The 144,179-nt window shown below is 45.4% G+C and overlaps 4 protein-coding genes, 1 long non-coding RNA gene and 1 pseudogene across 5 annotated transcripts; 2 read left to right on the top strand and 4 right to left on the bottom strand.

The window, feature by feature from the left end:
- Window positions 1-50,137: 50,137 nt before the first annotated feature.
- On the bottom strand, window positions 50,138-50,572 carry LOC103638654 (uncharacterized). Its single transcript, XR_558957.4, has 3 exons — window positions 50,496-50,572; window positions 50,374-50,413; window positions 50,138-50,297 (listed from the first exon to the last, which is right to left on the bottom strand). It is a non-coding gene; the product is annotated as an uncharacterized lncRNA (long non-coding RNA).
- A 320-nt stretch (window positions 50,573-50,892) lies between these two features.
- On the bottom strand, window positions 50,893-52,781 carry LOC109942358 (uncharacterized). The gene is made up of 3 exons (XM_020544294.1): window positions 52,671-52,781; window positions 51,517-51,615; window positions 50,893-51,429 (listed from the first exon to the last, which is right to left on the bottom strand). Exons 1-3 carry the CDS (start codon window positions 52,701-52,703, stop codon window positions 51,049-51,051), a joined length of 513 nt encoding a protein of 170 aa, XP_020399883.1. The 5' UTR covers window positions 52,704-52,781; the 3' UTR covers window positions 50,893-51,048.
- Window positions 52,782-86,192: 33,411 nt separating this feature from the next.
- Window positions 86,193-88,193, top strand: LOC103638651 (Putative homeodomain-like transcription factor superfamily protein). The gene is made up of 4 exons (XM_008661502.4): window positions 86,193-86,597; window positions 87,022-87,378; window positions 87,543-87,848; window positions 87,926-88,193. The coding sequence occupies exons 1-4, from the start codon at window positions 86,427-86,429 to the stop codon at window positions 88,073-88,075; spliced, it is 984 nt and encodes a 327-aa protein (XP_008659724.1). The 5' UTR covers window positions 86,193-86,426; the 3' UTR covers window positions 88,076-88,193.
- A 2,494-nt stretch (window positions 88,194-90,687) lies between these two features.
- LOC103638648 (uncharacterized) lies at window positions 90,688-92,709 on the bottom strand (annotated as a pseudogene).
- On the bottom strand, window positions 92,689-95,597 carry LOC103638649 (protein ALP1-like). The gene is made up of 2 exons (XM_008661501.4): window positions 94,177-95,597; window positions 92,689-93,885 (listed from the first exon to the last, which is right to left on the bottom strand). Exon 2 carries the CDS (start codon window positions 93,871-93,873, stop codon window positions 92,689-92,691), a length of 1,185 nt encoding a protein of 394 aa, XP_008659723.1. The 5' UTR covers window positions 93,874-93,885; window positions 94,177-95,597.
- An 11,603-nt stretch (window positions 95,598-107,200) lies between these two features.
- Window positions 107,201-108,172, top strand: LOC100276637 (uncharacterized). Its single transcript, NM_001150375.2, has one exon. It carries the CDS (start codon window positions 107,453-107,455, stop codon window positions 107,858-107,860), a length of 408 nt encoding a protein of 135 aa, NP_001143847.2. The 5' UTR covers window positions 107,201-107,452; the 3' UTR covers window positions 107,861-108,172.
- Window positions 108,173-144,179: the final 36,007 nt, after the last annotated feature.

Genomic DNA, 144,179 nt, shown 5'->3' with positions numbered 1-144,179 from the left:
GGTGCTCCGTTGGGCTAGGCGTTCATTAGCCTCGGCAAGCGCGGTCTTCTGGGACCGCAGCGAACCCTAGACGCCGCTCTCACGGCGGATGAACAGCGACTTGGCGGTGCTCATATCCGCAAGTTCCTGAGGAAGGAAAACATGATATTACGAAGAATGCCCTGGTCACGCAAGGTGTACGCCTAAATCCTTACCTGGAAAACCCTGGGAACGTCCCTGGAAAGGACCTCCATGGTCAACCGAAGCGACCTCATCACCGCCTCGGCATGCTCACGGAGCTCATTCCGAGACTGCTCCTCCCGCTCATCGTCAAGGAAAAGGAGGAGCTCCGAGGCACCGCGACTCCAGAACCGGAACGGCTGCCCGCGCCACTCATTGGGGTTGCGCTGCGCAGGGATAAGGCCGCTGCTCCCCAAGACGGGCCGCGGTTCTGCGCGCCCCTCCACTAAGGCGTCGGGTCCCCCTGCCGTCAACGCGTCAAACACCATCGACGTCGACGCACTGGGCCTCCCCTCGGCTAAGGTGGCGGGCCTCCGATCACCGACCTCGGCGACGACGGTCGCCCTCTCCTCGTGGCCAAGAACGGGGAGGTCGGGGACGACCACGAGCGGTGGCACCTCAACCGTCCCGACGTCGGAAGCGACGGGCGGCTCCACGGGCGAATCAGCGACGGACCCAGCGGGAGTCGATGCCGGCGTCGGCAACAGGTCAAGTGGGCTTGGGGCCACGGCCGCGTCAACGGTCTCCTCTGGCATGATGGCCGCGCCCGACAGAGGGGTCAGCTTGGGAAGCTTGCCCCATGGCAAGTCGCGCCACCTGGGCCCCCCGCTCGAGAGCGCCTTGTGCAGGGCCTAGCCAACTGGCATGGCGTGCCACGGTACCAGCTACAGAAGCCGGCTCCGTCTTAAGGGCCTTCCTGGGGGCCAGATCAGTCGAGCCCTGCCTCCGTTTGCTGAAACAAAGAGAGAAGACAAGATCAAGACAAACAGAGAAAAAACCAAAGTAGAGGTTTCCTCGGATACTTACCCGCTCCGGACCAGGGTCAACCGTGCCTGCGGGGAGGCCCCTCTAGCCTCGGCCCTCGCAGGCGCTGCCGACTCCGGCGCCGCCTCCACCTCGAGCGCCCGAGGCACCGAAGGGGCGGCCCGCCCAGGCGTCATCACGATGGCCGGAGGACCAACTTCCTGTGCAGCCGGCTCAGGCGCCTGCTCTTGGGGGACAGGCGGATCAGCCTGACTCCCCGGAGTCACCTCAACTACCTCGGCCAAGGGGTCAAGTACCCCCTCGGCCTGTCCCCGCTCCTCGGACCGGGACCTTGATGTCCCGGCCCCAGATACTGATGGCGCCAGCCCACTTGGAGGCTGGCTCGGCGACCCCTGGCCCAGCCTCAGATCCGGGCTGAGGCCAAGACGGGCCGCCATGTCGTCGTCCTCGTCATCATCATCGTCGTCAGGCATCTCTGGCGACGGCTCCCTTGGGAGCCCGTCCCTCTCCTGCCTCCGACGACGCCTCTCCAAGGCTTCCCGAGCCCGCATCCGCTCGCAGTCCCGGGCCTTTTCCGCGTCCTTCTTCTCCTTTTTCTTCTCCGCGGCAACCCTCCACGCGGCTCGGCCCACCGCGTCCTTCGGGACCAGTGGCAGGGAGGGCTTGTAAAACCCCAACCCCTGGAGACGAACGGAAACCCCAACGGTAAAGAATCAAAGACAACTCGGCACAAAACAGGAGAAGGAGCGGACACTCACCAGGGACACTTACCCACGCTCGGGACGCATCACGGGCTGGGTAAGGGCGCCGGCATCCAGCCTCCCTACCGTGCTCGCTACCCGCCTGTGGAGGTCATCGGCGGAGAGGGGAGCCGAGGACATCTGCGAACCCTCCAGATTAACCCCCGGCTTCATCTCCGAAAGCGGCAACCGCCGCTCCGCCAAACGAAGCACCCTCCGGTGATTGATGGCGGCAACAACCCCTGCAGCGATGAGTCCGTCATCTCTTAACTTCTGCAAGGCATCCAGAAGAGGCTGGAGCTTCTCCTGCTTCTCGCGCGTGGCCCCCCAACGCTAGTTAGTGCCGGCGGCGGTCACCACTTGTTGAGAAAACGACGGGAGCCTCCCATCGTCATTCCGGAGATAAAACCACCGGCGCTGCCACCCCTTGTTCGAAGACACAAGGGTGGCGGGGATGTACTGCTGCATGCGCCCTGGCCTCAGCTGGAGGGTGCAGCCACCGGCCCGCACCGCCATATGAACCTTCTTCGCCTCCGTCGTCAAGGCAAAGAGCTCCGCGGAGAAGAGATGGGTCCACAGATCCCAGTGAGGGTCAATCCCCAAAAAGCCCTCGCGAACCGCCGCGAAGATGGACGCTTGCGCAATGGAGTTGGGGTTGAAGTTGTGCAGCTCTACCCCGTAGTAGTGCAGGAGCGCCCGCATGAAGCGGCTCGCTGGCACTCCAAACCCCCGCTCATGGAAGGGGATAAAGCTGACCACGTACCCCGGCGGCGGAGTCGGGTCAGCCTCGCTCGGGACCATCCACTCCGGCTGTGGCCCACCGGAGAGGGAACGAAGCAAACCATCGGCAACAAGGGCCTCCAGGTCTCCCACAACGACGGTGGAGGAAGGCCACGGGTCGCGCGGCGGAACGACGGTCACCTTGTCAGCCATCACCGAACAAAGGTGGCGGAGGGATGAGGGTAAAGAACCACCAACAGCCCCTCTTCTGGGTATATAAAGGCCCGGGCGAGATCCATTCAAAACTTCGCCCGAACCCGCCGCGAAATTCAAACTCAAAGGCGAAACGCCCGTTCCTCGAACGACTCGAGCACGCGCAACGACAACCCCGAGAATCGCCCGTCCCGTCGCATTAACTCCTCGACAGGGCAAGCGACACCTTTGGCAGGCGAAGCGAGCGTCGTTTCACCTCCGCCATGATGACCGTGTCAAAAAAGGTGTGCCACACTATTTAAATTCATATCCTTTTCCTCTTCCCCTTTCTCTCTCTTGCTAAAAGGGACCGGGAAAGGGGATATTTCGAAAGAGATCCTTCTCCGCGAAGGAAGCGGGCCCCGAGCCCTCCTACTGATCAGGGGTTCGAAGGCTGGCCCCTCGGAAGGGTTCGACAGCCGCCCCAGAGCACTCGGGCTCCACGCCCACTACTGATCAGGGGTTCGAAGGCTGGCCCCTCGGAAGGGTTCGACAGCCGCCCCAGAGCACGCAGAGTGAGGGATGACTCTGGGTACGTCAGTTACATGGCCGAGGCTTGGGCTACGCTCCCGAGGTACCCTAGGACATTTCCGAGACCAGCAGGAGCGATTTTGTAACAGAATCCCACCAGAGGGAGACATCGAGCCCTTGGACCCTATCGAACGGGTCCGGGTCCGGCAAATCACCTGCATGTACTTTTGGAGCGTGCCTCTGGGCCACTAGCCGACCCTTATCGAACGGGGCACGGGCGTCCACTCGGATTACCCGTTAGCAACTCACTGGAGACACCATGTTCGGCGCCCTCCGAGGGCAACATGGCGCTTTCCCCCCTTCTTCCTTGCGGAAAGGCGACGAAGGGGCGTATAATAAAAGTCGAGACAGTCCTTGATCGTCCTCTCGCTCCGTGCAGAGGCTCGGGGGCTGCTCTCGCAACCCGGCTACGACCAAACTGTTGACAGCGTCAACAAACCAGCCTAAAAACTCGAAACCTAACCATGCACCCAGGCTACAATCAGGTCGCATGAGGGAACAACCAGGTCGGCCGAGGCATCACGAAAGGCATTAAGACCTCAGAGGAGTCAAACCACTCCTCCGAGGCCTCGGGGGCTACACCCGGTGGGTGCGCTCGCGCGCACCCACCGGTACAAAGTATAACCGAGAAAGGTCGGTCCCCTCACAAAAAAGTGCGGCAAAGCCTCCAAGCGAGTACCAATACTCCCTTCGAGGCTTGGGGGCTACTGTCGGGTACCGTAATTAGGGGTACCCCCAACACTCCTAAACACGGCTGGTAACCACCCTCAGCACAAACCGCAAAGACTGATGGGCACGGTTCAGGTCAAGGCTTCGTCTATCCAAGGGACGCGATCTCGCCTCGCCCGAGCCCAGCCTCGGGTGGGAACTGTATTCCCGGACGAAGTTACGTCTCGCCCGAGGGCCTCCTCAGGCACTGGGCGCACCCTCGGCACGCCCGAGGCCCAGCTTGGGCAGGCTTCGTCGAGAAGCAACCTTGGCCAAATCTCCTCTCCAACCGACCGTATCGCAGGCGCATTCAATGCGAGGATCGCCTGACACCTTATCCTGACACGCGCGCCTCAGTCGGCAAGGTCGAAGTGACCGCAGTCACTTCGCCCTTTCACTGACCGATCTGACAGGAAAACAACGTCGCTCACCCCGCTCCGACTGCTGTGCCAGCCACCCGGGCAAGGCTGACAACAGCAAGTTTAGCCTCGGGCGCAACAGGAAGCTCCGCCTCGCCCGACCTTAGGCCTCAGCCTTGGGAGGAGGTCTCTGCATCACCCGACCTCAAGACTCGGCCTCAGCCTCGGCCTCGGGAGGAATCGCGTCGTCGCTCGACCCCGGCCTCAGCCTCAAGGGAAGTCTCCGCCTCGCCCGACCTTGGGCTCGGACCTGCCGCGCCACAAGGGATACATCATTACCGTCCCCTAGCTAGCTCAGGCTACGAGGGAACAAGACATGCGTCCCATCTGGCTCGTCACGGTAACAGGTAATGATGGCTCCCCGCGTGCGTCCATGACGACGGTGGCTCTCAGCCCCCTACGGAAGGAAGGAGACGTCAGCAGGATCCCAGCAGCACCGACAGCTATGCTTCTACAGGGCTCAGGCACTTCTCCGACGGCCACATTATCGCCTACGCAGGGCTCAAGCACTTCTCCGACAGCCACGTTGGCATGTACACAGGGCTCAGGCACTTCCCTGCTAGACACGTTAGCGCCTAGCTACACCCCCCATTGTACATCTGGACCCTCTCCTTGCATCTATAAAAGGGAGGTCTAGGGCCTTCATGTGGGAGGGTCGCGCGGGGGAACGAGCAAACGAACAGGCTCACTCACACTCTCTCTCTCTCGCGAATGCTTGTAACCCCTACTACGAGCACACCCCCCTGGTGCGAGATAATACGAGCCGCGTTTCTCCCTTGTGTTCCATCTCGCGCCAACCCATCTGGGCAGGGGCACGCAGCGACAAATTTACTCGTCGGTCCAGGGACCCCCCGGGTCCGAAACGCCGACAATTTTTGACTTAGAGAAAATGTGGGTTACTCTATAGTGTCCTCCACTTGGGGGCTGATTTGGGGTCTTTGAGGGGTCTTTTTATAACATTTCTCTTGCTGTATTTTGTAGATATATTAATGTACTTAAACTTTGGTTAAGGGTTAAAGCCAAGAAATGGTCATTTGATTAGCTTTCCCAGAAATCCCATGCTTGGAGGTCTAAAGGCTTAAGAGGGGGTCTAGGGTTTGAGCCTCTTTTGCCCAAGGTGAGAATTGCATAAAATTCTTGGGTATTGCTTTTGTCATGAACATTCCTTAGTTAATCCATGGTTTCCAAAGTTTTGGTGCTCCTTCTCCTCCACTTAAACACATGTGATAACAGGTCATGAGTGCTTGTATTGAGCCATGGCCTTGGGTAAAATCTGGGGTGTTACAGCCCTCCCCCCTAAAGGAATCTCGCCCCGAGATTTGGTAGGGATCCTTTAGAGGGGTACCAAGAAGGTGTGTTGGTGTGTTGCAATTTCCAAGTTTCTCTATTTAACTGCTCTTCGAATGTCATTCTCTTTGCAACTTCAGAAGGAAGTCCTTTTTCAGTTATTTTCACAACTTACTTTACTCTTAACAACTAGGTTTTTCTTAGATTTAGATTCAAAGGGCAGGTGGGGGTGGTGTTTTGGGTTACGTATCGACTCCTTTAGGCAGAAAGTCGGGGAAGTGAGAATGTAGAAAATCCTCAGTCTCCCACGTAGCCTCTTCTTTTGTGTGGTTGCTCCATTGAATCTTATACATTCGAATTGACCTTGCTCGAGTTGATCTTTCCTTTTGGTCCAATACCTTGACGGGGTGCTCTTGATAAGACAAGTCTGGTTCGATCTCCAATTCTGGTTCAGGTAGCACTTCCGTGGGTAAGCGGATACACTTCCGTAGCTGAGATACGTGGAATACATCATGGATTGCTGACATATGAGGTGGCAACTTCAACTGATTTGCTATAGGTCCACAAGTCTCTTTGATCTCATAGGGCCCAATGTAGCGAGGAGCTAACTTTCCCTTGATTCCAAATCTCTGAACACCTTTGGTGGGTGACACCTTATGATAAACATGATCTCCCTCTTCAAATTGTAGAGGCTTCCTCCTCTTGTCATGATAGCTCTTTTGTCTGGCCTGAGCAGCTTCCAGGTTCTTCTTAATGACTCTAACTTTCTCCTTGGCTTCAAGTACTAGGTCAGGTCCAAATATTTCCCTTTCTCCAGTTTGTGACCAGTTTAGCGGTGTTCTACACCTTCTCCCATACAAGGCCTCGAACGGTGCCATCTTTAGGCTAGACTGGTAGCTGTTGTTATAAGAGAATTCTGCAAAGGAAAGGCATGTGTCCCAATTCTTCCCATAGTGCAGCACACATGCCCTCAACATGTCTTCCAAAATCTGATTTACCCTCTTTGTCTGACCATCTGTCTGAGGATGGTATGCTGAGCTCATTATCACCTGAGTTCCCAGTGACTCTTGCAGCTGCTCCCAGAAACGTGCTACGTATGGTGCTCCTCTGTCTGACACGATAGTCTTTGGTATTCCATGCAAACGCACTATCTGGTCAATATAGATTTCTGCATACTTTTCTGCCCTGTGGGTGGTATGTACTGGCAAGAAATGTGATGTCTTAGTTAGCCTGTCCATGATGACCCAAATAGAATCGTGGTGTCGGGACGTGTTGGGTAAACCCACAATAAAATCCATGCTGAGATCCTCCCATTTCCAAGATGGTATGGGAAGAGGCTGTAAGGTACCCGCTACCTTCAAATGACTGGCCTTGAATCTTTGGCAAGTGTCGCATTCAGATATATACTTAGCAATTTCCCTCTTCATCCTGGTCCACCAGTACAAAGATCTGAGATCATGATACATCTTGTTACTGCCGGGGTGCATGGAGAATTTGGAAAGGTGAGCTCCATCCAATATTTTCTTTTTGAGTTCAGGATTCTTAGGAACAACCAATCGGTCTTCAAACCATAAAACTCCCTTGCTGTCCTGACGAAAGCATTTGTACTTATCTACCTTCTGTTCGAGCATTTCCTTGATGACTTGAACACCCTTGTCACCAATCTAGGCCATGGTTATCTGCTCATGTAGAGTGGGCTCTACTGAAATATAACCCAAGGTACCTGAGGAAACAACTTCTAGGTTCAGCTTACACAACTCGTCACACAGAGTGGCGACCTTGGAGTCCATAGTGACACAGTTGCACTGGGCCTTTCGACTTAAGGCATCTGCCACAACATTGGCCTTGCCCGGATGGTAATGCACATCTAAATCATAGTCTTTGATCAATTCTAACAATCTTCTCTGCCTCATATTAAGATCAGCCTGAGTGAAAATATACTTGAGACTCTTGTGGTCAGTATAAATATTACAATGTGCTCCCATCAAATAATGTCTCCACATCTTCAGAGCATGAACTACTGCTGCTAACTCCAGATCATGTGTGGGGTAGTTTTGCTCATGAGGCCTGAGTGCTCGGGATGCATAGGCAATAACTCTGTTGTCTTGCATCAAGACACATCCCAATCCAGTGCCTAAAGCATCGCAATAAACCTCAAAGGGTTTTGTGTTGTCAGGTTGTGCTAGCACGGGTGCTGTCGTCAGATGCTGCCTCAATGCATGAAAGGCATCCTCACATTTCTGACTCCATTCATACTTTACCCCTTTCTTCAACAATTCAGTCATTGGCTTGGCAATCCTGGAGAAATTCGGAATGAATCACCGATAATATCCTGCTAATCCCAGAAAACTCCGAATCTGCCGTACAGTGGTAGGAGGCTTCCAATCCATCACTTCTTGCACTTTCTCAGGATCAACTGATACCCCATCCTGAGAAATGGTGTGACCCAAAAATTTTATTTCCTTCAGCCAGAAATCACATTTGGACAACTTAGCATATAAACGATGATCGAGCAGTCTCTGAAGTACTGTATGCAAGTGCTTGATATGATCGTCTTCATTCTTTGAGTATACCAAGATATTGTCAATGAAGACCACTACAAACTTATCCAGCTCTGGCATAAATACTGAGTTCATCAAATACATGAAATAAGCTGGGGCATTGGTCAGCCCGAAAGACATCACCAAGTACTCATAAAGCCCATATCTGGTAGAGAAAGTCGTCTTCGGAATATCACTGGCCCTGATTTTGATCTGATGATAGCCAGAGCGAAGGTCTATCTTGGAAAATACCTTGGCTCCCACCAACTGATCAAACAATACATCAATGCGGGGCAACGAATACTTATTTTTTATTGTCACCGCATTGAGAGGGCGGTAATCAACACACAATCTCAGACTCTCATCTTTCTTCTTCACGAACAAGGCTGGACATCCCTAGGGTGAAGTACTTGGGCGAATGAATCCCTTGTCCAACAACTCTTGTAACTGCTTTTTCAATTCTGCCAATTCTGCTGGAGGCATCCTATAGGGTCTCTTGGATATAGGTGCAGTTCCGGGTTGCAGCTCAATCGCAAACTCTATGTCTCTGTCGGGTGGCATCCCTAGCTATTCATCTGGAAAAACATCTGGGTACTCACAGACCACTGGAATCCTTTCGATGGGTGACTCTATCATGGTGAAGGCACATGAACGGTTACAACCCTGGCTAGGCAAATATAACGAAATTTCACCACAAGTAGGTGAGTGTATCTCAATGGCCCTTGCTGCGATATCAATTACTGCCTGATGCCTTGATAACCAGTCAGTTCCTAAAATGATATCCACACTATCCAATCCCAAGATAAGGAGGGTGGTTTTAATTACAAGACTACCAAATTTTATAGGCACATGCCTGTTGATTTGATAGGTGGCAACCCTGCCTCCTGGTGTTGAAATTGTAATGCCCCCATTTGTGTGATGGAAAGGTAACTGACATTTTGCACTAAATTTGGCACTGATAAAACTGTGTGATGCACCAGAATAAAAAAGAATGACTGCAGGATAATTCAAAACGGAAAAGATACCAGTCATGATGGGTGCTTCCTCTATAATGTCAGCCATAGTGGTGAAGTTCAGCCCGCCTTGCCTCACTTGCACCTTCTGCCTCTTGCCTTGGTTTTGATTGGAATTTTGCCCCTGCCTCTGCTGGTTCTTGGGGAAATTCTTAGCGTAGTGTCCAGTTATGCCACAAGTGAAACATCTGTTGTCATTGGCCTGACGATACTGCTGCTGTGGCTGGTTGTTGTTCCTCTGAACTGGGGGCTGAGAGCGGTTGGGTGTCTGCTGCTGCTGTTGTGGTCGGATCACCCACCATCCCTGCTGCTGAGGTCCCTACTCTGAGTGTCGGACACAATCCTGAAGCGCTGAGGCTGGGCTGAAGGTCCTGCCATAGGGGTCTTCCTCTTCTTTTCTGCCTGGCAGGCTGTGATGCAGTCTTCCTGAGAAATGGCCATGTTGACTAATTCATTGTAACTGTTGGCCCTGACTGTGTTGAGACGGTCGCGGAGCTTAGTACTTAGGCCCCTCCTAAACCTGTCCCTTTTCTTCTCATCTGTGTTAGCATGATAGCCTGTGTACTGACACAAGTCATTGAAGGCCTGAGTGTACTGCAACACAGTATGATTCCCCTGAGTAAGTGCTAGAAACTCATTAAGCTTGCAGTCCATGATGCCCATCGGTATGTGATGTCCTCTGAATGTTGCCTTGAATTCTCCCCATTCCACCACGTGGTCAACTGGCTGCATAGCGAGGAAGTGATCCCACCATGTCTGCGCAGGTCCGCGAAGCTGCTGGGTGGCAAAACGAACCTTGGCCACATCTGAACAAACTCCATTAAGCAGTGGGAATTTGGATTCCACCACTCTGAGCCACACATCAGCATCAAGTGGATCCTCTACCCGAGTGAACAACAGCGGCTGAGTGCTGAGGAACTCCTGATAAGTGGCCGCTGCTGGGGGACGCTGATGGCGATCACCACCACCATAGTGCTGAGGTGGTGGCTGACGCTGAGCCAACTGTCGCAGAATCTCATTCTGCTGAGACATCAGTTCTTGCATGGTAGGAGGCAGCGGTGGTGGTGGAGGAATGCGCTCATTCTGTCCATGGCGCGCTCTTCCTGCCATCTGAAAATTTAGGATGCTCTTAATATCATACTTTTGACATTAGGGTTCATACATGGTAAAAGATTTGAAAGGACAAAGTTTGCAGAATGTCAAGCATTTCCTTGCACTTTTCATAAAAGATACCACATGACATAAAACTTTCTTCATAACTTAAAGTTGACATCATCCATCATTCATAAATCCAAAAGAGTTTTCTAACGGTTACAGAAGTGCTCAAAAGACTCAACTCTTCCTAGCCTAGTACCCCAAGGTGCAAAAGCTAAGCTAGTTTTGAGGAGTTCTACTGCTGCACACTTCTATCCAATTTTCCGAAACCTAATGGGCAAATGAGGCAACACTGGACTCGGGGGAAGGTGGTCTCCCTGAGCCAGCGGTGTCCAAGTTGGATGCAGGCTCCGGCTCCTCTCCTCCCTCGATATCAACATCCTCGTCGGCCCCTTCGGCCTCCATGTCTTGGATTTCCTGATGATGCATATCTAGGTGCTGGTTGGCTTCCTCAAGTTGCTGCTGAGTGTTTAGGAGTTGATCCTCGAGAACCTCGATGGTGTTCTCCCTGGCTCCTACTTGCTCCTCAAGCTCTTGGATCTGGGTGGCCATCTGCTCCACCTAGAGGTCCTTCTCCACCAGCTCAGTGGACAGGTCTACCACAAGGTCCTCCCTGTTATCTAGGGTGATCTTGGTAGCCTCCACTAGGCCCATCAGTTGGGACATTGCCTCTCCTCGCACTGCATGTAGACGGTATAGGGCATTCATGCATCGCATCGTCAGGTGAGCAGTCTGCCCTGGGTAAAGAGCCCACACATCCTTGGCATGCTCCACTCGATCCTTCCACATTGGGTCGTCCTCCTTTTCAGCGGGGAACAAGCCAATAGGATGAGTGGACAGCTCCAAGGGCTGAAAGCCACAAAAGGTCGTCAGCCCGTGGAGAGCAATGGCCTCGATAGTGTCTTTCGCCCGGTATCCAAAAGACTCGGAGTCCAACGAATGCCAGCCTGGCTGCAAGGGATGAGGCTCCAAGGTCATCCTCACCCTACAGCGGGGTACCCAGTGCTCCTCGAACAACTGCACCGTGTACTGGGGAGGCATCGTATAACCGGCTCCCTGCAACACCTCCCACAAAATGCGGGGAAAACCCTCTCGTGCAAGTCCGTCTGTGTGGGAATGTGCGTTCCCTCCTTCCGAGGATTCGTGAGAAGTCATCTGTGTAAGGGTAAGAGTAAGCGAAAAAAGAAAAAGAATTACAAAAATAAAGGGAATCAGTGCTTGGCTTTTCTAAGGTTACGTTGAGGTCTTGGAGTATACTTAATCTTTTATTATCATGCCTCATAGCTTTTAAAGTTCTTGACCACTTACCAAGTAGTTTGAATAAAATGATGCATGCATGCTCGTCCTAAACGACCTCACATCAACCTATAGGGAATAGAGAAATCCCCATCCCTTATAGTAGCCTGTAGGGCTCACTCAAATAGCCACCTAGCTACCCCTCTAGTATCCTAAGGCTTCACGCTCTATGTCCATCCCTATCGCCTTACCGATCTATCCAACATGGGTTTCTAACAAGTTTTACTTTTTGAAAAGGTTGGTAATTACGGTTTATTGATAACTCTGTGGTGGTACAAGCTCCGATACCAGCTGTGGCGGAACCGCCTGAATTATTCCAACTTAAGTGCCTAAGTCCCACCTTAAAGGCTAGACCACACTTAAATAGGAATAAAACGTCAGTCCCTCGAATCTAGTCCGACGAGGCCACTAACAGGATCAAGTACCACGAACTCACTCGAAGGTGAGGCACAGAGCAAATACAATAAAGCATAAAACCATACATTAAGAAGTATTTAATTTATTACAACATCATCGAAGTTTATCCAAAGTAGTGATCATTGTTCGGAATGCAGCGGAATATAACTAACGATAAAATATACGGAGGGATGGGCAAGCCTGGCCCATCACTCCTCATGCTCCTCCTCTGCCGAGGTAGGGTCCCATTCGACTGTCCAACCTGGTGGCAAGATGGACGGCTAAGTCACTCCAGCAAACATGTCCTCCAGAGAACTTGTAAAAAAAATTATGACACAAGCAAGGCTAAGTATACTAATACTCAGCTAGACTTACCCGGTGTGAGGAGTCTACTCCTCTACCTCTAGACATGCAGCTGTTTGGCTGAGGGGTTTGGTTTGCCAAAAGCACTAGCTGAGTCTAAAATCAAGTTTAGCTTTTCAAGTTTTAGTGTGACTCTCTTAAGACTAAATGTGTATCTATCTAATCATACATGGTATCAAGCATTTAGCAATCAACATCTTTTGCCAATTCAACACATTTCCACTTGTTACTCAATGTAGCAGCATGGATCAAGCAGTCTCATTAGCTGCGAGAAGCAAACGATTCGAATCGAGTTTTTAAACCTTGCAAGGTAAACCTAAACACATGACATGGCGAGGCACTCCGTCCCCACACACATCAACCGTCCCCATCGATTCCCTGGCAACAGATCAGGGCTCACCGCCTTGGCGTACAATGCCTCACTGACCCCGACTGCCGTCATGCAGTGACCGCACTTGTACCCACCATAACCGGAATGGGAGACCACATCTCAGGTCGCGTGAGGGGTAAAGCCTGTGGGCAGGTTCACTCAGGTACTAGGCTTGTCGATTTATCATATTTCTCGGCATGTGTTTAGTACGTTCAAACGCTTGACACACGGTACCACACTTTAATCCTTATTCCAATTTCTCATCTCGTAGACAACACATCCCCATGGATCGTTGTCCACAGACTATCATCATTCCAATATAAAAATGGATACAACTAATTCCTGACCTCGCGTGAGTGCTAGAAAAATCACTCGACTTCTACCGAGATCCCTAATTAGTAAAGCAGCTACTCGACCTAGCATACTTTTATCCATCACAAGGGAAAACCTGAGTTCATGCAACTAAGGTTTCAGTCAACTCCTACACTTAAGTGCAGAGTACAAGCCTACAAACATTAAGTGCAGTAAAATAGCATATAGAATAGGTTATGCATAAAACCGGGGCTTACCTTCCAAAGCTGGGGCAGGCAGATCCTCGATGGCAGGCTCTGGTGCTGGCCCCTGGGCTACCTCCTGAGCAACTCCTTGCTCCGGAACGAGGATGTATTCCCCGTCAGCTAGATTACAGTCTATCGAATGCAATGAACAAGATATATGCATATTAATGATATGGCATTTTGTAAAGGCTATGCATAGTAAAACAGTACTAAATTTAGGGGTACTCTAGGGTTTCCTTTGGTTATCCTCAAGGGTTTTATACCTTCATTCTTGGGGTTTTGAATGAACTTACAATATTTAATTACATATTTAGGTTTCATGAGATTCTTAGAAGGTTTTAGTTGTACATTATCTAGTTCTCCCAAATTTCCCCTTTTTCTTCCTATTGTGCTTCTTATTAAGTATTTTTGAACTATCATGGCAAGTTAACATTTTCCAAAAATGTTATAAAAATTACAGTAGGTAAACATTGACCTTTGTGGGTTATCCTAAAAATTTGAGGTTGAAATTAATTTAGATACTCTTTGTGCAAAATTAACAAAAGTAAGGGTAAAAGGGCACTTTTACACTATAGCTCTAATTTAGATAAGGTTTCTGGGGTCAACATTTATTTTTACCAAGATTCCTAGGGGATAATAGGTCTTTGTGTTAAAAATCACAGGAAAAGACCTACTAGATATTTAGTTGTGATTTTCTAAAGTTTCATGCCAAAAAGGTACCTATAACTAACTTGTTATTTGAAAACTATCAAACAACAAAACTTACATTTTTCCTAGATTTATAATAACATATTATTATTTATCCCAAGGTTTGGTGTGGTTTCTCCTCAGGATTATTTTTCTAAGGTTTTTTCTAAGTTTTCATTGTTTTCATGAAATAAAAGGTAGTGCATTTCTTTTGTACTAACAGAGGGTCTAACAAAATTTTCTAGTGAACTATGTGAAATAAGTGAGCTAGCAAAAATGTGGTTGCCCCCTGGTTTTTATTTTAAACTCCCTTTTCTATTTTTCTTTAAATTTGAGTCAAAATGAGTTTAAATGGTAAACCCTTCCTTAATTTGGTGTACTGAGGGCTGTATTATTTTTAAACGGGCTAGGCAGTGGTTAAGTACCTCTTTAATTTTTCTTAACCCCAGTCTAAAAGTGTAGCTATTTTTCCCTTCTTTATTTATCCTTTGGTCAGTTTACTATTTAAATCAAAACTTTAAATTTTTTTGCAATACTTAGAGTGTTTTGTATTTTTCCTAAGTAGTTCATATTCTTTAAAACCTAGCAAAATTGGTTTGACCAAATTTGGTTGAACAAAACTGAAGTTATGAATTTTACAAGCTCTGATTATATTTAAATGAATAATGTTTAAAAGGTTTTATGAAAAACCAGTTTACACCGAGACCCCTGGGCTTTTCCTAAACCAATTCTTTAACTTATGCCCCTGCGGAACTATTCACCTGAGTCTCTGACTATTCAACCCCCCCCCCCCCCCGGCTTCTTCTTTCTCCCCGAGATCCCTCCCCCTTTGAAACAGTAACCGCGGAAGTAAACAGGGCGGCGCGGCTTACCGGCGGCGAGTGAGGTCCGGCGAAGGGTGGAGTTAGCTTCAGGGAGTCCTTGCGGTCACGTCGAGGTACGGCTCGCCGACAGTGATGGCCGGAATCGATCGGGCCACGTGCGCAGGCGTGCGGGCTCGTCGGCGGCGTGTGCTCCGGCCTGCTCACGGCGGTAGAGTTCAATCCAAGGGCATAGGGAGCTTCACGGGGTGCTAAGGAAACTACCCGTGGAAGGAATCGAAGGAAGACTCGCTGTGGAGCTCGGTCTACATATGCCGGCGGTCGGGTGAAATCTGGCGACGTCGATCCGGTGTTTCCGGTGAGGTAGAGCTCGATTCCTGGCTCTAGAAGCTTCACCGAGGCATGCAGAGGCTATCTCGAGGGTCAGACGGGGCGGGGAATGGCTAGGGTGGCCGGTCTACGGTGGTCGGGTCTCGGGCGGCCGCTGGCACGCCGTGCGCAGAGCGATCGCCGGTGAACTTGCGCTCCGGCGAGGTTGAGAGTGAGCGGGGGTGTACGGTCGAGGCCTCGGTCGGCTTTATAGGCGCGGGCGCGGGCGTGGGCACGAGTTTGGCTTGGCGCGGCGTGGTGCGCGCGGGGCCGAGCGCCGGGGCATGCTCTGGCGCGCCAGAACGCGTCGAACACGTGGGTGTTTGTTTCTGCCTCTGTTCAAACGCTTGCAGGGATCACAAACGTGCGAATCTCGCCAAGGGTCATGTGCAAATCTCTTCCTGGCACCTAGGGCTAGCTATTATGTGTGAGTTCCGATGGGAGATATGCCCTAAGTCACAAGATATGGGGGCGCCAAGTCAGCACTGTCGGCACTGTTCAACCCGAGACAAAACTCGTGTCAAACCATGTCAAAAGGTCTTGGCTTCGGTTCAAACTTTTCCAGTGTGTGCCTTAGGTAATTTGGCTCCTTTTTGTTGTTTAGACCATGTGGTTTTGGCGCCATCAAATAGGTGAACACTTCTGATCTCTAGATTAGGGTTGATTTTTGACTTAGAGAAAATGTGGGTTACTCTATAGTGTCCTCCACTTGGGGGCTGATTTGGGGTCTTTGAGGGGTCTTTTTGTAACATTTCTCTTGCTGTATTTTGTAGATATATTAATGTACTTAAACTTTGGTTAAGGGTTAAAGCCAAGAAATGGTCATTTGATTAGCTTTCCCACAAATCCCATGCTTGGAGGTCTAAAGGCTCAAGAGGGGGTCTAGGATTTGAGCCTCTTTTGCTCAAGGTGAGAATTGCATAAAATTCTTGGGTATTGCTTTTGTCATGAACATTCCTTAGTTAATCCATGGTTTCCAAAGTTTTGGTGCTCCTTCTCCTCCACTTAAACACATGTGATAACAGGTCATGAGTGCTTGTATTGAGCCATGGCCTTGGGTAACACCTGGGGTGTTACAATGCTTATGGTGCATGTGGCGGAACTGCCCGAATTATTCCAACTTAAGTGCCTAAGTCCCGCCTTAGAGGCTAGACCACACTTAAATGGGAATAACTCGTCAATCCCTCGGATCTAGTCCGACGAGGCCACTGACAAGATCAAGTACCACGATCTCACTCGATGGTGAGTCACAGAGCAAATACAATAAAGCATAAAACCATACTTTAAGGATTATTAAATTTATTACATCATCATCGGAGTTTTTGCAAAAGTAGTCATCATTGTTCGAAGTGCAGCGGAATAAAACTAACGGTAAATAAACAGAGAGATGGGGAAGCCTGTCCCATCACTCCTCAGCCTCCTCCTCAGCCGAGGTAGGGTCCCACTCGACTGTCCAACCCGGTGGCAAGATGGACGGCCAAGTCACTCCAGCAACCATGTCCTCCAGAGAACCTGTAAAAATGATGCCACAAGCAAGGCTGAGTATAATAATACTCAGCTAGACTTACCCGGTGTGAGGAGTCTACTCCTCTACCTCTAGACATGCAGCTGTTTGGCTATGGGGTTTGGTTGCCAAAAGCACTAGCTGAGTTTATAAATCAAGTTTTAGCTTTGTCAAGTTTTAGTGTGACTCTCTTAAGACTAGATGTGTACTATCTACTCATTCATGGTATCAAGCAAATTTAGCAATCAACATCTTTTGCCATATCATCACATTTCCACTTGTTACTCAATGCAGTACAATGGATCAAGCAGTCTCATTAGCTACGAGAAGCAGACGATTCGAATCGAGTTTTTATCCTTGCAAGGTAAACCTAAACACACGACGTGGCGAGGCACTCCGTCCCCACACACATCAACCGTCCCCATCGATCCCCTGGCAACAGATCAGGGCTCACCGCCTTGGCGTACAATGCCTCACTGACCCCGACTGCCGTCGTGCAGTGACCGCACTTGTACCCACCATAACCGGAATGGGAGACCACGTCTCAGGTCGCGTGAGGGGTAAAGTCTGCGGGCAGGTTCACTCAGGTACTAGGCTTACCGATTTACCATATTTCTCGGCATGTGCTTAGTACATTCAAACGCTTGACACAGGTATCCACACGTTAATCCTTATTTCATTTTCATCTCGTAGACCACGCATCGCCATGGATCTGTGTCCACAAACCATCATCATTCTGATATAAAAAAGGATACATTCAATTCTTGACCTCGCGCGAGTGCTGGAAAGATCACTCGACTTCTACCGAGATCCCTAATTAGCAAGGCAACTACTCGACCTAGCATACTAGTATCCATCTCAACAAGGATTCCTGAGTTCATGCAACTAGGGTTTCAATCAACTCCTACACTCAAGTGCACAATACAAGCCTACAAACATTAAGTGCAGTAAAATAGCATAATATAATTGGTTATGCATAAAACCGGGGCTTGCCTTCCAAAGCTGGGGCAGGTAGATCCTCTGGGGCAGGCTCTGGTGCTGGATCAGGGGCTACCTCCTGAGCAGCTCCTTGCTCCGGCACGAGGACGTACTCTCCGTCAGCGAGGTTGCAATCTATCGAATGCAATGAGTAAGAATATGTATGCCATGATTATGAAGGATTTAGTAAACATTATGCTAAGCGAAAGAAAACTAAGTTAGTTAGTAACTTAGGGTTTCCTGGTTATACGTGGCTCTTTAGTGGTTTATGCTTATCTATTGTAGGTTTGGGTTTTGCCCAGGGATACGCATAGTGAATTGAACTTGGATTTCCCTTAGATGTTTTAGTAGACAAATGAGGGATTTTGCTGGTTGGGTTAAAATGACATTGCTCTCCATTATTAATTTCCCTTTTCTTTTTCTATATATAAATTCTAGTGTGGGTTTGAACTACAACAGTGATTCAACTTTTTCCAAAAATTCTGTAAAAATTACAGTGGGTTACTAGTTGTCACTCTAATCTGTCCTACAAATTTGAGGTGGATACTGATTCAAATACTACTTGTGCAAAATTAACAAGGATAAGTTTTAAAAGGGCACTCTACACTATAGCTGTGATTTACTTGAGGTTTCTGTACCAAATTGTATTTTTGTCCAATTACCTAGGTGATATTAGGCCTCTGTGTTAAAAATCACAGAAAAAGGCCTACTGGATATTTAGTTGTGGATTTCTAAAGTTTTATGTCAAAAAGTCACTTACTACTATCTTGTTATTTGAAAAATGTCAAACAACAGATTTCATATTTTTCCTATGTTCTGAATAACAAAACATTAGTTATCCCAAGGTTTGGGGTGTTTTCTCCTTGGGGTTATTTTCCTAGGGTTTTTCTAAGTTTTCCTTGTTTTCCTAAAATAAAAGGTATCTCCTTTATTCTATACTAAACATGGGTATAATAAATTTTTTCTAGTGAACTATACTGAATAAGTAAACTAACAAAAATGTGGGTGCTCCCTGGTTCTATATTTAAACCTCCATTAATATTTTCTCTAACTTTGGGCTAAAAAGGATTTAAATGGTAAACTCTATCTTAACTAGGTGTACAGAGGGGTCTATCTTAACTGGGTGTACTTCTCCAAATTTTCTTAACCTCAGTCTAACAGTGCAACTATTTTTCCTTCTATTATTTAGCTTTTGGCCAAATTAATATTTAAATCCAAACCTTAAATTCCTTTGCAATACTAAAGAGGTTTTGTATTTTTCCTAAGTAGTTCACATTATTTAGAATCAGGCAAAATTTGTTTGACCAAATTTGGTTGAATAAAACTGAAGTTATGAATTTTACAAGCTCTGTTTGCATTTAAATTAGAAATATTAAAAAGGTTTCCTGGAAAACCAGTTTACACCGAGGACCCTGGGTTCATTCCAAATCAACCCACTCATTTCTACCCCTGCGCCACTATTCCCCTGAGTCACTGACAGTTCAAAACCCCCCGACCTTTCCTTCTTCTTCCCCGAGGTCCTTCCCCTAATACAAACAGTACCAGCGAGAAAGAAAAGGGCGGCGCGGCTTACCGGCGGTGAGAGAGGGCTAGCGAGGGGCGGGGTTGGCTTCTGGAGGTCCTGGCGGTCACAGCGGTGTACGGCTCGACGGCGGTGGTGGCCGGAATCGGCCGGTCCACGTGCGCAGGCGGGTGATCTCGTCGGCGGCGGGTGTTCCAGCTGAACCACGGCGATCTAGTTCAATCAAATGGCACGATGAGCTCCACGGGGTGACGTAGAGGCGATATGCACAAGGAATCGAAGAATGGGGCAGAGATTTACCCAGTCTATGTTCACCGGCGATCGGGTGAAGTCCGGCGACCGTGGACTGGCTTCTCCGGCGAAGCAAAGTCCGATTCCTTGCTCGGGGAGCTTCACCGAGGCATGCACGGTCTCTTCCAAGGGTCGGGCGTGGCTGGGAAAGGCTCTGTTGGCCGGTCTATGGTGGCAGGGGCTCGGGTGGCCGTGGGCACGCCGTGCGCGGGGCAAACACCGGTGGTTTCGGGCTCCGGTGAGGTCGAGCGTGCGTGGGGGAGTACGGTCGATGCCTGAGGGGGCTTTATAGGCGCGGGCGCGAGCAGGGGACACGGGCGCGGCTCAGCGCGGCGCGGGGCGCGCGGGGTTGGGCGCGGGCGTGCTCTGGCGTGCTCAGAGTGCGTCGAACACGTGGAAGTGTTCTTCTGCCCGTGTTCAACAGCTCGCCGAGATTGCTAGCGTGCGAATCTTGGCAAAAATCCGGCGCAGGCCTCTTCCTGGAACCTAGGGCTATCTCTTATGTGTGAGTCCCCATGGCAGATATGCCCTAGGTAGGGAGATATGCGGACGCCAAATCTGGCTTGTCCCTCTGCCCACCTCGCGACAAAAGCCATGCCAAATCATGTCAAATATCTAGGGCTCGGTCTCAACTTTTTCCAGTGGGTGCCTTAGGTGGTATGCCACATTTTTGGTATACAGCTTCGGTGGTTTTGGTGCCATCTACTAAGTGAACACGGTGGATCTTTAGATTAGGTGTAGAATTTGACTTAGAGAGAATTAGAGAGCTCTAGCTCTCTCTCCACTTATGGAATGGATTTGGGGTTCTCTAAGGGATCTTTTTGCAATGTTTCCTCTCTGAATTTTGTAGATTAATATGTTGCTTAAACTTTGGCCAAAGGTTAAATCATGACTTGCACATTTGCTTAACCTTCCCCCCCTTTCAATCCAAGGTTTTAGGAGTTAAGGGCTCAAGAGGGGTCTAGGGTTTAATCCTCTTTTGCCCAAGGTGATAATTGTACAAAGGCTTGGGTAATGCTTTTGGTCATTCACATTCTTGGTGAATACATGGTCTCCAAGGTTTTTATGCTCTTCTTCTCAAGTTTCTTCAACATGTGATCACAGTCATTAGTGCATAGATGTGCCATGGCCATAGTAACGCCTAGGGTGTTACAGTGCATTGCTTAATATTATGCATAATCATTTAGTTGAATAGAAAATTTTTCTATTACTTCTTTTCTAAGGTATTTCTTGGTTTTTAGAATTCAGTTCTCAATTTTCAACACTCAAGTATAATTTGAGACATCTGAATTTGCTATTTTATTTCTTCATATATTTATTTTATTATTTTTTTTCTTATACAAATTTTGGGCCTTACATATGGATGGTATTTTGTGATGGCTCATGGGGCTTCTTTGAAGTAGGGACTGTGGCTATCATTGTATCACCTTTGAAGCTAACTACTTTGTCTGCAGCCAAGCTCGAGTTTCAATGTGCCATCAATATTGCAAAGTATTAAGCTATCCTTCTAGGACTTAGGTTGATGAAAGTCATTGATGTTAAGTAGTCAACTCTCAAATATGACTCGCAGGTGATCGCCGATCATGTTGATAAAAGTAATAGGGCCAAGAAGCTAGCATTAGATAAATATCTTGATACTGTTCGAAGAATGGAGGATTCCTTTGAAGGGTTTTTCATAAAGAATATACCAAAGTCAGACAATGAACATGCTGATATGCTTGCCAAGTTCGTTGCCCAGGGGATGCCCTTGCCACCCGATGTCTTCTTCGAAGTATTGAAGGCACCTTCGGTGGACCTTCTAGAATGTGTTGTTTTGATAGTCTCCACAACACAAAGTGAGGATTGGAGGACAGTGATTATATCATTTTTAAGGGTAATTATACAATTGATAATGAAGATTGGGTAAAAAGAATGGAAGGCAGAACAAAACCTTATAGGATCATAGAAGGGGAATTGTACAAGGAAGGTGTTTGCTCGCTATTACTCAAATGATTATCCAAGTCTGAAGGTCAAGAGATGATGAGAGATAGCTCACATTGGCCCCTAAGAATTGCTAGGCAACGTGTTTTGTCAAGGTTTCTATTGGCCAAAGGTGACTACAGTTTCAACAAATTTGGTAAGAACATGTGATAAGTGTCAAAGATGTGCGAAGGATAATAAGTGTTGGGGACTTGTTCTCAAATGCTATGAATTAAGAACAAGGCAACACAAAATGTTAAAGGTTAAGGCCCTTCGTCCTTCAAAGCATTATTTCCCTTAGGATATAATGATCTTCAGACGAAGGTCATGAAGGACATACCTTCATCATCGCAGTATACATTAATGAAAGAAGAAGCATGTGAAACATAAAAAACAACATGAACGATTATGTAACATTATTAACTCATCTTCTGTTATATTATCATGAATAAACAGAAATAATGCAGAATTACATTTGTACCTTCGACTTGACAGAAGGAGATAGTACAAGCGTGATGCACGAGCGAGTACAAATCAACGTGAACAGTACGGGGGTACTGTTCATCTATTTATAGGCACAAGGCATAGCCTGTGTGAAATTACATTTATACCCTTTACAATTGATTACATTCATGACACAAACTATCATGGGTCAATCTGTCTTTTCATCTTTAAGTCGGTGCAACCCTTCGTCTTAGGCATGACGTTATGCCGAAGTTCCCTGTAAGGTAGCTTCGGCGTTATTTCCGTGCTGATCTTCCGAAGGTGTTTCTTCTTATAGGACCTTCGACTATGAAGCAGACCCCCAACAGTAGCCCCTTCGCGGTGCTAGATCATCTTTCGTAACGAGCTTGATCCGTGAAAAATTGTCCTAGGCTTCGGAATGCCGAAGGTCCGAAAAACACCTCCCCTGAGCTCGTTGTCGAGAAACTATTAAAATAATCTGAGCACGGGGTGGTCCCACCATGCAACGGGTATGCACGATCTACCGATTCATCTTGCACTCACGGTGGTCCACCGTTCAGTGAGTGCGGGTGACTGTTGAGCGGGTATGGGCGACTTGACGGTTCACCTTCACACCTGCAGCACTATATAAACAGACGAGTAGGTGTGAAGTTACCACAGCATTCATTACCATTGCACTGTTGTGCTGCTGAAAAATTTAACCATAGCCGAAGCTTTCCCATCGCATTCTCAAGCAAAGCATCGTTTTGAACTAGCTTCGTCATAAGAGAGAGCTTCGTCACGACCATAAAAATCATCAACATTCGTAAGAACTGCAAGGAATTCAACACCTGATGGCTAGAGTACGTTCAACCGCTAGGGTGACCCGCGACGGAGAAGAGGCCGAAACTATAGAGACTGCTCCGATCTTTGAAGTGATGAAACAATCGGGAATGGTTGTGACAGAGTTAGCTGCTGAGGAAGGTGCACCTTCTGCCGAAGTTGAATATGCTGACATTGAAGAAGATGTTGTTGATGAAGAAGAGGAAGATTATAATACTCTCATGCCAGCCAAACACAGTCACTTATACTTCGGAGAACCTGAGAAGAAGCTGATTCGTTTTGGCGGAGAAGAAACCACTCCGACACCGGAAAAAGATGAGGTGGTAGTTTTCAAGAGCTTCTTCAGAGCGGGATTGAGGTTTCCTTTGAACAAAATGATTGGAGAAGTTTTACAAAACTACGAGATCTATCTTCATCAGCTGACTCCTAACGCTATCGTTAGGCTCAGTGTCTTCATCTGGGCTCTCCGAAGCCAAGGAACAGACCCGAATGCCGAAGCCTTCTACCGAGTGCATGAGCTTCATTATCAGACGAAGGCTAGAGAAGATGGTCTTCATGAGAACTTTGGTTGTTACAATTTCGTCTACCGCAAAGATATGAAGACTCCGGTGGTTAGCTATCATACTAAGTGGCCAACTGGTTGGAAAAATGAGTGGTTTTATGTGAAGGCTGATAAGAAGAAGAGGGAGAAGCTCAATACGCTAGTACTGAGCCCTCTAAGCTTAAGCTTCGGGCTAACTAGGCCGCTATGATGTATGGAGCCGGGGTCACCATGCCAACAAGCTGTGGTAGAATTCCAGGTGGTAGCCGAGCAGATCAGCACAAGAGATCTAGTCCAAGAATATCTGTCCTATAGGGTGTTCCCGATGTTGAGTAAATGGAACATGCCAAAGCTTAAGGGGACAAAGGAGAAGAAAGAACTTGTGCAACTACCTTATAAATTCAAATTTGAGAAACATTTCAAAAGGCCATGTCAAGAATGGTTAGAAATGATAGAAACCATGTGCAACGAAATTTTGGGAAATTACACTAAAAAAGAAGATCAGTTGATGACTGCAGCCTTCGGCACCCGACCAAAGCGAAGGTTGAATCGGACGATGGATGCCCTGAACTTCGAATATCCTGATTATGAGCGATTGAACAAGGGTGCTGAAGGGCAAAAAAGAAAAAGGATTGTTAGTGTTCTGAGCAGACAAGCTACCAGAATGGTAAAAGAAGATGAAGAAATTCTGAAGAGGAAAAAATCGAGCCTTGAGCCGAAGGTAGCTGCTCCGAAGAAGAGGAAAGCTGCGGCTCCGAAGCCAAAAACAACTGAAATAGAAGAAGAGACTCCTTCAACACCTCCAGCTGCCGACGTGGAAGAAATTTTAAAGGTAATGACTGAATCCTTGCCTATCAAGCAAATTCCACTGGGGCCACATCTGACGATGCTTTTACAGAAGAAGAGGGAGCTCTCGGCAGCGAAGAAGTCTGCTGGGCCAAAAAGGCGGAGGATTATTACTATGATTGAAGCCATTGAAGAAACACCACCAGTCCACCACCGGCCTTGGCGTCAAAAACACCAGCTGCCCAAGACGCTATAGCTACCGAAGCTGCCCCCACCGAAGCTGCAACTGCCGAAGCCGAAACGGCCAAAGATACAAATCTCGAGAGCACATTTTTTATTTTGATAAAATGCTTTTGAATATGGCCACGGAAGAAGCTGCTACAGCTGCCGAAGAGACCCTGGCCACAGTGCCTGGGAAAAGGAGATCGCCGAAGATACTTCGAAGGAAAAGGATTTCAATTTTCAAAACATAATTGGTCAAAAGTTGTCTAAGGCTGAGAAAGAAGAGCTGAGAGATTATGCAATATCATGCGGCTATCAACCAGGAGCATTGCTCTTCGGCGGTATTGACGACGAAAGCTTAGGATGCCTCTGAGACCGAACTGGAGCGAAGGTTATCAGTACTCTGTCGAAGAGTATTGGTTTCCCGAAGCTTGAGGCCGACATCAGCCGCTACCGACGACAGCATATCATCGGTAGTTTATTCTATTCTAATTTCAAGGTAAAAACTTTACTTTGGCTTTTCATTGTTTTAACGACGAAGGTGTTTTCTGACGAAGGTTGTTTTTGCGCAGAGCATGCTATTAATTAAAGCCTTGAGAATGCAACAGGACCTTGAAGATAAAAAACATGAAGTTATAATTGAAGGCTTAGAGAGCAAAATAAAAGATCACGAAGCTGCTCTTGAGAAGAAGGATTTTGAACTTCAATCAATGGAAGGCTTACTGGCGGAAGCCCAAGCTAAAATTGCCAGATTGAATAGTGAACTCCTCGCAAAGACAGAAAGCTTCGAACAAGAAAAACAAAAATTCGATGCGAAGTTTGAGGCTGAAGTTGAGAAGTTCAAATTTACAGAAATCATTGAAAGAGCTTCAAGATAAATGTCTAGGCTTCGGCAACCAATGCGTGCAGCGGCTGAAGCATGTCTTCAACTCAGTTGGGGCTAGTTCTGAGAAGTTTGAACCTTCAGTTGAAGACCTGCCATGGACCTTCGAACACATTGAGGGCGAAGTTGATGCTCTTGTCGAAGTAATAGCTGGGCACAACGATTTCTGTGCCCTGCTAGCTTCTCGGGGCACAGCTGTTGCCTTCATGAAAACTGGTTGCACGCATGGGAAAATCGTCAATAGACCTAACTTCAGCTTATCACCAGCAGACTTAACTGATATCCCTAGCCTGGCTCGAAGCATAGGAAATAGATTTATAACACAAATCTGGATGAAGGGTGGGTGAAGCTTAGCTGGTGATGAAGCTCGAAGTCACCTCAAGCCGATAATAAACTCATACCTGGTGTTTACCTTTTCCTTGAAACTCGAGTTTACCTTATAACGCTTTGTTATGTACAGGACGACGAAGCCGAAGAGCAATGATCCGAAGCTTTTGGCAGATGGTGATGAAGTGACGAGGCTAAAGACACTACTATGAAAAAACTTTTTAGAGAAATTCTTGAATTATCCTTGTAAAAATATTGTAATTTAGGAACCAGACACTACTCTGTAAATTTGTCCATACCTTGTAATATATTTTTACCTTTCTGTCCATGTATGAACTGCTTTGATGTGGACGAAACTTGTATTTTTTGAGCCGAAGGCGAAAACACCTTCCCTTCTTTTCGTACACAACGAAGCATAAATCTGCTTCTTTTTTCTCTTGCTGAAGCCTTGTCATTACAGCCGAAGCAGTTGTCTGTACTTCTATGATATGATGATGATGATCCTACGAATGTCTAAATGAGTGTGTATGAATGCAATGAATGATGTAATGTATTGTGCAAATGAATGTCCAAACGCACGCTTACGAAGCCACATCCAAACTCTGCATTCCCTTAGGAATGACTGAAATCTCTTTGTCGTTTATTTTTCGGCTGCATCGTTTATTTTTCGATGTAAGTTCTGCATCCCCTTAGGAACGTCTTTTGAACTTCTTTGCCTTCTATTTTGGCGGTATAAGTTCTGCATCCCCTTAGGAACGTCTTTTGAACTTCTTCGCCTTATATTTTGGTGGTATTTGGCTCTGTATTCCCTTAGGAACGACTTTTGAGCAGAAAACTTACGCTGCGCTCCCTTAGGAACGACTTTTTGTAGCTTCGTCGTGCTCTGCATCCCCTTAGGGATGACTTTTGAGCTTCTCCCTGTTTTTTTTCTCTCTGCACTCGATGGTGCCCGCTCAGATGTTACATTTTACATTCTTTTTGGGGATTTTGCTCTCATGGAGTTGAATAAGAAAAGAAAAATTACAAACTATGGCCCCATTAAAAACCTTTCTCCCCCTTTGGAAAGGAAAAGGGTGCCATAGGAAAAAATGAAAAAAAGATTACATCAAATTACACATAATATCGTCGAAGCTCATCCGCATTCCAAGATCTAGGAATGTCGTTGCCGTCCATATCCTTCAACCTGTAAGAACCGGGCTTGACGAAGATACCACCAGAAAAGGTCCTTCCCACTTCAGTTGTAGTTTGCCTACTGTGTCCGGATTTTTGCCACTCTCCGAAGCACCAAATGCCCTGGCTTGATATTTTTCAGCCGGACTTTTTTGTCGCGCCATTTTATTGTTTCGGCTTGATATTTATTGATATTTTCCACAGCCTAAAGTCTGGTCCCTTCTATAGTGTCTTTTGCCACGTGATAATCAGCTTCGTCTTCTGCCGAAGCTGTTGTTCTTATTGACCCCGCTTTAGCTTCTTCTGGGGTTATAGCTTCGTCACCAAATAATAACTTGAATGGAGTAAAACCTGTTGATCTCGATACGGTCGTATTGTGGCTCCAAACCACTTTAATCAACTCATCTGGCCACTTTCCTCTGGGCTGATTAAAGATTAGCTTCATTATTCCTGCCATTATAATACCATTTGCTCTTTCGACAAGTCCATTTGACTCTGGATGTATGACTGACGCAAAAGGAATCTTCATGCCAATTTGATCACAGAATTCCTTGAAAGCTTCGGCATCAAACTGTGTTTCGTTGTCCACAGTTATAGCCTTCAGCACGCCGAAGCGACAAACAATGTTTTGCCAGAAGAATTTCTAGACTGTGACCGAAGTTATTGTGGCCAAAGGCTTCGCTTCAATCCACTTGGAAAAATATTCTACAGCCACCACAACATATCTTAAATTGCCTTGTGCTGGTGGAAGTGGACCTAACAAATCCAGGCCCCATCTTTGCAATGGCCAGGTTGGTTGTATTAACTGGGTTAGCGACGAAGGTTGTTTCTGGTCTCTTGCACATTTTTGACAATTTTCACACTTTTGAACCAGATCTGTTGCATCCGAAGCTGCCTTCGGCCAATAAAATCCTTGTCTGAAGACCTTCCCCAGCAAAGGCCTAGACCCAATGTGAGATCCACACAAACCTGCATGTATTTCCTTCATCAGCTCAATACCTTCGGTTCTGGATAAACACTTGAGAAGTGGAGAGCAGACTCCTTGTTTGTATAACTCCCCTTATATTATCACATATGGTCTTGTTCTTGCCTCCATTCTCTTATTATAAGCTTCGTCATCTGAAAGACAATTACCTTGGAGGAAAGATATAATTTCAGTCCTCCAATATTCACTATGTACCGGAGAGATAGTAAGCACTGCTCTCTCCATGAGTTCAACCGAAGGTGCCTTTATTGTTTCAAAAAATACTTCCGGAGGTAGAGAGAGCCCCTGGGCCGCCGATTTGGCTAGTAAATCTGCGTGCTCATTTTCACCTCTTGGGATATTCTTAACAGAAAAACCTTCGAAAGAAGCCTCCAACCTTCGAACTGTATCCAGATATCTTTCAAGCTTCAGATCTCTTGCCTTGCTACTTTTGTCCACATGGCCAGAAATAACTTGAGAATCAGTTTTTAGAATGGCCCTTCTTATTCCCACCGCCCTTAACTTCTGAAGCCCCAACAGAAGTGCTTCGTACTCAGCAATATTATTTGTGCAACTGACATCAAGCTTGGCTGCATAACATGTTTTGACTTTTGAAGGTGCCACTAGGACCGCAGCCGCTCATGCACCGAAGGTTCCCCAAGAACCATCGCAGAACACTGTCCAAGCTTCGGCATCTTTGTTTACTTCTTCTTCGTGAGCCCCTAGCGTCCAAACGGCGATGAAGTCTGCTAATGCTTGGGACTGGATTGAGGATCTATGCACATAATCAATGGTGAATTCATTAAGTTTTGCAGCCCATTTCCCAATCCTTCCAGTAGCTTCTCTGTTCCTCATAATATCCTTCAGAGGTTGTGACGAAGGAACAATTATGTGATATGCTTGAAAATAATGCCGAAGCTTTCTGGGGGCCATTAACACAGCATATAGCACCTTTTCCAATTCTGTGTAATTTTTCTTTGACGGACTCAAAACTTCGGAGACGAAGTACACTGGAGCTTGCTTTTTGACTTGGCCATCTAGCTTCACCTGTACAAGTGCCGCACTTACTGCAGAATGTGAAGCTGCGACATATAAGAGCAATGGAGCCCCTGACGAAGGTGGAGTTAACGTTGTTAAATCAATCAAATATTGTTTCAACTCTTCAAAGGCCTTTTGCTGAGCCGGACCCCATTGGAAGACTTCGGCTGACTTTAGTATTTCAAAGAAAGGCAGATTTCTTTCTGCTGGTCTGGATATAAATCTGTTCAATGATGCTAATCTACCTGCCAGCCGTTGAGCTCCTTTCTTTATGCTTGGCGGTTCCATACGAAGGATAGCTTCAATCTTGCTTGGGTTAGCTTCAATTCCCTTTGTTGATACTAGACAGCCAAGGAACTTGCCCTTCTTTACCCCAAAAACACATTTTTCTGGATTCAACTTCAAACTAGCTTGCCTGAAGTTGGCAAATGTCTCTTGCAAATCAGCAATGTGAATTTCTTGCTTCGTGCTTTTAACTATGATATCATCAACATAAGTCAACACATTCCTGCCTATTTGAGAATGAAGGACTCTGGCTGTCATTCTGCTGAAGCTTCCTCCAGCATTTTTGAGCCCCTCAGGCATCCGAAGATAGCAATATGTGCCACTGGGGGTTATGAAGCTAGTTTTTGGCTCATCTTCCTTCTTCATCTAGATTTGGCGGTAGCCTGAGTAACAATCTAGTAGACTCATGAGCTCTGACGAAGCTGCTGCATCTACTAGAGAATCTATCCTTGGCAATGGGAACTCATCTTTTGGACAAGCTTTGTTAAGATCTGTAAAATCAATGCACATTCTCCATTTACCATTGGCCTTCTTCACCATGACAATATTAGCTAGCCACTCTGGGTATTTGACTTCTCTGATAACTCCAGCGCTAAGAAACCTCTTTACTTCGTTCCGAGCACCTTCAGCTTTGTCATTAGACATTTTCCGAAGCCTTTGTTTTCTTGTCCTAAAAGATGGATCCACATTGAGTGAATGCTCAATGACATCTCTGTTGACACTGCAAAGATCATTGGCTGACCAAGCAAAGACATCTTTGTTGTTGAATAGAAATCTTAGCAAATTCTTTTCCTGCTCTTCAGATAACTGAGACCCCAGCAGTACCTTTTGTTCTGCTATATCTTCACATAGAAGCATAGGCTTCGGCTGATCCGCCGAAGCAGCCTTCTCTCTTTTGTATCGATACTGCTCACAGGCTTCGGCTTCATCTATGTTATGGATTGCCTTTGAATCTGTCCAGTTTTCTTCGGCCTTCCTGGCAGCTTCTTGACTGCCATGAACAGCAATGGGCCCTTGTTCCGAAGGTATCTTCATGCATAGATATGCTGGATGAAGTATTGCTTCGAAAGCATTAAGTGTCCCACGACCAATGATTGCATTGTAGGGGTACTCCATGTCAACAATGTCAAACACAACATGTTCAGTCCTTGTATTGTGAACAAAGCCGAAGTTTACTGGCATTGTGATTTTGCCAAGTGCTACAATTTGCCTTCCTCCGAAGCCACATAAAGGATGTGTGGCATCATGAATCTTATCTTCTAGCTCTTGCATCTGTCTGAAGGCCTTAGCAAATATGATATCCGTTGCACTGCCTGTATCAACCAGAACATTGTGGACCAGAAATCCCTTAATGGCACAAGATATGACCATAGCATCATTATGAGGGTAATCTTTGAGCTAAAGGTCCTCCTGGGAGAAGGTGAATGGGATGTGGGACCATTTTGACTTGATGAAGGGTCCCTGCACCCCAACATGCTGCACCCTTCTGTGTGCTTCCTTCTTCTGCTTCTTGTTAGCCTGCTCTGAACCTGAGCCGCCTGTTATCGGAAGCACCAGCTTCATAGTCGAAGATGCTTCGGCTTGGTTGCTGAAAGAAGCCATCAGCTCAAGAGTGGAAGTGAGTTCACCGGAGGTGGGCGCCAATATTGGGGACTTGTTCTCAAATGCTACGAATTAAGAACAAGGCAACACAAAATGTTAAAGGTTAAGGCCCTTCGTCCTTCGAAGCATTATTTCTCTTAGGATATAATGATCTTCAGACGAAGGTCTTGAAGGACATACCTTCATCATCGCAATATACATTAATGAAAGAAAAAGCATGTGAAACATAAAAAACAACATGAATGATTATGTAACATTATTAACTCATCTTCTATTATATTATCATGAATAAACAGAAATAATGCAGAATTACATTTGTACCTTCAACTTGACAGAAGGAGATAGTACAAGCGTGATGCACGAGCAAGTACAAATCAGTGTGAACAGTACGGGGGTACTGTTCATCTATTTATAGGCATAGGGCACAGCCTGTGTGTGATTCATTTATACCCTTTACAATTGATTACATTCATGACACACACTATCATGGGTCAATCTATCTTTTCATCTTTAAGTCGGTGCAACCCTTCATCTTAGGCATGACATTATGCCGAAGTTCCCTGTAAGGTAGCTTCGGCGTTATTTCCGTGCAGATCTTCCGAAGGTGTTTCTTCTTATAGGACCTTCGACTACAAAGCAGACCCCCAATAATAAGAAACCTTCATCTTTCACCTAGTTGATCCAACCAACCTCGACCTTACAAAGATAGGGCATCGATATCATCGACCCAATGCCCCCAACTCAAGGAAATAGAAAATACATCGTAGTTGGTGTGGAATACATTTCCAAGTGGATCGAAGCAAAAGCACTAGCAACCATAACTTCAGCTACAATTCAAAAGTTTTATTAGCAAAACATTATATGCCACTTCGTTGTGCCGAAATCGTTGATTGTGGAAGCATTCAGATCCTTCTGTGATCAGATATACGCACCTATACATTTTGCATCGGTAAGGCACCAAGAATCCAATGGGTTGGTGGAAAGAGCAAATTGTACCATTTTATTGGGGATTTTGAAGTCTTTTATTGGATTTCAAAAGGAAAATGGCCTAATGAGTTAATAAAGGTAGTATGGAATCATAACACTTCAATGTTCTGATCCACCGGCTTCACCCCATTTAAGATTCTCTTTAGAGACAGAGGGGTTTCCCAGAAGAACTAAAGAAGAAATCAGTAAGGGTCATCTAGAAACTAAAGATACAAATCAACAACAAATCTCAAAGGACATCATAGAAGAAATGAGGCTCGAAGCGATCGAACAGATTAGCAAATATCAAAGTGAAATAAGGAAATGGAGAAATGGGAAAGTGGAATTGAATAATATAATACTGAGACATCTTGCGCTTCGAAGGGTGGCTAACCTAGATACTATAGGCAAAATTCTAGGCGAAGTGGGATGGTCATTTCTTGGTCATGGCTTCAAATCAACCAGGCTCAAATAGATTGAAAAATATGGAGGGAAATAAAATACTGAGATCATGGAATGCTAATGAGCTTCATAGATGTAATTTTTCATTTATCTGTTTTAAGTCAGCATCATTTTTTCTTATAGGGGGACCTTCGTCTAGACATGTTAAGTGTAAGGTTTTTTAATGGGACTGCCTTTGTTAATGATGTAATCTTGCCTGTCAAGTATAAGGGCATCCACCCCACAAATAAGTTTAATTGCATAATTCTAGGGTCGTATCTTTTAGTACAACAATGTCATAAAGACTCTGAAGTCCTTTAAATAGAAGGCAGAGTCAGAAAGAAAAGATCTTAAAGTCCTTCATATGGAGGCAGGATCAATAACCTAGTAATAGTGATAAAGACTCCAAAGTCATTCAAGTGTAAGGCAGAGTAAGAAATAAAATATCTTGAAGTTCTTCGTATAGAGGCAGGATTGATCACCTAGTAATGGTGATAAAGACTCCAAAGTCCTTCAACTGGGAGGCAGAGTCAGAAAGAAAAGATCATGAAGTTCTTCGTATGGAGGAAGGATCGATCACCTAGTAATGGTGGTAAAGACTTTGAAGTCCGTCAAGTGGAAGGAAGAATCCAAAAGAAAGAATCCCAAAGCCCTTCGTTCGAGGGCATGATCAGTCATTTGGTGATATATTTACAGAAGCATAATCGTTTTAAAGAATCTACAATTTCCATTAAACACATGATACATTCAGAATCTTGTACATTGGAACGTTCCTGTTAACAAATTATTATATCTTCATCTTAATAACACTTGCTTTGTTATGTGTGAAAAGAAGAGAAGGTGTCTTTCACCTTCGACTCAAAAAGATTGTTTTTGTGTTTCACACATTACAAACCAAGACACAAAAGATTCTTTATTTGTGACTTTGTCAAACACATCATTACAAATTTGTAGCACGATTTCATCTAGAGTTTTGTTTACACTTATAAAAGTAAAAATGCCCTCTCTTCTGTTTTGTCCTCAGCATTAGCATAATCATCTTGATCCCCCTACAACAGCAGGGATCACCTTCAGCCTCAGCCTCATAGTCTGCAATAACTTTTTGAAGGACCCACCTTGTCTCCCGAAGTGCCATTTCGAGGCTCTAAAGGTGTATCATCTTCCTTTGTTTTTAGGACTCTTTAACAACTTCGAATACGAGGGACTTCGTCTAAACAAATAAAGTGTAAGGTTTTTTAACAAGGTTGCCTTTGTAATTGATGTAACTCTACACAACAACTATAAGGGCATCTATACCCTAAAAATTAGTATATTTCTTTTCTGAGATTGCACCTTCGAGTGCAAATAAAGACTCTAAAGTCCTTTAGATGGAAGGGAGAGTCAAAAGGAAAAAGAGATCCTAAAGTCCTTTGGATGAAGGCAGGATCAATCACCTAGTAATAGTGATAAAGACTCTGAAGTCCTTCAGATGAAGGCAGAATCAAAACTGAAAATAGAGATATCGAAGTCCTTCGAATTAAGTTAGGATCAATCACACAATAATGGTTATAAAGACTTCGAAGTCCTTTAGATGGAAGGTAGAGTCAAAAAGAAAAAATGGAGATCCCTTAGTACTTCAGATTAATGAAGGATCAATCACCTAGAAATGGTGATAAAGATTCTGAAGTACTTTAGATGGAAGGCATAGTAAAAAATAAAGAAAAATCTCATAGTCCTTCAGATGGAAGGCAAAACAAAACATCATCACAATAGTCCATCAGAAGGAAGGCTAGATCCTGAAGGTTTTCAAGCTTCAGTATCACATTTAACATGATTAAATTCTACTCTTCAGTGATTTGTTAATGAAAGAAACATGTGACGCCTAAGAGGGGGGTGAACTAGGACTTCTAAAACTTTCTCTAGACTAGGCCACAAATAAAACCCTAGAGCAAAACCTATGAAATTAAGCAAACTAGAATGTGCAAACTATGTTTTGTCTAAGTGTTTGCTATCTCTACCTCAATGGCTAAGTTTCAATCTACAACAAAATAAGTATAAAGACAAGATTGAAACTTAAATGCTTAATATAAATGCTGAAGCTAAAGAGCGAGGTAGAGATGCAAACTCTCGTGGATGACGCCGGTATCTTTTACCGAGGTATCTGGAACCACGCAAGGTCTCGACTAATCCTTGTTGGTGCCCCTACGCAAAGGGAAGCCCACGCGAGGGCCAAGCACCTTGGTCGAGTAACTCCGTAGAGAGCCACGGCCCTTCTCCACGCGCAAGTGGTGCTCCGCTTCCGGCTCCTCTCGAACGCTCCCCGCCATTTCCACTATCGAGCTTTCGGCCAAAATGTCGTGGGCCTAGTTCCCTCCGATACACGGTGTTGGTCGTGACACAAACGCGGTTGTCATGGTCTCGCAAGACTCTTGCCCCACTCGATACAATTACAATGGCTCGCTAAGAGCCGAGGGTTGAGTGGTTTTACAAAACTCACTCAACTAACTAGGGTTCTCCTAAAGCAAGCGCTAAAACGGTCTAACTAACCTAAGCACTTCACAAAGCACCTACGCTAATCACCGAGTGATTCTATTAAGCACTTGGGTGTATGAGCACTTGGGAATGTCTACTATATGCCTTGGTATGTTGCTTGGGCTCCCACACCTTGGAATGGCCGGTTGGGGTGTATTTATAGCCCCCAACACAAATCTAGCCGTTGGAGAAAAGTTGTGCTCTCTGCGGCACACCGGATAATCCGGTGGTGCACCAGACAGTGCACTGTTCACTGTCCCGTGCGCCTAGCCATTAGTCTGACACTGCAGTCGGTCGTTGGCGTGTAGGCTTTTTACAGCGGACACTCCGGATGTCACACCGGATAGTCCGGTGGTCTTCTCTCCACAGTGCCACCTAGAACTAGCCATTAGGGCTATTGTTCCTGGTGCACTAGACAGTCCAGCGTGTGGCACCGGACAGTCCACAGGCAACACTTCCTTTGTTTCTTGGACTTCACTTGCCCTTCATAATGTCTTCTTTTGAGGTGTTGCTTTCCTCAATGTCTTGGTCCAAGTAACTTTAGAATCTTGTGAACTACAAACACAAACACTAGCAAACACATTAATCCACAGGTTATGTTGATCATCAAACACCAAAACTTATTTAGCCAAATGGCCCGGGGTCCATTTTCCTTACAATCTCCCCCTTTTTGGTGATTTATGACAACACAACCAAAGCAAGCAAATATAACAAACATTTGTATGAAAATATGCAATCTACTTGCTAGGATGCATGATTGTCCCCACAATGTGATATTATGGACTTAAGTCTCCCCCTAACTCCATAATTCACTTACTTCCTATTTTAGACCAAAGAGCCAAAACCATTTGAAGGATAAATTTTTTTAATTTGGTGGTGTTTGGTGTTTGGTGTTTGATACAATTTTCATTGCTTTGGTCCCTAAACTTCTCCCCCTTTGGCATCAACCACCGAAAAGGAAGACATTAAAGGAATGTAGAAAGCAAATAAGGACTTGCCCTCATAAAAGATTAAAACCAATTGAAGAACTTGAATGAGTGTTCTCCTTTAGAAAGAATTTTCTCCCCCATTAGAGACGAAGAAATACTCCGCCTGACAGAGATCTTCTACCTAGGAAAAAGCATGTGAAAATAGAGGTGCAAGACATGATTTGATTAGACTAACTTCCCTTATGCATAGGTAACGGAATATGATTTAACCATTTGTGCATGTAGCAATATGGGAAGTATAAGATATGAAATATAGTCTAACCAAATATTGGAGAAGACATGTAAATGATGCTAAATGTAGTCTCAGAGTTACCAATTGAAAATCAATGGCGAACCATTTGAAGACAAATGGTAGGCTTGTGAGACATAAGAATTCTTGTAGATTTGCAGTGGAAGCTTGTTGTCTTTCTCCGGGACTTCATTTTCCTTACAATGAGACTACTACATGAAATAGACTCAAAAAAGGTATTAGTCTCAAAATCTTAGATTATAGAGTAACCTCCCCCTGAAAGTGTGCATAGAAGTTTTGAATACTTGTAGAAGACATGCACTTGGATTTGATATCAAGAGAGGCAAATCATCTATAATCCAAGCTTTGGCACATATAAGTTAAATGATACCAATTGTAGGATATAAGTCTTTGAAGCAATAATGTCATTTACTTAGGGATGTTAAATAACCTATGTGTCGTGCTTAATTAAACATTTTAAACCATGTAGGTTTGCTTAATATTATGAATTGAAAACATGCAATCCTACCATGTGATTTACCTACTATGCATGCATTGTTAATCTAAAATAAGTACCAAATGAAATACTAGGTATGAAAGGTAAAACTAGATAAAAGAAAATAGATACGCATATCTAAAAACAAGAAATACAATAAATCTAGTTACCTTAGTCATGGGTGGGGAAATTTGAGTCCAAAATATTCTCTAACCCACTTGACTATAAACTTGATCCAATATGATGTATCCCATGATATACATCCCAACTTTGCCAAGTCTCCAAATTCCCCGAAGTCCTTCGGACTCCTCACTTCCCTTTCGGATTCCAAACCTTCTTGGTGATTTTCATGGTTGAAATTATTTCCTTTGGCACCCAGATGCGTTTGGTCCCTTTCCCTTTGTTGGCTTGCTTGTTGGCCTTGATTGCTATCACCTTTGCATTCTTTTTCTTCTTGATCAAATATGGTATAGCAGGCTTTTTGTCCACCTTTTTTATGTAGGTGTTGGAGATATTGCTTGTTGGATTTTACTTGAGCTTTTGCTTTTGCTTATCCCCAGTCATCACCATGCATTGGAAAGACTCGTGGCCTTCTTTGTGACATAGCCTACAAATCACAGTTTCACCCTCCATAGGCTTGTTCACTCCTGCAGTGGTGTTATCCTGTGGAGGTTGGATTTATTTGGCTTTGCCTTTCTTGTCGTACAAGCCTTCCCAAGGCGAGCCACTTCTTGCCTTACTTGCTCATTTTCCTTTGCAACCTCATCCGAACATGTTTCTTCAACAATATTCTCAACAAGAACTTGGTTGCAGGTGTTAGAATCATCAATTAAATCAAGGCAGTAAGTAAAAGCATCTTTCTTAATAATTTTAGGAATTTTAACTAAAGATGCCCCTGGGGTCCTACCAATGATTTCTAGCTTAGTAGTTAGCTTATTATTGTGTATGCTAAGAATTTCCATTTTCCCTAGAAAGTTTTCAATAGCTTCTTGGGAGCTAGCTAACTTAGCCTTAAGTTTTTCATTCTTTTTAATAAGGCCATCATTGGTAGCAGTGGATGTAGCACTAGACTCTAATAGCTCAATTTTAGTTGATAGCTCACCATTTAAGTTTGCAAATGTTTCAAATTTTTCTAGCAAACCTTTATAATCATTTTGAGAGCTAATCAACTTATTTTTCAAAGTTTTAAGTTGAGCTTTTTTTAGTGTATACATCTTGAAAAATTTTAACGGCTTCCGCAAGCTCATCTACGAAGGGCTTTCCCTCACCTTCATCATCACTACTATTTTCATCACTAGAGGATGGAATACTCATTTTACCTCTTGCCATAAGGCACTTGCGTGATGACCGTGATGAGCGTGATGAGGATCGGTGGTTGCGCGTCCTTAGATGTTCATCATCACTTGAAGAATTGTCCCAAGTTTTGACACTTGTTAGCGTCTTGCCTTTGCTCCTCTCCTTTTTGGGTTCGGTCATAGTTGGACAACTGTCCCTAAAGTGGCCCTTCTCCCCGCATGTGAAGCATCCTCTCTTTCTTTGATTTTTCCTGTCAATGTTAAAGAGAAGATCCTCTACCTGCAGGGGCATACCTATTGGGGGACTTCTCCTTCCGAAGGTCCTCAAAACTAATTAACCATTTGTTTTCAGCATAAGCCATTACAGGAAACTTCGTCTCCAAGATACAAGCTTCTCCCTTATGATGAAGGCACACAAGATGAAGTCAGATCCAAAGAGGATAAGAGTAAATGTCGAAGCTATCACTATATGGACAACTTCGGCTAGCAATGAAGATGATGGACAATGATGACGACCGAAGGAGGAAAAGACTACTTAGTCCTTAATAACTTGTATTACGATCATGTATAACTGTTGAGGACATAAATGTACTTTTGCTTGGGCTGTGTCCCGTGCCTATAAATAGATGAACAGTAACACCGTACTATTCACGCTGGATTGTATTCACTTTCTCGCATCTGCACCTTCGAGCAAGCCGAAGGTATCAATGTAATATTAACATTGTTGACATTCATTTACGTTTTATGGAATGCAAGGATAAATGAGTTAATGAGTTGCAGTTATCATGTTTATTCTTTCGCATTCCTATTCACATACTAAATGATGAAGGTATGTCCTTCTTGACCTTCATCTAATGAAGCATTATCCTCGTAAGGAGATAATCCTTTGGAAGACGAAGGTCTGTAATGATTGACAATTGTGTTGCCTTGTTCTTGATATACAACATTTGAGAACAAGTGACCAACAATACCCATTAGATTAATCTTGTGGATCATCCCCATTATCTTTCTGACGCATCGGATTGTCTCTTTGTCCTCGGAGGATGATGTTGATGGTTGATTATCTTCTTCATCATCACTTTCTTCTTCATCATCTTCTTCACTTGAGGAACTTGGAGTGGGGCCTTCTTTTTAACCTTCCTTTCATCACATGCAAAAGCATATGGCCTTGAGGAAGTTGGCTCCTCTCCCAGACACATTTTTCACAACATTTTAAAGGCCGCGATTTTCCCAATCACGATGGTCGGGGTCATTGTACTCAAGTCCTCCATATTGTGAAGAATGGTGATGATGCTCCCATATCTTTGTTGTGGTAGCAGGGAGATAATCTTCCTTACAATGTTCGCATCACCTAGCTTATTAATGCCAATAGAATTGAGACCATTGATGATTAGATTCAAACGTGAATACATATCTCTAACAAGCTCATTATCTTTCAAAGCAAAAGAATTATACTCATTTAAGACTAGGCAATGTTTTTGCTCAAGGACATTGGATGTGACGTCATGGATCTCATGCAATTTTAGCCAAATCTCATTAGCAGTTTTCAATGTAAAAACTTGATTAAAAATATCCATGCTAAGAGATTCATACAAGCAATTTTTGGCTCTAGCATTTAAATGAATTTCTTTTTCCTCACTCGTGGTGAGTTTCTCGGGATTTTTGGGTAGTTTCATCCCGTCACAAGTGACTCTCCAAACACCTAGATTAACAGCCTCTAGGTAACAAGCCATTCTAGCATTATAATATGGGAAGCTAGTGTCATCGAAGTGTGGTGTCCTATGGGCATCCATCTCTTCCTCTAAAAAGCGTCGGCTCTTTTAGCGGTGAAGCTAAAGTGTTTCAAATGAGCCAAACCAGGCTCTGATACCAATTGAAAGAAACAGATGACGCCTAAGAGGGGGTGAATTAGGACTTCTAAAACTTTCTCTAGACTAGGCCACAAATAAAACCCTAGAGCAAAACCTATGCAATTAATCAAACTACAATGTGCAAACTAGGTTTTGTCTAAGTGTTTGCTATCTCTACCGCAATGGCTAAGTTTCAATCTACAACAATATAAGTATAAATACAAGGTTGAAACTTAAACTCTTAATATAAATGCGGAAGCTAAAGAGCGAGGTAGAGATGCAAGGTCCCAACTAATCCTCGTTGGTTCCCTTACGGAAAAGGAAGCCCACGCGAGGGCCAAGCACCTTGGTCGAGTAACTCCGTAGAGAGCCGCAGGCCTTCTGCATGTGTAAGTGGTGCTCTGCTTCCGGATCCTCTCGAACACTCCTCGTCGTCTCCACTATCGAGCTTCCGACCGAAACATCGTGGGCCTCATTCCCTCCGATACACGGTGGCGGCCGTGACACAAACGTGGTTGTCACAGTCTCATAAGACTCTCGCCCCACTCGGTATAATTACAACGGCTCGCGGAAGAGCCGAGGGGTTGTGTGGGTTTTACAAAACTCACTCAACTAACTAGGGTTCTCCTAAAGCAAGCGCTAAAGCGGTCTAACTAACCTAAGCACTTCGCAAAGCACCTACGCTAATCATCGAGTGATTTTATTAAGCACTTGGGTGTATGAGCACTTGGGAATATCTACTATATGCCTTGGTATGTTGCTTGGGCTCCCACACCTTGGAATGACTGATTGGAGGTGTATTTATAGCCCCCAACACAAATCTAGCCATTGGAGAAAAGTTGTGCTCTCTGCGGCACACCAGACAGTCCGGTGGTGCACCGGACAGTGCACTGTTCACCGTCCGGTGCGCCTAGCCGTTGGTCTGACACTGCAGCCGACCATTGGCGCGTAGGCTTTTTACACAGGACACTCTGGATGTCACATCGCAGTCCGGTGGTCTTCTCTCCATAGTGTCACCTGAAACTAGCCATTAGGGCTACTGTTCCTGGTGCACCGGACAGTCCAGAGTGTGGCACTGGACAGTCCGGTGTTCACTTGACCATCATAATGTCTTCTTTTGAGGTGTTGCTTTCCTCAATGCCTTGGTCCAAGTAACTTTAGCATCCCGTGAACTACAAACACAAACACTAGCAAACACATTACTCCACAGGTTATGTTGATCACCAAAACTTATGTAGCCAAATGGCCCGGGGTCCATTTTCCTTACAGTTAACTGTAAATTACTAGGCAATTTTTTAGCGCACACGAAGGTGGCTACTCTACCTTCATATGTCTATCGCTTTGTCATGTATGAAAAGAAGGTAGAGTTTTTTGCCTTCAGCTAAAAATACATGTTCTTGCGATTCCACACATCACAAATTAAGGATAGCAATGGATCAAATGAAAACCATAACTTAGACAAGCATACACGTGTTTAAAAAGTTACATCACATCACATCAGATATCAAAGTGGACATCGAGGACTTTTGTCCATAAAGTCATCAAAACATCATTACAAATCTTTAGAACAACCTTGTCTAGTGACATATTTACAGTCTCCTGAAGCAATTTTTCGAAGTCCTCCATCATAGTGTTGGAGGGATCAGGGTTATCCTTTTCCCTGCAAGGGTGGGCTACCCTCAACATCGGCATCAAACTTTTTACAAGATTTTTGATGCACCCACCTTCTGGTCTAAGGTAATATCCATAGTAGTGTCCCCATCCTTGGCCTTCTTTCGTGGCTCCTTCGACATTTCATCCTTTCCCCTCTTCCTGTATTCTTTAATAGCTTCAGCTTTTTAGCAACTTCTTTAACCTATAAAAAATAGATCTTTAGCAAAAGCTAAAACACATCACAACCACAAAAATTATAACTCACCAGCAAACCTTCTTCTTGTTGGCTTTGACCTCTACCTTCGCCGACTCCCATCCTCCTTTGTTCCAAATAAGAGTGTAAAACCGTTTAGCAAGACTGGAAGATTCCATTTATGGTTTCCCAATATTGTCCAGTATAATGTTTAAGTTTGGTCTAGCGACAAATTTAACATTTGAGCATTTGGCCTACTCAAGAACCAAAGTCATGTTGTGCGCCCCAATCAATGCACAATAGTCTCCCTGCATTTTCAATACCTCATTGAAGGCATCAATCTCCTCATTACCACATTCCACTGCTCTAACAACATCTCCATGTCTAAAGTTAACTTTAGTTGTGTGGGCTCCAATAGATGTGAAAATGTCCTTAACCGTCTCGAGCACTAAGAAGCAACCCTGAAGCATTCCTCAAGTGTAGCTCATAAATTTTCCATAGTTTTTTTTGCATATTTTCTTGTTAAAAAGTATTTCTTTTTTGGCTTTCTCTACTCTGATGTCTTCCCGAAGCCATTCAATTTCCCTCTGAAATTGTGTGGCCTTAGCTTCATATTTCTCAGCAGCCTTTGTTGCTCCATTTTGAGCTCTACAATTTAGGCTTAATGTTTGTTCGGCTTTGGCTTCAAGTTCCAAAATCTGTTCGAATTTCAACTTAGTGTCATGAAGTGCTTTGTCCTTCTCTTCGGCAAGGCCACAATGTTTGCTCCGGCTTTGTATTAGATCTTCTACCAAAGTATTCAACATACCCTCTTTTTCTTGGCTACCTTTTTGAAGCTCAATAATCTCTTATCATAGATTGGACATGGCCATTTCTATGCTCTGTTGTTCTAGTTCCCTCTAAGCCTTTAGCACCTTGCTAAGAAAAAGACCTTATAACAAATAAAGAAAAGCTAATTCAGTCCAGCTTTGGAATAGGGCACGATAAACAAAGCTAACTAAACACAAACCTTGATGCTCGGTTATGCAAGCCACAAGGCGATATTTTATTAGCTTAGGGTACTAAGCCCCTGTTCTAGCTTCGAAAACTCGTCATCTTCCATTATAGTTCTCACTGCCTTAATTTCGTTAGTGTCAGGGATGCATCCTAAAATGTATCTTTTACTACCACCAAATACGGTAGCCCCTGCTTGGTATCCCATACCTTTGGCATATTTTTGTAGCTCATTATATTCTTCTTCAGTTAGTTCTTAGCAAGATGCATGATGAAGGTTGAAAATTATCTTCTCTATTTCATGCTCGCCTTCGAGCATGGGCACCTTCTCATGACTCAACTCTTCCCTTTTCTTTTCCTCCTTTGTCTCCTCTTCTCTGTCATCACTTTCCTTTTCCTTTGTTCTTTTCTCCTTTTCAAAGATGGTACCTTCATCTACAGTTACCTTTGTCAATTCGACTGTAGTTCCAACAATCTAACCTCACCTTAGTTGTCACTCCTTGGTGTAGTTGGTGCGCTTTCTCTCACCTTGTCGGTCGAGAATTCTTTGAGGATGACAGCTGTAAGGGATGCCATGTGGCTAGCCTTTCAGGGGCCTGCACAACCACAACTTTGGAGTGTCCCATATTCAAATCCTTTAGATCATATCCAGTCTCAGTAAGCGGGAATTCTTCAACAATATCCTTCTCTTGGATTAGTGCCCCTTCGATCACAGCAACTTCAGCTTCCTTTTCCTTATCGTGGATGCAAGATTGATTATATCTTGCCCCAATAGACTTAGTTTCATAATAGATACTGGCTTGGTTATTACCTCCATTTTCTGTGTCACGCCTAACGACCAAGTTGAAGTGCTCCCTTCGTTCTTTTTTTCTCGAAAGCGCAAGAGAACTGTGCGAAAATATATTAAGAAGGAGAAAAAGGTCCAATAGGACCCCAAGATACAGATAAGGCCTCCCTACGGTGGCCAATAACAAGCATAAATGAACCCATCCATGACAAAAATACTGGTACAAAAACAGCACTATAGCTATCTAGCTAACATGGAGACCTGGGATGGGGGCAGTAAGCAAGGACAGCTTCTTTGCACCAGCCAAAACCCAAAGATCAATCTCCAAACCAACACTTCTAATAGTAGCAGCAACACTAGGACTCTTTTTGTCAAAAACGCGGCCATTGCGATGTTTCCATAGGGTCCAAACACCAAGAATGACAAGAGAGTTAAGACCATTTCTTGCAATCCCAGGAATCTTGGTGCTCAAGTCTTGCCACCAATCCATAAAAACCCCTTCACAGGACTGATGGGCCAAGTGCTGTAGATTTACAAGAAGAAGCAGCTTGAACCAAAATTCTCTAGCAAAAACGCAGCCCAGCAACATATGGTTTAAGGTTTCCTGATCCTGATCACATAGTGGGCACCTCTCCGGATGATCCATACCTCTTCTTTGCAACCTATCAGCTGTCCACACCTTCTTGTGAGCAACCAACCACATGAAAAACTTAGATTTCGGAGGAGCCCAAGTCTTCCATATTATATGAAAAGGCTCAAACTCAATTGACCCAATAAAGAAACCCCTATAAGCTTTCTTTGAATAATATTTTCCATTGGCAACAAGGCGAAAGAAATGCTTGTCTTCAACATGAGGTCTTAGCTGAACCAAATCTATTAAATCCCACAGGAGGAGATACTCATTGATAACACCCACTGAAAGCCCCCCCTGAATATTCGAAATCTAGCTGTGAATGGAAAGAGCATCCAATACTGTTCTCCGATTAGCCATTTGCTTAGGAATAGTTCTAAATAACCATGGAGTCAAATCTGCAATTCTATGTCCCGACAGCCACCTATCTATCCAAAAAACGTAGTAGCACCATTACCAAGATCAGTTTGCATAGCCATTGAGAAGAAATCTTTTACTTTCTTAGGAACTTGGATAGAAATAGAAGTCCAAGGGCGAGTTGGATCAGTTTTTGCCAACCATAACCAACGCATTCTAAGTGACCAAGCAAGCTCTTTTAAGCTCGAAATACCAAGACCACCCAGCTCAATAGGCCTGCAAACATGAAGCACAGCAAGAAAGATCCACATCTTGAATCTTTCCGCCCTCTCCATAAAAACCCACGACGAATCTTGTCAATAGCTTTGAGCGCCCAAGCTGGAAGATCCACAGCCATAGCAAGATAAATGACCATCCCTGTGAGAACATACTGGACGTGAATTTTACGACCAGATTTAGTCAATAAATCAGCCTTCCAACCAGCAAGTTTATTTGCAATCTTGTCAATGATGGGATGAATCTAATCTCTAGTGACCTTTTTAATAGCTAGCGGTAGACCCAGGTACCGGCAAGGAAAAGTAGCCACCTCGCAAGGCAGCAAGTCATGAAGCACAGCAAGGTCTTGGTCATCACATCTAATGGGATATACGCTGCTCTTCTGGACATTAGTACATAAACCGGAAGCCTCTCCAAAGAGGTGAAGAATATCCAAAGTAATATTGATATCCAAAGCAGTCGGACGAAGAAATATCACCACATCATCAGCGTATAAACCATATATTGAGGTAGTAATTTAGGCTGTTTATTTATGATTTACCTGAATCTCAGTCGAAAGTTTACTTGGAGCGGTAATATTGACCTCTGATATTACTGTCGCTCTCTTTGAGCCATATTTCCCTATTTTTTAACTGATTTGTTTCTTGGTTGTAGAAAATAAAGAAGGCGCCCAAGGTGGAGCTCAGAACTGGAACAACTGTTTGGAACGCGTTTCAATAACTGTCCCATTTAAACAAAGTTACCTATGTAGTTCATTTCATTGTACCAGTATCAGTTTGGGCATTGTGATTAATAGTTTTTACTTTCTTGTTAGATGGATCCAATGTACCTTCCCTAAATGTATACATAAGGTCCCAAAGTATTCTTGCATGTGATAAGAGATCTAACTAGAAAGTACCTGTTGGTTGATTTTATCATGATACGAGAATCACAAACACATTGTTGATTTTTCAGGATTTTTTTCACTTTATATCATGTTTATAGAAAAGTCCAAAACAACACAATACACTTGCAAAAGTTGCGAGTGTTCCTGCTTGAGCTATATTTTTTGAACTATGTAGTATCTTTGTGTTCATGTAAATAAGGCATGGTAATCACAAACACATGATTGATTTAGTCATGCCTATGATATTGCTGATTCATTTCATTTATGGAGGATTGTGAAGTTGTGTAGCTCTTCTTTTGTGTTCAAGATGAAGTTCATGAAGCTTGGATAAAATATGAACACCTTTCAGGATGATGGAAATGAAGTCAGGCGACCGATCCCTTCTTTTAATTTGCTTTCTTTTACCTTGTTTCTTTAATGCTGACTTTGAATCCTCATGTTGTTCTTAGAATATAATTGTTTTTTATTTATTTCAATTATAAATGATATGATCTGAGTCATTGTGTTTTATGTAGTTGGCATCGTAGGTTTATGCTTCAGTTTATTCTTTGGAGGTATTAAGTACTATTCATCAAGAAATCCAATAGTTATGATATTTTTGTCAAGCGTTCACCTATAAAATACTATATTATCAATGTTCTTGTTGAATCCATCCAGATATTATAATCCATACTTGCATGTATTGTCCAATATGGTTTACTTCAGCCTTGGTTAGAGAAGGTACTTTATGAATTTTTCTAGGTTCATATTAAGATACAACTACATCATACCAAATAGAACCATACTTTCTCAGGAAAACTAACCATAACTGTAGAGAGGAACAAATAGAAGAGGAGATCGAAGTGTGGAACTAATTTAGGATGCTTCATCTATGAGTTTTATAAAAAAAGAATTCAGTGATATTTGAACAGTGTAGTCAAACCTTGCCATTTATTAGTTAGTTAATAATAAATCGTCTTGTTGGTCTCAAGGCATTGTGTCTGGTATTGCTATGAAATATTTCTGCAACCAATCCACCCAATGCCGAGGAAGCCATTAGATGCTTTTATCCGTCAACATCTGCAAGCAATGCTTGTGCTCAATGTTAGAGTGGACGCACTAACTAGTTCAACCTAAAAGCTTAAACTGATGGGAGAAGGTAGTTTATCCACTTATACACTTGAACACCCCCACTCACGTGCAATCAGAGAGAAAAGCGTAAACATGAAAATAAATGGGTGGAGCATAAATAAAACATCTACTAGGATTCAAACTCAAGACATCTGACTCTGATAACATGTTAGAGTGGACGCACTAATCAGTTCAACCCAAAAGTTTAAGTTAACGAGAGAAGATAGTTTATCCACTTATACACTTTACCACTCAATACAAACTAGTCTTTGCTTGCAGAATGGTAAATGTTGGGGGCATTCGTCTTCCGAAGGTCCTCAAAATCATGGTTAACAATGTTTCCCAAGTATAATATATGTGCAGGAACCTTCGGAAATGGGTATGAAGTTGTTCACAATATGAAAAGCATGGTCGGGACGAAGGTCGAACCAGCTCCGAAGCTACACGCAAGGAAGCTTCGGCTTAGTAGCAGAAAAGGAACCGACTTAAAGAGGAAAATGCTATCTAGTCCTCGATAGATTGTCCTAATGTCAATAGTAAACATGAATGGCATGAATGTAATTTTACACAGGCTGCGCCCTGTGCCTATAAATAGATGAACAGTACCCCCGTACTATTCACGCTGACTTGTACTCGCTCGTGCGTCACGCTTGTACCTTTTCCTTCTATCAAGCCAAAGGTACAAATGTAATTTTGTATTTTTCTGTTTATCCATGATAATATAATAAAGTTGAATAATGTTATATGATCATTCATGTTGTTTCTTATATTTCACATGCTTCTTCTTTCATTAACGTATACTGCGATGATGAAGGTTCGTCCTTCATGACCTTCGTCTGAAGATCATTATATCCTAAGGGAAATAATGCTTCGAAGGACGAAGGGCATTAACCTTTAACATTTTGTGTTGCCTTTTTCTTAATTCATAGCATTTGAGAACAAGTCCCCAACATTGGCGTCCACCTCCGGTGAACTCATTCGACCACCTTCCGCAAGCCCTGACCTTCGTCATGCCGCCGAAGAAAGCTTCAGCGCCAGGGGCTGCTGCACTGCAGCCACTGGACACAAACCAGGAAACTCTCTCTCTCTCTCTCCGAGAGGCTCAAAGCCAGAAGAGAAGGGCCACCAGTCCAACACTCTAGGAGGAGGAGTTGTACCAAGAGATCAGGGACATGGAGATCATCCATCAACAAGTGCAAAGGAAGAAGGAGAAGATGGCTCGGCTGGCCGATCTTCAAAGGAAGATCGACGAAGCTACTGAAGAAGTGTGTCATCTTGCTCAAAATGAACAAGACCGAAGGCCCCAACACAGGGAGCTTCATCAGGAAGGCTTATTCAACGAAGATGGATGGTATAATGATTTTAATCATGATACCTTTACTTTTGATGATGCTTCTCCCTTGGCAGCAGAACTGCAGGCTATCCCATGGCCACAATCCTACAAGCCACCTCAACTACCCATGTACGATGGGCACTCAGACCCAAAATAATTTTTGATGAGCTATGAGGCAACAATATCCTCATACGGAGACAATACAGCTGTCATGGCTAAGTCCTTCGTCATGGCAGTCCAGAATGTGGCCCAGACATGGTATTCTTCCCTTCGACCAGGGACAATTACGTCGTGGCAAAAGCTCAAGGACATGCTGGTGACCAGTTTCCAAGTCTTTCAGACGAAGCCAGTCACAGCTCAGGCCTTGTTCCAGTGCACGCAAGACCATGAGGAATACCTCTAGGCGTATGTCCGAAGTTTCTTGCGACTGAGGGCACAAGCGCCCACAGTGCCCAATGAAATTGTCATTGAGACCATGATTAAGGGTCTTCGACCAGGACCCACGGCTCAGTACTTCTCTAGGAAGCCCCCACAAACTCTGGAGAAGCTGCTTCAGAAGATGGATGAATACATTCGGGCTGACAATGACTTCCGCCAAAGAAGGGAGGAAGCTTACAGATTCTCGGAGATGACCAGGGGCTTCGGAGGAAGAATCCACCCGAGGCATGTCAGGTCAATCCACAATTCCAGCCAGAATGATGACAAAGGAAGCCAGCATCAAAGGCCGCAGTACACCTCACAATCTTTGGGGCAATAACAAAGCTCTTTCAGGCCGCCAGCTCCAAGGGGCAGAGGCGCCAGGGGCTTCGGAGGAAGATATGGGGATCAGCCCAAGAAGATTTATTGCTTATTCTATGGTGAGGACAAGGGCCATACTACAAGAATGTGCCAAATCACCATTCAAAAGCAGAAGGAGATCGCGGAAGCCGAAGCTCGGCAAAATCAGCCGAAGCAGGTCTTGCACACTGCTTCGTGCCACTCTCCCTACATACCAGAATATGTGGGCAATCATCCTGCAGCTTCTGTTGCTTCAGCTAGTCATTCACAGGCTTTCTGGCCACAGCTCCCACCCCCACCACCACTGCAACAGACCTATTCCCGAAGCCAGCAGCCAGAAGGGCGCCAGCACAACCAACAGCAACGGGAGTTTAGGGAGGAATCTGAAGCTCGCACAGTCAACAGTACTGTGCCAGAACCAAAGCACATTTATTGAGTGATATCCTACCCCTGAAATACTTTTATGTTCTATGTCATTTTGTTTTTCAATAAGGAACAGGCAATGCAAATCTAATTTTAATTCCTTGTAATAGTTTCACTTTTATCAGAATGAAATATATCTTCTTCACAGGCTTATGAAGCTCAAAAGTCGTTCCTAAGAGAATGCAGAGCTAAAAATTGTCGAAGCTACAAAAAGTCGTTCCTAAGGGAGCATAGCGTAAGTTCTGCCGAAGCTACAAAAAGTCGTTTCTAAGGGAGCGCGGTGTAAGTTTTCTGCTCAAAAGTCGTTCCAAAAGGAATGCAGAGCCAAATACCGCCGAAATATAAGGCGAAGAAGTTCAAAAGACGTTCCTAAGGGGATGCAGAACTTATACCGCTGAAATAGAAGGCGAAGAAGTTCAAAATACGCTCCTAAGGGGATGCAGAACTTACACCGAAAAATAAGCGGTGAAGCCGAAAAATAAACGGCAAAGAGATTCCAATCGTTCCTAAGGGGATGCAGAGATTGTGTGTTTCAGTGTGGGCGTGTGGGTGTGTGTCTTCGGCATTAGCATCATTTTTCGTATCATATCATCACATCATCCCGCATGGCATCACATCATACATCATATCGCACCAATGACACGAATTGAATACCAAGTCGATTTTCGGAGAATGCTTTGCAAAAAATGAAAATGTGCTAAGGCACAAAGTAAGCTAAGAAATACAGTTTCATCAGCTCTGTTGCAAAAGAAGGGATCCTTTCACTACACGACGGTTCACTTACAGCGACCTACGGTTGGTTGCTAAAGCGGCTTTTAGCGACCTACGGTTGGTCGCTAAAAACTTTTAGCGACCCATAAGGATGGTCGTTGTAGGTGCCGTCGCTAAAGGCTTTAGCGACCGACATATTTTTAGCGACCGATCGTCCGTTGCTAATATTGTATATTTAGCGACTAACCGTGGGTTGCGGTACTACAGATTTAGCAACCAATCGTAAGTCGTCATACTATATATTTAGCAACCAACAGAAAGTTGCCCTTGTTACAGTTGTTATTAATAATAATATACATTTAATTAAGCACCATAAATCATAGATTTTTATACACAAATCATAAAGACATACACAGTTAATCAGTATATCACAGTCATAAATCCATCACATAAACACAAAAGCACCATAATTATATGTTCACAAAAGCATCACAATTATAATATCATTCACAATTAGATCATTTACAGATAGCTAGATCATTCACAAAAGCTCCAGAGATGATCAGTCATAAAAGCACCACAGCGACATCACTCCAGCTTGAAGCAGTTCAAAAGCCCACAACTACATCACTAATGTTTCATATCACTCTAGCTATTGTTCAAAAGCCCACAACTACATCACTCTAGCTGCTCCAGAGCTGATCAGTCACAAAAGCACCAAAGCTACACTAATGCTTCAAGCAGTTCAAAAGCCTTCAGACAACCACTCCAGCTTCTTGTATCCTCCTGTTTTAAGGTACAAGCTTTCTTTGTCCAGAACACCCTAGAAAAAAGTACATCAAATTAGTATATTGTTGCTACATTTGCAAATAAAAATACAGTTTTGATGCCTTATCTACCTCCACTAGACGGTGTTGCAGCCTTATGCACCAACTTCAGCTGGTGCAATCAAGGTTAATCATCATTAAGTTGATGGCTCATATAAATCTAAATATAAACAAGATAAGATATAGAATATTACTTTCTTGTACGGCCATGCAACTGACATCATGTAAGCATCAGCCATAGTTTCCACATTGGCACAAGGGCGAGGCAAAACTGTATCTCGTTTTAGCACACAAGTTACAATAACTTCACAATATTGCCTTCCAAGGATCTGGCCTCCAACTGTGGTGCTTGGTTTAGTTAAAACAATTGTCCCTTTAGCCACAGGCAAATCAGATCTCAACATAGCATACAATATGACATCTTTTCCAACCTGGTGCAAATGATTAAGAATAATTTACTTCAATGTTTTTGAGGGTTTATGAAAACAAAGGTTAGAAAATGTATGAAATGAGTGAGAGCATTACAAGATCATCATGTTTAGAGTGTGAAGCTTCAGCAAAGTGCCTTGTAGATCTTGGTGAGTGTGCACCTTGCATCTGATGAAATATTTGATCATCCTCATCATCTAATTCCTCATCTTCAGAAGCACAATATTCTTCATTGTCTTCCTCATCCTCAGCAGCAAACTTGTTCCTCAGCACCTTAAGAAACACAATTTCATAGCATAGTACAAGGAATCTAGAAAATTAGGATAAAGCAGCATGAATGAAAATATTGAATACCTTATGTTCAAATGAAGTAGAGCCGCGATGTGACATGGGCTCTTCACTTGCCCGGTCTGGTTGAGCCCTTTGCTCAATTTGAGTCTGTAGCTCAAGTACACGCTCTTCTAAAGCAGCCTTCTCACTTTGAACCTTTGTACGAGCAAGAATCTCTATTTGTAGTCTTGTTGCAGTATAAGACTTCAACTCTGGAGTGCCAATATCTTGAGGAGTAGGGCCTAAACCCAAAACACGAACATATCCTTTTGGCTCTTTCGCTCCACAAACAACAGAGAATGCATCACCCTCTTGAATTGACCGGTCCTTTAACTCTGGATATACTCCAAGAACATCATTAAGTTGGTCCTATAGAGAATTAAAGATGATTCACATCATAAAAGGTAATTCAGATAGAAATGTATATTGTACTAAAAATTAACAACAAAGCCTTACAATTATTGGTTTTGCATGTTCTGTAGGAACACCATTTTTTCTTGTATGGGTTTGGATAAAGTTTTCATCTCTTCGTGGAGGACGTCCTAGTTTCACAGCCTGCAAACATACTTTTCTGTCAGTTTCACAAAGGGAAAAAATGTAACATGTAAGTTCATTGAAAACCAGGGTTATACAGGTAAGGCAAAAATGGTTATACAGGTAAGGCAAAAATGGTTTCTGTCAGTTCCCATTATGTAGATCAGGTACATAACCTCCAAACACCATTTGATTTAGGCTTTACGGGAGGAACTTGCTACCGCAGAGCGTAGGGCTGAAGAAGAGCGCATTTCTCATAACGCCACAAAGATGGTAATTTGTCAAAGTTTAGTCTCTTAGGCACTTTATATTCTCCGTAGTTTTTTCTTCTATTATTTTCTAGTCACTTGCTGTTGCAATACAGGCAGCTGTTGAGAGAGAAGTAGAACTAGAACATCGAGCTGTTGAGGCATCAAATGCTCTAGCTAGAATCCAGGTAATTTTGCAAGGTATAACTATCATCATGATCTATATTGCAAGGATGTTAAAGTCATGCAGATAAATTTTTGGATGCAAATCAGAAACTAGCACATTGATGCTAAGCAATGCTTATTTCCTATTAAGCTCCCATGTAATATTTGCGACAATGAAATAATGAAAGCTCATCCATTAGTCTGGTTCTTTTAGTCTTCAAGAACCATTACAGTTAAAATTTTAAAAGGCTGGATGTATAATAACTTACATGCCTTATTATGGTTATTATTCAAATATAAAAGTATCAATCTATTTTGTGTCTAAAATGTAGCACAGCAGCACAGCAGCACAAGCAGCACATGTAGCAATCTATTTTGTGTCTAAAATGTATCACTGTTGCCCATGCTTTCAGACTAGACAATAGAGCTTATATCGAATGTGGAGCAGCAGGATGTAATCATGAATAGATATAGTAAAATACAAAGAACATTACCAAATCATATTATGAACATGCATAGCTCACACTGTCGGCTGTATGGTGCATCTTTAGCTTTTGTCGATTTATTTTAGCTTTTTCTGAGCGATCCTAAAAACAGAATAAAAAATATGTGTTACAGGATTGAAGTATGGTTGCTTTATTAGAACTAAAGTGTAGAGCTTACCTGAAATTCAGAAGACATCCAATAGTTGTACATAGAGTGCCAATCATCATCATTAACCCTCTTATCAAGACATTCTGGAATTTCTTTTATAGACAATTCAGGATTGAAGTATCATTGCTTTATGGATGCTTTAAATTGCTTTCACTTCTTTCCAGCTGTGCGCATCACCCAGTTTAAGGCAGCAGCATCTACATCATAATATGTCTTTATATCCTCCCACAACTCATACTTCTTGTTTATATCAACAAGCCTCCAGTCCGTGGTAGCAATAGACAATTTCTTTCTAACTTGACACCCAATAGCACTTGAAAGTTGTCTAGCACTTTTACCAATAGGCTGACCTCGATCGTTGAGTAAAATTTTGATTTTGGCATTTCAGGTGACCTTGAGAATATTCCCTCCATCTTAGTTATGCCCCTTGCAGGCCTCTTTTTGTAGCATTGATTGGATCATCCTCGGAAACTTCAACTTAAGCAAATGAAAAGCACACATTGGTAACTGTTAAAAGAAGTTGCATGTACTAAATGATATACATGATATATAAATATGAGGATTATGAGTCATCACCATTGTCAGTGAGAAAATCTCCCACCGTCTGCAAATCAGCAATCGCTTGTTCGTCTTGAGGTTGAGCATTTTGTCTTTTTGGCCTTGGTCGCAAGTTTGGAGGTTTAGTTGTTGGAACACTTTGTCTTTGTGGCCTTGGTCGCAAGTTTGGAGGTTTAGTTGTTGGAACACTTGTCTTCTGTTTTTTCTACATGCAAATGGCATGAATGTTATGCAGTTAACTGCTATGAAACTGACATGAAATATATATATACATTTGCTAAAAGTGCTAGAACTAAAACTGAAACTGCTATAAAACCGGGCGCAGACCGCTTCCTATTTGTTCGTGGGGCTGTAACTGTAAGCCTTGTGACCCCTAAGCAGTCTGCGCTGTGACACCCCTGGTGTCAATTTCATGTTATGTCGGGAGATTTATCCTAATCTCGAATGCTCAGTGAAAATTTCTATTTCTCTATCACATCTATCTTCATTCATCAAGTTACTCATGAATGTTTCACCAAGTTTGGAATTATTCAATCTCAAGAACAGCCAAATTTGGAGCATGTTAAAACTTTTATTTCTCGAAGCAAATGCAAATTCGAAAGTCAATATCGTCTCGTAACTCCTGTCCAGACTCATTTATTCGGACTCTTGACAGTTGTGATATTATCCAATCTATGTCCGAATCCACTGTCTCGATAGTCGGTCTACGTCCAAATACTTAATCCGAATTCACATTCTCCCGCAGGATCTCTATGTGTGAACCTCTAATTAATTCTTATGCAAATCGATTTGTTTTCTCTATATCATCATTCATCTCTATCCATCAAGTGTATCTAAAGATTTCTAGAAGTTCGAACCAAATACACACATGAAAAGATAAATCCTATACATGCTTGAAACTGCTCGTCCGAACAAATGCGAATTTTGAAATTCAACAAAACCTTGTCATATTGCTAAAACAACTCTATATCAACTCTACAACAGAAGTTATTAAGGGTTTATGTAGAGAAAATGCCAAGAAAATGTCGAGAAAATACTTCGATCGCTTTAAATATATAAATTGAAGCTTTATAACTATACTACCTTGACCAAAGTGAAACTTTTATTTATATTCAAGATATGAGGTTTGACCTTTAATAAAAGTTGTAGAACCTATGTTATACAACAAACTTTATATTTAAACCAAGCCTTGATTCAATCTCTAAGTATCCCAAACAGTGCCATCAAGACAGAATAAAAATCTGATTTCAGAATTCGAATTCTTCTAAGTCTGGAATCAGTGTCGTTCGTGTTGACGTCTCGCGTTCCCAAATTTTTGTTCAACAACTCAAGTTTTCCCAAATATAAAAGTTGTTAATAACTAAAAGGGGCACGACATATTAAAAGATGGCATTCATCCGATTCCGTTTGACATGCTTTGACATTCAGTTTTCACATGTTTCCACTGATTTCTAACCCACTGACAAACCAGTTTTCGTGGGTCCATAACTCTCTAACCAATGCCCGAATCACCTCAAGTCCTGTACAACAATTGTAGAGTATAGATCAAGGAAGATATTTTGTGCAGCAACCAAGATCCGATTCCAAACAGAAACTGCCAAAACACGTCGCCCAAAGATGTCACTGTAGCACCTGCCACCTGCTGCAGCTAGCTGACATGTCCAGAGCTTGGCTCTATAAATGGCAGCCCTTGCCCTCTCCCTTCTCTTCCCCCACGCCATCTCTCCCCCTCTGCTCGGGCTCTCCTTGGTGCGCTGCTGTGGAGCCATCCCTCTCTTCTTCTCTCCCCTGGCAGCAGCGAGGATCCCTTCCTATGGCCATGGAGCCCTCAAACCTACAGCAAACACACCTCACGTTCAGGAAGTCCAAGGTAGAAGAAGACCCCTGAGTCTATGACAAGTGGGCCCGAGTGGAGATGTGAGTGCACAAAGTTGCAGATTTTTGTGTTGTGTTCAAAAATTCATATCTCGAGTTTTAGAGCTGCTAAAATCGTGAAATTTGTTTTGTTGGCTTCCTTATGAAATGCTCTAACTAGTGGATCTATATGTTGGTATGTTTTAATGGAAAAGTTTTTCTGTAGAAATTCGTATTTAAAAACTGGTTTAGAAAGTAAATGAACTTGCATCTCTCCATAATTTTAATTATAAAAATCCAAAAATGATGAAACTTGTTTTGTTAGTTAGATGTTGTCATACTCCATCTAAGAAAAAAAATTATAGGTTGTTCACTGTTTTCTTGGTGTGTTAATTAAAACAAGTTAAATAGAGAAAAGAAGATTGATTTGCTTGTTATTTTTGGATCTGTAGCTCTAGTGCTCCAAATGAATTGAAATTTTTACAGTAGACCCTCTGTGTGATGCTTGGTGACTGGTAAAACTTTCATGAATAATGGTGCATGTGTAGCTGAGTTAGGGATTTAACTTGTTTGAGACATATTAAGTAGTTTTAAATGGTTTATAAATAAGATATAGATGTAAAAATGGAAAATGGTCTTCCACTGTCCTTTCATGATATTATAGTAGCCTAAGAAAACTTAATATGGTCATGCATTCACAGAAAATAATTAGTTTTAGATTTCACTTGCTCTCACATGCTTTATTGCATTAGTAATTTGTTATTTTTGTAGTAAATACAATATAAAACCTGAGAATGTGAAATTTATACATTAGTCATAATTTGTTATTACCTATGCCTCATAAAAATTTCAGCTCCAAATTAGATAATTTCATATGGTGCTAAAATGATACATATTTTATAATTATAAGAACAATTAGTGAAAAATTAGAAGTAAACAAAAGCGTGCATGTTTTCTTTGAAAATGCTTAAGTATCTCAATATAAATTGAAACTTGATAACTAAGTCATAATGATTTAAACTTGAGAAATTGGTGGTAGTGTCTCTCCATGATTTTAATTGATGATTGAGTTGAGTGCTATTGTGCTAGCAAACTGAAATTCCTACACGTATAGTTTTTGTTGTGCGGTTAATCTAGTAAAGTAAAGTGTGTTTTATGTACATATGTTCTATATAAAAGTTGTAATTAACTTGTATATCTAGCTCTTCCAAAAATTTAATGAGCTAAGGATTAATGGTTTAGAAGTTATACTTTTCACAAATTCAGTACCTGAATCTGTCCAATTTCTGAATAGATTTTAGAGATTGCAATGGTTGGTTAAGTTAATATTGCAATAAGTTATTTGTGGTCACAAGAAAGTTGTAGATAACTTTATTAACTTGCTTGTGTTAAAATTTGACAGTCATAAGTCTGATCGTTTAGAAGTTATGCTTTTCACAAGTTTAGTAACTGAATTTGTCTAATTCCTGTACAGATTTCAGAGATCGCATTGTTTGCTTAAGTTCAATTTAGAATCAGTCCTTGTCAATTATAAGAAAGTTGTAGATAATTTTATTATCTTACTTGTGTTAAATTTTCATGACAAAAAACCTGATAGTTTGAGAGTTATAAATTTTATAAGAGGATTGTTGTATTCTGTCCACTGTCAAAACAGATTTCAAAAACTGAATTGTTTGATTCAGTTCAGCATAGAATCAATTCTTGGTGATTATAAAAGTATGTAGTGATTTTTCCAAGCTTTCCAAAAAGTCTTGGATCACTCTTTTGGTGGTCTGAAGATTAAGTTATGGATATTTAAAGTGTGAAAACTGAATCTGTCCAAAATCTAGCAGCAAAGCCTTCTAGTGTCTTTTACTCTTGATACACTTTAAATCAATCTGAGATGTTTATAAATAATTTGTAGAACATTTAATTAGCTTTCCATAAAGTCTAAGATCACTTTGTTTGGATGCCTGAGTCTCTAGTTATGAATTTTTGAAGTCGCAAGTCTGAATCTGTCCAAATCTGAATAAAATTGTCATTTATCACTATTTAACCTTGTTAAGTGTCTAATCACCTTGAGATGACCATACCAAAGTTGTAGAGTGTTTCTTATGCTTTCCAAAAAGTATTTGATCACTATTTTTGGATAAATATCTTTTGAGTTATGACTGAAACAAGTAACTGTTGTGCTGCTCTCTTAATCATGTTGATTGTGATTGATTACTCTACTCTGTTGTGTTTGTCTTGAGTGACTGCTTGCTTGTTTTGGTGTTAAGTGCATATGAGTAACAATGATAGTAACTAATATAATTAGGTTATATGTAAGTAACTAGTGCACGTTCCTAAGTAGTAAATTAAATTGTTGAAGTCTAGTAAGTAATCAGCTTCAATCAACATCAATTTAGCAAGTGTCACTATATGGACGAAAAACAAAATTAATGAGATGTTATTATTTCTAATAATTGTGCTGCTAATCTGAGTATTAAAAAATACCAACCTCAATAGATTAGTATAATAAGCAGTATGATTAGGCTATCACTTTCTTGTGTGCCCTTGGATGTATGCTTGCATTAGAGTATTGCGAACAATTGTAAAACCCGATTAAGTAACTATTCCTTTTTAACTAAGTCAGTCTATGTGTAAGTCATCGTAAATTATATGTACTTAACTAGTTTAATCATAAGTAGCCAATGAACGATTAAAGTGAACAAGGTAAATGCTTGTACTCGTGATGTCGTGTTTGTGTGGGTCAAATATAGGAAATGTTCGTCGTCTTTCCAGTAATGTTGACTTGTTGTACCCAATGACGTATAGATAGCTAGCGTTAACGTATGGATGTTTATGTGTCTTACTAGTTAATGTTAGTTCTCTATCATGTACTTAAAGTATCTTGTGCTATTTTATGATATTCATACATATGCATCATGCATCTCATTTAGGACCGAGAGATGATGATCGTGCAAGTGATGTGGTGCCAACCACAAGATGCAGTTGGTGGACGACCTGAAGAATGATGGACTTATCCAGTGGATGCTCGCCAAGCGAGTACCCCCGACAAACACTATCTAAGTGTCAAATTAAAGGCAAGCCCCGGTTTTATGCATAACCCATTATATATATGCTATTTTACTACACTTAATGTTTGTAGGCTTGTACCGTGCACTTAAGTGTAGGAGTTGCCTGAAACCCTAGTTGCATGAACTCAGGATTCCTTTTGAGATGGATACTAATATGCTAGGTCGAGTAGCTGCTTTACTAATTAGGGATCTCGGTAGAAGTCGAGTGATTTTTCCAGCACTCGTGCGAGGTCAGGAATTGGTTGTATCCATTTTTATATCAGAATGATGATGGTCTGTGGACAACGGTCCATGGGGATGCGTTGTCTACGAGACGGAAATTGGAATAAGGATTAAGGTGTGGTACCGTGTGTCAAGCGTTTGAACGTACTAAACACATGCCGAGAAATATGGTAAATCGGCAAGCCTAGTACCTGATTGAACCTGGCAGTAGACTTTGCCCCTCACGCGACCTGAGACGTGGTCTCCCATTCCGGTTATGGTGGGTACAAGTGCGGTCACTGCACGACGGCAGTCGGGGTCAGTGAGACATTGTACGCCAAGGCAATGAGCCCTGATCTGCTGACGGGGAATCGATGGGGACGGTTGATGTGTGTGGGGACGGAGTGCCCCTACATGTCGTGTGTTTAGGTTTACCTTGCAAGGTTTAAAAACTTGATTCGAATCGTCTGCTTCTCACAGCTAATGAGACTGCTTGATCCATGCTGCTACATTGAGTAATAAGTGGAAATGAGTTGACCGGCAAAAAAAAGGTTGATTGCTTAAAAATGTTTGATATCATGTATGAGTAGCTAGGTACTCATCTAGTTTAAAAGGATCATACTAAAACTTGAAAAGCTAAAACTTGATTTTAGACTCAGCTAGTGCTTTTGGCAAACCAAACCCCTCAGCCAAACAGTTGCATGTCTAGAGGTAGAGGAGTAGACTCCTCACACCGGGTAAGTCTAGCTGAGTATTAGTATACTCAGCCTTGCTTGTGGCACAATTTTTGCAGGTACTCTTGGATTTGGTTGATGGTGTGACTTGGCCTCCATCCCTGCCACCGGGATAGACGGTCAAGTGGGTTATTGCTTTCGCAGGAGAGGACCAGGAGGAGTAGCGTGGCCAGGCTTCGCCATGTTACTCGGGTTTTCTCCGTTAGTTATTTCCGCTGCATTAAAATTTATGGTTATTATTTCTGAAACTCCGATAATGTAATCACTAATGGTACTCCTTAAAATTTGTGGTATTATACTTTATTGTATTTCTCTGTGCCTCACCTTCGAGTGAGCTAGTGGTATTCGGTCCTGGTAAGTGGCTTTATCGGACTAGATCCGAGAGACTGACGGGTTATTCCGGTTTAAGTGTGTTGCTGCTCTTGCAGGTGTGACTTGGGCACTTATACTGGAATAATTCGGGCGGTTCCGCCACATGCGCCTTGTGCCTGCTGCTGTAGCGGTAGAGTAGAGAGAGATCAAATGTAAATTACATTTTTAGCTCAAATTCACGACAATTGGTTGTCCTATCTGCGTATGAACGCTTGGATTTCGTGGAACAGCCTAGGACATCTCTCTTCTTCAGGCAGCAGTTTTTTTTAATTTTATTTTACAGAGGCGATCGTGTTCAACAGAAACTGATGAGGCATTTTAGAGAGTTCAATCGTGGAAATACAGACTCTGGTGGCTTCCAATTTCCCTATACGGATCTAAAGACCATTATGACACAAGATATAGAAAGGAATACACCAATACCAAGGAGAGCCCAATGAAACAGAAGACTTCACAACTTGATTCATGCTGACCGTCTACAGAAACTGCTATAAAACTGAAACTGAAACTGCTATAAAACTGAAACTAAAACTGTGCTAAAACTGAAAATTGATAAGCCATCTACAGAAAATGTGCTAAGCCATCTACAGAAAATGTGCTAAGCCATCTACAGAAAATTGATAAGTCGTCTACAGAAACTAAAACTAAAAATTGATAAGCCATCTACAGAAAATGTGCTAAGCCATCTGCAGAAAATTGATAAGCCGTCTATAGAAACTGAAACTGAAAATGGCAGTTCTATTTCCTTCAAAGAAATGGCAGTTTTCCTTCAAAGAAATGATGCTGGCATACACATGTAATTGACACTAGTTATTATCATTTCAAACACAAACAAGCACACCTCATACAGACTAGATGTTGATTAGCTAGTACCTACTTTGGTTGGTCGTGTATATATATGCAGCGCAGCAGTAGTGGCTTCTACTGGACACCTCTGACTTTTTCCCCCAAGGTAGAAGAGTATGCAAATAGTAGCCAGGTGAGCCCCCCCCCCCCCCCCCCCCCCCCCCCCCCCCTCCGTAGCTCATTCAATTCATGGCGGCGTCCCGCCAATCATTCGCTCGAACAGTGACTGACAATGGCAACTGAGCCCAGTATCCAAGCCAGAAATTTTAGGAAAGAAAACATTCTTGTAGATGAGTCAAAGCAGATCGTCCCAAGTAGTAGTCGAAAGAGATTCACGGCTGGTGGAATGGAAGGCAAGGCACCTTTATTATTATTGTCTTTCAAATAATTAGCCGCCAGACCAGACTAGGAAATGCAGCATACCCACTAAGCTCTTGTGAAGTTGTGATCAACCGCCTACTACATTTCCCTATCCAAGGTCTAACGCTAAGTAAACCATCCACCATGCATTTCAATATGTCCCAACCTAGTGAACATTCCTTAATGATGACATTTGCTGTGAGACATGATTACAGCAAGAATTTGATAGGTAACATGATTACAGTAGTCTGGGGCGGCTTTGCTATATTAGTCTTTAGAATGTTTCAGAATTAGAGGTGTTAAAATTATAGCGTGGCTAATTCAAATAGCAGTGTTTATTGAAGATAAATATCGTTAGTGTTCATGTCAGATTGAGGCTCATTCTGAGCGCGCGTCGAACTCAACTACAACCTCCTAACGCACTAAAAAATCTGAGCTTATTCAGTTTCCATACTCTGAAACGCGACAACACTAACTGAGCGTATTCAGACTTCGGAATTTATTTGCAATAGCAACAATCAGCTGTCGGTGAGAACAAAACTGTATAAACTGAAATTCAGTTAAGAGATGCCAACCTTTGAAATTTTTTTGGATGGACCTTGGTGCTCCATACTCTTGACGATTTCAGGGATGTTAAGAGATGTCAACCTCCTTTTATTTCTTTCAATATTTTCTTGCTTCAGCTGCTCGTATTCACTACATGATCCATCTTTATTGCTTTCTCTTGCGCTTGCCATTTTTTTCCTGAAATATCAACAAACATGGAATCATCAAACTTACTCAAACAATGAGATTAGCTATTTATACTCAAACGATGAGATTAGCTATTTATACTCAAACAACAAGTGCATGCATATATTAAAAATATCATCAAACATGGAATCATCAAACTTACTTTCTAGATTTTTTTTCCTTGTTTTACTCCACTAACAATGACACCATCTATATCTGTTCTAGCACATGGGACACATCCAACAATAAGACTTTCAAATACATTAGATTGCAGATCAAGGATTGGCAGAACTACATCATTTTCATCATCAATGATACCATAATCAACATCACTTCCATACAAATCTCGCGGTTTTGGCTGAACAACAGCAACCCATTCAGTATCAATTGAATCAACAACATAGTAAACTTGCGTTGCCTGTGATGCTAATATGAAAGGTTCATCCGAGATCTTTTCACCAGTATTGAATAAATGTTTGAAATTCACTGTGGTGATTCCAAATTGATCCGTTCGAACCCATTTGTTGTTTACACGGTTATCAACCCAATCACACTTGAAAAGCACAATATTTCCTTTATGGTGGTAGTTGAGTTCAAGAATTTCTTTTATGATACCAGAAAAGATGTTTTTCCCTATAGTATGGTTGTCATCATTTCCTCTTTCGAAATGAGTTGTCTCAGCAGCTAACGCTACCCCACTACTTTGGACAGACCTATTCTCATCATATGACTGTGTACGAAAGTTGAATCCATTTATTGAGTAGCTGTTATACTTATGTGCAATCATCATTGGTCCCTTAGCTAAAATTTTGATCTCTTCTGAGGCCTCCTCACATGTTTCCTCAACCTGTGGTACCAATACTATTGTTAAAGTGAAAGACTTTATGAGATTGTAAATTCACTTCTCCTTTTATACTTACATGTAACCTGAACCACTCATGGAAGGTTTTATGTTGCATGTGGTTGATCTCACGCTGATTTCGAACACCAATTGAGGAGAGGTATTGAGCATGTTTGCTGAAATGGCCAACATGAATTTTCTTTGAAGTATGGTATTGAGCAAAACGAAGAGTAAATAATCACACGATACTCGCTGAGTTAGATAGCTTACTTTAAATATGTTTCTATGTTGGAATAGTTGAAAAGGACATATCTATGTGCTTGAAGCCATGTCTTGTGATCTAAATTGACAACACACTTTCCAGCCAATGCTCGACCAATTCTGTGAAAGAATGGAGTTGTAACACAAATTTGTGTTGGTAAGCGATTTCTAACTCTATGGTTGAAGTGGGTCTCATCTTGTAAATACCGAGAACAAAACGTGAGAGCCTCATCAAACAAAGAACCCTCCATAATTGATCCTTCCGGGTGACTTTTTGTACGCACATAGCCCTTGCATTTTTTAGAAACCTATACATGTAAACAACAACACTCCTCATGTTATTGAAAAATTATATCGTTATTTGTTTGCTTTGTAATATACCAAAGAAAATTACCTCTCCACCGGCCACATGCTTCGAAAATGGATTGGGCCTGCCACTCTTGCTTGGGTAGGAAGATGTACCATCAAATGTACATTAATGGTAAAAAATGATGGAGGGAAAATAATCTCTAAAAGGCTCAAGATTTCAGCTATCTCAGATTCTAACCTTTGCATGTCACTTATTCGAATAACAGGAGAGTACAATTTTCTAAAGAACGTGCTTAAACGAATCAGCACAGCACTAACTTCTTGAGGGAGAACTCTCCGGACAGCAAGTGGCAGTAAATCTTGTAGAAGAATGTGGTCGCCATGAGTATTAAGATTAACTATCTTTTTTTCATTGACAAGAACATTATGTCGTATATCAGCGGCATATCCATCAGGAAACTTGACCCCTTTTAATACTTGACAAAACAATTTCTTCTCAACAGAGCTCATTGAGTAGGGTGCAGGAGGCAAATAAAATTGATTAGCTTCTAGTTCAATAGGATGAAGGTCGCTTCTAATACCTAAAGCTTGAAGATCCAAGCGAGCATTCAAATTATCCTTAGATTTTCCATCAATGTCCAACAAAGTATTAATTATATTTTCACACACATTCTTCTCTATGTGCATGACATCAAAATTATATCGAATTTTCAAGTCCTTCCAATATGGAAGAGTGAACCAAATAGGTCTCCTTTTCAAAAAGACTAATGGTTTCCCATCCTTGCGTTTCTGATTCCTTATTGGCTTACCTGATGGCTTCTTGCCATAAATTGTTTTCAAATTTTTTGTACAATCCAAAATTTCCTCTCCTGAAAGAGGAGTAGGTGCTGGCCTCAACTCACTTTCACCAAATGAATCAACATCAGACCTAAATGGGTGGTTTGGATGTAAGAACCTACGATGTCCCATGTAGCAAGACTTGCTACCATTTCCAAGTCTGAGAGAACAAATCAATGAGTGGCAATCAGGACACGCTGCTTGACCAGAGGTGACAAATCCGGATACACTGCCTAGACCAGGGAAATCAGTGATGGTCCAAATTATTGCAGCACGCAACTGAAAGTATTCACCCTTTGAGGCATCATAGGTCTTCACACCATTAACAAACATATCAAGCAGATCATAGACAAGGGGCTGAAAATAAACGTCCATATCACTACCCGCAGAAGATCGACCAGGAATTAAGATAGACAAGATAAAATTTGAATCCTTCATGCACATCGATGGTGGAAAGTTGAGTGGAATCAATATGCCAGGCCAAATACTTGTAACTAACATTCATTGTCCTATATGGATTGAAACCATCTGTAGCAAATGCTAGGCGGATATTACGACTATCCATAGCAAATTCTGGATACTTTTGATCAATATCTTTCCACAAGGGTGAATCGGCAGGATGCCTAAGCAAACCATCTTTTACTCTGTGTTCATCATGCCACCTTGTGAGACTTGCAAATTTAGAAGAAACAAACAATCTTTGGAGTCTTTTTTAATAGGGAAATAACGAAGCACCTTCCTAGGAACTTTGTACTCACGTTTCCCATCTAGACTCTTCTTTTCTGATTTCCAACGTGAGACACTACATACCGAGCATGAATCAAGTTTTTTATGCTCCTTCCAAAATAGAATGCAATCATTTTCACATGCATGAATTGTAGTGTACCCGACTCCTATAGATTTGACCACGTTCTTTGCTTCATGAAAGTTTCTAGGAAGTGCATCAACAAGTAAATCTACCAACAAATCAAAACTTCTATCTGTCCATCCTCCAAGAAGTTTGATGTGAAGCAAACGAACTAGGAAACATAGCTTTGAGTAGTTTTGACAACCCGGATATAATTCTTGACTATTGTCTTCTGCTAGCTTACGAATGGCTATTGTGTCTTCATTAGGTTCCTCAAAAGACCCATCATCCTCCATATCCCCTCCATCATCTAAACCACAAGCCTATCCTTTAACAACTCAGATATTGCATCATCTTCTGTAGGATGCTCGCTAAACTCATCATCATTGTTACCATGATTCACAAAAGAGGACGAAGCTTCTCCATGTAAGGTCCATGTTGTGTACCCTTTTAGAAAACCATCACATATCAAGTGTTCTCGCACTTCACCGGCCTCTCTCCAAAACAAGTTAACACACTTCTTGCAAGGGCATAGTATCTTGTTTCCTATTGCTGAATGTCTAAATGCAAAAGCTAGAAAACCATTCACCCCTTGTTTATAAACCTTTGTCTCCCTACATACAGTTCCTATGTTACATATCAATATAACTATAGAAAAACATAAGAGTTGCTATGAAAAGTTGCTTTGTACCTACCCTCACTTGTGATCCATGATTTATCCATACTCTTTATGTAGGATTTATTCATACCTAGGTGTGCCTACACAACTTTCACTAACTCAGGCTAACACGACCGTAGTATATGATGCGTTCTGCAAGAGCTAGCAAAGCAATGAGGGCAGCACTTATGTACCATTAACCTGCCCTTCTACTAGCTGATCGATCGACCCTCTCACACAATCCAATAGTAATAGAATTTTATAATAATTTAACATTCCAACAACCTCAAATAATAATTTTAGCACCAAACAATAATGTGCCTAGTGTGGGCAGCAAACAAAAAAAAGCAACGTGTCTAGTGTGGGCAGCAAACAAAAAAAGGTCTCCACTCTCCATGAGATTAAGACCAAATGATGGCAAAAGCACTAACCTGGACTGGACCGCTAGGCGCTGGCCGTAGAACTGTAGAAGTAGTGTGCTGTGTGGCTAGGCGGCCTGGTGGACGGCAGCAAGCCAGCAGGCAGCAACTGCCTGGGCCCTGTGCGGACGGCCAGACGCGGACTGTGGAGGCACGGAGGCGCGGACAATGCCCGAGGGAGAAGCGGGGCGGCGCGGGGCGGCGCACTCAGGTCGGAGATGAGGGGCGGAGTGGCGGACCGGCGGATCCAGAGTCCAGACACTGGCCTCGGTCGCCCCGTGTTTCCTCGCTGCTTTCGGGATCTGCTGGAGCAGTGGAGCACTGGAGCCTGGCGGCTAGGGTTAGGAGGTGTCGAGGTCTCTGGATTTGCTGCTCCCTGGATGCCGGATAGAAGAGGTTGGGACTGGGAGCCTGGGTCCTGGGACGCTGGGTCACGGACTCTAGTCCCCGACGACATCTATAGTGACCAACCATAAGTTGTTAAAGTTCTAGACTTTTAGCGACCAACCGACCGTTGCTACAAAAGGATTTAGCGACTGACCGTCGGTCCCTAACCTTTAGCAACCAACAATTGGTACCTAATAAGGGTCGCTAAAGATCAACTGTCGTGTAGTGTTTGTTTACGAAGCATGAATGTTTTTACGAAGTATGAATATTTTTACGAAGCATGGATGTTTTTATGAAGTATGGGTATTTTCACGAAGCACAGATCTTTTTCTTTATGAAGCATGAAAAGAAGGGAAAGTGTTTTTTTGCCGAAGGCTCAAAAACGGTATGTATATAAAGTTTCATGCATCGCAAAGAAGTGAATTACAAAATAATTTACATATTAGATTCAAAGATATGTACATCGAATATTACAGTCTTGTTACAACAAAGCTATATTGACCATTTAAAAATGTTTATACAAAAAGTGCTAGTCTTCTTTTAGGATCTTCTCCGCAACTTCATTCAACAATTTATTGACGACTTCGTCAACAATAGATTCAGCCATATTAATGATCTCCAGTGCTTCCTTCGTTTCTGGATCGGCCAGGGGATCGAACAGTTCCGGTGGCGGAGATAATTCAGCTACAATGGAAAAAATTAATCAGTCTGAAGCCACAAAAACAAATGCCGAAGCTAAAAGCCGCGAAACAATACCAATGCGTTTCTCGTGCTCTGCAGCTTCTTTAGCTTGTTTTGCTTGTACTCGGGCGTCATGGATGTCTTTCTCACTTTTCTTCATAATTTCATGAGCCATCTCTCGGCCACCATTCACCCAGATGTCATTATAAAATTTCCCGCCCATTAAACTTGCTTCAGTTGAGGGGTCCTTTGTATCATCCACAGAGAAGGTAGCTTCGCCCTGGGCCATAGTCTTGACATGGTCGCTGTCGATGTTTTGGGTCCGACCGCACACCCGGGGTTGCCCCTCAAGGTGTTTTTAGGAGTAGGACGGTGTCAACAACTATAGCAAAATGGTTCGTGCCGATTGCACGAGGGACAGTGGACAAGGTTTACAGGTTCGGGCCGCTTAGAGATGTGTAACACCCTACGTCCTGGTGAGTATGCTTGGTGAATGTGGTTACAAGAGAGCTCTCCGGATTGAGAATACAGAGAGTTGGTGTGGATGGCTACGTTATAGGGTCGATCGTTCTGAAGGGGTGCCCCCTAGGCCTTATATACTCGACCGTGGGGCAATACATGTGGATATGATAACAACGTGTAGCTAAAAGATAGTGAACTGTTTGAGTTTATCTCCCTGTAGTTCTGCCGACTTATCCTCGCATGGCTCCGTTGCATGGGGGCTCCAGCGCGGGAAAGTCGGATCTCTGTTGTGGTCGCTCGCTCGACGTTGTGGGTCGTCCGGGTTTGCACTAATCCGGTCTCATGTCGATCTGCTTTGCTGGTTGTCACTCCTCAGGCCCACGAAAGAATGACCTTACGATTTATTGGGCCCTTGGGCCTTTTGTGAGGTCTTTTACTCTTTTAGTGGACCCGGGGGATATCTATCCCCCACAAGCCCCCGATCTTTGGGTTAATTTAGAGGTAATCAGCCCAAAGATCCCAGGTCCAGCTTGCAGGTTATTTGAAGAAAATGACTTCTTATTGTCTCCTCCTGCTTTGATCACTCGTAGACCGAAGCTTTGTTTCGTGCTTGTGCCTTAGAGGTCGGCATTTCAATCTGTAGGATTCTGAACTTCATTGGGTGCACCGGAGGTGCACCCAATGGGTGTAGCCCCCGAGCTTCGAGTAGATTTTAGAAAATAATCTACTCGAAGGTCTTCCCCAGAAATTATTTCCATTTGTGCTCCTGCGTTTTGGTTGAGGGCCGGCCTTTTAATCTTATCCCACGCCTTAGAAGTCGGCACTATCTTGGCTTGGAATGATAATCCATGGGGTGCACCGAAGGTGCACCCAATGGGTGTAGCCCCCGACCTTCAAATGGATTTTTGAGGATAATCCATTCGAAGGTCTTCCTTTTGTGTCTCTTTGCTGAAAATTATCCTTTCTGTTTGTAGAAATTGGCATGAAGCTATCCGTATTATGCTTTGGAGGTCAGCGTTATGTCATCAATATTATGCTTCAGAGGTCAGCATATATTTTGTCTTTAGCAGCCGAGTTCGCAATCCATCCATATCTTGCTAGGTAGCGCAATTTATTTGCTCTGCGACTGATTGGACGTTTGATGGATGTTCTCTGTCTAGTCTTCACGTCGCTTCTGTCGGCCATATTTTGTACTTCACTGGCTATATTTGGCTTTCCTCTGATCCTTACTGATATCTCATTTTTGTCTTGAGGTATTCACTGCTTGCCCTGCACAGATGTGACCGTTTTGAAAAATATACTGATAATTCCTGGGCGTCCCCCCCAATGGGTGTGGGCAAGGGACGGCTTGGTACGCTGAGTGTTTTAGCCGGCTGCTTCTGAGTAGTAATGTGATGTGACGGCGGGTGTAATCATATCCTCCGCGCTGTTGACTGGAGTCCCAATGGGTGTTGTGTTGTGTGAAACGGCGTCAGCCGCCTGACGTGTCTTCAGACAGATTGAAGTGCTTATTGAATGCTTTACGACTGTTCAGTGACCGCGGTTGGAGGTGAGCGGTTGCCTTCTCCTTCTATAAATAGCGCCGTTGTCTCTCTGGCTTTTTCACATCTCTCGCTGTTCTCTGTTGCTTCCCTTTCTTCTCTCCCTTTTGCTTCCACCATGGGCAAGAACAACAAGCGCAAGCGTGAGCCAACTCCTCCATCGGAGGAGTTTGGTGACTCGGAGTACTCAGAGGAGGAGTTCTCATCTGAGTCTGAGGGGTCTCCGGCTCCCATCCCCCTGCGTGAGTCGTCTGACGACTCAGACGACTCCCAGGGGCTCGCGGGAGGTCTGGACGTACATCCGGGCCGTCGAGCGCTCCGGGCTCGAGGGCTCGGATGAGTCGGAGTACTCCTCGGATGAGGAGGACTCGGACTGCGGCGGCGAGGACGAGGAAGACGACGACGACGACGATGGTGGCGACGGTGACGGTGACGGCGGCGGCAGCAGGGGCAGCAACAGGGGCGGCAGCGGCGGCGGCAGCAACAGGGCCAGTGGCTAGATGCCACTGGTCTTTTAGATATTAATATAGTATAGTTAGAATAATGTAGTAGTAGTGTAGAGTAGTATAGCGTAGTGTAGTAGTAGTAGTAGTAATGTAATGTAGTAGTAGTAGGGAAGTATCAACTCGTAAAGAGTTGATTTGTAAGTATGTTATCTTCCTTCTAATGAAAGAATGACGTTGGCTTCTCCTTGATGATTGTCCTGCTCATTTGTGAAGCTGATTCCTTTGAGACAGTAAGTGAATAACTCGGGCATCAAACTGATGCTTTCAGAAATAGCTGCCGAGTAACTTGTAGATGGTGTCGGCGCTTTAGAGGTAACTGCCGAGTGACTGAACACGATGTCGGAGTTTTAGAGATAACTGTCGAGCGACTTGAGACGATGTCAGAGGGCGACGTTAGCGTTTTAGAGGTAACACCGAGCGACTGAATACGATATCAGCGTTTTAGAGGTAACGCCGAGCGACTGGAGGGCGACGTCAGCGTTTTATAGGCAACGCCGAGCGACTGAACACTATATCAGCGTTTTAGAGGCAACGCCGAGTGATTGGAAGGCGACGTCAGCATTTTAGAGGTAATGCCGAGCGACTGAACACTATACCAGCATTTTAGAGGCAACGCCGAGTGATGGGAAGGCGACGTCAGCATTTTAGAGGTAATGCCGAGCGACTGAACGCGATATCAGCGTTTTGGAGGCAACGCCGAGTGATGGGAAGGCGACGTCAGCATTTTAGAGGTAATGCCGAGCGACTGAACACGATATCAGCGTTTTGGAGGCAACGCCGAGTGATTGGAAAGCGACGTCAGCATTTTAGAAGTAATGCCGAGCGACTGAACACGATATCAGCGTTTTGGAGGCAACGCCGAGTGATAGCAGGCCGCACGGGCCACTTTGAGGATGATAGCCGAGTGATGAGGTGGCGCACCAGTGTTCTAGAAATAACTGTCGGGTGCTGACTGGGCACTTTTTGAAACGGTATCTAGCTCGAGAATATCCCATAAGTGTTGCGCTTTTAGCCGCCTTTGCTTTCCGTGCCCTAGTTCTTGCTTTCTCGCTTCCGAATCCTCTTTGCCATTCGCCTCCCACTCTGCTCGCTGGTAGAATCGAGATGGCGCCCAAGAGGAAGACCTCGAGTTCGTCTGCTGTGGTGATTCCTCCAATCGACCCCAACAGCCAGTTGCCTTTCGCAGGTAACCACATGTCCGTCATTTCTGAGCCTGAACTTCTCCACCTCGTATCCATCGGGGTTCTTCCTCCGCGGGAACTCTGTTCTTGGCGGATTTACCATGGGTTTACTGTTCCGACTGAGGATACCCATGAGTCCGTTGTTTACGCCCCTTTCCTTCTCCGCGGCCTTGGCCTTCCCATTTCTCCCTTTTTCCGCGGCCTCCTTGATTTCTACCATCTTAACTTGACCCATTTGAACCCCAATTCAATCCTGCAAATCTCCATTTTCGTTCATTTATGCGAGGCCTTTCTTGGCGTGCTGCCGCATTTCGGTCTGTGGAAATACTTGTATCATTGTCGCCCTGGGATGGCCGGAGGACAACATCAGTTGGTTGGGGGTGCCAGCTTGGAGATGCGCCGCGGGAGGAAGACAGAATATCTTGAGATCCCTCTCAAGGACAGCATCAAGGGATGGCGCTTGGAGTGGTTCATAGTTGAGAATTATGGGAATTCTCTCCCCTCCTAGTCGGGAAGACAGCCGGACGTTCGCACCCCAAGCTGGACCGAGTCTCCCACAGATCAGGAGGTAGCTGAGGCAGGTGTGTTGCTAGCTGAAGTTGGACTGCTAAAAGAGAGGGGTCTGACTGCTGAAGCCGTGGTTACTGATTTTGTTTTCAAGAATATTTAGCCATTGAAAGACAGGGCATATCCAGCTTATCTGTATCGAGGGCTAGCCGACTCAACTCGGGTTACCAACAGAAGAATTCCCTCTACAGACTTGGTGAGCCGACTTGAGATGATCCTTAGGGGCAAAGTGTCAAATGTTGGTGCTCCAGTGGCATACTCGACCTGGAACCTGCCTCCTCCCAAAGCCTTCACCCTTTTTGTGTCGAATCCGCCTGTCACTGATGGCAGTTTGGGCCTTAGAGTGCGACCCTCTGCTGATGAAGTTAGTACCTTGGTTGCTTCGCTTGGGGAGATTCCTGATGATGAACGGCAGGTCCATTTTGAGGTGCCCTTGAACCCTAGTGATGCAGAGATAAGTGCTATGCTTGATTTGCTGGCTGAGGATTCTTCCGACGCTGCTCCTGCTGAGGCGTTGGTAGTGGCGCCCCTCCCAGAGGCTGATACAACTTTGGATACTCAGAAGCCTGTCAGTACTCGCCCGAGGCGCCCTTGCCGAGCCAATCAGCCTGATCCTTCTGCTGATGAGCAGAAGAAGAAAAGAAGATGCCTCCGGCGAGTATCCAGTTTGGATCGGGACGCTGGTACCTCGGTTCCTGCTACTGAAGAAGTGCCTGCGACTGGATTTACTGATGCTGACCCCAATGGGTGTACCCAATCCGCTGCTGATCCCAATGTGGGTGCTCCATCTGTTGCTGATCCCAATGGGGGTGCTGCTTGTGTTGCCAATGTGGATGACGAGGAGGAAGAAAATGAAATTCCTTTGACTCGGAAGAACAGTCGGCAGTTCATCGCCAGCGGTGAAAGTAGAGGAGTTCCCTCTCCTGCTTTGTCTGCCATCATTGGTCTGCAAGAACTGTCCTTGGCCCACTTTGATCAGACTCTTGAGGATATGGTCCCAGAGGACTTGTTATCGGAGCCAGTGGATGATGGTGCAATGGAGGTTTGCGCTGACGTGCCTGATGCTAGGTTGAGGTCATCCCGTGCCTCGTCGACCTTAGAGCGCGATCTCGAGGGTCGGGAGACTGACTTGGATCGTCCTGGTCCTATGGAAGTAGCTGAGGGCCCGTCGACTTTAGAGGTGGCTACTGCAGAGAACTTGGACCCCAAGGATGGTGCTGACACATGCCCAGCCCCCGAGGATGTCGCCGGGGATGACTTGGCTCGGGTGGGGAGTGTAAGCCACTGCCCAGCCCCCGAGGGTGCTGCCGGGGATGATCCGGCTCAAGTGGCAGTGCAAACTATGACCCAGCCCCCAAGGGTGTCCGAGCGGGATCTCCCTCCTGTACTTCCATGGACGTTCATGCGGGATCTCCTCCACACTCTGGCTGTATGGTGGTAGCCCAAGCCTTGGACCAGGAAGTCGCTTTAGAGGGCAGCGTCCCCGCTGATCGAGTGTTGAGCTCTGTTGATGGTATCGAGCTGGTTCCTGCTGGTTTGTTGCAAGCTGCTTCGGGCGGTGGCCTTATACCTGGTTATCAATTGATCTCTCCTGATTTGGGGATCCCTTCGTTCTTTTCCAACCTCCAGGTACTGTGATGTATTTTAGCTTGATTTTCACATTGCATGAACTGTTGTCATTACACTCATCTGTTCTCCTCATCAGGCTTTGGTGGATGGGATGGCTAGCCAGCTGAGGCTACAGGGTGCTTCTGTCCCATAAGTAGCTTCGTCTCTTGCATGTTGGAATCCAGTGTCACTTCAACATCGCGTCTCTGAATTGGAGGCAACCAACGCTGGTTAGTGCTTTTTTGCTTCTCTTTGCCTTCACTGTGGACTGCTTTACATTCTGACCCCCTTTTGTTTGATTATCTCCTGTTAGGAATGACTCGGTAGATCTCAACTCTTGAGGAAAAACATTCCCGAGATCAGGCTGAATTGGTCCAGCGGTGTACCAATTTTGAGGAAAAGTACTCTCAGAGCCAAACTGAACTGGGTCAGGTCTCCGCTGCCTTGGATGACGCCAATGCACTGAGTTCTTCTCTTCATGCTCAGCTCAATTCTGAGAAGGTGATTTACAAAACTGTACCTTGCCTTGTTGTGTTCCCATTACTTGCTTGGTTTTTGAGGGGGTTGCCTTTTGCTTGCAGGAAGAAAAACGTATCCTTGCTGCTTCTCGTGACAGTCTTGACAGATTGTATCGTGATTCTAGCAACTCGCTGACCATCTTGGAGAGGAGTCACCGCTTTACTATGGAAGAATTGGACAATCAACGCTGTAAGTTGCAGGAATCCGCGGATGAAGTGACCCGTCTCAAACAGCTGATATCAGCGAAGGACGCTACCATCAAAGAACTCCGAGCTTCCAAGAAATCCATTGTCCAGGAGTTAGAAACTGCTCGACTGGCTGCCAAGGTTGCCGAAGAAACTTCTGTTACTCTCAGAGCCCAGCGCGACAGAGCCATGGACAAGGCTATTCGGGCGGGGCGAATCTTGATGAGGAGACCCGGTGTGGTTGTTCCTGAAGATATAAGGGCTGATGTGAATGCTGCTCCTGATTCCTCGAGTCGTCCTTCCTCGTCGATCGCTCCTGAGAAAAATATCACCAAGTAGAGAAACGTTTTGCGTGCTCTGAGCGCGCGGTTAGCATGGTCAGACATTTAGAGGACGTCATTTCAGTACTTAAACGACATTGTTATTCCCGTATTGTTTCAGAATTCATCAGTCTGTTAATTTGCAGTAGTAAAACAAAGCGCGATGGTTATGAAATTCGTTTGCGGGATATAGAAGTCATCCTTATTTGAGTAATTGTAATCTCGTCGGATCGCCTTAAGTCGCTGTTGACTTAAGTCGCTTGCTTTTGTTAACAGGGCGTAGTGGTCACCCTGAATTGTGTAGTCGTGAGCATGTTGCACCAGCTTAAGTCGCCACTGACTTTAGCCGATTGCTCCGTTAGTAGGGCATAGTGGTCACCCCGAGTTAAGTAAGCGTGAGCATGTCGCACCGCCTTAAGTCGTTGCCGACTTAAGCCGATTGCTCCGTTTGTAGGGCATAGAGGTCACCCTGAGTTAAGTAAACATGAGCATGTCGCACCGCCTTAAGTCGTTGCCGACTTAAGCCGATTGCTCCGTTAGCAGGGCATAGTGGTCACCCCGGGTTAAGTAAGCGTGAGCATGTCGCACCGCCTTAAGTCGTTGCCGACTTAAGCCGATTGCTCTGTTAGTAGGGCATAGTGGTCACCCCGAGTTAAGTAAGCGTGAGCATGTCGCACCGCCTTAAGTCATTGCCGACTTAAGCCGATTGCTCCGTTAGTAGGGCATAGTGGTCACCCCGAGTTAAGTAAGCGTGAGCATGTCGCACCGCCTTAAGTCGTTGTCGACTTAAGCCGATTGCTCCGTTAGTAGGGCATAGTGGTCACCCCGAGTTAAGTAAGAAAGCAAGTCAATCGTGAACAAACTGAGTATCTTTGAAACCCCTTTTATATTGATGGCATATTTCCACTTTACAGAGTACATCGTCGTCCCGATAGCTTCTGAAATACAGCTAGGGATAAAACTTCCTGAGGTGTTCTATGTTCTAGGAGTTCCCGACTTCTGTGCCATCCATCTGAGTGAGACGATATGATCCTAGCCGAGTGACTTCTTCTACTATGAAGGGTCCTTCCCATAAGGGCGATAGCTTGTGCCGTCCCTCCCCCGTTAGAATTCGGCGGAGGACGAGATCTCCTATTGAGAAGGATCGCTGTCGCACAGCCTTGTCGTGATAGCGTCTTAGAGTCTGCTGGTACCGTGCTGATTGGATTACCGCATTCAGCCGTTCTTCCTCAAGTGTATCAATGTCCTCCAGCCTGGTGGCCTCGACTTCTGCTATGTTTTCGAAGATCAACCTTGGCGCCCCAAACTTGAGATCAGCGGGTAGCACTGCCTCCGACCCATAGACCATGAAGAAAGGAGTGTTTCCATGCAGAGCTCGGCTAGGTTGGGTTCTTAGGCTCCAAACGACATAGGGCAACTCCCTTATCCACTTTCCTGCGAATTTTTCATTCTTATCGAAGACCTTTTTCCTGAGTGCCTCTAGTATCATCCCGTTAGCTCGCTCAACCTGCCCGTTGGCTCTTGGGTGTGCTACAGATGCATACTTGATCTGAATGCTCTTTTGCTCGTAGAAGTCGAAGAACTCTGAACTTGTGAAGTTGGATCCTAAGTCAGTTATGATGTTGTTTGGTATCCCGAATCTGAATATTATGTCTTGTATGAATTCCACGGCCTTAGCAGAGGTTAGAGAAGCAATGGGCTTGAACTCTATCCATTTAGTGAATTTGTCGATCGCTACCAATACATGAGTGTATCCCCCTTAAGCTTTCTTGAAAGGTCCAATCATATCCAGTCCCCAGCATGCGAAAGGCCAAGTTACTGGTATGGTCTGCAGTTGCTGTGCTGGCAGATGTTGTTGCTTTGACAAGTATTGGCAAGCTTCGCACCTCTGAACTAACTCGGCTGCATCATTCTTTGTTGTTGGCCAATAGAATCCTGACATGAAGACCTTCCCGACTAGTGTTCTGGAGGCTGCATGTATTCCACATTGCCCAGCATGGACCTCCTCCAGAAGTTGCTTCCCAGTGGACGGGAGAATGCACTTCATGAGGACGCCTGATGCACCCCTTCTGTACAATGTCTCCTCAATGAGTGTATAGTGAGCCGACTGTCTGGCAATGCGCTCTGCCGAGTTCTTGTCGTCTGGTTCTTCTTCATTCTTTATATACTTGATGATTGGCCTTCTCCAGTCATCAGAGTCTGACTCAGGTTGATCTATAATGTTGCACTCTTCTGTTTGATCCATTGAGATACTCGGTTGTAGTATTTCTTGCACAAAGACTCTGGGTGGGACCTGAGTTCGACTGGATCCTAGCTTGGATAGTACATCGGCTGCTGTGTTCCGATCTCTTTCTACATGATGAAATTCCAGACCCTCAAATTTGTCTTCCAACTTTCGGACGGCAGTGCAGTATTTTCCCATTGAATCGCTTGAAAAATCCCACTCTTTGTTTATCTGGCTAATGACTACCAGAGAGTCTCCGTATACCATCAATCTCTTGATGCCCAATGATATGGCGATGTTCAATCCATGGATCAGAGCTTCATACTCGGCTGCATTGTTGGAGGCCGGAAATAGCAACTGGAGGGCGTATTTGAGGTGCTCGCCTCCAGGTGCGGTGAAGAGAATCCCTGCTCCTGCTCCCTGCAGCTTCAGCGAGCCGTCAAAATACATTCGCCATACTTCTGCAGTCTCTGGGTTATCTGGTACTTGTTGTTCAGTCCACTCTGATACGAAATCAACCAGTGCTTGAGTTTTGATGGCAGTGCGAGGTCGGAACTCGATGTCATGAGATCCCAGCTCGCAAGCCCACTTGGCTATTCGGCCAATGGCCTCCTTGTTATGAAGAATATCCCCTATTGGAAAACCAGTGACTACTATGACTTTGTGGTCATCAAAGTAGTGACGTAGCTTGCGGACAGTTAGAAGTACTACGTATAATAGCTTCTGAACTTGAGGATACTTTTTCTTTGAGGGGCCTAGAACTTCACTGATGAAGTAAACAGGATGTTGCACTGGATAGGCATGTCCTTCTTCTACTCGCTCGACTACCAACGCGTTGCTTACCACGTGAGTCGTGCAAGAGATATACAGTAGCAGATCTTCAGCTGGTTGAGTTGACGTAGCTCGTCGGGGTGGCTTCAGTACTGGTGGTGTTGTCAAGAATTTCTTCAGTGCATCTAGAGCTTCCTGTGCTTCTAAAGTCCACTGAAACTTATCCACCTTCTTGAGTAGCTTGTAAAATGGCAAATCTTTTTCCCCCAGCCTGGATATAAATCTGCTCAGAGCTGCCATACATCCAGTAAGTCGCTGAACCTTCTTTTGTGATCGAGGTGCTTCCATCTTCATGATAGCTTCAATCTTATCCGGATTAGCCTCAATTCCCCGGTGGCTGACAATAAACCCGAGTAACTTTCCGCTGGTACCCCGAAAACACATTTTTCGGGATTAAGCTTCCATCTATATCGTCTCAGACTATTGAAAACCAGTTGTAAGTCTTCGATGAAGTTTTCCGAATTCTCTATTTTGATTACCACATCATCTACGTAGGCCTCCACACGCTTGCCCCAGTGATCGACTAAGCACGTTTGGATGGCTCTCTGATAAGTCGCTCCAGCGTTTTTGAGGCCGAATGGCATGGAGGTATAACAGAAAGCACCAAACGGAGTGATGAACGCCGCTTTTTCCTTGTCTTCCTTCGCCAAACTAATCTGGTGGTATCTAGAATAGCAATCCAAGAAAGACAGCACAGAACATCCAGCGGTGGAGTCCACCACCTGATCTATCCTTGGGAGCCCGAAGGGATCCTTCGGACAGTGTTTGTTGAGATCAGTATAGTCGACGCACATGCGCCAATCTACTTTATTCTTTTTGAGTACGAGAACAGGGTTGGCTAACCACTCGGGGTGTAACACCTCTCTAATAAATCCAGCTGCGACCAAGCGAGCTAACTCGGCGCGAATGGCCTCTCTCTTGTCGGGCGTGAAACGACGTAGCTTTTGTCGAATCGGCCTTGCCTGGGGATAGACCTTCAGTTTGTGCTCGGCCAGTTCTCTTGGGACTCCCGGCATATCCGTAAGTTGCCATGCGAATACATCTCGGTTATCTTGCAGAAACTGGACGAGCGCGCTTTCCTATTTGTCGTCCAAGCTGGAGCTGATGACGGCAGTCTTGCGTTCATCAGCGAACCCCAGGTTGATCCTCTTGGTTTCTTCAGTTGGCCGCATAGAGGTCGCGGCCTGAGCTTCGTTTGCCGGTACCGCGAGGTCCTCCTCAGGCTTAGAGTTCGCCTGTGCTGAAGAGACCGTCGACGGCTTGGTGGTGAGGGCCGCTTGAATGGCCACTCGGAAACACTCTACGGCGCCCTGGAAGTCGGCGCGCACAGTTATGATTCCTTGCGGTCCTGGCATCTTCAGTATCATGTATGTGTAATGTGGAATGGCCATGAATTTGGCCAATCCCGGCCTCCCGATGATGGCGTTGTACCCGCAGTCGAAGTTCGCCACTTCGAACCTCAGGAACTCGGTTCTGTAGTTCTTCGGAGTTCCAAAGGTGACCAGCATGTAGATGTGGCCTAGCGGGTATTCCCCTTTCGTTGGCACGATGCCGAAGAAAGGAGTGTCCGACTCGTGGAGCTCTTTGAGGTGAACTCCCAAGCCTTGGAGTGTCCGGGGGAAGGTGACGTTGATGCTGCTCCCCCCGTCCACTAGCACCTTCTTCACCCGGCTCTCTCGGATCACCGGATCGACGAGGAGCGGGTATTTGCCTGGATGGTCGAAGTTGAGCCATTGATCTTCCCGAGTGAAGGTGATCGGGTGCTCCGACCACCGGTATGGGGCGGGAGGACCGGTGGTCGCCACCAGTATCTGGCGGTCGTTGAGCTTTTGTTGCCTTTTGTTCTCCTGCGACCCGTGTCCACCGAAAATGACGTTGACCTCCCTGTCAACGCGCGGGAAAGCTCCTCCTCCTCCCTCCTCCTGCTGATGGGGTTGTCGTGGTTCATCTGGTCCTCCCCTCGGCGGAGGAGGAGGTAGAGGTTGGAAGGGTCGGCCGTGCCCGACGGAGTGCTTGAAGTCCCGGCAGTTACGAAGAGTGTGGCGCATGTCTTTGTGGTACGGGCACTGGGCGTCGAGGATGTCGTCTAGCGTGCGCTCGCCTCCACGAGGTCCTCCTCGGGCGCGAGAGGCAGGTGGTCCGGCGGCGTGCACTTCTTCGCGAGGCCTCTTCTCCCAGCGTTTGTCGGGTTGCTGGTTCATGTCGCGTCGTGGTGCTGCTGGTGCGGGCTTTGCTCCTCCGATGAGGTCCTGGGCCCGCTCGTCGGCGGTGATGTAGAGGTCGGCTTCCCGGAACAGCTCCTCGGAAGTAGTCGGCGCCTTCTGTAGTATGGCTCGGACGAAAGCCGAGTCATTGGATCCTCTGTAGAAGTCCTCGATCATGGCCGCCTTCGTGACCTCGGGGATACGATTTCTCATGGTCTGGAACCTTTTGAGGTACGACCGGAGAGTCTCGTCCCCCCGTCGCTTGATGGATTTGAGGTCCCACGGTTGCACTGGTTTGTCGGAGAGGGACTGGAAGTTGGCGGTGAAGCGTCGACTGAAGTCGCCCCAGTCGTCGATGCAGTGTCGGGGTAGATGTCGCAGCCATTGCAGCGCGTCTTGCCCAAGGACAATGGGTAAATACGCGGTCATCACGTCTTCGGATGCCCCGGCAGCTCGAGCAGCGGTGGTGTAGACGGCTAGCCAACCCCCTGGATCCTGCTTAGGTTCATATTTGTCGACATTGGATACCTTGAAGTTGGGAGGCCATTGGATGTCCCTAAGGCGCGGAGTAAGAGCAGACACTCCGCATGTGTCCTCCTGTCGTCGGGGATGATGTCTGTCCTGGGGAGGGGAGTAATTGTTGTGGTTCCTCGACCGTCCCCGGGTGGTACCGCCAGTTGAGGCTGTTGCCGACTCAGTTCTGGTGGCCTGGCTCCGAGCTGGGATGCCATGATCCCTGTCATACTCCTCCTGGCGGCGGATCTCGTTCTCATGCCGCCGTTCACGCGAAGCATTGATGGAGCTTCGCGCGTCTCGACGACTGTTGATGGCGTGTCGTAGATCGTTCGGCGGGTGAGCGAGCGGTAAAAGATGGTTGGCTGCCTGGGTGAACAGTCGTCGGTAGCCCTCGACGTCGGGAGTCCGAGGGAGTCCATCAGCTATCCGAGCTAATACTCCTCCGACTTCGCTCGGCGTGTTCATGGCTCGGGCAAAGTCGGGGTTCAGGTTGCGCCCGAAGAATGGATTCTCCCGGCGTTGCCTTGCATCTTGCTCGGCTTGTTCCTGAGCCCGGCGGCGATCACGTCGTCGGGAGTTCCTTCGTTCTCTGAAGACGCGTTCTTCCGAAGTTTCTCCTATCTCCGAGACCTCGTCTCGCGAGACAGGTTGCTCCGGATCCCGTTCTCCGGCCGCGTGATGTCGTCGAACGTTCCTGCGCCGGTTTCTCCGTCGGCGGGATTCTCATTGAGGCGGTTCTTCTCCGGGTGCGGTCGGCTCGTCGTCGGAGACGGTAGGCGACTCCACTCTCCCGATGAAGAGGACGTCGGGGTAGAATGGTGCTGCTGTCGTGGCGACCTTCTTTCCGTTCTCCTTTGAGGGCGGAGGAACGGAAAGAACAACTTGCTTCCCCTTGGTCTCCTTCTTCCTCGCGATCTGTGTCCATTCTTTTGTCGGGGAAGTAGACAGTGGAGTTCTCCGGGTCAGTGGGCCCTCGGCCCCCGACTTTCCGGAGACGATCTTTTTCCGGAGAGCTGGAGGCTGCGCTTCTCCGGCATTTTCGGAGTTTGTTGGAGGAGACTTCTTTTCCGGCGGATCCGCAATGCGGTGTAGAGTTCCCTCTTCATCCGCTACGGATGAGATTGTTCCGAAGCAGAATATGGATCCGGGACGCAGGGTGATCTTGCTGTAGAAGATGACGGCCATTGAGCTAGCTTGGATCGTCGACACACCCCCTACCTGGCGCGCCAGCTGTCGGTGTTTTGGGTCCGACCGCACACCTGGGGTTGCCCCTCAAGGTGTTTTTAGGAGTAGGACGGTGTCGACAACTGTAGCAAAATGGTTCATGCCGATTGCACGAGGGACAGTGGACAAGGTTTACAGGTTCGGGCCGCTTAGAGATGTGTAACACCCTACGTCCTGGTGAGTATGCTTGGTGAATGTGGTTACAAGAGAGCTCTCCGGATTGAGAATACAGAGAGTTGGTGTGGATGGCTACGTTATAGGGTCGATCGTTCTGAAGGGGTGCCCCCTAGGCCTTATATACTCGACCGTGGGGCAATACATGTGGATATGATAACAACGTGTAGCTAAAAGATAGTGAACTGTTTGAGTTTATCTCCCTGTAGTTCTGCCGACTTATCCTCGCATGGCTCCGTTGCATGGGGGCTCCAGCGCGGGAAAGTCGGATCTCTGTTGTGGTCGCTCGCTCGACGTTGTGGGTCGTCCGGGTTTGCACTAATCCGGCCTCATGTCGATCTGCTTTGCTGGTTGTCACTCCCCAGGCCCACGAAAGAATGACCTTACGATTTATTGGGCCCTTGGGCCTTTCATGAGGTCTTTTACTCTTTTAGTGGACCCGGGGGATATCTATCCCCCACAGTCGCATCCCGCCTTCTCCAGGATGGCTGAAATTTCCCTTGCACCGGAGAACGCGCAGACATCCTCGCGATCACTTAAAATTTCTTCGAAAGCTTCGGCCTCTCTACTTATCCATTCGATAACACCTTTTGGTCGCCTCGTATGAAGTTATCTTCGTTAGAATAGCACCCACGTTGGCGAAGCTAGCCTTTATTTTCTCCACGCAGCCCAAGGATTTTTCAAAGCATTTTTCAAAGTTGTTGTGGTACTGTTCTTTACCCATGGCCTTCGTCTCATATAGAAGTTCGTGCATACTGCAGAAGCACTTGGCGCTTAGCTCTAGCCCTTGACTTTTCACTGCCCAGACAAAAATCCCCATCCTTATTATGGCTTCAGGGGTGATCTGATGAAGGAAGATTTGGTAGGTCTTCAGCACTTCAACTACAAACTTACTCAAAGGGAACCGAAGCCTAGCCTTGAAGAAGCTTCGGAAAATCACAACTTCGTTCTCCTCAGGGGCAGGGACGTTCTTGTCTCCGCTAGCTCTCATGATAGATATATCCCGAAAGTACCTTCCTCTCATGTTTTCAAGATGACTCTGTTTGATGGTCGATTTTCCGAAGATTGAATGACTTGGCCTTCAGGGCCGATCCTCAGAATCTTCGTCCCCACTTAATACATCATAGCTATCGCTGTCACCAGTATCTTCAGATAAGCCTTCCAGTATCTATTTAGTAATCTTCTCTGTATTTGTTTTTGCCATCGACTCGACAAATCCAGCAATATAAGGATCCACAGTCTTCTCCTCAAACAACTTCTCCTCTTCAGTCAGCTTCGTCTCAGCAGCAACCTTCTTGTCTTGAGACATTTTTTCTTCAGAAATGGTGAAAACATGTCTTTTAAACCGAAGCTCAGAGAGCTTCTAAAACTAGCAAGCGCTAGTGAACAAGAGTTGTAAAATTGAGAAAATAATGCAAATGGCACAAACAACGTATCAAATGCAGCTGGTGTGAGTTCTTATTTATACGCCCAGCGCGCTGCAAGTGGAGGGCCCCATCTGTCATTGTTTATTGCTATTCTAGCAAAGAAAATGTGTTTTTTCGGACCTTCAGCTTAAGGTCTTCGTCCATGTCGCAGTCTGAATTCGTCATCTTAACAAATTAATACTGCGAGGGGCTACTGTTGGGAGCCTTCGTCTTCCGAAGGTCCTAAAAAACATGGTTAACAATGTTTTCCAAGTATAATATATGTGCAGGAACCTTCAGAAACGGGATGAAGCTGTTCACAATATGAAAAGCATGGTCGGGCGAAGGCCGAACCAGCTCTGAAGCTACGCGCAAGTAAGCTTCGGCTCAGTAGCAGAAAAGGAACCGACTTAAAGAGGAAAAGACTATCTAGTCCTTGATAGATTGTCCTAATGTCAATAGTAAACATGAAGGACATGAATGTAATTTTACATAGGCTACACCATGTGCCTATAAATAGATGAACAATATCCCCGTACTGTTCACGCTGACTTGTACTCGCTCGTGCGTCACGCTTGTTTTTTTCCTTCTATCAAGCCGAAGGTACAAATGTAATTCTATATTATTTCTGTTTATCCATGATAATATAATAAAGTTGAATTAATAATGTTATATGATCATTCATGTTGTTTATTATATTTCACATGCTTCTTCTTTCATTAACGTATGTTGCGATGATGAAAGTTTGTCCTTCATGACCTTCGTCTGAAGATCAATATATTATAAGGGAAATAATGCTTCGAAGGACGAAGAGCATTAACCTTTAACATTTTGTGTTGTCTTTTTTCTTAATTCATAGCATTTGAGAACAAGTCCCCAACAGTAAAGGTATCAAGTGAAATCGAAAGGAAACCGTAAGATGTGATACCCTGCTATGTTGGTGTGGCACACCGCTTAAAATTTTCATCGTAGTAGTACTCTTGCTTTCTAGCTGCATTAAGTTGCTGGGGAAAATTGATACACTATCTTATTTATACAATCTATGCATTTATCGCACCTCTTACTATAAAGATTAGGAATAGACAATTGATGTTCAGTTGTTGAACTACTTGTTACCAAACTCTATTTAAGTTCTTTAACTCAGCTAAGAAAAATTAGCTTTTATTTGAAAAAAAGTAATATTGGTTGGCTTCAACTAATTGTGGTCACAAGAAAGCTCTTTATGTGTGTGATATTAAGTTTGTGCGGTATGTTCATGTACTTTACTAGAAGCACATCCTTTGATTTCTTATCTTCTGCTATCACCTTCCATCTATCGAGGATACTGACCGTTGCATGCTCTATTGCATGTATAATTATGCAAAGACCACCTTACTTCGCAATAGCACCTAGGCCACTTAGGGGGTGTTTGGTTGCCCCTGCTAAAGTTTAGCCCGGGTCACATCAAGCGTTTGACTTTCAAATAAGAGTATGAAATATAGACCCAACTAACTGGACTAGATTCGTCTCGTCTTTTAATCTTCGGCTGACAAATTAGTTTTATAATCCGACTACATTTAATACCCGGAACGGAGGTTCAAACATTCGATGTGATAGGGGCTAAAGTTTAGTTTGGGGTAACCAAACACCCCCTTAATCATGATAGGTAACCTGAGCCTTTTTGGTTTTATGAATCAGGAGCAGTGCATTAGTCTATCTCTTTTTTCTCTTTTATTCAATCTCTGCCATGCGGTATGACAATTTCTATTTTCAATTGAAAACTTAGTGTGGGCAACAAATGCCATTAGTTGTTCAGCGTGGACTCTTGTATACATAATACTACAATTTTGGTATATTTGTAAGGGAGTGCATTTTGCTTTTGCCTCCTATTCAAGATGGTTGTATCCATAACATGATAGCTTTCAGCATTCTATCATAAATTTGTTCACAGATTCCCGCAGTGATATTGATTGCTTGCATTTCTACTAGATAGAAATAAATCATGGTATCTTGCGATTTATCTGACTATATGTTGATGGAGCTATATGGATGTTTTCTTTTCAAGGTCAACGGGTGGAAATAATATTGATCTTGGTTCTTTTTGTTGCTTATGATTCATGGTACTTGAGAACTGCTCATGTGAGATACCAATGTTTTCAATTTTGATACAGTGAAAGTACCATAGTGCACACTGCACCTCATTGGATCTTTCTCATTTGTGCAGGTGCAGTCCTTGTTTTGCAGGATCGCCATGGCCCTTTAGGGAATGGAGACGCTCTCGACGAAGTAGGAGGACATGGTGGACGTGAACCTGAAGTCGACTTTCAGCCAATCCAACTCGCAGAAGTAGGCGGGGGAGCGGATGCGCCTACTAGAAGAGTGCTAGCTCTACGTATACGCTCGCTTGACAAATGTGTTGTTAACTGTTGTATATAGTGTTACTAATTATTGTTCTTTAGTCTGTCCCTGATGCTTCTTATGTAGTTGAGACTTACATTATTTTCTCATTTCCAACTCGATTTTAAATGTTACGGTAAAAACTAGATATTTTCTTGTAGTTTCTAAAAAATAATCTAGCCTTTTATTTTCGTGATTATGTATGGTCGTAACACATCAACATTATATTATACTTTTTTTTATAAAATAGATGTCGGAGACGCTCTTAGAATTTATTTGGATACTCTAATATTATTTTATCTATATGTATTAAGGTGAATTAAAATAATTTATATCTTAATTCAACTAAATATATATAAATCTATACTATACTTAAAGCACCAGTTTCAACGGTCGTCATGCATCATTTTTTTACAAATAATCCCTCACAACTATTTCAAATTAATCCGCTGCACGTCTATAGATGCCAAACGACGCCCGACACGGGCTAGATGCACGTGGGCCACAACTATGACACAGACACGTCATGTCGGCCTGCTAACTCTGTCGGGCCAGCCCGTTAGCCCGTCGATCCATTTAATTAAATCAGCGTAACGACGCCCGACACGGGCTAGATGGTGTCGGGCCAGCCCGTTAGCCCGTCGATCCATTTAATTAAACCAGCGTAAAATGTTAAAAAATAGTGCAAAAGGTGGGGTTCGAACACATGCCCTGATGGAATAAGGGTGTGAGACACTGGGTGAAACTGTCTAACCAGTAGAACATCACGCTAAGATGTTTTTAATATTGAATATAAATTGTATATATGTATATACGTTTTTTTGTAAAATAAAAAATAATCGTGTCGGGTCGGGCCAGTACTACGGGTCGAGGCTACAGCCCAAGCACGACACGTCGTTCTTTGCTCTTGCAAGCATTAGGTTGTTTCTGAGACCACATTGGCGCAATGGACTACATGGTTTTTGAGGTTGCTGAATTGGATGGAGCAACAATGATTTGTCACACTAACAACAAAATGAAAGGTTATTTGTTGGTTTTAAACGTTAGTAATTACTACAAAGTAGCGTAATTTATATAGAGCGCATCCCGTTTTTATTGATGTCTGACTTTAACAATCACTCCATATTTTGATCTATCTTTTTTATAAGTTTGACTTCATGGGACTTATTTTATAAACTTGATCTCACAAACTCTCTTATTTGGTCTCTGTATGATGGAATTATGTCATTTTATAATCTCTATTCATTCAGTCAATCGTTGTGAACTCTCTTCTAATCGATAAATTCATTGGTCGTGTTGTACCAAGACATATTTGCATGGAGTAAACAATAATATCAGTTAGCCAAATCAAAAAATATATTATACAGAGAGCGGAGACAATCAATAAAAAATCTTGAATTTTTTTTGATGGATAGTTTACGTGGGTATTGTTGTAAGCCGTCGCAACGTACGGGCAACCGACTAGTTGACATAAATATTAGAGTATCCCATCATGGTTTGGATGAAAATTGCGTCCCTCGGGTAAGGCTATCCACACTCATACTACTCTAAATTTCTACTCTAAAAGGAATATTCTATCTTCGTCAGCAAAATTCTTTACCCTATACCACAACCATCTGCAGTCATATTTACTCTATATCTCAACCTTATATCAACAACCATATATTTTATCATTTTTTCACAGTATATTCTTCATTGTCGTAGATATTTAGTGCCCAAACAGTGCATAGCGCTTCAGCTGTATAAACAGTATTTCTAGCGTTCCCAAGGGTGCACGGCAAAGTAGCGTCGGACATCCAGTAGCCCGCTGCAGCACATTCTATCATCGAGTAAACTCTACGTCGAGTAAACGCAACAACGCGCACTCGCGCAGAGACACTGCCCATCAGGATTTCGCAAAAGCAACAAAACCCACTCGACGTCGAGGGTAGAAGAGGCCTGCAAATTTCCGAAGAGCTCGCGGAAATGGCGACGGTGCTGCCGCTTGCCGCCGCCTCGGCCTCGGCCACGCCGAGGACTTGCATCTCCGGCGGCCCAGTTCCCGCGCGATTCCTCGGGACTTGCATGCGTCTCCGCATCCACATCCCACCGCGGGGCGTTGCCTGCGCCCTCAGAAGGAGACCCACCAAGTACAAGGTAACGAGCCTCGCGTCGCGGACTCGCGGTGCTGCTTAATTACCTCGTCTGAGGTCCCCGCGGTCCCTATTAGTGCGTCTCGGTTTAGTTGTTGCTCGGATGAACCATGAAATGTCCTGCTAAGATTGGGGGAAGTAGTAGGTTGGGGTAGCGGGTATAAGATGTAACGATGCAGTTGGCCCTTGACCGTACACTTGTTTGAGAGATTGTTTGTGTAAAACCTAGAGCTTTGCAAAATTGCCTTGATTTAGCGAAGTGCTTTTACCCAGTTCCAACCTTATCTTCTACCTTTTTTTGACCGGGATCCTTATCTTCTACCTTAACATACATCTACAGCTAGGTTGGATTTTTTTTGTTTCTTCATGTTTCTTTATGTATCACCGTAAATTGTAACTGGAAGGCTTGTTGAAAATTCTCCTTACAGACTAAAATCCAGAGTGAGGAGGATGTGGTGGCTGCAGAAGATGTCATGGATGATGATGACGACGAGGATGGTGCACTGGAAGCACTTTTCAAGCAGCTGGAAGAAGATCTTGACAATGATGATTTATCTGTCGATGATAATGATATATCAGAAGAAGATATGGCAAGGTTTGAAAAGGAGTTGGCAGAAGCAATTGAAGATGTCAGTGGTGTTGATGACTCAGCGGGGGATTCGTTGCTGAGCTCTGGCGACTATGGTATTGATGAGCAACTAGATGGAAGCGAACGGGCAGAGCTGAAAACCTGGCAACTCCGGAGATTGGCTCGTGCACTGAAAATAGGCCGGCGTAAAACTAGTGTAAGCAGCTATATGCTTGAGTTTTCTGTTCTTATTTTTTACTTTTCCTGTTTGAAATCAGTATGATACATTATGCTTGAGCACTGTTTTGGAATAGGCAAAGCTCTAAAATAAAGTGTTGAAGGCTGTGCATTTTTTGATCAATGTGCTCTTTTATATTGTAGATTAAGAATCTTGCAGGGGAGCTAGGCCTAGATAGGGGTTTGGTTATTGAAATGCTCCGCAATCCACCACCGAAGCTTCTACTCATGTCTGATTCTTTGCCTGATGAAGTCCCTTCTAAATCTGAAGTGAAGGAAATAGAAACCCCTAGTACGACCACTGTTGACGAGGTTGATACCAGTGAAATCAAACCACAGTTGGAGCTTCCAGTGCACGTCATGAGTGCAGAATGGTCTGCAAGAAAAAGACTGAAAAAGGTGCAACTTGAGACCTTAGAAAGAGTCTACCTGCGAAGCAAACGGCCCACGGTAACTCACATTTCCATCAAGATCGTCCAGACTACCCAATAGCTTATCATTCACTTACTTTATTGCATTTCATGCAGAATACAATGGTCAGCAGCATAGTTCAAGTGACAAACCTTCCGCGAAAGACCATTGTTAAGTGGTTTGAGGATAGAAGGGAGCAAGATGGAGTCCCTGACCATCGTGCTGCATTCAAGAGATCCCTATCTGAGATTGGTGCTAGTTCATAACTTCTTCAGATAAGCCTTTGTTACGGTGTTTACTTGGAACCATTACAAACATGTAAATTTGAGCTTTGAAATTATGACAAGTTTTGCAAGCTCAACATGCAGTATCTTTTAGATTGTAGTCTCAGCCTATCATGCTTATCAAAGCGGTAAAGCGAGGAGTGGCAACTAACTACCGCCTTACGCATGAGCGAGTAAGGCATAAGATGAGGTGGCACCTTGTGGCCATGCTACAGTAGTATAGGAGCATGTCATACCTTGATGTTGTCTTCTGTGCAGCCCGCAGTCCCCAGTGTGCATCCAACAACACACTGCTTCCCCAAAGATAAACTGGAGTGCTCAGTGAGCACAGTCCACAATAGTACAATACTAATGCATAATTAGTTAGGTACAAATACTCTCACAACTCTCAAGCATCATTAAGTCAATAGAAGTCATCCTCTGTCAAAAAAGGATCTGAATTGCCACCGCCAGCAGCAGCTTGATCATCACTTTCATGAGCAACAATAGGTGCAATTTCACCATAGTCAGCAACTTCCATATCATCAACCAAATATTCTTCACCACTTTCATGTGCAGCTTGATCGTCCATGTCTTCAGCCTCCTGCAGTTCATCTTCATCAGTCATCCTAATTGAAGCACTAGCAGCTGCCAACCACCTCTGAGTACAGGTTCTATCAATATTAGTCGTATCATCGTGGGCTGCCCTAGTGAAACTGCGGCCGTGAAGCATTTCGGATGCACCAACAGACACATCAACCCATTCAGGGCTTGTTCGGTTATTTTCAATCCATATGGATTGGAGGGGATTGATACGGATTGGGAGGGATTTTGACTTACTAGGGATTAAAACCCCCTCAATCCCCCTCAATCTATATAGATTGGGGTAGAACCGAACAAGCCCTCATTGTTCTAATCAAAGTCTTCCAAACACAAAGAATCAAAGCTGTCTGCTCCTTTCTCATGTCGCTGTTAGAACCTCACTGCCATCCTTCGGATATACTGAAAGTCATTCAGCCTCTTATGCTCTAAATTGTTTCTTTTCTTAGTATAAATCTGCAATGGTAAAAATGCAAAGAAAAGAAATTTTCAGCAAACACAAGTAGATTGACAAATTACTTGCGGACTCAAATGTGCTCTAACAGCGCTCACAGCTGAAGATGAAGCACAAAGCCCAATGACATGTTTTGCAAATCTTTGGAGCTCTACGACTCTGCCACCATATGAACGCCACCATTCAACTAGATCAAGTGACCAAAAAAAAATTCTTGTTAGAAATTTGGAAAGACTAAAAAATTCAGATTGTATGATCTGTGAAGAACTTACTAAAAGTCTTGGTTTTGAATTTTGATGATGTTGATTGCAATTTTGTTACTGAAGCTAGCCCTTAGGTCCTCATATTCCAAAGCTTGGTCATCAATTTTGTCTAAATGCAGACCTTAGCTTACCAGCATGAACATCATCTGTTTTCAGCTCAAAATACTTGTTTGCGTTCAAATATAGCGCTGCCCATATAGTTGTTGGTCCATTTGATCTTCCCAATACCGGTCAATAATTTCCAAGATAGGCTTAAGCATGTTTGCCTTTGCCATAGTAGGGAAATTTTCTTAATCTTTTTCTGTGCATGTTCCAATGTTCCATACAAAATGAAACCTCTGGCATTGCTGGCCTCTTATCCCCATCAACTATCCTCAACAAAACAATAAGGGGTTGTGAAACTCTCAAGCAATCCTCAATTGAGCTCCAAAATCCGGTTAAAAGGATGGTATCATGCACTTTCTTTCCTGCTTCTATAGTTGCAAATCTGGACATAGTCCTCTCCTCTTGTGTGCTGCCCAGAGAAGTGTGGGAGTGATTTTAAGGAAACTTAATTTTGACATGGTTCCACACCCCAATTATTTGAGTCGGTTTTGGTCCTGGTGGTGTATGGCCACCGCTGCTATTCCCAAAGATTTTTAAAAAAGGTTCAATTCCTTAGTCATCTTGGTCACTTGGGAGCTTTGGAAGCACAGAAATGCCTGCGTGTTCGATGGAGCTCAACCCAAGCTGCAGGCAGTTATTGCTCAGTGGCTACTGAATTCCAGATGTGGTGTTTAGCTGGGGCTTCTAACCTTATGAAGCTCCTCCTAAGGGAGGCTCCTAGCCCTTAGGCCTCCTTTGGCAGCTGGGGGAAGGGAGCCCAGGGGAGTCAGCACCCAGGGAGTGTAATCCCTGCTACCCAGAATCCCTGGGTGAGAACCCCCTGAGGGCTTGTTCGGTTAGCTCTCGATCCATGTGGATTGAGTGGGATTGGATGGGTTTGAATCCCAAACAAGTCAAACTTCTTAAGAATTTTTTCCAATCCCATCCAATCCATGTGTATTGGGAATAACCGAACAAGGCCTGATGGGGCTAGCCTCCCCTGTTGCTCTTTGGCAGCCGGCAGCCGGCAGCCAAGGATACCCTCCCTTGCTACAAGAAGCCAGCAGCCAAGGAGTAGCCAACAGCCAGCATGATCATCTCCTGAATATTTACCCACCATGCATCACTAGCAAATTGAATAGAATTTTGCAAATTGGCAGCAGCGTATTATAATTCTGAATATGTCAGCCGGATCAAACAGAGTTGAACGTTTCAGTGCATAGATTGCATAGCATAACAATAATACAAACATAGTCTCAGTGCATAGAAAAATCAGATTGATGTGCTTATTCAGTTTAGCATCATCTTCTGAATGCATAGCATAATACATGACCTCAGTTTAGCATCATATCCTCAATGGCAAAACCTAGAAGCAAACACCATCTTGATGTTTCAGTTCTTCTTTTGGTGACCACTTGTTGATGAAAAACCCTTGTGTACCACCTGTTGATGAGAAAAAAAAACTCAGACAAATGTCTATATATTCAATTCCTCATCTTCTAAGAACTTAATGCTAAGAAACAAGAGCATCAAAACTGTTTCAGGACATGAAAGAATTGGACATGTAAATACTAAATAGTGACTAAAATACAGGAATTAGGCATGAAAGAATAATAAATAATCCTATTCGAAGTTCTGAGCATGCTTGTATATAACACCAGAGGTAACTAAATAGCAGATTTTACTAAAGAGTTCAAACAAAACTAAAGAGTTACACAACCTAAAGAGTTCAAACAAAAACTGGAAATAGCAACTCGCTGAATAATGAAAAGACCCACAAGCAGACCAACACAGAGAACTATTGGTTGTGCACCATAACGAAACTGAAGTATGACAGAATAAAAAGTTGTAGTCCTAACTAAAGACTGGAGCATACCTAAACTACACTGATGCAAATCAATATCAACAGAAGGATACATTTTTAACATCAAAGAAACATGCTGTTTTGACCAGCCGAGTCTACTAAGAACTTGTTGATGAAAATCCCTTGTGTATCGCCTGTTGATGAGAAAACTTAGACAAATGTATATATATTCAATTCCTCATCTACTAAGAACTTAATGATAAGAAACAAGAGCAGCAAAACTGTTTCAAAATGTTGTAGAAATTGAGTGCTTTATATAACTAACTGCTTGTCGATCTTGTTCCTAAGCCACAACAATCGGACACGTGGCCTCTGGCTGTTCATAAATATTTCTCTGTTCTCCTCGCACTTAAACACGCCCATTGCCGCTGCCATCTCCTCTTCAGTTAACTCTTCCATCGACTCTAACACACGAACACACTTCCAATACAATATTCTTCCTTCTTGTTACATCCCTCAGCTTGTTGATCAATCTGATTTACCACATCAAGCAACTTATCATTATGTTGCCTTTTGTAATCCAAATATTCCTCAAGAACCCCAGCAATCTGACTTTGCTTACGCTTCCTTCCATGACTCTCCGCTCGTTGTTCTGAAGATGCCGGGGTGCGTTCATGTCCACCAAGCTCAACACGGGTACTCGAAGCTTCCAACCCATGCAAATTTGAAGAGAATGGGTTCAAATCAGGGTTAACCCCAAGGTCGTCATCAATCCTGAAAGAGCTCATAGCTTCAGCTTCATCTTGAATATGTAATTGTTGTCGGGATGATGTATGTTGTTGAGTTGATGTAAAATTGAGATCACCGGTGGCACAACTTCCATCATAGAGTGCTGACAACTGATTATACAAAGGGAATGGCCTTGATTGAAACTTCTTGACCTTTGGATTACTCTATTCATTATAGAAAAAAGTAGATTATAATTAGATTGTAACCAAAATCAAAAGTAAATAAGAATGATTAGTCAAATGAAATAAGAATGGTTAGTAAAAAACTTACGACAATTATATTTGCCCATATTTGTGGTTCCGCAATGATCATACCCATGGCCTCATTCCATCCAACACCACTTTGCTTGTGGGCTTCCTTCAGCACCTTATAGTTTGCCTTAAGTTCCTTTTCTTTTTCCTGGATCTGTGCCTTTGTAAACTTAGCCAACGGGCACTTCTCATTGAACATTTGCGTCATAGAACGCCAACCTTCTGGTGCCCAACCATTCTGGCCCCGGTACTTCACATGATTGTGCTCGTGCAAGATGTCAACAAGAATCTTCTCATAGTTCATATTCCACGAAGCTCTAGCCATGACTACATAGTATACAATAGCCAATGACTATTACATCAAAATAATACTAATGATTATTATAATCATTCCACATCTGCATAGCAATTTGATCTCTAAGAACATTTCCAGCATTGGACTGACTACTATACTGATAATTGCTATCTCCCTCTGGTAATTCAACAAATTGACTAGAATTGATGTTAGTTGGGTGTTGATCCAACCATCCATCTTCACCATTTAAACCTCTAATCATGTTATGAAATGAAACTGCTGCTGATGGAATCAAAACCTGAGTCTCTACGGGATAAAAGGTGCCCACTTTGAGGATGGGAAATCGCTTCTTCAAGACACCGATGGACCTTTCTATGTGGTTGCGAAGGAGGGCATGAGAATGATTAAATAACTCCTTATAATCAGCATATACAGTACTCGACCCTCGCCTCCGATATTCACTGAGATGGTAAGAAACTCCTCGATATGGGGCAATAAAAGGAGTGTTTGCATATCCCCCATCTACAAGATAGTATTTACCATCTGGCACTCTGAAACCCTTTCTTAAAGCCGATTGAAGAACCCCCGCATCAGATGCGGACCATTCCCACCCACATGAGATGAATGTGAAATTCAAATCGAAGTTGCACGCCAACATCACGTTTTGAGAAAGGGTTCCTTTTCGATTTCTAAATGGAGGGGCTCTCTCTTCACTAATAGTTATGGGGACGTGTGTCCCATCAATTGCACCAATGCAATTTTGAAAGTAAGGCCAAAACCGAGGATTGGATGTAATCTTCACATGTGGGTGGTTTACACTTGGGAGCTTCACAAATCTTTGAGTTAGAGCAGGGATTATACCAAAGAACTCGCTTATCTTTCTATGTATGGTTTCCCCGCTATGCTGAAATTCTTTTTGTAAGATCGCATTGCTAGCATTTTGAGATATCATGTACATGAATATCCCAAGATGCTCCTCAATGCTCATATTTGAAGTGTCTTGCAACAATCCTTCCCTTATAAGATAGCTTGCTACAGCTCTAAAGATCTCCGGCTCCATTCGAAACTCAGATTTGCACCAGCTCTCATGACCATCGAGCATTTCTCTAATTTTTTGTGCACCACTATGACAAGAAGTGTGTACTGGCCTCTTTTCAGAATAAAGGGAAGCATATATAGCTGGAACTAACACAAAAAATAACTCATCATCCTCCTCCTCCTGTTTCAAATGTTTCCTTATCAACTCAATTCTAGAACCCATTTGTTAGTATCCCTAAAACAAGAGAACAAGTTTGAGAAATATGACAAGAAGTGTGTACATGGTTGAGTATGTAGGATCAGATAAATACGTACTAGTTCAGATAAATACTTTGTGAGAGAAATACTCTATGCTAACCATTATAAAATGGTTGCACCAAATTATTCTTATTGATTTAGTAGTTGAGAAAACAATCAGGAAGAAATATGTAGCGTTGATACTGAAGTGAATTCTTGTATCTAAGAAATTTGGAATCAATTTGCTCTAAACATCTGAAAACTGAGAAACAAATAGGCCAAGGTGTACCTGTGCACTAAGGAAGTGAAGGGCAGCAATCTCAGCATCAATAGCAAGGCAACCTGTCACCTGTCAGCATCAACCTTGTTCGCCGATGCAAGCTAGATATGAAATCATACAGACCTGTACATGCGTATTAAATAACAAGAAATGCAGTAGAGGTTCAAAGATTGTTATTTTCCCTATTAAATTAAATAACAAGAAATGAAATTTAAGCACATAAGAAAGCATTACTAATCCATACAGTATATTATAATATGCTCCTAGTATTAAAACAGAAGCTTTGCTGATCTGAGTTTGAAGAGGACAAACAGAAGGGGGCAACATTCAATAGGAAGAATAGAAGGGGAGCAGAACTAGTAAATGCATTGTGCTGTTAGTATTTCAAACAACAAGCATATATGTGACATATCTCACAGGTTTCTATCGTATATGACATAATTACTGGAATCCACAAGCAAGTGCTTACATAATTGCTAATGATTCTTTGTTTATTTTATAGACCGATCAAAACAAATAATTAAGGTACATGAGGTGCGCGCGTGTGACACTGTCCATCGACAAAGCTAGCTGGACAATTAAGTGCGTGCTTTTCATGGACAAGTGCTTACATAATTACTGCAATCAACAAGCGTCACACGCTAGAGACGCACGCGATATGGACGGATGGATCATGGATATGGGGGCGCTCCCAATATTTTTCTTTCTTATGCAGCTAGCTAAGGTCCGGGTCTGTCAAAGCTAGCGCACCTGTCACCGGCCGGTCAGCGGCGCAGGGGTCTGCTGACGGCGCGCGAGGGGGAGGGGCCGGTCAGCGGTGCAGGGGTCTGCTGACTGTTGACTGCGCGAGGGAGAGGAGGCGACGACGGGTGCGCGAGAGAGAGGAAGCGGCGGCGGGTGCGCGAGAGTGGAGAGGGTGAGTTTGGGGAAACCCTTCCCGACCTTGTGAGGCCGGGGGCGAAAGCCCTGTTCTCTCCCGCGGATTGGGCCGAGGAGTTGGGTCACCAAACATATTTTTTCTCGCTCTGGGATAATTTAGCGCGTGGGTTTGGAGGCCAGGGAATGAGCCAGGATTCTCCTGGGATCCCGGGCTACCAAAGGTGCCCTTAGGCTCGTTGTGGTCTCGGGTTGGCGTGTTCAGTGTTATGTACCAGGAAATGAAGAATGGATGGATGTTTCCCCTGATGAATCTTTCATATATATATAGATAGTGTCGGTGTTTTGGAAACCGGGGGTCCTAACCGACCAGTAAATTTGTGCTGCGTGTCCCTGTCCGGATCGGTGATGCAAGAAGTCAAGATTTTTATCGGTTCGGGCAAGAGAAGGCCCTATTTCCAGCGGGGGAGGGAGGCTTGTATTATCTCGCACCTAAGTGCTCATAGTATGGGTTACAAGCAATCGAGAGGGTGTGTGTCCCAAGTCTCTGAATATGATTGAGGCAGAGTGCCAATATCGGGGGTGAGAGTTGCGTGCAGCGAAGTGTGTTGTCGTGAAGTCCCTCGTAGAAGGCCCCGGGCTCCTCTTTTTATAGTCACAATGAGGAGGCCCAAGAGTACAAGGATTGGTGCGCGGTTGTTGTGGTCGGAGACGCGTCTGAGCCCTGTAGCAACGTGACTGGCGGGATGGCCCTTGTCCTCGTGTCCGAGTCTTGTAGCATGTTCTTCTGACAGAGTAGAGAGCCGAGGCCGGGCTTGGGAGCATGGGCATGTGCCCGAGCCCAACCTGTACATGGGCACGAATGTCGAGTTGGAGTAGTTGTCACAGTGCTTGGCATGGTCCTCTGCGAGATTCGCGGAAGAGTAGGTGGCATTTAATGCGCGCTGCTGGGGTAGATTGCCGAGGCCGAGCTCGTGTGAGGCGGAGATTTCTCCCGAGCTCGAGGCCTTGACCAGACGTTACATGTAGTCACGTTCGGAGTGGTTCAAACAGTGGCCGGAGTGGGGGAACAGTGCCCCGTATTCGTGCCCTATGCATCGTCGTGGGTGGTAAAGGTAGATTAGACCGTGCTCGTGTCGTCCTTTGTTGACTTTGGCACCCTCACCGGGGCAGGTGAATGTACAGACGCACATTCTGGAATTGAAGTGGTTGGCCGTGGCGGGTAGCTCTCGGAACGTCGCTTGAGTCGCCCTCAGGTGAATCGGAAATGTGCATCTCGCCCGAGGTTAGCCTCGGGCGAGCCGTGACTGTGTCTCCCGCCCGAGGGTGGCCTCGGGCGAGTCATGACTTGGATCCCTTGTGCCTTGGTAAGGTCGGGAGCATGTTTTGCTCATGATCCCTTTTTTACTTAGGCGTCTAGGGACTTTAGGATTATGATCTGGGTACCCCTAATTACGGTACCCGATAGATAGGTATATGGGCCAATATGGGCCTTAACACCCCCTCAAACTCAAGGTGGATCAGAGACATTGAGTTTGAGTAAATGTAGTCGATAATGCTCCCGAGTTTGAGCTTAGTGAAGAAATCTGCCAGTTGCAAAGCTGGAGGTACATATTGTAGAGTAATTGTCTTATGACGACAATGTGATCAAGTAAAGAAGGCATCTACACCAATGTGCTTTTGAAGATCATGCTTCACGGGATCATTAGCAATCTGTATAGCACCAGTATTATCACACAAAAGAGGTGTGGAAGCATCACACACAATGCCAAAATTAGCCAGTAACCAACGAAGCCAAACAATTTCTGCAGTAGTGGTGGCAAGTGCACGAAGTTATGTTTCAGTACTGGTGCGAGAAAGAGCAACTTGTTTCTTAGATTTCTATGCAATAGAAGAGGAGCCAAGAAAAATGCAATAGCCCGTGACAGAGCAGCGATCATTCACATCACTTGCCCATGTTGCATCAGAATAAGCATAAAGCTGAAGCGGACTGTTTTGAGCATAAAAAATACACCTAGTGGATGTTCCTCGTAAGTACCGAGAAGGATCCGCAACAGGTGTTCCATTAGATGGACAGAGCTGTAAGTGAAGATCCATAGGGTGGTAGTTGTCCAAGTATCAGTAATACCAGACCGTGCAAGAAGATCTTGAATATATTTGTGTTGTGAGAGGTAGTAACCTTTGGTGGAGTGCACTACTTCAATGCCAAGAAAATAGCTTAGGCCTTAGAGAGCCCAAACCAGTCATCATGAACAATTTTCCAAGTTGCTTCTTGACATCCATATAAGGCACGCCGAAGGCGACAAACATAACCAGAGGGAACCTCAACACTGGGAGGTGGCTTTGTATAAACTTCTTCATTTAAATCAGCATGGAGAAAGGCATTCTTGACATCCATCTGGTGAATTTTCCAATAACATGTAGGCTGTAGCGGCTACGACAATCATAGTACGACCTGTAGTCATGTGAGCAACTGGAGCAAAAGTCTCATCATAATCTTGACCCTGACTTTGCTGAAAACCTCTAGCAACAAGACGAGCCTTGTATCGCTCAACATAACCATCTGATTTGGTATTTACTTTTGTTGGAAGTGAAGTGTTCAATTGTGATCTGGGCCGCGCCAGATGGGGGCGCAGGGGAGGCGGCGACTGGGAGAAGGAGGCCGCCGGCTGGGAAGTCCGCGCCCGCGCCCTGGGCGAAGCCGGGGAAGGGGGACCTGGCCGCGCCGCCGTGCGCTGGCGAGGAGGGGCGGTGAGCAGAGGAGGGTGCTCGAACAGGGGTGGCCCTCAGCAAGGCGGCGGAGCTCCATGGGGACATCAGCAGGGGTGCTCGGCTGGGGGAGCTCCGGCGCTGGACGGGGAAGAGAGGTGGGGCTGGCGGCTGCTGGGTGGAAGAGCCGCCCCGGGAGGGATGGATGAGCCTCCCGGGGCGGCGGCGCGGAAGCAGGTGGTTGTGGGGTTTTGGGGCAGCCGGCGGCTGCTAGAAACCCTAACCCTAACCTAGTCCTCTGATACCATGTTGGAAGTGAAGTGTTCAATTGTATTGCATAGAGGAGGACTACAATATATAGACACAGGAAACCCTAACCCTAATGGGCCGGCAGCCCAACAGTGGTGCCGGCCCACACACACTCACACACACATAGTCTAACAACTTTGAACACCCATTTGCATGTTATAGGTACAACATGGGACGGTAAAGGAACAATATTTCAAGTACCGGTGCGGTCAAGTGCAGCAAGCTCCTCAATCATAGCAAGTTGCCACTCATGAATACCAACAGCTTCCTGATAAGTGGTTGGTTCAACAATTACTGCATCAGCACGTGGATAATCATAATGATCTGGAGGTGCTATGGTAGTGCAATCACGTAAATTATATCCCTGAGCAACCTGCAGCTCATCAGAATTGTTAGTATCATCAAAAACAGGAGTACCAGGATTGGTTAGAGGTAGGGATGGCAACGGGGAATTCCCCGTCGGGTTTTAGCTCCCCATTTTCGTCCTCGCGGTGAAAATTTTTCCCCGCGGGGATCCCCACGAACACTTGAGGGGATAAAACAGTGTCATTACTAGAAGGAAAAGACAAAAAAGATGTGGTCTCTCATGGAGAATACGAAGAGGAAGTAGAGGGATTATAAAAGAAAGGACGGTTTTCAACAAATGCCACATCACGTTACGCATGCTGCGAGCTGAAGAACCATAGCAGCGATAGCCCTTATGCTCAGAACTATATCCTAAAAAGACACTCGACAGATTGAGCAGTTAATTTGGTGCGCTCGGGATGCTAGCAGAACATAACAGGTGCAACCAAAAACTCGAAGATGATCATAGCTAGGAGTACCAAAGAGTACCTCACCCGGACATTTGGTGGCTAATTTAGTTGATGGTTGTCTATTGATTAGATAAACAACAGTAGAGACAGCTTCACCCTAGAATTGAGATGGAACAAAAAAAGCAATAAGAAGGGTGCAGGTTGTTTCTATAATATGGTGATGCTTCCGTCCAACCACACCATTCTGAGCATGAGCTCCAGGACTTGAGAGTTGGGCAAGAGTACCCTCGGATGTTAAGAACTGGCGAAACCTACCAGACAAGTATTCACCACCAGAGTTAGAGCGAAAAAATTTAATTGGGCTAGAGAACTGAGTATGTATCATCTGTGTGAAAGATTGATAAATAGAATATAGCTCAGAACGATGTTTCATGAAAAAGACCCAAGTATATCTAGAATGATCATCTATAAAAATGACATAGTATTTATGACCTCCTTTTGTGGAAAAGGAGCAGGACCCCATACATCAGAATGAATAAGATCAAAAGGGCGAGCTGAGTAAGAAGCACTAGATAAATATGGAAGTTGTATTTGTTTACCAAGCTTACAACCCTTACAATGAAAATTTGACTCAATGTTGGTATGACCTAAACATCCTTTATAAACTAGAGTAGATAACCTAGACCCACATAAGTGACCAAGACGTGATGCCATTGTGCAAAAGATGAAGTGGACGCAGCGGATGAAACACTAGCAGTGTAGACAATATGTAGACGCAAAAAGTCCAGAGTATAGAGTCTGGAAGAGTCTCTACGGCGATGGCCAGTCCCAATCACAGGCTCGCTTCGACGATCCTGAGCAAAACAAGATGAGCTGTCAAAACCAACAAAATAGTTGTGGTCTATAATCTGACCAATGAAAAGTAAATTCATGGAGAGCTCAGGTACAAAAGAAATATTAGATATGGAAAATTGGGAGCTACAGAGGGAGCCCTTATGAGTTACAGAGCAGGAAGTACCATCAGGCGTTTGAACAGAAGACCCATTAGTGACTGGTGCACATGTATCCAACTGAGACTGATATGAAGTTACATGAAATGAGGCACCAAAATCAAGAACCCATGTGGACTGAGAAGCACTACTACAGGCAGCAACAACTGACACTGAACCCTTGGATGGCCCACACCCTTGAGCAGTACGACGAGAGCGAAACTCAGCTAACTTCTCTGGATACTTAAGAAAACATTGATCAGATTGATGTTTAGTCTTGTTGCAATGTTTGCAAGGCTCAAAGTAACCACCTCTTCCACCAGACTTGTGAGAAGTTGCCAACACATTATGGGACACAGGAGTATGAGAGACAGACATAGATGAGAGGCAAGTCTCCTCAGCAAGCAAATCAGATAAAGCCTCTGTCATAATCAGACTTGTAGACCCATGAAGCAATCTGGTACGAATATCCTCAAAATCTGTCCTGAGACCCATAACAAATCTGTATGTGAAGAATTTTTCAATGAACTTATGTGCAGTACACTCATCAGCAGTGCATGAAGGAACCATAGACATCAAAGGACCAATAAATCGATCAAAACCTGAATAATACTCATCAATGTACATGTCATGTTGCTCTATTAAATGTATTTTCCGCATAAGAGTATGAAGAAGGGCACCACTATCTTAAACATACCGCTTCTATAAATAAGACCACATAGCTTTTGCAGTCTTGAATGAAGGAAGGCCCATAATCATGGATGGCTTGACACAGTTAACAATAGCAACCATCACTTTTCCATCAAGAGGAAACATCACAACACATTCTGGTGGCTTGCGTTTTTGCTAGAGACATTTGGGCCCAGATTTTGAACAAGGTGGGATTGCTGCCTTTGGCTCCAGAAATAACAGATGTGGTTTTCCAAGATTGGAGGAAGGCTGAGCAGAAAGTGCCAAATAGTAAGAGAAAGGGGTTTAATTCCCTAGTTATCTTGGTGTCTTGGCGGTTGTGGAAACAAAGGAATGCTTGCGTGTTTGATGGGGTACCCCCGAGTATCCGCAACATTTTGCAAGAGATTCACGAGGATGTTAAGCTTTGGGGAATGACAGGAGCAAAAGATATTAGACAGTTGTGGCCTTAATTTAGATGGGGTGGTGGGGGTTGTCCCCCCCTTTTCCCCTCTTGTTTCTAGTTTCTTTTATTTTTGTTCTTCTCTTTTTTCTTTTTGTCCCCCTCTTTTCGTTTGCTGCCTTCTCGGACACTTTGTTTTTCTTGGTCCACTTGGGACCTTTTTTCCTCTTAATATAATGACACGCAGTTCTCCTGCGTGTTCGAGAAAACCTTTTCATCATTAATTGTCCAAGTCCTGATTTCAGAAGCATTACTGTTATTTGCAGTGGGCTCAGGTGGACCATCTATCAAATGAAAGGTAAAACCATGACCTCGCAAGTAGTTTCTACACAGAAGGACCATTCACGGTAATTTTGACCATCCAAAGTGATGTTTATAGGAATTGCAGTAGGTTGCGACATGGTATACTAGCACTGAAGGTTATTCCAATCAAGGCTGTAAAGAAGAAATCCTAGCATTATCCAAACCAAGCAGTGGAACTGGTCTCGACTGGACGGAGACCCAGGCGAAGCAGAGCATGCGGGCCTAGGTGGCACAGAGAAGACAACTGGCGGGACAGAGCAGAGGGCCTGGGCGGCTCGGCGGGCAGAGCAGAGGGCCTGGGCTCGGAGAAGACCGATGGGGCGGACGAGACTGACGCCGAGAAGATCCGGCTGTCGGTGGGAGGAGAAGGTTCGGCTGCCGGTGGGAGGAGACGGGCGGGGCGGACAGTCCGGTGTAGACGCGCGCCACCGGAAAAGATCCGCCCAGGCCCGCAGGAGGGGGCGGTGCAACTGCACCTGCAGGAGATCCGCGACGGTGCGACGACGGCCAAGTGAAGAGGCGAGGAGCCTCAACGGCGACCCAACAACACCCGACGAGGAGATTGAACCGTGCGGCCAAAAATGGAGGGCACTAAAAAAGGATCTGATTGGCACTTTGATACCATGTTACGTACCAGGAAATGAAGAATGGATGCATGTTTCCCCTGATGACTCTCATATATATAGTTAGGTATATGGGCCAATATGGGCCTTAACATTCAACAACTGTGTAGTGTGTTTTAGTGCACCTGGGGTGGGGATGATTCACCCCCTTATTTGTATATGTTGTTTTCTTCCTTAATGAAATGACATGCAGTTCTCTTGTGTAGTTCAAAAAAGAGTTATTAGTTACAAATAGGAATTTCAGAGCATCCCTATAAAAACTTGGCCGGGGAGGGAAAGACCGGCCTCCTGGTATAATGCCTGGGGCCGGCATTCAAGGCGCACACAACCCACTGATGGCTAAGAAGAGACCGAAACATGGTCCCGACTCCCGACCGAGAAAATCCCTGAACCCTGGCCCCCATCACTAGGGGCCGTTACCGTCCACTCTGCAACGACCTAGCCAGAGGGTGGCGCGCAGGACGTAACCCGAGAGTGGGCGGGGCACAACGAGGGGATTTTTTTAACCAAGCTAGAAATTCACCCTCGTGGGGGATCGAACCCAGGACCTGGAGGCTACTCGGAAACTTTAACCACTAGGCTAGAGGCCTTTTCGCTCAGAGCATCCCTATGAGTGCAGGTTACACAAAGTGAGGAAATCAGTAGCAAAACGAGTTACTCCTGGTCTAACAAATTCTCTACCTTTTGTCTCCTCCCTCATTGCATCAAGAAGCCTCCCTGTCTATATATAAAGATAGTGACTTGTCTGGCATGTGTAATAGGCTTGCTAAACTGCTTTAATTTGCCAATGTCTTCTAGCTAAGGTCCAAGGAATGTGCAACACACGGGATCCAAAACAACGTTATAATTCTTTCCATAATAAGCTTATCAGCTGCCTTATAGTTCACACCATTGCCAGTGACTACTTAAACATCTTCCAATTAGATCAATTTTCTGCCCTAGTAAATCTGCCAACATTGGTGCATCATGTACTTGATGCTTCAATAGACTCCAAGTAGAAAGTCCCCTTTAAAAAACTCAACCTACAAGGGGTGAGACGAGAACGACCGTGACTGGTATGGAGTCTTAGACCCGTGCTTTGGCGTGGGGCAGACGAGGTTGTTGGAGGGTGTGCCTCTGCCGAAGGTCCTCAATCTGATGAATTCTAGACCTTCATTAAGTCTATGATGAAGGTATAACGAATAGACCTTCATCAAGTCTATGATGAAGGTTTAACGAATTGACCTTTGTCTAGAAGATCTCCATAAACCAAGGCAAGAAGCAATAGCTTCGTCATTGTCTAAAATGAAGTATCGAAGGGTGTTCGCGATGATATGGAGATGAAGGTGATAGAGTTGGTGTGTATGACATGTCTCTTATGAGAGTGCCCTTGCTCGTTTCTGTAGATCATGTGTATACGAACTGAGGGTAATGATGTAATTTTATACGAAGGTATGCGTCGTCACGCCCCTATAAATAAGTCCACAATGTCCATGTACAGAGGGACCCAGACGCTCGGAGACCCACATGTTTCTCGCCTTCAGTATGACCTTCGTACACATGGCAGTTGACATGAAGGTATGACCTTCGTGTGCATAGAAGTTGACCTGAAGGTATACATTGTAAGAGACAATTTGCTATGATGGAAGAAGTTAACATACATCATGCTTCCTCTTGTTTATCCTTTTTGTCACCCTTGTGTTCTTCCCCACATTCATTCCACAAGGGAGAGAGAAGGTAAATGATTTAACTATGTTGTCCTGTCATGAATCCTTGTAGGAATCTAGATAGGTGTTATGACCGGCAGCCTAGCAGTCCTAATAAAATCAGTTTGTTTAGATGGATAAGTATCAGTTAGTTTGTTTAGATGGATAAGGATAAGCAGAGTTTGTTTAGATAGATACCGATTTGGTTTGTTAATATATTAGATAAGGTCGGCTGCTATCTCAGCTCTATAAATGTACCCCTCCAATCAATGAAAGTATCTTGTCTGTGCTTGCCCCAAACCATCTACTATTCGATCGTGGCTACTGTTCACTGTGGTACTATTCATCACGTGAACAGTACCTCGCATCTTCCAGCCAGCAACCCTAACCCTAGGACGATGGCGCCCAAGCGCCGGCGTCCTGGTCCTAGACCTCAAACCTACCACTCTATCTCGGTAACCTAATCCCAACAACAGGTGACCAGCAGAGGTGATTTTTTAACTCCATCCTGAAATTCCTTTTGAGGAGTTCTACTCAGACCACCTAACAAACTCAGCTAGAGGTCCATTCATAGAAAGTCCTCTTTAGACTATTGACTAGGAAATTAATGAGGTGATGTCCCTGCCTATATGTCCACTCATCTAACATGAGTGTACAGCCAATTGCTTCCGAACAGCTTCATGCTTCTTTAGTTTGTTGGTCCGTTCCACAGCCTTTCCAAGCAATGGCACCCTGACCTCACAGAAGCTAGGAGGTTTATATCCAGGTTCATACTGTCCAATGGCCTCACACATAATCTCAAAGCTCCTTGAGTTGATAGCATTGGATGGTATTCCACACTCATAGAAGAAACGGGCCACATGCATATTGACTTCCATCTCTTCCTTGGTCCTGATCCTTCCCTTTCTTAGAAATACCTTTCCTCAACCACTTCTTCAGGTTTTCCCAAAGGGCTAGTTTGGAAACATAAATCCCCACCGGGATTCCCGGGGCTAATTTCCCACTCGATCCCCGGGAATCCCGGAGGGACTTTTGAATCTGGTTCTCACTTGGTACCACTTCCACCACTTGAACACCATCACCATCATTATCTAGGTTTAGCGCTCACTTTCTTCTTCCCTTAACTAGTGCTGTCTCCACTCTATTAGCAATTTGTGTTGCTGTAAATTTACATTTGACAGCATCTTCATATCCACCTACGATATATCCTTCACAAAGGCTACACTCAACCAAATATTTGTTCCCAATTTTTGGCTAGAAGCCATACTTCCACCAAGGATCACGAGATTTAGGCTTCCTTTTTGGATATGTCCTTGTATCATATTCAGTCATGTCGAGCCTACACTCTGTGGCCTTGTGTTGCCATTTAGATGGACTCCTGTGAAACTGGACAAGCAAGGTAATTATTAATTAACACTGAGCACTAATGGACAAGTGGACAGTGGAGACAAATAGTTAAATAGGGCTCAGGTTGGTATATAAAAAGTAAATTGTGATCCAGATTCCAGACATAAAATAGAAGTGAGCACTGAGCCTGTCCTAGCAAGTAGAAGAGCAGGTAATCAATCAGGTACCTAGTTCAAGGGATGCTGTCCTGCTCGAGTGAAGGTTGACAGTTCGGGCTCTCTTGTCCTTCGATGGAGGACGACCAGAGTAGGTGGCAGGGAAAGATAACCGCGGCCTGTGGGCGGCTGCTGCTCACGCAACTCGAGGCAGAGGCTCTTCTTGACGGGCAAGAGGGGAGGCGGCGGCAACTTTTCCTGGTGGCGCGGGAGAACGCATTCGCGCGGGCAAGCTGGTATTCTCCCACACGCTCCTCTCTCCGCGCGCTAGCTCTCTATCTCTTCCCCCTATGGCGCCTGCCTTTACACGATTTGGCGCGAATCAGACTCCAAAGTGTCGTTTTCCGGACGCCGTAAGGTGGACGCCATGCGAATTAAGGCGTGGCGTCTGCTGTGGCGTCTTGGCGCAGAGCGCTTTGGCGCTTAAGCTACGCTTTGTTGATGTAATACTGTCAGATCAACCAATGTGACAGGTACAACTCCTAACTGTCACTTGCATTTCAGTTGGCTTCACTCAGGACCACTATTCTGACTATTGGCTCCAGTAAAGGTTACTTTGAGGTCTTTCGACCAAATCTTGATTTGTTGAATGATAAATGCTCATTGATTCTTGCACACTCTTGGCTTGGATCAACTCTCTGCTTGGGAGCTAGGCATTCCAGATGATCTTTGTTGTAGCCTGGTTTCTGCAGGACATGTGCCTGGTATTTTTGTTTATTATTTTTATGCAAGGGATGCAAGATATCCCAAGTAATATTTTCTGTAGGACTTGTGTCTTTAGGTGAACCAAAAGTGAAGCTGTGTGACAATCAATATCAGCTGTTACGAAGAGACAGTGACAGCGTAACTGATACCATGCATAAGAAGCACGAAGTAGTTTTGTGGCCTAACAAACCAATTATGTGGTCCAATCCAAGAGCCTAATTATGTGGGGACCGTGCTGGCAGTTCGGCAACTTTTGTTTGTATATGGCCAACTAAACCTATTTCACATATGTGATTCGATGTTTATGTAGTTGCTTGGATCTTGGGGTTTTGGGAGTCTGTACTCCTGCCTCCGCTACCTCAAATCCATGCCGCGCTGCACCTACTCTGTTTCCAATGAAAGAGTTTTCTGTTGCGTCTGCACTGAGGACTGGTCATGGCATTAACAGGGTCAGATGGTAGGCGATAATTTCCATTGGTCAGGCGGTAGTTGCGTCCAGAGAGATCTCTTGACACTTATTTAGGACCAATCCCTGTTCCATCTCTAGTGTGTCTTTTGTTATTTGTTGTGAAGTCTTCACTATTTAGCAGTATGCATGTTGTCAAGGTGTTGGCAGCATATGGGAATATGGACAGCTTTGTAGCAGCGGGGGTATGAAGCAACAGAAATGCTTGTGGAGTACCAGAAGTGAGATTAGCAGAGACGTAAGAGGATGGGAGATGCAAGAAAAGAACAAGACAATGATAAATGGTACTTTATATGTCAGATCTTTTTGTACTATGGTGGTCTTTGTTTTCCTCTCACCTCTATAAAGTTGTTTGGCTGTCAACTGATAGTCTGGTACCAAGAGCTGTGCACAATTTCCGTTTGCCTTCGTCTCTCTCTCTCTCCCCCTGAGCCCCCTCTCGAGCCTGGACTTTTTCTTCACCTGTACTGGTCCATCATTAGCCAAATCTGGGTAGAGAGATGATCAGCACCAGAGGTTTGTAATCAATCTCTGTTGGATAGATACGTTTAACGTTCTCAAGCCGACACATATCATACACCTTAGATCTTAACGAGGCTCATGTTCTATCAATTATATCATCACGTCATTGTCAAACTTTACGGTGGAATGTAAAACTGTTGAAGAATGCATGCATGCTTTCTGGGCAATCGTTTGCCACCTGTAGTGCGTTTGGTGGTGCGCATCTATCTGCTTCCGTGCACTTGTCTTCTCTTCCTCCACATGCTCACGGCGTGAAGTAGTAAAACCTGTAGCATGTGCTGCGAAAATAGAAAAAAGCATGTGCAAGTGTAATATTTTATTCTGATGAGTTCTTGTATATGCTGTCTACACGCAGGTTAAATATTAATAACCCCTGCAGAACCCAGTTGCTTACTGGAAAACAGGCCCAGCCACCACCTTTCCATGGCACTGGCACCGGTTGTTGACTGCTCTGCTGCCTGCACACTAATGGCGGTCTCTGTCCGTCTACATATATAACACAGAGGGGGCCGCTGCAGGAGCGGGCGCGGAGCAACACCGTCCAGTCCATCACTGCCCTTTGTTCTCCTCCACAGTCGCAGACAAAGCTGGTTCGTCTCGCGGAGAGGGGAAGCCGGGAAGGTGGATAGGCGGCACCCACCCATCACCCATGGCTGGGTTGCAAAGATCGGCGACCACGTTCAGACGGTCCGGCTCGTCGGGCCTGGTCTGGGACGAGCGTTTCCTGACCGAGGCCGACGCCGAGGCGAAGGCCGGCGCCGCGGAGGATGCCGAGCAGCCGGAGCTCCGGCACTCGAGGAGCGTCGGCATGCTGCGCCGTGCGGGCGGCGGTGGAGACAGCCGCAGCAAGAAGGGCAAGGAGAGTAGGCAGAAGCAGGCGGAGTCGGCGCGGCGCAGCAACCAGCAGGTGTTCCGGACCAAGGACGTGGCCCCGGACATGGATCCCCCCTCGCCGAGGGTGTCCGGCTGCGCCTTCTGCGCCGTCTTCCGCGGGGGCTCTGGCGGTACTGGCCGCAGGGCACAGGCACGCCGCCGGTCCAAGCCCAGGAAGAAGTGACGGCGTAGCAACACGTACGTACGTGCGGTACGTTGTTGTTTGTGCCATCTGTAAAGTCCGGGCCATGGTTGTTCGTGCGTGTACATGTTTACTATACTAAATACTAGGGTCATATATAGATGAGCTTGCTACTCGGTAATCGGTATACGTACGCCATTATTTAGTTCAGGATAGTTCCTCCTTTTTTGGGTCGGTCGGTTGGTTTCTTGATCCAGATCCATGCTTTTGAGGTTTGGGCGACGGTTAGATGTTACTTGTCTACTATATATGCAGCAGCTATTTATGAGATCTGGGGCTGTTGTTCTTGTTCTTACTAGCTTGGTGCAACTTTTTCGCTTGGGTTCTGCCGCTGGTCCTTCGGGAAGCGCATGTGGTTTTGGTTTTGAAACTGGGAGGGAAGCAGGGTGGAGCGACGATGAATTGGTCCGTGATGCGGCTGAACTGGGAGGGCAGACAGGCAGGCTGGTGGTGGCAGATGGGATGAGCGGCGATAATTCAGAGTGCTAATTACTAGCAAGTTGGTGAGCGACATGATTGCGCTGTGGAGGTGGATGGACATAGTGACGGCCATCCACGCCGACGTCGACGTGGGATGTGAATGTATATCCCGATTCAGTCCTGCTTTCACACGGCCGGGGACGACGCCCGTCTCGTGCCGTCGACCTGTCGACGACGACGACGATACGGTCAGCGGCAGCGTCACGCCTCTGCCTCTGCGTGCGTATAATAATGGAGGACTGGTGGCCGTCTCTTTCTCCGGCACCTTCACCTTATTACTACGTCTCTGTTGGGACCGCTGCACAGACGAGACGACTCGTCAATTGATGATTGGTAACGTGTCTTATGCAGAAACAAAAAAAAAATGTTGGAGGCTATACCCTCCTCTCCTATAGCGAATGATCTTTGTCCCACAGTGATTCCTAGCGTACACATGACATGAGTCGACTACGTGCATTATGGTGATACGGAGACTTGCGATCCGGACTGTTCACCTAATTTGGTCCCGCTAGGCACCAGCCTGACGCTGTTCCCTGCGTCTGATGCTTTTGAGCTGTCATCTCATCGGAGTACTCGCAGGAGGGGAGACCTTAACTACGGTGGGTGGGTGCACGTCTGAGTCTCTAAATCACGCAGGTATGAAGCTGTCAAGAGAGAGGATGTTGTGCGTTAATTGTGTGATGGCGAATTGAGGCGTAGCTGCTTGTCAGTCATAGCCCATGGGCCTCGATCTGCTGGTTTGTGCACACTAGGCGGCGTTGCGTCTCGCGTACATGTACATGGGGCCTCGGCCTGCATGTAGCCAAAACGAGCGTTGCCATCTTGACAGCTTCATACCTTACTAGGTGGGTGACCATGCGTTACAACGAAAACATATCGTCAGTATAGTGAACACAGCTCCTACCAATCTGGTATCAAAGGTCTCGACAATCATGAGCTCTGCCGCTGCACCTAGACAGCAGCCGCCGCCAGCATCAGGCGGCCCCCAACAACGTCCAGCGCGCTGGTCATAGTCCCTGCTTCGTCGGGAGCCATGATGCTTCGCCGATAATCCCCCAAATACCCAGCCTCCTTGCCGGGTAGCGCCACTGGGGGCATGGCGGCCCCGTAGCCAATGGAACGCTGTACGACGTGGCAGACGAGCTGCTCTCCCAAGAGCGCAGCAGCCTGCTGCCCCACGTAAATGGACAAACAAAAAAGTTATTGCTACAAACTTATGATCAGATATACAATAAAAAACAATGTAAATGATATATAAAGTTGTTATTATGAGTAAGTTAGAAAGCGCTACAACAATACGACAACCCCATGAGGCCATGATGCACAATAACAGAGATCCACTATGCATAAAACTCCCAAGTGAACAACACCTGTGATGAATCTGCTACTGACGCTAGAGCTGTCAATGCTCCCCCGTGCACCATTTGCTTGCCATTCTAGAATATGAACATGAGCAGCTAGCATTGTTTACTAACCATGATAACAAATATATTTGAAGCAACCTGAAACCTAATTCAATACAAGTAATTGCGTACATGAATAAGAACAAGTAATTTATTCACGATTCCATCCAGGTAAGGCGTCAAAAATTCTGGTGTACAATTCTCACTAAAATTCAAAATCGCTGAAACATCATGTGCCTATAAACAAGAAGAGCAATACATGTCAAAATAGATTGCCAGGTCCTAAGATGTATGACATGAACATGTAATTAGGTATAGTAGAATATAGGCATACAAATTGTATAAACTTAATATCTCAATGCACACAAAAGACTTAAACAACATTCAGTTCAGAGGTCTGGCATACATAAAGTTAGTAGTTGCTTGGTAATCAAATTACTTTTTTATCCAAGAAACTTGTAAGCTCAAAGATCAAAAGGGATTTGTTTGACATTTAGATGTGCTAGCTGCCCACATATATTTATATTTAAAACATGTAAACCACACACAAACCATATTGGTCTACATCAACCTGTTTATTGATGCAACCTCAATTAAAATTGTGATGTCTTATAATTTTTAATAATAGGCAAATATGTCAACAACCATACATTAATCTAATCCTTTTTAGCGATATTGATAAGTCGTTGTTGTATGTTTGCAGGGATGACATAGCGGCATGAATTGTCCTCGTAACTTAACAGATCAATTACAAAGTTCCTTCGAAGAATCTTTGCATCCTACACACAAAGACATAAGAGAACAAAACGTCAAATTTATATTATGTAACTGAAATGTATGTTTGAACATGAAACAAACGTACTCCACTCACCCTATCAAAATCCATTCGTCTAGCACTCCCCCACATGACCATAGCTTGTAGAACAAAGTAGCTGGTATTAACCCTTTAGAATAATGTTTGGCAAACTATATTATATACAATGGTTATCATAGAAAAAATTTAAACTGTTGAGAACATGGTATTGAGAAAATACCCTTTTAAGTCAATTGGAACACCAGACCGAATTATATGTTCCCACTTAAAAATATTCTTTGCCCATCCAGAACGTTTCTTGTTGTAGGCAATCTTATATTTCTTTGAGGCCATGATAATTGCTTCCGCAAACCTCTTGTATGGAATGTGTTTACACCAACCTTGAGTGGGTGTAAAGTCTATAAAAGTTACGTGCTTTTTACCATGATCGATTACGAAAAGTGCGTAGCATCCGTTGAATTTCCATGGCATAAGAACCTACAAAATATCAGTCATTAGGATTGCAACGAAGTGCCTTTTATAAATACATTCGAAATGAACACATACTTACATATTTACAACCAGTGATATAATAGTTCAATGAAGGCCAACAGTCGAGTGTTTTGGCTAACTCTTCTGCTGTAGGATCCTGATGGTACTTTGGAAGTTTACCAAAACCAACCATTCTCTGGATAAATATATATACATGTCCACATGAGGATTATATGTATAGATACAATATATTACTACATTATTGATTGGAAACAAACTTACCCAGAAGCGCATGTCCATATAATATTTTTATCCTTTATCATTTCATCTTTCGACATATGTGACTCTTTAATGGCCAACAATCGAACAGCCATGTCAAAACATTTTAGAGTCATATCTAGATTTACCCTTAATACGTTTTGCAGGTCTTTGACAGATATTTCTATCTTAAAAGGGTTGAAACTTCGCACCCATGTCATCCTATAATGCAGCATGACAAAAGTCTATATCAAAACTCTACGTAGTTGGTACCTATAAAATAGATAAAACAATGAGCACATACTCTAATGTCGTATCATCTTGGATTGTCATGATGTAATCACATAGAACATCTATTAAATCGGCTTTGGTCACTGGCATGTCATTTGTGGAAAGGCCACACAGTAAAAATTCATTAGTGCACTCATCGGTCGAGATTTTTATAGGAGTTCTTTTATCCCAATCATGAACAAACCACCTTTCTAAGTCTGCTTGAGTGATGGGGCCATCATCATCTTCCATCAATACTTCGCTATCTTCAAATACACAAAGTAGTTTCCTCTTCTTAGGATTTGTGGGACTATTTAATATCTGAACATCAGAGGAGTTTCCAGCATCGACTTCTTTGTCATACTTGTATAACGGACACCCCTTTCTCTTGTTTATATCTGAAGATAGTAATATAGCAGCCAATTTTTCCCTAAAGTGTGACATGTCATCCTGCAAATAAGAAACAATTTATTTAGCAATTATATGTATCATTAACTGTAGATGTGCATACTATTTCATAGTAGCAATAATATACCTGGGTAAAAATATCAGATAATTCATCCCCTGTCCAGTATTCGATATAGTTTAGTAGAAAGAGGCCACACGAGGAGCTACATCAACCAGATGATAAAAAGTTCAAGATTAACAGCAATGAATATTAATAGCAACTAAGAAGAATGTATGGTGTACCTATCTGTTTGCTTTGCATATTCCATTTCTATTTCTCTAAGTGGCCAAGAAGCAACTCGGAGGTCTAGCCACCTGTGATCTTTTAACTCCTTACGCTGAGATACCATATCAATTTGTCTTTGGAGTCCTTTTATCTTGATATTATTATAAAAACATAGAATTAGACGTTGAGATTTTTTTAAGTTAATAAGGGGTTAGTAATTGTTGAGTTTGTGTAAACTCACATTGTCAATGAGGTCATTGCGACCGGATGATGTACCAAGTGAGTCGAGCACTTGTATCTCCATATTTCTTGCATTGATCACAGCAAGATACCAGTGCATTTCTCGGATATTTATTGGAATGAACACCTACATCTCAATTATAAATATTGCAAAAAAATACATGTAAACACTAACAGTGTAGATTGCAAACTCGTATTTACCATGTCATGGTCTAGATAAAGTAAAACCCTTCTTTCAGCGCTAGATATTTGTGCCATGTATTTAATTGGATGTAACTCATCTGTTTTTGTTTCAACATCACCGTCTCGCTTTAGAAAGTTGAACTGAAAAGCATTTTCTATGTGTACACGACCTCCAGATCGGCATTTTAGATGCTCTTGAGCTTTTATTAAATTTATGTAACAGTCTATCACCTTCAAGTGTGTAAGTTATGGTTAAAAACAAGGTTTTATTAAGGCTTGTAGCTCATGAGTCTGCAGCTCATGCAGAGGTGGATGGCATGCATGATTGCGTCTAACGGAGCTGTATTGCCCAGTTGGTGCTCAAGTACGGCGTCTGCAGCTCATACTAAATACCTTTGATGACACAATGCCTAAAACATCACTGGCAGTTGAAAAGAACAGACCTAATATAGTTGTGAGTTTTCAGCCATTCCAAATAAACCAAACAAGGTAGGTTGGCAATTTTCTAACTTCATGATTGTAGAAGTGAACTGCTTGATGTATTGCATAGAGGAGGACTACAATATATAGAGACACAGGAAACCCTAACCCTAATGGGTCGGCAACCCAACAGTGGTGCCAGCCCATACACACTCACACACACATAGTCTAACACCCCCCCGCAGTCGCAACGGGGGCACCACACACGATGAGACTGGAGTAGAGGCCGAAGGTAGGAGCCGACGGGTTGAAATCCCCCCACAGTCGTAGCGTCGTGATGGTGCGAATGTTGCGGCTGGAGTAGAGACCGGTGTGTGCTCCAAGAAGATGATAGCCCCTAGACGCCGAGGTAGCCGAAGTCGAGGTGGTCGCGGTCGGGAGACACGCAGCAGAAGCCTGATCTCCGGGAGGGGTCAACGTTCGAGCGTCAACGATCGGCAAGGTGACACAACAAAAGGGCACCGACAGGCCGACCTTCGTGCTTCTTCGATCATCCGGGCGTCAACGAGCCTCGCCAGGGAGGCCGACAGCAGCGCACGCGCCTGCGCCAGTCATGGTGTCCGTGCCCACGGCAGAATAGAAGGGGGAAACGGCAGATCCGGCTGAGAAGGCCACGACAGCGACGAATCCAGTCGGGAAGACGCGATCCAGCCAAAGGGACGACGGATCGAGCCGGGAAGGTCGCAGCAATGGGGATCCGACCGGGAAGGCCGCGGCAGCGATGGATCCAACGAAGGCGATGAAGGGGGTGAGCGGCGGGGTGGGTCCAGCCGGGCAGGGGCCTCCGCCAGACCTGGCAAGGGGTGTTGATGACACCGGTGACGGGAGAAGCTCGAAGTGGGAGGTGCTGCTGGGGCGTCAGCGCGAGCAATTAGGAGGTGGCTAGCGTGATGATAAGGGGTTGCATGGGCGGAGATGCCGACACAGGGGAGAGGCGCGCAGGGTATCCATGCCGGGGAAGAGGTGGCCGGCGCGCAGGGGTGAGAGCGGCCGAGGGGAAACGAGGGAGGGAGGCACGCGGCAGGGGAGAAGGACCACCCGAGAGGGTTGGATGAGCCTCCTAGGGCGGCGGCGCGGAAGCCGGCGGTGGCTGGGAGGGAAAACTCGGCTCACTGCCCTGGAACCCAGGAGCAGCAACGTGGAGGTCTGGCCATGACTGTGCACTAAGCAGAGAAGGGGCTGGAGATCCAGCGCCATGGACGAAGGAAGGGGGGTTTGGACCCTGCTGTTGGCAGAGGTGGAGGGGAGATGTGGGGAGGTGCTCACGGTGGGACCCTGTCGGCTAGGGGACGGGGTCCATGGCATGGCTGAGAGCCGGCGCCGGCGAGGTCGAGCGGCTCGGCACGAGCTCGGCCAAGAAGACCAGGAGGCGGTGGCTGCTGGGGAGCGACAGGCCGTCATGGCCATGGGAGCGCTTAGATCTGGGCGGCGGGTGGGAGGTCACGCCCGACAGGCGTGCACCCAGCCCGCGCGTCCGCCCTCCGAAATCCGGCCCTCCGCCGAGCCGCCGACGCCGCTGCGCTCAGCCGCCGCGTCTCCAAGCGGGCTCGGGCTCGGGCTCGGGCGCAACCATGGCGCAGGCTCGCGGCTCCTCCGACTGGGGGCGGCCCTGGCACAGGCCCGTGGCCTCCGGCCAGGCGCGGCCCAGCGCGAGCGCGACCTGGGGAAGGGGATCCGCCGGCGGGAGGGGAGAGGCGGGCGCTGCGCGTAGGGGCGGCGACGCGCGGGAAGGCCGCGGACGCCGAGCGCGAACGGCTGCCGTCAGGGGAGGCAGCGGGCGCGGGTGGGCAGGTGCCGCCCCGGGAGGGAGGAGCCTCCCGGGGGCGGTGACGGCTCAGGTGGTGGCGGCTGTTGCTGTGGGGTGGCTGGGGGAGGTGGGAAAAGAGAAACCCTAATCTAATACCATGTAGAAGTGAACTGCTTGATGTATTTCATAGAGGAGGACTACAATATATAGAGACACAGGAAACCCTAACCCTAATGGGTCGGCAGCCCAACAGTGGTGCCAGCCCATACACACACACACATAGTCTAACAATGATGACTTCTGGATCATCAGTCCAGTGAACACATATACGTTGTAGGTGAATTTTATTGATGCAGAAATTTGGTAGTTAGATGGTGTTTTCTATTTGAGCAGTAAATGGTGTTTGTTCTTGTACTTAATGGCAGATCCAAAATAAAAGGAAGAGAAGCATGTGAGAAAGAGAATTGTGAACAGATGCAACTCACCATACACAAATCATACTATTAGCTAATCCTTCCCACTATCATTAGATAAATAACATCAACCTCGATATACAGGAAGTATGCATATAAACTTTACACTACCCCAATAAATACCCGAAATACACACAAGTTTGGAATATTATACTAATTACTAATTAGTGTGTCAATTATAGATCAGATAAGGAGAAAACTTTTGTAATATGCACGCTAACATTAGAATACCTATAAGTAACTGAACAATAGAACTAAATAATGGCAGCTATGTTTATATCTCCATACGAGTTGGAAGCTCAGGTAAGCTAGGGAATTTTTCGAAGAAGCAAACATCGAATAAATAGCACAATGTGATGAGGCACCTACAGCTAGCGTGGAAATGAACTAATAAAAAGATAAATAACAAATAACAATGAACTCATACAACCAATAGGGTAAAAGAAAGGAAAGTACCTGCCAGTCGAGGAATCTGCAGCCGTAAAAGTCACACCTGTCAGCCATCACACGAACTGTAGTTGCTTGTCCAGACACCTATATAACACAGCACACCAGCATCACTGACTAACCATATCCTCCACCATAGGTACCACATAAAAACAAGTAGTCTCTTAAACAGGTATCATGTATTTAATATGCACACTGACAGCAATGATTGATCAGATAAGGAGAAAATTACAGAAATTACAAGTGGAATCAAGAATGCACAAATATATTACACGTATGTCTATGCCAATATAAATAATAGAATAGGGTTGCTAGTAGCACAAGCGCCAATCCTGGTAATTTCACAACACATATACGTTGTAGGTGAATTTTATTTTGCATATTCGTTGTGTCTAAAGCTGCCATAAAATTCAAGGTGGAACTGCAGTTGGAACTGGCTTGAACACCAAGAAAGGGTAAATTGTCAATTAATGTTTGAGATAATTTGTTTACATTGATATGTTTGACCGGTGCCACTCAAATTTGGGTTTTGTTTCTAAATTTTATTGAGTTACCTAGTAGTCAATATATATATTTTATGTAACACCCTAGGTGTTACCAAGACCATGGTTACATTTATGCACTAATGACTGTGATCACATGTGGAAGAAAAGAAGAACATAAAACCTTGGAAGCATGGGTTAGCTAAGAGAAGTTAATGGCAAGGGTTTCAACCACACAATTGGAACAATGATCATGAGGACCCAAGGTGATTAAACCCTAAGGACACCTAAGAGCACTAGACTTCCAAGCCAGGGATCAGTGGATAAGTTAACCAAATTGCCAAACATGATCTTAGTCCCTAAACAAGTTTTAGTAACCTTGTAACCTAGCAAATGCAGGGAGGGAACATTGCAAAAAGACCCCTTGAAAACCCCAATTTCCCCCCTTAAGGAGAGAGCACACTAGAGCTCTCTAATTCTTTCTAAGTTAAATTTTGAACCTAATCTAAAGATCCACCGTGTTCACTTAGTAAATGGCACCAAAACCACTTGGGTTGTATACCAAAAAGGTGTCATACCACCTAAGACACCCACTGGAAAAGTTTGAAACCGAGCCCAAGACGTTTGACAAGATTTGGCATGGTTTTTGTCGCGAGGTGGACAGAGGGACAAGCCAGATTTGGGCATATCTGCCATGGGAACTCACATACAAGAGACAGCCCTAGGTGCAAGGAGGAGGCCTACGTTGGATTTTTGCCAAGATTCGCAAGCTTGCGATCTCGGCGAGCTGTTGAACAAGGGCAGAAGAACACTTCCACGTGTTCGACGCGCTCTGAACACGCCAGAGCATGCCCAGTGCTCGACCCCGCGCGCCCCGCGCCGCGCCAAGTCGTGCCCGTGTCTCCTGCTCGCGCCCGCGCCTATAAAGCCCACCGAAGCTTCAACCGTACTCCCCCGCGTGCTCTCGACCTCACCGGAGCCAGAGATCACCGGCGTTTGCCCTGCAAACGGTGTGCCCGCGGCCACCCGAACACCCGCCACCGTAGATCGGCCAGCAGAGCCTTTCTCAGCCGCGTTCGACCCTCGGAGTAGATCGTGCATGCCTCGGTGAAGCTCCCCGAGCAAGGAATCGGACTTTGCCTCGCCGGAGAAGCCAGTCCACGGTTGCCGGACTTCACCCGATCGCCGATGAACGTAGACCGAGCTCCACGGTGAGTTGTTCTTCAATTCCTTGCACGTGTCGACTCATCAACACCCCGTGAAGCTTCCCGTGCCCTTGGATTGACCTATGTCGCCATGGTTAGGCCGGAGCACTCGCCGCCGACGAGTTCACCCGCCTGCGCACATGGACCTGCCGATTCCGGCCACCACCGCCATCGAGCCATACCTCGCTGTGACCGCCAGGACCTCCCGAAGCCAACCCCGGCCCTCGCTGGACCTCTCTCGCCGCCAGTAAGCCGCGCCGCCCTTTTCCTTTCCACGATTACTGTTTACATAAGGGGAGAGACCTCGGGGAAGAAGAAGAAAAGGTCAGGGGGTTTTGTGCGCTGTCAGTGACTCAGGGGAATAGTGGCGCAGGGGTATAACTGAAGGAATTAGTTTAGAAAGAACCCAGGGTCTTCGATGCAAAGTGGATTTCCAGGAAACCTTTTTAAATATTCTGATTAAATTCAAACAGAACTTGAAAAATTCATAACTTCAGTTTAGTTTACCCAAATCGAGTCAAACCAATTTTACCAGATCCTAAATAATGTAAACTACTTAGGAAAAATATAAAACCCCTAAGTGTTATAAAAAACTTTAAAGTTTTGATTTAAATGATTAACTGGTCAAAAGCTAAAAGAAATAAGGAAAAAATAGCTACACTATTAGACTGGGGTTAAGAAAATTTAAAGAAGTACTTAATAACTTCCTAACCTGTTTAAAAATAATAAACCCCTCTGCACACTAAGTTAAGGTAGAGTTTACCATTTAAATCATTTTTAGCCTAAAGTTAGAGAAAATATTAAAGGTAGTTTAAAATAAAAACCAGGGAGCACCCACATATTTGTTCGCTTCCTTATTCAGTGTAGTTCACTAGAAAAATTTATTATACCCTTGTTTAAGTGCAAAAGAAAGGAGATACCTTTTAATTTAGAAAAACAAGGAAACCTTAGAAAAACCCTAGAAAAATAACCCTGAGGAGAAAACACCCCAAACCTTGGGATAACTAATTTTTTGTTATTATAAACATAGAAAAAATATAAAATCTGTTGTTTGATATTTTTCAAATAACAAGTTTGTTATAAGCACCTTTTTGGCATAAAACTTTAGCAATTCACAACTAAATATCCAGTAGGCCTTTTTCTGTGATTTTTAGCACAGAGGCCTAATATCATCTATTTATCTGGACAAAAATAAAATTTGGTACAGAAACCTCACTTAAATCACAGCTATAGTGTAAAATGTCCTTTTAAAACTTGTTTTTGTTAATTTTGCACAAGTAATATCTTAATCAGTATCCACCTCAAATTTACAGGACAGACTGCAGTGACAAATAGAAACCCACTGTAATTTTTATGGAATTTTTGGAAAAAGTTAAATCATTGTTATAGTTCAAACCCACCCCAAAAGCATAAATAGAAAAAGAAAAAGGAAATTAATATTGGAGACTAATGTTACCCTAACCAAACTAGCAAAACCCCTTTGAGTGCCTACTAAAGCATTTAAGGGGCATTCCAAGTCTCAATCCATTATGCTTAGGCAAGAAACTCAAACCTAAATTGATAAACCTAAAACCCTAAGAGCCTCTTATAACAAGAAAACCCTAAATGATTAACTAACTTAGTTTTTCTGCACTAAGGCATAATTGCTATTAAATTCTACATATCATAGCATGCATATATCTTATTCATTGCATTCGATAGATTGCAACCTCGCGGACGGAGAGTACATCCTCGTGCCAGAGCAAGGAGTTGCTGAGGAGGTAGCCCCGGATCCAGCACCAGAGCCTGCCCCAGAGGATCTGCCTGCCCCAGCTTTGGAAGGCAAGCCCCGGTTTTATGCATAGCCGTTTATATATGCTATTTTACTACACTTAATGTTTGTAGGTTTGTACTGTGCACTTAAGGGTAGGAGTTGACTGAAACCCTAGTTGCATGAACTCAGGATTCCTTTGAGATGGATACTAGTATGCTAGGTCGAGTAGCTGCTTTACTAATTAGGGATCTCGGTAGAAGTCGAGTGATTTTTCTAGCACTCGCGCGAGGTCTGGAATTGGTTGTACCCACTTTCATAGTATAATGATGTTGGTCTATGGACAACAATCCATGGGGATTAGTTGTCTACGAGGTGGAAATTGGACTAAGGATTATGGTGTGGTACCGTGTGTCAAGCGTTTGAACGTACTAAACATATGCCGAGAAATATGGTAAATCGGTAAGCCTAGTACCTGATTGAACCTGGCAGCAGATTGCCCTCCTCACGCGACCTGAGACGTGGTCTCCCATTCCAGTTATGGTGGGTACAAGTGTGGTCACTGCACGACGGCAGTCGGGGTCAGTGAGGCATTGTACGCCAAGGCGGTGAGCCCCTCTCTGCTGACGGGGAATTGATGGGGACGGTTGATGTGTGTGGGGACGGAGTGCCTCACCACGTCGTGTATTTAGGTTTACCTTGCAAGGTTTAAAAACTCAATTCGAATCGTCTTCTTCTCGCAGCTAATGAGACTGCTTGATCCATGCTGCTACATTGAGTAACAAGTGGAAATGTGATGACTTAGCAAAAGTTATTGATTGCTAAAGGTTTGATACCATGTATGATTAGATAGGTATACATTCAGTCTTAAGAGAGTCACACTAAAACTTGGTAAAACTAAAACTTGATTTATAGACTCAGCTAGTGCTTTTGGCAACCAAACCCCTCAGCCAAACAGCTACATGTCTAGAGGTAGAGGAGTAGACTCCTCACACCGTGTAAGTCTAGCTGAGTATTAGTATACTCAGCCTTGCTTGTGGCATAATTTTACAGGTTCTCTGGAGGACATGGTTGCTGGAGTGACTTGGTGAAAGGGAATTAGGCTTACACCTAGTTCCTAAACAATTTTGGTGGTTGAATTGACCAACACAAATAATTGGACTAACTAGTTTGCCCAAGTGTATAGATTATACAGGTGTAAAAGGTTCACACTCAGCCAACAAAAAGACCAAGTTTTGGATTCAACAAAGGAGCAAAGGGGCAACCGAAGGCACCCCTGGTCTGGCGCACCGGACTGTCCGGTGGGCCACCGGACATGTCCGGTGCACCAGGGGGACTCAGTCTCAAACTCGCCACCTTTGGGAATGTCCAGAGGCGACTCGGCTATAATTCACCGGACTGTCCGGTGTACACCGGACAGTGTCCGGTGCGCCAAGGGAGGTCGGCCTCAGGAACTCGCCAGCTTCGGGAAACTCCAACGGCTCGTCCGCTAAAATTCACCGGACTGTCCGGTGTGCACCGGACTGTCCGGTGCGACTCCGGAGCAACGGCTACCTCCGCGCCAACGGCTCTCTGCCGTGCAATAAATGCGCGCGCAGATGGCAGGCGTGCCCATACTGGCACACCGGACAGCAAACAGTACCTGTCCGGTGTGCACCGGACACCCAGGCGGGCCCACAAGTCAGAAGCTCCAACGGTCAGAATCCAACGGCAGTGATGACGTGGCAGGGGGCACCGGACTGTCCGGTGTGCACCGGACTGTCCGGTGCGCCATCGAACAGACAGCCTCCCAACGGCCACATTTGGTGGTTGGGGCTATAAATACCCCAACCACCCCACCATTCATTGCATCCAAGTTTTCACCTTCCAACCACCTTACAAGAGCAAGCTTTCATTGCAAGGCACACCAAAAGAGATCAAATCCTCTCCTAACTTCATTCAAAGCCCTAGTGACTAGAGAGAGTGATTTGTAGTGTTCATTTGAGCTCTTGCGCTTGGATCGCTTCTTTTCTTTCGCATTCTTTCTTGTGATCAAACACTCACTTGTAATTGAGGCAAGAGACACCAATTGTGTGGTGGTCCTTGCGGGAAGTTTGATTCCCAAGTGATTTGAGAAGAGAAGCTCACTCGGTCCGAGGGACCGTTTGAGAGAGGGAAGGGTTGAAAGAGACCCGGCCTTTGTGGCCTCCTCAACGGGGAGTAGGTTTGAGAAAACCGAACCTCGGTAAAACAAATCCGCGTGTCTCACCTCTTTATTCGCTTGTGATTTGTTTTGCGCCCTCTCTCGCGGACTCGTTTATATTTCTAACGCTAACCCGGCTTGTAGTTGTGTTTATATTTGTAAATTTCAGTTTCGCCCTATTCACCCCCCCTCTAGGCGACTATCAATTGGTATCGGAGCTCGGTTGCTTCATTAGAGCCTAACCGCTCGAAGTGATGTCGGGAGATCACGCCAAGAAGGAGATGGAGACCGGCGAAAAGCCCACTACAAGCCACAGGAGCACTTCATCGGAAGAGTCCCGCACCAAGAGGAAGGAGAAGAAGAAGGACTCCTCCAAACGGAAGGAGAAAAAGTCTTCCTCTTCTCACCACAAAGAGAAGAAGGAAAAATCTTCTTCTCACAAGCCGCATCGGAGAGGAGACAAGCACAAAAGGATGAGAATGGTGGTCTACTACGAGACCGACACCTCATCAACATCGACCTCCGACTCCGATGCGCCCTCCGTCACTTCTAAGCGCCAAGAGCGCAAGAAGTATAGTAAGATCCCCCTACGCTACCCTCGCATTTCCAAACATACACCTTTACTTTCCGTCCCATTAGGCAAACCACCAACTTTTGATGGTGAAGATTACGCTAGGTGGAGCGATTTAATGCGATTTCATCTAACCTCGCTCTACAAAAGCATATGGGATGTTGTTGAGTTTGGTGCGCAGGTACCGTCCATAGGGGATGAGAACTATGATGAGGATGAGGTGTCCCAAATCGAGCATTTCAACTCTCAAGCTACAACCATTCTCCTCGCCTCTCTAAGCAAGGAGGAATACAACAAAGTGCAAGGGTTGAAAAATGCGAAGGAGATTTGGGACCTACTCAAGACGGCGCACGAGGGTGATGAACTCACCAAGATCACCAAACGGGAAACGATCGAGGGGGAGCTCGGTCGTTTTCGTCTTCGCCAAGGGGAAGAGCCACAAGACATGTACAACCGGCTCAAAACTTTGGTAAACCAAGTGCGCAACCTCGGGAGCGTAAAGTGGGACGACCACGAGGTGGTTAAGGTTATTCTAAGATCTCTCATTTTCCTTAACCCCACTCAAGTTCAATTAATTCGTGATAATCCTAGATATACTAAAATGACCCCCGAGGAAGTAATCGGGAATTTTGTGAGCTTTGAATGCATGATTAAAGGTTCAAAGAAAATCAACGAGCTTGACGAGCCATCCACATCCGAGGCGCAACCGGTAGCCTTCAAGGCAACGGAGGACAAGAAGGAAGAGTCTACACCAAGTAGACAACCAATTGACGCCTCCAAGCTCGACAATGAGGAGATGGCTTTAATCATCAAAAGCTTTCGCCAAATCCTCAAGCAACGGAAGGGGAAGGATTACAAACCCCGTTCCAAGAAGGTTTGCTACAAGTGTGGTAAGCCCGGTCACTTTATCGCTAAATGTCCATTATCAAGTGATAGTGACAGGGATAACGACAAGAAGGGCAAGAGGAGGGAAAAGAAAAGGTACTACAAGAAGAAGGGCGGTGATGCCCATGTCTGTCGCGAGTGGGACTCCGACGAGAGCTCAAGCGACTCCTCCGACGACGAGGACGCCGCCAACATCGCCGTCACCAAGGGACTCCTCTTCCCCAACGTCGGCCACAAGTGCCTCATGGCAAAGGACGGCAAAAAGAAGGTTAAATCTAAATCCTCCACTAAATATGAATCCTCTAGTGATGACAATGCTAGTGATGAGGAAGATAATTTGCGTTCCCTTTTTGCCAACCTTAACATAGCTCAAAAGGAAAAATTGAATGAATTGGTTAGTGCTATTCATGAAAAGGATGACCTTTTGGATTCACAAGAGGACCTCCTTATTAAGGAAAACAAGAAACATGTTAAGGTTAAAAATGCTTACGCTTTACAAATTGAAAAATGTGAAAAATTATCTAGTGAGCTAAGCACTTGCCGTGAGATAATTGACAACCTTAGAAATGAAAATGCTAGTTTAAATGCTAAGGTTGATTCTCATGTTTGTAATGTTTCAATTCCCGATCCTAGAGATAATAATAATTTGCTTGCTAGGATTGAAGAATTAAACATTTCTCTTGCTAGCCTTAGATTAGAGAATGAAAATTTGATTGCTAAGGCTAAAGATTTTGATGTTTGCAATGCTACCATTTCCGACCTTAGAACTAAGAATGAAATGTTGCATGCTAAGGTTGTAGAACTTAAATCTTGCAAACCCTCTGCATCTAATGTTGAGCATGTTTCTATTTGCACTAGATGTAGAGATATTGATGTTAATGCTATTCATGATCACATGTCATTAATTAAACACCAAAATGATCACATAGCAAAACTAGATGCTAAAATTGCCGAGCATAACTTAGAAAATGAAAAATTTAAATTTGCTAGAAGTATGGTCTATAATGGGAGACGCCCTGGCATCAAGGATGGCATTGGCTTTCAAAGGGGAGACAATGTCAAACTTAATGCCCCTCCTAAGAACTTGTCTAACTTTGTTAAGGGCAAGGCTCCCATGCCTCAGGATAACGAGGGCTACATTTTGTACCCTGCCGGTTATCCCGAGAGCAAAATTAGGAAAATTCATTCTAGGAAGTCTCACTCTGGCCCTAATCATGCTTTTATGTATAAGGGTGAGACATCTAGCTCTAGGCAACCAACCCGTGCCAAGTTGCCTAGAAAGAAAACTCCTATTGCATCAAATGATCATGCTATTTCATTTAAAACTTTTGATGCTTCTTATGTGCTTACAAGCAAATCCGGCAAGGTAGTTGCCAAATTTGTTGGGGGCAAACACAAGGGATCAAAGACTTGTGTTTGGGTACCCAAAGTTCTTGTTTCTAATGCCAAAGGACCCAAAACAGTTTGGGTACCTAAAGTCAAGAACTAAATTTGTTTTGTAGGTTTATGCATCCGGGGGCTCAAGTTGGATACTCGACAGCGGGTGCACAAACCACATGACCGGGGAGAAAAGGATGTTCTCCTCATATGAGAAAAACCAAGATCCCCAACGAGCTATCACATTCGGGGATGGAAATCAAGGTTTGGTCAAAGGATTGGGTAAAATTGCTATATCTCCTGACCATTCTATTTCCAATGTTTTTCTTGTAGATTCTTTAGATTACAACTTGCTTTCTGTTTCACAATTATGTCAAATAGGCTACAACTGTCTTTTTACTGATGTAGGTGTCACTGTCTTTAGAAGAAGTGATGATTCAATAGCATTTAAGGGTGTGTTAGAGGGTCAGCTATACTTAGTAGATTTTGATAGAGCTGAGCTCGACACATGCTTAATTGCTAAGACTAACATGGGTTGGCTCTGGCACCGCCGACTAGCCCATGTTGGGATGAAGAATCTTCATAAGCTTCTAAAGGGAGAGCACATTTTAGGATTAACAAATGTTCATTTTGAGAAAGACAAGATTTGTAGCACATGCCAGGCGGGGAAGCAAGTTGGAGTCCATCATCCACACAAGAACATCATGACGACCGACAGGCCGCTTGAGCTACTCCACATGGATCTATTCGGCCCGATTGCTTACATAAGCATCGGCGGGAGTAAGTATTGTCTTGTAATAGTGGATGATTATTCTCGCTTCACTTGGGTATTCTTCTTACAGGAAAAATCTCAAACCCAAGAGACCTTAAAGGGATTCTTAAGACGGGCTCAAAATGAGTTCGGCTTAAGGATCAAGAAAATAAGAAGCGACAATGGGACGGAGTTCAAGAACTCTCAAATTGAAGGCTTTCTTGAGGAGGAGGGCATCAAGCATGAGTTCTCTTCTCCCTACACCCCTCAACAAAATGGTGTAGTGGAGAGGAAGAATCGAACTCTATTGGACATGGCAAGAACCATGCTTGATGAGTACAAGACACCGGACCGGTTTTGGGCCGAAGCGGTCAACACCGCCTGCTACGCCATCAACCGGTTATATCTTCACCGAATCCTCAAGAAGACATCATATGAACTCCTAACCGGTAAAAAGCCCAACATTTCATACTTTAGAGTTTTTGGCAGCAAATGCTTTATTCTTGTTAAAAGAGGTAGAAAATCTAAATTTGCTCCTAAAACTGTAGAAGGTTTTTTACTTGGTTATGACTCAAACACAAGGGCATATAGGGTCTTTAACAAGTCCACTGGACTAGTTGAAGTCTCATGTGACGTTGTGTTTGATGAAACTAACGGCTCTCAAGTAGAGCAAGTTGATCTTGATGAGATAGGTGATGAACAGGCTCCATGCATAGCGCTAAGGAACATGTCCATTGGGGATGTGTGTCCTAAGGAATCCGAAGAGCCTCCACATGCACAAGATCAACCATCCTCCTCCACACTAGTATCTCCACCAACTCAAAATGAGGATGAAGCTCAAGTTGATGAAGTAGAAGATCAAGCAAATGAGCCACCTCAAGATGACGGCAATAATCAAGGGGGAGATGCAAATGATCAAGACAAGGAGGATGAAGAGCAAAGGCCGCCACACCCAAGAGTCCACCAAGCAATCCAACGAGATCACCCCGTCGACACCATCCTCGGCGACATTCATAAGGGGGTAACCACTCGATCTCGTGTTGCACATTTTTGTGAACATTACTCTTTTGTTTCCTCTATTGAGCCACACAAGGTAGAGGAAGCTCTCCAAGATTCGGATTGGGTGGTGGCGATGCAAGAGGAGCTCAACAACTTCACTAGGAATGAGGTATGGCATTTAGTTCCACGTCCTAACCAAAATGTTGTAGGAACCAAATGGGTCTTCCGCAACAAGCAAGACGAGCATGGTGTGGTGACAAGGAACAAAGCTCGACTTGTGGCCAAGGGATACTCCCAAGTCGAAGGTTTGGATTTCGGTGAAACCTATGCACCCGTAGCTAGGCTTGAGTCAATTCGTATATTATTGGCCTATGCTACTTACCATGGCTTTAAGCTTTATCAAATGGACGTGAAAAGTGCCTTCCTCAATGGACCGATCAAGGAGGAGGTCTATGTTGAGCAACCTCCCGGCTTTGAAGACAGTGAGTATCCTAATCATGTCTATAAGCTCTCTAAGGCGCTTTATGGGCTCAAGCAAGCCCCAAGAGCATGGTATGAATGCCTTAGAGATTTTCTTATCACAAATGGCTTCAAAGTCGGCAAGGCCGATCCTACTTTGTTCACTAAAACTCTTGACAATGATTTGTTCGTATGCCAAATTTATGTTGATGATATTATATTTGGGTCTACTAACGAATCTACATGTGAAGAATTTAGTAGGATCATGACAAAGAAATTCGAGATGTCTATGATGGGGGAGTTGAAGTATTTTCTAGGATTTCAAGTCAAGCAACTCCAAGAGGGCACCTTCATTAGCCAAACCAAGTATACTCAAGACATTCTTTGCAAGTTTGGAATGAAGGATGCCAAGCCCATCAAGACACCCATGGGAACCAATGGGCATCTCGACCTCGACACGGGAGGTAAGTCCGTGGATCAAAAGGTATACCGGTCGATGATTGGTTCATTGCTTTATTTATGTGCATCTTGACCGGACATTATGCTTTCCGTTTGCATGTGTGCAAGATTCCAATCCGACCCTAAGGAATCCCACCTTACGGCCGTAAAACGAATCTTGAGATATTTGGCTTATACTCCTAAGTTTGGGCTTTGGTACCCTCGGGGATCCACTTTTGATTTGATTGGTTATTCGGATGCCGATTGGGCGGGGTGTAAGATTAATAGGAAGAGCACATCGGGGACTTGCCAGTTCTTGGGAAGATCCTTGGTGTCTTGGGCTTCAAAGAAGCAAAATTCGGTTGCTCTTTCCACCGCCGAAGCCGAATACATTGCCGCAGGACATTGTTGCGCGCAATTGCTTTGGATGAGGCAAACCCTGCGGGACTACGGTTACAAATTAACCCAAGTCCCTTTGCTATGTGATAATGAGAGTGCAATCAAAATGGCCGACAATCCCGTCGAGCATAGCCGCACTAAGCACATAGCCATTCGGTATCATTTTCTTAGGGATCACCAACAAAAGGGAGATATCGAGATTTCTTACATTAACACTAAAGATCAATTAGCCGATATCTTTACCAAGCCTCTTGATGAACAATCTTTTACCAGACTTAGGCATGAGCTCAATATTCTTGATTCTAGAAATTTCTTTTGCTAGCTTGCACACATAGCTCATTTGAATACCTTTGATCATATCTCTTTTATATGCTATGCCTAATGTGTTTTCAAGTCTATTTCAAACCAAGTCATAGGTATATTGAAAGAGAAATGGAGTCTTCGGCGAAGACAAAGGCTTCCACTCCGTAACTCATCCTTCGCCATCGCTCCAAGAAAAGGACCTTGTCTTTGGGGGAGAAAGTAAAAGCCCAAAGCAAAAGGACCGGACTTCGTCTTTGGTATAATCTTAACTCTTTTACTTATGACCAAAGGGGAAGATAGTACTTCGATGGGCTCTAATGATTCCGTTTTTGGCGATTCATGCCAAAGGGGGAGAAAGTATGAGCCCAAAGCAAAAGGACCGCACCACCACCAATTTCAAAAACTTAGTGCTTTCCAAGAGTATTTATCAATTGGAGGTGGATCTCCTTTAAGGGGAGTTTTGTTAAGTCAAAGAAAAAGCATTTGAAACAGGGGGAGAAAATTTCAAATCTCGAAAATGCTTTGCAAATCCTATTCATTTACCTTTGACCATTTGCAAAAAGAACTTTGAAAAAGATTTACAAAAAAGTTTGCAAAAACAAAACATGTGGTGCAAGCGTGGTCCAAAATGTTATATAAGAAAGAAACAATCCATGCATATCTTGTAAGTATTTATATTGGCTCAATTCCAAGCAACCGTTGCACTTACATTATGCAAACTAGTTCAATTATGCACTTCTATATTTGCTTTGATTTGTGTTGGCATCAATCACCAAAAAGGGGGAGATTGAAAGGGAATTAGGCTTACACCTAGTTCCTAAACAATTTTGGTGGTTGAATTGACCAACACAAATAATTGGACTAACTAGTTTGCCCAAGTGTATAGATTATACAGGTGTAAAAGGTTCACACTCAGCCAACATAAAGACCAAGTTTTGGATTCAACAAAGGAGCAAAGGGGCAACCGAAGGCACCCCTGGTCTGGCGCACCGGACTGTCCGGTGGGCCACCGGACATGTCCGGTGCACCAGGGGGACTCAGTCTCAAACTCGCCACCTTTGGGAATGTCCAGAGGCGACTCGGCTATAATTCACCGGACTGTCCGGTGTACACCGGACAGTGTCCGGTGCGCCAAGGGAGGTCGGCCTCAGGAACTCGCCAGCTTCGGGAAACTCCAACGGTTCGTCCGCTAAAATTCACCGGACTGTCCGGTGTGCACCGGACTGTCCGGTGCGACTCCGGAGCAACGGCTACCTCCGCGCCAACGGCTCTCTGCCGTGCAATAAATGCGCGCGCAGATGGCAGGCGTGCCCATACTGGCACACCGGACAGCAAACAGTACCTGTCCGGTGTGCACCGGACACCCAGGCGGGCCCACAAGTCAGAAGCTCCAACGGTCAGAATCCAACGGCAGTGATGACGTGGCAGGGGGCACCGGACTGTCTGGTGCGCCATCGAACAGACAGCCTCCCAACGGCCACATTTGGTGGTTGGGGCTATAAATACCCCAACCACCCCACCATTCATTGCATCCAAGTTTTCACCTTCCAACCACCTTACAAGAGCAAGCTTTCATTGCAAGGCACACCAAAAGAGATCAAATCCTCTCCTAACTTCATTCAAAGCCCTAGTGACTAGAGAGAGTGATTTGTAGTGTTCATTTGAGCTCTTGCGCTTGGATCGCTTCTTTTCTTTCGCATTCTTTCTTGTGATCAAACACTCACTTGTAATTGAGGCAAGAGACACCAATTGTGTGGTGGTCCTTGCGGGAAGTTTGATTCCCAAGTGATTTGAGAAGAGAAGCTCACTCGGTCCGAGGCACCGTTTGAGAGAGGGAAGGGTTGAAAGAGACCCGGCCTTTGTGGCCTCCTCAACGGGGAGTAGGTTTGAGAAAACCGAACCTCGGTAAAACAAATCCGCGTGTCTCACCTCTTTATTCGCTTGTGATTTGTTTTGCGCCCTCTCTCGCGGACTCGTTTATATTTCTAACGCTAACCCGGCTTGTAGTTGTGTTTATATTTGTAAATTTCAGTTTCGCCCTATTCACCCCCCCTCTAGGCGACTATCACTTGGCCGTCCATCTTGCCACCAGGTTGGACAGTCGAGTGGGACCCTACCTCGGCTGAGGAGGAGCATGAGGAGTGATGGGACAGGCTTCCCCATCTCTCTGTTTATTTATCGTTAGTTTTATTCCGCTGCATTTCGAACAATGATGACTACTTTTGCTAAAACTCCGATGATGATGTAGTAAGTTTAACACTCCTTAATGTATGGTTTTATGCTTTATTGTATTTGCTCTGTGACTCACCATCGAGTGAGAATGTGGTACTTGATCCTGTCAGTGGCCTCGTCGGACTAGATCCGAGGGATTGACGGGTTATTCCCATTTAAGTGTGGTCTAGCCTCTAAGGCGGGACTTAGGCACTTAAGTTGGAATAATTCGGGCAGTTCCGCCACAGCTGGTATCGAAGCTCGTACCACCACAGAGGAATCAATAAACTATAAATACCAACCTTTTCCAAACTAAAACTTGGTAGCAACAAATGTTGGATAGATCGTAGGACGATCAGGATAGACCTAGGACGTGAAGCCTTAGGATGATAGAGGGGTAGCTAGGTGGCTAATTGATTAAGACCTACAGGCTACTATCAGGGATGTGAGTTCCTTCCTATTCCCTCTAAGTTGATGTGAGGTCGTTTAGGACGAGCATGCATGCATCATGTAATCAAACTACTGGGTAACTAGTTAAGAATTTTAAAATGATACGAGGCATAATAACAAAAGATAAGTACACCATGTAATATGGTTATAACCTGAGAGAGGCCAAGTTTTGATTCCTTTTTCTTTTATACTTCTTTTTCTTTTTACTTATGCTTAACCGTACACAGATGACTTCTCACGGATCCTTGGACGAAGGGAATGCACAGTCCCACACGGACGGGCTTGCACGAGAGGGTTTCCCCCATATCTTGTGGGAGGTACTTCAGGGAGCTGGTTACACGACGCCTCCCCAATACGCGGTGCAGCTGTTTGAGAAGCACTGAGTGCCCCACTGTAGGGTGAGGATGACCCTAGAGCCTCATCCCCTGCAGCCAGGCTGGCGTTCGCTGGACTCTGAGTCTTTTGGATACAGGGCTGAGGATACTATCGAGGCAATTGCTCTTCATGGATTGACCACCTTCTGCGGATTCCACCCCTTGGAGCTGTCACTCACCCCATTGGGTTGTTCCCCACGGAGAGGGAGGACGACCCAATGTGGAAGGACCGAGTGGAGCATGCCAAGGATATATGGGCTATCTACCCAGGTCAGACTGCTCACTTGACGGTGCAGTGCATGAATGCCCTGTATCGTCTGCAAGTGATGCGAGGAGAGGCCATGTCTCATCTGATGGCATTGTTGGAGGCTACCAAGATCACCTTGGATAACAGGGAGGAACTTGTGGTTGACTTGTCCACTGAGATGGTGGAAAAAGACCTACAAGTGGAACAATTGTCAAATGAGATCCAAGAGCTTGAGGAGCTAGTGGGAACCAGGGAGAACACCATCGAGGTTCTCAAGGATCAGCTTATCAACACTCAGAAGCAACTCGCGGAAGCTAACCAGCACCTAGATATGCACCACCAGGAGATCCAGGACATGGAGGCCAACGAGGATGTCGACATCGAGGGAGGAGAGGAGCTTGCCTCTAGCTTGGACACTGCTGGCTCCGGGAGACCACCTTCCCCCGAGTCGAGTGTTGCCTCGTTTGCTCACTAGGTCGCAGGGATAGAGTTAGAAGTCTGTGACGGTAGAACTCCTCGAAGCTAGCTTAGCTTTTGCACCCTTGGGGTACTAGGCTAGATAGAGTTGAGTCTTTTGAGTTACTGATGTAATCATGACAAACTCTTTTGGAAGCATGGATGACGAATGATGCCAGTTTAATTTAAGAAGAAAAGTTTATGCGATGTGGAATCTTTTATAATTATGCAAGAATATATTAGTTTTACCCTTTTGACTCTTTCACCACGATTGAACCTTGAATCTCAGAAATGTGATGTTGAGAATATACATGATTTTTCAGATGGCAGGAAGAGCGCGTCGTGAACAGAATGTGCGCATTCCTCCACCACCGCCACCACCTCCTACTCTGCAGGAGCTGATGGCTCAGCAGAACAAGATCTTGCGACAGTTAGCTCAGCGCCAGCCACCACCTCAGCATTATGGTGGTGGGGATCATCAGCGACACCCCGCAGCAGCCACTTATCAGGAGTTCCTCAGCACTCAGCCACCGTTGTTCATTAGGGCTGAGGACCCACTTGATGCTGATGTATGGATGAGGGTAGTGGAATCCAAATTTCCGCTACTCCATGGAGTTTGTTCAGAGGTGACTAAGGTCAGATTCGCCACCCAGCAGCTTCGCGGACCCGCACGGACATGGTGGGACCACTTTCTTGCTATGCAGCCAGTTGACCATGAGGTGGAATGGAGAGAGTTCAAGGCAGCTTTCAGGGGGCATCATATACCAGCAGGCATTATGGACCGCAAGCTCAACGAGTTTCTAGCACTCACTCAAGGGAACCAGACAGTGTTGCAGTATGCTCAGGCCTTCAATGACCTGTGCCAGTATGCCAGATATCATGCAGACACTGACAAGAAGAAGAGGGACAGGTTCAGGAGAGGGCTCAGCACTAAGCTCCGTGATTGTCTCAACACAGTCAGGGCCAACAGCTATAATGAGTTAGTCAACATGGCCATTTCTCAGGAGGACTGTATCACAGCTCGTCAGGCAGAGAAGAAGAGGAAGACCCCTGTGGCAGGACCTTCAGCTCAGCCACAGCGCTTCAGGATCGTATCTGACACTCAGAACAGGGGACCTCAGCAGCAGCAAGGACGTTGGGTGATCCGACCACAGCAGCAGCAGCAGGCACCCAACCGCACCCAGTTTCCAGTGCAGAGGAACAATCAGCCACAACAGCAGCAGTACCGTCAGGCCAATGACAACAAGTGTTTCACTTGTGGTAACACCGGACATTATGCTAAGAATTGCCCCAGAAACCAGCAGAGGCAGGGGCAGAATGTCAACCAGAAACAAGGCAAGAGGCAGAAGGTGCAAGTGAGACAAGGCAGACTGAACTTCACCACCATGGCTGACATTCCAGAGGGAGCACCCGTCATGACTGGTATCTTTTCAGTTTTGAATTATCCTGCTATTATTCTTTTTGATTCCGGTGCATCACACAGTTTTATCAGTGCCAAATTTAGTGCCAAGTGCCAATTACCTTTTCACCACACTAATGGGGGTATTACAATTTCAACACCAGGAGGCAGGGTTGCCACCTACCAAATCAACAGGCAAGTGCCTATAAAGTTTGGTAGTCTTGTGATTAGAACCACCCTTCTCATCTTAGGATTGGATAGCGTGGACATTATATTGGGAACTGATTGGTTATCCAGGCATCGGGCAGTATTGGATATTGCAGCAAGGCCCATTGAGATTCACTCCCCTACTTATGGCGAGACTACTTTATATTTACCTGATCAGGGTTGTACCCGTTCTTGTGCATTCGCCATGATAGAGTCACCAGTTGAAAGAATCCCTGTGGTCTGTGACTACCCAGATGTCTTTCCTGACGAATTGCCAGGTATGCCACCCGACAGAGACATCGAGTTCGCAATTGAATTGCAACCTGGGACTGCTCCTATATCCAAGAGACCCTATAGGATGCCTCCCGCGGAATTAGTGGAGTTGAAAAAGCAGCTACAAGAGTTGTTGGACAAGGGGTTCATTCGCCCAAGTACCTCACCTTGGGGATGCCCAACCTTGTTTGTAAAGAAGTAGGATGAAAGTCTGAGAATGTGTGTCGATTACCGCCCTCTCAATGCGGTGACCAGCAAGAACAAATACCCACTGCCCCGCATTGATGTTTTGTTTGATCAGTTGGTGGGAGCCAAAGTGTTCTCCAAGATAGACCTTCGCTCGGGCTACCATCAAATCAAGATCCGTGCCAGTGATATTCCGAAGACGGCTTTCTCCACCAGATATGGACTCTATGAGTTTTTGGTGATGTCTTTTGGGCTGACCAATGCCCCGGCTTATTTCATGTACCTGATGAACTCAGTATTCATGCCAGAGCTGGACAAATTTGTGGTGGTTTTCATTGATGATATTCTGGTCTATTCCAAGAATGAAGACGAGCATACTGAGCATCTACACATCATGCTTCAGCGACTGAGCGATCATCGTCTTTATGCTAAGTTGTCTAAGTGTGATTTCTGGCTAAGGGAAATTAAATTCTTGGGTCACACAATTTCTCAGGATGGGATATCAGTTGATCCTGAGAAAGTACAAGAAGTAATGGATTGGAAACCTCCTACGACAGTGAGACAGATTCAGAGTTTTCTGGGATTGGCAGGGTATTATCGACGATTTATTCCAGATTTCTCCAGAATTGCCAAGCCAATGACTGAACTGTTGAAGAAGGGAGTCAAGTATGATTGGAGCCAGAAGTGTGAGGATGCCTTTCATACACTGAGGCAGCATTTGACAACAACACCAGTGCTAGCTCAACCTGACAACACCAAGCCCTTTGAAGTTTATTGCAATGCTTCCGGTACGGGATTGGGATGTGTCTTAATGTAGGACAACAGGGTCATTGCTTATGCCTCCCGAGCACTCAGACCCCATGAGCAGAACTACCCCACACATGATCTGGAGTTAGCAGCAGTGGTTCATGCTTTCAAGATATGGAGACATTACTTGATGGGAGCTCACTGTAACATTTACACTGATCATAAGAGTCTCAAATATATCTTCACTCAGGCTGATCTTAATATGAGGCAGAGAAAATGGTTAGAGCTAATCAAGGACTATGATTTGGAGGTGCATTACCATCCTAGCAAAGCCAATGTTGTGGCCGATGCCTTAAGTAGGAAAGCCCAATGCAATTGTATGAACATGGATGCAAGAGTCACCACCCTGTGTGATGAGTTGTGCAAACTGAACCTAGAAGTTGTTTCCTCCGGTGCTTTGAGTTATATTTCAGTGGAGCCCACATTACAAGAGCAAATAGTCATGGCACAGATTGGAGACAAGGGTGTTCAAGTTATTAAGGAAATGGTCAAACAAAAGTTGGATAAATACAAATGTTTCCGTCAGGACAGCAAAGGAGTCCTATGGTTTTGAGACCGATTAGTTGTTCCCAAGAACCCTGAACTTAGAAAGAAGATATTGGATGAAGCTCACCTTTCAAAATTCCCCATGCACCCCGGCAGTAACAAGATGTATCATGATCTCAGATCTTTATACTGGTGGACCAGAATGAAGAGGGAAATTGCCAAGTATATATCCGAATGTGACACCTGCCAGAGAGTAAAGGCCAGTCATTTGAAGGTAGCCGGCACTTTGCAACCCCTTCCCATACCATCTTGGAAATGGGAGGATATTTGCATGGATTTTATCGTGGGATTGCCCAATACCTCCCGACACCATGACTCCATTTGGGTCATTGTGGACAGATTGACCAAGACAGCTCATTTCTTGCCGGTACACACCACCCACAGGACGGAGAAGTATGCAGAAATCTACATTGACCAGATAGTTCGCTTGCATGGAATACCAAGGACTATAGTATCTGACAGAGGGGCACCATTCGTGGCACGATTTTGGGAGCAATTGCAGGAGTCACTTGGGACCCATGTAATAAGAAGCTCAACATACCATCCCCAAATAGATGGTCAGACAGAAAGGGTAAATCAGATTTTGGAAGACATGTTGAGGGCATGTGTGCTACACTATGGAAAGGATTGGGACAAGTGTCTTTCATTGGCAGAATTCTCCTATAATAACAGCTACCAGTCCAGTTTGAAGATGGCACCTTTTGAAGCCTTGTATGGGAGAAGGTGTAGGACCCCCCTGAATTGGTATCAAGCAGAAGAAAGGGAAATATTTGGACCAGACTTGGTACTTGAAGCAGAGGAAAAGGTCAGATTTATTAAGAAGAACCTAGAAGCTGCTCAGGCCAGGCAAAAGAGCTATCATGACAAGAGAAGGAAGCCTCTACAGTTTGGAGTGGGAGATCATGTTTATCTTAAGGTATCACCCACCAAAGGTGTCCAAAGATTTGGAATCAAGGGCAAGTTAGCTCCTCGCTACATTGGACCCTATGAGATCAAGGAAACTTGTGGACCTGTAGCATATCAATTGAAGTTGTCACCCCACATGTCAGCTATTCATGATGTGTTCCATGTATCCCAGCTACGGAAATGTGTCCGCTTACCCACTGAAGTGCTACCTGAACCAGAAATTGAGATAGAACCAGACTTGTCTTATCAAGAGCACCCCGTCAAGGTATTGGACAAAAAGGAGAGATCAACGCGGGCAAAGTCGATCAAAATGTTTAAGGTTCAGTGGAGCCACCATTCAGTAGAAGAAGTTACGTGGGAGACTGAGGATTTTCTATGTTGTCGCTTCCCCGACTTTCTGCCCAACAGAGTCGGTGCGTAATCCAAAACCCCCACCCCACCTGCCCTTTGAATTCAAATATAAGAAAAACTTAGATGTTAAAGGTAGTGTAAGCTTTGAAAATGACTCAAAAAGGACTTCCTTCTGAAGTCACAAAGAGAATGACATTCGAAGAGCAGTTAACTAGAGAAACTTGGATAAAGGAAGAAACCACACACCAGCACACCTTCATGCCACCCCTCCAAAGGACTCTACCTCAAATCTCGGGACGAGATTCCTTTAAGGGGGGAGGGCTGTAACACCCCAGGTGTTACCAAGACCATGGTTACATTTATGCACTAATGACTGTGATCACATGTGGAAGAAAAGAACATAAAACCTTGGAAGCATGGGTTAGCTAAGAGAAGTTAATGGCAAGGGTTTCAACCACACAATTGGAACAATGGTCATGAGGACCCAAGGTGATTAAACCCTAAGGACACCTAAGAGCACTAGACTTCCAAGCCAAGGATCAGTGGATAAGTTAACCAAATTGCCAAAGCATGATCTTAGTCCCTAAACAAGTTTTAGTAACCATGTAACCTAGCAAATGCAGGGAGGGAACATTGCAAAAAGACCCCTTGAAGACCCCAATTTCCCCCCCTTAAGGAGAGAGCACACTAGAGCTCTCTAATTCTTTCTAAGTTAAATTTTGAACCTAATCTAAAGATCCACCATGTTCACTTAGTAAATGGCACCAAAACCACTTGGGTTGTATACCGAAAAGGTGTCATACCACCTAAGGCACCCACTGGAAAAGTTTGAAACCGAGCCCAAGACGTTTGACTAGATTTGGCATGGTTTTTGTCGCGAGGTGGACAGAGGGACAAGCCAGATTTGGCGTCCACAAATCTCCCTACCTAGGGCATATCTGCCATGGGAACTCACATACAAGAGACAGCCCTAGGTGCTAGGAGGAGGCTTGCGCCGGATTTTTGCCAAGATTCGCACGCTTGCGATCTTGGCGAGCTGTTGAACAAGGGCAGAAGAACACTTCCACGTGTTTGACGCGCTTTGAACGTGCCAGAGCACGCCCAGCGCCCGACCCCACGCGCCCCGCGCCACGCCAAGCCGTGCCCGTGTCTCCTGCTCGCGCCCGTCGCCTATAAAGCCCACCGAAGCTTCAACCGTACTCCCCCGCGTGCTCACGACCTCACCGGAGCCAGAGATCACCAGCGTTTGCCCTGCAAACGGCGTGCCCACGGCCACCCGAACACCTGCCCTCGTAGACCGGCCAGCAGAGCCTTTCCCAGCCTCGTTCGACCCTCGGAGTAGACCGTGCATGCCTCAGTGAAGCTCCCCGAGCAAGGAATCGGACTTTGCCTCGCCGGAGAAGTCAGTCCACGGTCGCCGGACTTCACCCGATCGCCGGTGAACGTAGACCGAGCTCCATGGTGAGTTATTCTTCAATTCCTTGCACGTTGTTGGAACTTTCTCTCCTGGGCAAGTTGATCCAACGGGGAAGTGAAAGCAACGTAAACAAGGTTTTAACTCGAAATGGCAATAGCTCTGTTAATCTAGCCTCTCAAGGGCACTGTGCGGGGGTATTTATAGGTGTCTGAGTGCCCAACGTCAAGGATTAAGGACGCATGTGCCCTCAGGCGCCTAGGTCCTCCCCGGAATATTCCCATTAAAGCAGGGTTACAGACTGTAATAACAGAAAAACCTTTACAAATTAGGCCCGTAATGCGCAGCGACAGCGCGGGGCCCGTTATGATGGGCCGGATAGCACGTGGGCCCTCGTGTTGGGCGACGCCGCGGGATGGGGCGACCTCGCCATAGGTCTTCGTCCTTCGGCGTGTTGGACGAAGGGTGGAGTCTGCCAGTCGTCGTCTCCGTTGGTGCAACGAGACTGGCGAAGGCATCGAGCGAACGGTAGTGTCTTCGCCTTCGCCCCAACATTTGCCCTCCGAGGGACCAGTTTGACCAAGTCATCTGGTGCCGAAGGCGTCGCTAGATGGTGGAGACGCTGCCCTCGCTCGAAGTGGTTCCGCGGGGGTTTTTGACAGGACCGTTGATTGACGCCGCACTGTTGGATTGCGGGTTTCCCGAAGCGTCGCGCCCTGTGTATAAAAGGGGGTGGGGGGTGGCGCGTTTTGAACTTTATCTTTCCGCACGCCGCGAAAACCCTAACTTCTTTTTCAAACCGCTCGCTTGCTCGTCTGCCCTCCTTGCTTCTGCTTGTCAGAGATCAGGCCCATGTGAAGCAGACCACCCGCCGCCGTCGACGGTACGTAGCCATGTCGTCCTCTTCCTCTTCTGCTGCCGATACACCGCCGGCCGGCGCATCGTCCGAGGAGACGCTGAGCAATGTGGCGGCGGAGGAGTTGCGTCCCGACGACACAGTGGAATTCGGCGCGTCGCGGATGTCCTCGGCCCGCGTGCAAGACATGCAACAACTTGGGTATTTTGGCGGCGGAGTGGCACGTGTCCCGGGGGCAGAGGAGGTCCCCGAGCCAGAAGGCGAGTTGGTCGTCTTCGAGGCTTTTTTCGCCGATGGCCTTCGTCTGCCCGCGCATCGATTTGTGGCAGAGGTTCTGCGTAGATTCGAAGTTCAGGTCCACCAGCTGACACCGAATGCCGTGGTGGCCCTGGCAAAGTATGTCTGGGCAACGACTTCGTACGGCGGACAGCCCTCTGTCGAAGTCTTCGCGAAGCATTATTGTTTGCATTGGCAGAAAAGGAAAATCGGAAATAAGATTGCTCAATTTGGATCTTGCACATTTATGCCGAAGACCGGCAAGACTTCGATGGAAGTCGTGGAGTTGGTTCCCTGCGCCTGCAATAAATGGGGCAACTGGTGGGAATTTTGGTTCTACGTTGCCGAAGGCACGGTCGAAGACCATTCAGGGCTCCCCGTGGCCGTCATGTGTTCGCATTATTACGCAGCGTACCCGCAGTTTGAGGTAGCAGAGGAGGATGAAAACGAAGGGGCCCTTCGGTGCGCTGCCCGCATGAGTAGCGGGCGCGACCTTGTTGAGGAGTTTGTCGAGTATGGGGTATGGCCCTTGGCGCGTGGCTGGGCGCTGGGCGAAGTATGCCCTCGCCAGATGCCCTCCCGTGGCAGGATGCTGGTGTGGAGTCCTGCCTTCGCACTGGATTTGCATGGCCGAGATCCCGTCGCATTCGTGCGTGAAGCGAAAGACGGTGCGGCGAGGATTGTGGGGCGCTACGTGCCGAAGACAGAGGGTTTGCGGAGCTGGGATATCCGTGGGACCAATGACAGGCTGAATCGGGTCTTCGAGTTGAACCGTTTGCCTTACGGTGGTTACCCCGGGGAAGACGCCGCCGACCGCCGCGGGAAGAAACCGATGGGCGGGACCGAGGAAGGGCCATCGCAGGAGGCTGCCCCGGCCACTAAGAAGAGAAAATTAGGTACTATAGTGGGGGGAAAGGGGGTGTCTGATAATTTTGTTGTGGAGTTGATGGGGACATGCGCGGCCCACGGGGGAAGGATGTCTTCGCCCGAGCTCCGGGAGTCTTCGACGCGAATGCTGGAGGTTACCGGGGGTCGGTGGCCAAAGAATCTTCCGATCCACTGGGCAGAGGGCGAAGACATGTCTACGTCTCGTATAGCTCATGGATTGAAGATTTTCCCTTACGGACGGAATATTGCTGCTGTTGTGTCGGCAGTGATGAACAAGGATCGCCAGGATGTTGCGCAGAAGCGCCGGGCGGTCGTCAGGCTCCCCGATCCTAGGCGTGAAGCGAAGAGAGCATGGGGGAGCGTGAAGGCTGCCGCCGCCGGCGGTAGCCAGCCGACGCTGGCCGTGAAACCGGCCGCACCCGGCTCCAGCAAGGTGTCGGAGAGTGCGAAGGCCGTTGCTGCCGGCGGAACCAAGTCGACCCAGGGCGAGGCCGCGAAGGTCCGGGAGCTGCCTTCGCCGGGGAAACGCATTGCCGACTTCGGCACAAATATTAGCGTGGATGACTATTTCATCGGTAAGTTTTTTTTTGACCGGTGGTACGTTGCAGGGTCAGGCGAGGGGCAAACAGTTGTTGTCCCGCCTGCGGTGGCAACCACGGCGTCAACCGCGGTGGTCGGGGCGAAGGGTGGCGCTTTCTGCGCAAGCGGCGAGATTTCGTCGGCCGCTGCCGTCAAGGGCGAGGCGGCCACCATGTCCCGCCGGCTGAGGGATGCGTCGTTGCAGCTGTCGCAGCAGCTAAGTCAAGTAAGTTGAGCTGGACTTCGAAATTTGCCGTTTTCATGGGGATTGTGGTCTCATGTATTTCTGTTAGGCGGCCGACTTTGTCGACCGCGTGACGTCGGGTGCCCTCACTGCAGATGTGTCTGCCAAAGTCGAGAGACTTCGGGCGCAGCACGCGGACGCCGTCCGGGAGAAGTCGGTCGCGGAGAGCAAGAGCCGCTGGCTGGCGGAGAAGGTGGCTGCCCTGGAGGCCGAGAGGACGGACCTCCGGCGCTAGCTGGTGGAAGAAAGTGTCACACCCGGTTTTAGAAGGCAAACCGAATGCGAACCATGTACGTGCCAGGATCAGTTATTCACGTACACATCAGTTACATAACATGGACATCATCACACAGTGCTCAAATAGTATTAAAAAGGGAAATAATAGTCGATTACATCATACGTCTGAGACGTCCATATAGTCCTTACAATAAATCAAAGTGCGGAAAAGAAACGTAGATAAACGCGGCCTTCACAGGTAGCCGACTGGGGGTTGCCGCTAACCCACGCCTAGAACTCGTCGTAGTCTTGGAACTCCTGAAGGTCTCCTTCCACAGCTTCATCTTCTCCTGAGCAGTGGTTGCAATGCTGACAACCTGGGGATGGGGGGGTTTGGTGTGTAGAGCAAGGGTGAGTACACATCAACATACTCAGCAAGTATCCTGTTTGGCTATAGTGGACTAGCTTTATGTGGGGATAAGTCAAGCAGTTGCTTTTAGTTGTTCAGATTATTATTTACTAATAGAAAGCCAGGTTTTAGCATTAACCCAAGTTATTAGCTCGATGTACCCTTTCCAAACGGAAAGAATACCACTTACCAGCACCATAGTCATAACTAGAACCATCAGTCTCATTGCCACCTGTAAACCAAAATGTCTCTGATCAAGTACCACTAATCACTAGAGCTCCCTTGGCCGCTCATAACCGCGAGCACGGCTGATATATCAGTTTTCAAACACTCTGCAGAGGTTGTGCACTTTACCCACAAGCCGTGATTCCCTTTCTGCCCGGAGAGAGCTACTCCCCATTGACCACTACCTAGGTGGCCTAGCAGGGCATCACTACGTAGCCTTTACAAAGATTCCCCGGAGCTGTAGCCACCCGTTAGGTTTCCTAAATGCACCGCACTCCTCCCCAAGGGGCGAACCCAAACTTGGCAGAGCGAGCCGCATACACCGAGCCCCATTGACGGCACGACGGCTAAGTGAACTACACCCCGGATCCTCTAATTATTCAGCTAAGGGCATCCCATTCCACCCTCATGGCTGCACTGTTTTCCCGGACGGTCATCCATAGAACAGGTCCTTACGGAGAGGCACTCGAGAAACCGCTCGAGCCCCCTTGAAGACCACAAGTATAACATCATCATAAGAGAGGGGAAAACAGCGTATCATAGATAATCTCATCATGTTCATTGATTAGAGTTAAGCAATAGCATAAAGCTAAGCAATAATAATCCAACCCAAATAGGTAAACAAGGACATGGATAACAAAGCTAGTCAATCCTTAGGCATAAATGTGTAAAGCGGGAGGTGAATTAAAGAATGAATAGGACAGAGATAGGTCAAGGGACACTTGCCTCCACCAACCGACTGCTGCTCAGGGGCTTCTCCTGCGAGTTCCTCGGGCTCTTCAACCAGATCGTTCTCTATGCGATTGCAAGCATACATACATCCATCCATTCAAATTAGGGAACAAACAGTACACCATACAAGAGAACAAATGAAGTAAATATGCATAGAATATCACATACGATAATGAACTTACCATGGTTAGAAAGAAATGGGAAAAGGTCTCGCGAGAGTTAAAGCTTATGCCCGAGACGCACTACGGGTAAACAAATGACTAAACGTCACGTGCTCTAGTTCCAATTGGTTCTAACAAAAGAATTAGCTACATGCACTAATGTAAACGTGACCACTTTTAGTAGATTATCATTGAATGAGATAGATGATTAGCTAAACAAATTAACTAACGTAACCAATTTCCAAATTGAGACTTCTATCTTATTAATATAAACACGTGATTAGCGCACATAGGACACGGGGGTAGACGGGGCGTCTGGGGGTAGACAGGGCACGACGGGTCGTGCCAAGGCACGCGCACTACGCGAACACGCGCGCGAGGCCGCACGCACACGCCACGAACTAGCCGTGCGCACGTCGGGGTCGAGCGCTAGCCGAGCTCAAGCCGCGCGCTAAAGGCACGCTGGGCCGAGCTCGAGGCCACGCCGGGGCCGTCACGACGCGAGCAAGGCACATCGGGGCGAGCGGGCAAGCGCGCCGGGGCAAGCGAGGACGCGGCCGGGCGAGGCCGGGCGCGGGGGCGGGCGGAGCTCGCCGGAGCGGGGACGAGCACGAGCACGAGCCCGGGGCGGCGCGCCGGCCGAGCGGGGCTGAGCGAGCGCGGGGAGGGCGGCTGGGGGCGGGGCCGAGCGCGGCTCGCCGGGGGCGGCCGGGCACGGGGCGGCGCGAGTCGCTGGGGCGGCCATGGAGCCAGGCCGAGCGGGCGCGGGACAAGGCCGGGCGCGGTGGGGCGGGGCGGGCTCGCCGGAGCGAGGCCGGGGGCGGGGCGGACAGGGGCGGGGCTCGCCGGAGCGGCCGAGAGCGGGGCGGACGGGGGCGGGGCGGACGGGCCCGCCGGGGGGCGGCTGAGCCGGGGCCGAGCGGCGTGGGGAGGGCGGGTGCGGCCGGGCGCGGGGCCGGCCGAGGTCGGGGGCGGGGGACGCCGGTGCGGAACGGGGGCGCCGGGGCGGCCGAGCCGAGCGGCCGGGCGGGCGAGGTCGGGGCCTGGGCCGAGCTCGCCGGGGCCGGGGCTGGGCGCGACGGGGCGCGGGGAGGGCGCTGGAGGGAGGAGGGAGGGGGAGGGAGGAGGGAGGGCCTCACCGGAGGGGAGGACGGCGGCGGCGCGGGGAGGGGCGGCGGCGGCTAGGGTTAGGGTTAGGGTGAGGGAGAGAGAGAGGGGGATGACGGGCGGGGCCCGCGGGGAGGATTTTTGGAAAAAAGAAAAGGGGAGGGGGGGTGGTTGGGCTGGCTGGGCCCAAAGGGCGGAGGGGGCGCGCGGCTGGGCCGCCAGGCCGGCCCACGGTGGGGGAGGGGTGGCTGGGCCGCCGCGGGGCCCACGCGGGAAGGGGAGGGGGGCGGCTGGGCCGCATGGGCCAAGGGGAAGGGGGCGGCTGGGCCAAAAGGGGAGAAGTGGGGAGAGAGAAAAAGAAAAGGCTTTTCTTTTTCTAATTTCCTCATTTTCTTATATGCCTAATTCTCCACTTCACTCAACCACAAACAAAAGTGTGCATAATCCGGCATGATGCAACAAACAAAAATAGTTCTAGGTTTTGCTTACACAAGATGTCGAGCTAATTCTCGCTATAACTTTTGAAAAAAAAACAAGGCTTAGCGAGAAGAAAAGGGAAAAAGGAAAGAGTAACGCCTGAATTTGGTGAGAGAAAAGATGAAAAAATTCTACCCCCAAATTCAGGGCGTTACAAACCTATCCCCCTTAAAAGAATCTCGCCCTCGAGATTCAGGGTTGGCTAGCAAAGAGCTTAGGGTATTTAGCCATCAGATCGTCTTCACGCTCCGAGGTTGCTTCTTCCTCAGAATGGTGATTCCATCTGACCTTGCACATTCGGATGGTCTTCCTTCGGGTGACTCTATCTACAACCTCAAGGATCTGCATTGGCTTCTCAACGTAGGTCAAGTCCTCCTGGACTTCGAGACCTTCCACTGGCAACTGCTCTTCTGGCACACGCAAGCACTTCTTCAACTGAGACACATGAAAAACATCATGCACTGCGGACAGATTCTCTGGCAGGCTGAGCTGATAGGCCACTTCTCCATGCCTTGAGAGAATTTGGTACGGACCAATGTAGCGGGGTGCTAGCTTGCCTTTGAC

This window comes from Zea mays, chromosome 9 (genome assembly GCF_902167145.1).
Source record: "Zea mays cultivar B73 chromosome 9, Zm-B73-REFERENCE-NAM-5.0, whole genome shotgun sequence".
Lineage (NCBI taxonomy): Eukaryota > Viridiplantae > Streptophyta > Magnoliopsida > Poales > Poaceae > Zea > Zea mays.
The sequence above is the reverse complement of the archived record's forward strand: the minus strand, read 5'-3'. Positions and strand labels throughout refer to the sequence as shown.

Excerpts from the sequence above, each read along its gene's own strand:
- LOC103638649 (XM_008661501.4), bottom strand. The coding sequence starts at position 93,873 with ATGGGTTCTAGAATTGAGTTGATAAGGAAACATTTGAAACAGGAGGAG.
- LOC109942358 (XM_020544294.1), bottom strand. The coding sequence starts at position 52,703 with ATGTACAACTATTGGATGTCTTCTGAATTTCAG. Across the intron at positions 51,616-52,670 it reads GGATGTCTTCTGAATTTCAG|GCTGTGAAACTAGGACGTCC; the intron begins GTAAGCTCTACA and ends GTATGTTTGCAG. Across the intron at positions 51,430-51,516 it reads AACATGCAAAACCAATAATT|GACCAACTTAATGATGTTCT; the intron begins GTAAGGCTTTGT and ends AATTCTCTATAG.
- LOC103638651 (XM_008661502.4), top strand. The coding sequence starts at position 86,427 with ATGGCGACGGTGCTGCCGCTTGCCGCCGCCTCGGCCTCGGCCACGCCG. Across the intron at positions 86,598-87,021 it reads GGAGACCCACCAAGTACAAG|ACTAAAATCCAGAGTGAGGA; the intron begins GTAACGAGCCTC and ends TTCTCCTTACAG. Across the intron at positions 87,379-87,542 it reads TAGGCCGGCGTAAAACTAGT|ATTAAGAATCTTGCAGGGGA; the intron begins GTAAGCAGCTAT and ends TTTATATTGTAG.
- LOC100276637 (NM_001150375.2), top strand. The coding sequence starts at position 107,453 with ATGGCTGGGTTGCAAAGATCGGCGACCACGTTCAGACGGTCCGGCTCG.